Source organism: Schistocerca gregaria, chromosome 10, assembly GCF_023897955.1.
Source record: "Schistocerca gregaria isolate iqSchGreg1 chromosome 10, iqSchGreg1.2, whole genome shotgun sequence".
NCBI lineage: Eukaryota > Metazoa > Arthropoda > Insecta > Orthoptera > Acrididae > Schistocerca > Schistocerca gregaria.
In genome coordinates, this window is record NC_064929.1 from 118637023 (window position 1) to 118743890 (window position 106868).

Sequence of the window (106868 nt, forward strand, 5' to 3'; positions counted from 1 at the left end):
TTTTATCTGAATGCTTCTTGTAGAAAGTAACTTTCTTGGCAAATTTTCAGAAGCACTCAGGGTGCTGTCTGTCCTATTCTAGTGATTTCTAATGTCTTCCAGGGCTCATTTTTCAGAGATGATTCTAATGTTTCAGTGTATAATACCTATTAATTTGACAGAATTTGATGTTAAACTTGTTTTTCTTTGCTGCTTTCAGCTGGTCCTGCAGTACCTGTGTATCCATTATAAATAAACAGTTATCAAATCGGTTTTCTAAGACAGCATGTACTGTTGTTTTTACAGAATGTGACTCTACTTTGAGGTCTTTTGCATCAGTGCTTAACTTTTATTCTGCAAGAGGATATAATGATAGCAAATGGGGGCACCTGGTTTCATGAAAGATGCAATTTGTATGTCCACAGAACTCCTTCATGTAATGGTTAGTGAATTTATGAGTAAGTGTTTAAAGTGACTGTATTTCTGAACTTCAGTGCTCACAAGGGGCACCAGTGGTTACTTGATAATCACGTGGTATTACAGTCTAATATGACTAATGCTGTGAGAAAGCTTGAAGTCTTTTCCTCACATAAAAGAAAAGTGAATGCAAATACAGTAATCTAATCATCTTTCAAGAACACTGAACAAGATTTAAGATAAAGTACACTGATTAATAAGTTGAAAGTTTGTTTTGTTTGTGAAAGTCAAATAAAGATTTAATTTCACAAAGCACTGGAGTATTGTTTTGTTGCATATAAAATAATCATTTATGTGTATAAACCATTTGTTGCTGTAATTAATTTTACCGATTCGTAACTGAGTGTATCCTCCCAGTGATTGTAATGTTAAGCTGAAATCCAGACTGAAATATGTATTGCCGAGTGTGCAAAACTGTTAAACTAACTTGGTAGTGTGTAGAATGACCTAAGCACTCTTAGAAGGAGGAAAATTTCTGAGAGAGATAAAAAAAGGCTTTACTTGACATTAAATATAACCTTTTGATTTTAATATTAATGTTTAATTCTACCTAATCTCAATAAATAATTTTCAAACAATAATGTCGTGTATTTACTTTCTGAAAACCGTATATTTTGGTAGTGAAATGATTGGAAGGATCTTGTGCTGTTTATACTGTTAACCATTACAGCTAATAGTTCGGTTTCAATGAAAATGATGAGCTATTTTGCCATGATTTTGGCAATGTTTAAGAAATGAAATTTCGCATCAATGAATTAAGTTCTCAACCATCTGATTATGTGTATGCCTTCACAAAAGTAAAAATCTAATTACGAACTCAAATGTGATTATCAATTCAGTGGCTTGCATTAGAGAGGACAAGTTTTGTACAGGATTTTTAGGGAAAACCCCTTGCGTTGGTCTCAACAAAGTGAAGGACTGCGATTGCCTTCTGGTTTCAGTAAATGCCTGATCTCAGAATATTTAACACCATCTCCATTTTTCTAATCTGTGCATGAAAATAACCTCAGAACGAGGAAAAAATAAATTATGGAATGCCACTGGGTTCAGTACTCGGTCAATTCTTCTTTGTAACCTATATAAATTATCTCCCAGTGAAGTTAAGCGTGAGCTCAAAAACTGTGTTTCTTTTTTATACAAGCACAGTAATCAAGGGTCCAAACTCAACCTTAGCAGACACCTCTGAGTAGATAGATTAAGTTGCCTACATAACATCACAGGTAACAGTTTAAATCTTAATCTCACAAAGACTCATGTTGAAGAGTTTCAAAGAGCAATAACGAACTTTTAGCATGCTAACAGACTGAAAGAAATACAATGTGTAAAATTCTGTAGTGTCCTACTGGATAACAAGTTAAAGTAGAGTGTACAGATGTATAAACTAATCAAGAAGCTCAGTTCAGCATGTTATGTTTTTAGCAGGCTCTATCTTTGTGTTGATCTAAAGACAAGAGTGTTGCCATAATTCGTATATTTTCACTCCCTGTTGACTCGTGGAATTATGTTCTAGGAATGCAGCCATAAAGTAAATAAAAGGTTTGTTCAGCAAAAGAGGGCATTAAGAAGTGGATAACTGAACAACTCTCAAAAACTTTTTTAATGGTCTTGGAATTCTTACACTCACATCCCACTCCGTTTACTCCATAACAATTTCTGATGTCGCTTAAATCAGTTTGAAATGTGCTGTGATATAAATTGTCACAATACAAGAGACAACAACAATTTTCCTTAGCACTTTGGCTTCTTCTTCAGGATTCAGACTTTAATTATATTCACTGATGGTAAGATATTCAACAAGCCCCATCTAATATAAACAGGAAATTGGGACTCCCTACCAACTGAAAACAAAATTGAAAACATATCTCATTAGATACTCTTCTATAAGTTATTCAGGTACTCAAAAATATTGTTCATTACATGGTCAATACCAATACTTATTGTAACTTTGTATGACTCAGTATATAAATAGGTGTAAAATATCATTGTAATTAAGTAAATATTAACAGAGGTACTTGCTTCAGAAAATTGTAGGAGCTGAACTAAGTGACAAACACAAATAAATTTATGTTGTAATGTATATTTTACTTTGAACAGCGGAAGTCATAAATAATAGATTGTTTTCAATTGTTGGCCTTTTTTCTGGAGATGGTCACCATCAGAATTAAAACAAAATATCGCCAAGTTAATTTCTGTGCCTCAAATGGTGGTAGATGATAAGCTTAAGGTATTTATCTATCCCTTCATAATTTACTACTGTAGTGTATAACATATCAAGCACATATTAATATATTTTTGTGGGTATATATAATATGTACAAACATTGGACAAGAATGGGGCGAGAGCAACATTCATTACATCTTTGAGGATATATATTGATGAGAATTTAAATAGAGAAAGAATTAATTTTAAATTAAAGTGTTTTGTTTATCATTTGAATATGTCCTGTGAAAATATAATTTCTGCACTAAATCGTCGTTAAGGAAGAAAGTTTATATTGTAAAAAGCGCTGAATGTGATTAATCTGTAGATCTCAGTGCTCTAAAGAGGCAGTTGACAGTTATTTTGATTTCATCATGACTGCAAGCCCTACATATGACTTTTGCTGTGAAATGGGATGCAACTAGCTAATAAGAGAGAACAAGTTACGTATATGCACTTACAATACCAGTACTAGAAGAAAAAAGTACCTTCCTCTCCATTTCTTAATACCTACCTGTAACTTGGAATAGGGCAACACTGAATATAGGAAAATCGTCGATCACTTCCTAACGACAAAAAATGCTTCACAGACGGCAAAGCTAAGTATCAAGGTTATGTAACTTGTTGCTTCTCACCAACTCCTTTTTATTATCAAGTGTTTCATTCAAAGCGTGTAATGTACTTGATGCAAAAGAATTACAAGTTTAATTCCGTTGTTAATCTAATTTTTTCTGTTATGTATGTTCCTTCACAAGTGGAATGTATGAAATTATTTCTTGTCTTCATGGAGGTAGTTTTAGGCGTTCGTGAACATTGGGATTTCGATTTAAATATTAATTAAGAAGGAATTCCATTAATTATTTTATGTATGTACTGCAGCTATGGGTGGAGAAAATACGCTGTGATAATTCTGGACAGACTTTTCATTCAATGTGTTAAATGTTATACTCCAGAAATTGTAACAGTAGCTTACCCGCTTGTGTTTAGGGAAATTCATGTTTATTAGTATTTTGAGACTCTTACCTATCCTTTATGGCTATAAAATCAGGGAAACTAAATGGTGCGAAATTGTGTAGCAGCATCGTGCATCTGACGGCAGACACTGAAATCCGAGCTGCAGTTGCATCTTTGTTTAGTGTTTGTGCGCTTGTCACATCTTTGAGCACTTCTTAGAAAATTGTGGCAGTGTTTAGGGTGGAATGGTTGTTTGGAATTGACGCAGCAAATAGGTTGAGGGCTTTGTCGTCGAAGGCTTTTCGGAGGTATAGAAGTAATGTTAATGTAGTTAACTGCTTTCCAGTTTCTTTGAGTCATTAATTTTATTTGCGTGATAAGCATTTAGCGTCTGATACAAACTGCAAAGCAGAGGAACTTTTACGGTAAATCTATTAATTTCTTACAGCATGGAAAACAAATCGGAGCCTGTCGGCATTGCCGCCCTTGGAAAAGGAGAAACTGATGGATCCCAAAACAGAGCTGTGGGAAATGGAGACAGTTCGGACCATCAGAAAGAAAGAAAGACAGATGAGCCAAAACCGCAGACATCAGACGAAAGTTGCCGCAAGAGAAAAGTTAAGATTGAAAGCAGTGAAAAAGTTCACAAAAGAAAACGAATGCTTGTTCAGCGTTTGAAGCTGAGGTCTTTAAGAAAGAAAAATGGTGAGTAGTGCGTAGTATGTGTAAAGCTACCTTTGTCTGGACTGTTGTCTTGTATGAAATTACTCACAGCTGTTTAGAATTATGTAACCTTACTAAAAACGCTTTGAAGAATGTCGTGTTATGTAGGTCTGGTGCAAGCGAGTGGCTGGCTTTGGGTATATGTTTGGATGGTACAGTAATTTGCTTTTTATTATGTTACTCTTTAGAGTTAAAAAAAAAGACGCCACAGTTAATGCCTCAACATTTAACAACTAACACCTGTTACATTGTATGGAAGAGATGTAAACTATCGATGAATGTTGATTTTTATCGCACTGACGTTCTCAATTACAAAAACATCACGGTAGAGCCTATTTAAAAGTGTTGCGGAGGCCACACGAGACTCCAAAAACTTAAAATAGGTATAATGCAGGTTACATTTAAAGTCAATGGAGAAGGCATGTGTTAAGCTGCAAGTTGAAAGTATAGATAATATCAGATTTAAGTGGTTGATTTTACCGACTTGGACAGTGCAAAATGTTGACGTTTTTGGTTGCCTGTTTGTATGTTTAATCACTCCGTGCACTTGAATCTGTAGTGAAATATGTGTTAACTGGTGCCTTGTATAAGTATTAAATGGTTTTTACTCCTTTGGCTTTTAATTATGTTGCATTTTAAGTATAGGCCCATTATGTAGTGGTGGTATTGTGTGTGGCAAATGTCAAAGCATTTTTCAAAGCACTGTCTCAACCACTTGTTTTTATTTTCAGAAGCGGCTAGAAGAAGTGCTCAGCAGTACGGACCAAGTCTCACAGACTTGTCAGACGAGTTGCTGCTGGTGGTGTTGCGTTCACTGCCACCTCGCGACGTGCGCTCTCTCGGGCAAGTGTCGTCACGCTTTGTTAATGTGGTTGCTGACCATACGTTGTGGGTGTCTCCAGACTTCCGTCACCAGAGAGGATTGTCTTGTGATCAGTTTTGTGAGCAGTACTTGCCATTCTTAGGCCCGTGGACAACTTCGGTGGCTACTCGAGGTCCTCTGCTGTCTCCAGAACCAGCAAGGTACTTAATGTAGATGCAACTGTTACCAGGTATAAATGAAATGTAAGCTATGTAGACAGTAGAAGAAAGACTTATTTCAGCAGACTTGAAGGTTTGCAAATTTAAAGGTACCTGCATTTGGCACAATAAAATCAGGTCAGTGGAAGCATCCGATTCCAGTTGTATGCTTTGACCCATGATATGATAGTATAGTGTGTGATGTCATTACGGTGTGGAGCTTTTGAGTTGGTTCTGTTTGTAGATATCGTGTTGTTATATTTGATGGTATCCTCTAGTAGTGGATGTTTATGTGCCATGTTTAACTTCCTGTAATTGGGTTCACTTGTTTCGGTTGTCATCATACTAATGTGGTTTTGAGTTTAGGTAGTTGGTGCAGTAATGGGAAGTGTTTTCAGTGGGAGATTAATATACGTTTTTGTTCATGTGTTTGGTGTTTTTGTTAGGTCTGGTTAGTTTGGTGTGAAAGAAGTTTAGTGCTTTTTCATTACATGTTGATATGACAGTGAAGTTCATGAGTGTATCATTACATTCCGAGATGTGTGAGGGTATGATGTCTGTCATACAGTTTCTGCAGCTACTCAGTCTTATTGCTGAATATGTTATGTCATGTGCCATGTTTGTGGGTTTTGTGTGTGTGTGTGTGGAGGGGGGGGGGCGTGCCTGCATGTACATACATACGTAGATGGTAAGTGATTTTTGTCATGGTTTTATTGTACATTAATTGTGATGTTTTGTGTTTTGCATAGTTAGTTGTGTTATTTTAATGTGAATGTGGCATATTTGGGTTTAAGTTGTGGGGGTCTAGGTTCCACATTTCAGAGTTGTAGGTGTTTGTTTTTTTGTATAGGTAGCCATGTTCGAGCTGTATAGGTCAAGGGAAATGTCCAGTTCCTGTGGTTTTGTTGGTGTACCAGAATGTCATTAAATTTTTTTTATATTATTTGTTTTGGTGTAGAGGGTTGTTTTTCATGTTATTGTACATGTATCTTGTCCTCACCCTAAACCCCCAATTTTCCAGAGTTGTCCTTTTAGTTTCATTTTATTTTTGGAGCGAGAAGTTCTTACTTACTTCTCGGCGCTACAGCCCATGTAGGGCCTTGTCTTGTCTGATGATCATAGCCCAATCCTGATGATTTTCTGCTCCCTTCCTCCATCCCCTGACTCCAATCTTTCTCAAATCATTTTCTACATTCACCAGCCATTGTTTCTGCGGTCTACTTTTGCCACCTGGATTTCCCGTGTGAACCTTTTTGGCAGCTTGATCCTCTGATATTCGCTCTACATGGCTCAGCCTTTTTAATCTGTTACACTTAATTTCAGTCACCAAGTCAGGATTTCTATATAGTTCTTCCAATTCCTTGTTTCTCTTTATCCTCCATTGCCCCAACTCATACTCAGGCTCCAAACATCTTTCTTGATATTTTCCTCTCTCATCTTCTCAAGAGCTCTTCTTCTGCTAAAGTAATTGTCCATGTTTGAGCCACACCTTACCACCGGTCTTATGACTGTTCGATAGACAGTCACCTTCGCTTTTCTGCTCAGTCTATGTGACTGAAGTATCTTGATCAGGGCAATCCTAGATTTTATTTCTTCTCTTATTCTGCTATCCTTTGTAACCACCACTCCCAGGTATTGGAACTTCTCACATCTCTCATAACTGCCTCTGTCCAACTTAATATATTTCTCTTAAACAACAGCATTTTTCCTGGAAGTAAAGAGCTACAGTGTTTTTGTGTTTGCTCTAAGTCCCAACTGTTCTGCCTCCTTTTCCAGTCTGCCAAATTCTTCCATTTCTTTCAAACTTCTAGACGACACCATTGGCATAAGCTAGATTTCGGTGCATATGCTTAAACAGAGCGTCACCTTGGTTATCAGTGTCCATCCTTCGCATCACTCTCTCCAACACTATGTTGAAGAGTAGAGTGGTTAATACATCACCGGTCTTAACCCTTGGTAGACCTCAAATTCTTTAGAAAGTTTTCCTTCTACTTTTCCCTGGCATTTTGTGCTGGTGAGGGTAATGTGTACCAGTCTGATAAGTTTACTTGGGAATTCCATCTCCATTGAGGTGTCATATAGCTTTTTCCTTTTAACACAATCATAGTCTACAAAAAGTTGGTGTACATCCACATTATATTCATAACACTTTTCCATTATTTGCCCTATAATGAAAATCTGGTCTATTGTTGATTTGTCCCGTTGAAAACTGCACTGGCAGTCTCGTATTTCTTCTGTAATTGGTGTAAGTCTCCTAGCAGCGACTTTGGCTAATACTTTTTACACATTGCTGACTAAAGCAATAGTGCGATAATTTTCACAGTTTGCTTTGCCCTCCACCTTATGAATTGGGAATGTAAAGGCCATGTTCCACTGGTCTAGCATCTCTTCCTGGATCCTTATTATTCCTCTATTGTTGCTATAGGTACAGGTCTTTCAGCCAGACTAACATTCTGCCACAGTTGGTGACCCTCTGTTTCATTTTCTTTCAGAACAAATCTTTGTTGTGATATTCAGCAGCTCACTGAAATATTCTGCCCATCGGTCAAGAACCTGTTCTTTTCCTCCTATAAAATTTCCTTCTTTATTTCTACGGAATACCGTATGAGGTTGGAAGCCTTTTTTCAGTTCCTGAACTCTCTTGTGGAATTTTCTTACTTCTTGATCATTATACTCTCCTTATAGCTCTGTAATCCATCTCCTCTCTAATTCCTCCCTGCAAATCATTTCTACCTCTTTCCTTTTCTTCATGAATTCTTCTGTTTTAGATCTTGTTGTCCTGTTTATCATTTTCTTCCTTGCCTTGCTTCTCTCTTCTACTGCCTTTAACAGTCATCATTCCATCTTGCCCTTCTCACCCTTTCTTCTAAAATTAAGACTTCTACAGTTTCTAGTGGAGTCTTTTGAATCATACTCCACTTCCCTTCGATGCTTTCCACAGCTTGGCTTTGTTTAGCCTCACACTTTCTCTGCAATTCTGTTTCAGACTTTTCGGATACTCCCTTCTCTTTCAATTTGGAAACATTGTATCTTCGTGAAGCTTTTGTCTTCCCTCTGGATCTATAAAAGTTAAGGGAGGGAGATAAGGAAAGGACAGAACACACACTTTGTCTATAATAAATCATACAATCACTGTTGATCTTTATTTTACAATTGCCATTGCTGACTTTCGCCCATAAAAAGAGGTACTCATCAGCATTTAACTTCTTCTTCCTTCTCGTAGTCAAAACAAATGGCATGCTTGGAACAAGACTACCATAAGGCTGGTTAGCAAACAGTCCTGTAGTCTCAGCAATACTCCATGTCTTCAAGCCAAAATGCTAGCATCTGGAAATGCTTCAAGGCCACCGTAATTTGCTTGATGGGCCATACAACAGCAAGTGTCAGCCAGCTACTACCTCCAAACACTGCTTGTACATCACAGGTAAAGTTCAGATGGAGTCCACGAAAAACGTTTGGACCTCCAATCAATTGCTGTTTATTAAACTGCCCAGCCAAGTCAATATCGATCGCCTTCAAACTGCGATACACAGGTACACTGCGCTGCCAGCGACGACTGTAACGGTGTTAATGTGCCACAGCAATGCCTCTGTGACATGGCTACCGTCGTCGCTGGTGGCGCAGTGTACCCGTGTATCGCAGTTTGGAGGCGATCGATATTGACTTGGCTGGGCAGTTTAATAAATAGCAATTGATTGGAGGTCCACATGTTTTTCGTGGACTCCATCTGAACTTTACCTGTGATGTACAAGCAGTGTTTGGAGGTAGTACCTGGCTGACACTTGCTGTTGTATGTGTTGTCTGTACTTCACTGTTACTATATAATGATCCGAAATGCAGTGAGGCCGCCTGCAGCTGTTAACTTCAAGGATTTCACACATGTACCCTGTCGATTACCACATTGCTGTTGTATGTGTTGTCTGTACTTCACTGTTACTATATAATGATCCGAAATGCAGTGAGGCCGCCTGCAGCTGTTAACTTCAAGGATTTCACACATGTACCCTGTCGATTACCACATGGTCAATTTGATTAAAAGTAGTGCCATCTGTCGAGTGCCATGTGGCTTTCCTTATGTTCTTTCTCTGGAGCCATGTACTGTTCACTACCGTTGCATTGCCCATGGCAAAGTCTATAAGTCTTTGTCCATTTTTATTCGACACCTCATGGAAGCTTTTATTTCCTACTGTTTCACTAAAGGCTTCTTCTTTTCCCACTGTTGCACTGAAGTCACCCATCACTGTCTTTACATCATTCCTTGTTATAGTCTGCCTGTAAACTCAAGAGCACGCACCGCTTTTGGTGGGGGAAGTTGCCTTTCCCGGAAGAACGCTGTCACTGGACTAGGGGGCCACCCAAAATTTGTTGTCCGTTACCTGTCTAGCGGTGTAGATCGGCGTGTGGTGATATACGTCATTTCTGTTCGTGCGATCTTAGTTGCCAGTGTCAGTTAACTTTGTATACTTACTGATATACTTGGCTATCTGGAATGGATAATCGTCTAGCATTGCAATAAAATGTGCAGAAGACGAAGAAGAGGAGGTATTTGCCAAGTAACGAGCGTTTGATTGTTTCTAATGTTAGTACAGCGTATGTTAAAGAGGCGACGCAAAAAGAACTGTTGGCTAATATTACCACTCCCAACCAAACGGCTGCAATTTACGCAAACGTCAGCATCGCCCAATAGGATGCGTAAAGAAGGAACGTGGAAATAAGCCGCTTGGTTTACTGGAATCGCCACGAAGGAAAACTAATAATTTTGTGAGGTAACCCATCGTTATAGACAGTTTCAAAGTCATGTAAAGTCTTTTATGCTGATGGAACGCTAAATCTCTATCTCAGTCACTATTCATGTGATTCTGAGACATATTGCTTAAAACATGTGCGCAATACCTATTCTAAACACTGCTGAAATTTCCTTCGAAACACATACCCCGATTCTGGACTTCTAAGCAGAAAGCTTGACATACGAGGTGTGATTACATATTAACTTTTACTTTTTGGTAAGAACTTTGTTACCCTACAGCAATGTTATATTCTTCAAAATATTCCCCATTACATTCTATATGCTTATGCCAATGCTTTTTTTCAATTCTTGGGGATAGATCATAGGTCTTTTAACTGTGCATTTTTAATCTCATCCATACTTGTAAAACTGCTGCCATTTAAGACCCACTTTGAAATGTTTATACCACTTGTGTGCCCTTGGATTACTCGTTGCAGGCTCACCAAAAGCTATATTCAACATTTCTAAAAGATTTCATACATTTTATTCCATTTTGACAACAAAATTTAATACAGATTCTCTAGCCTATTTTTATACAAAAGAAATAATCGTTGATGCTACCAAAACAAATGTAACCTTTTTGACAACTGACAACAGAGTAAGTAGCCAATATGCATAACATTGTACACATACTTTTGAGACATGTTTATGAAGACAGTGACAAAAAAGTAGTGCAAATCGGACTAACATACAAAATTATAAATTTCTGCGTACTTTTTAAACACTCTTCATGTTGCAAGAATTGTTAAGTTTCAATACAGTCCTTCAAAGAAAACTTCTACCTTTCAGTAGAAACGCAAAGTAAGAACAAGCCTTAAATTCTACAGATTGATTGCATTATGTGCGGTTCGTTTTACGAATAGCAATAGAGGAACATATATTCACATGAACAGGCATTCGGTTCTGTGTTTGTAGAAGATTCCTGACTTCTGTTCTTATACTAATATTATTTACTCTACTATTGTGTTTCGAAAGAAGCTATTGTTTTTTGCATTCCATTTGGTCTTAATGCATTTGTCTAAAAATAAACGCAGCCGAGACATATCTGTACACGGTGTCGCCACAGATTTAAATCGTGCGCTGCTCCAGGGCCGGTACTACGTTGTGAAAGATCCTGTAGAAGGGCCTTGTGGCGTAGCTGGGTTGGCAGAGTAGGGACTCGCTTGCTCTTCAGTTTACCGACAGACTATATGCCTAGTAATTCCTGTTCCAGTTGACCATAAAACTCGTATTTCACTTCACACTCGTCATTTTCTGTGGGTGTATCCACACATACTAGAGTGATGTTGAAGAAGTGGGCTTCATTCTCAAAGTACACATCCTTACATTTATAGGATTAAAATTTATGATTGCTGCTTTATACTTATTGTCTACAAGAAAGCCAGTACCACCTACTATACCACTGTCTCCTCCACTGTACATACTTGTGTAATTACCCCTTCGTATGATGCCATCTCCTTTCCATATGATCTTTTGAATTGCTGCTACTCCTATATGGTACTTCTCCATCTCTTGAGTCCATGTACACCTGGTTTGTTCAAAGTTCTTACATTCCAAGTAGCAAAGTATGTATCATTTATCCATGTACATTGTACTTTTCCTTGCGTGGGCCATTCATCAGTCCAGGTGTTCCTATCTTTGAGTTTTGTAACAATATGTTTTTTCCTATATGGGGTTGTTAGCCCCATGATCAACCCCAACCTGTAGGGCCTGGATTTGTTTCGGGTTTACTCCCTTAGGGAGACTGGCTTCACCGTGCCTCTAGAGCCCTCCCTACCCTATGTTGTAGGAAATTGGAATGTGTCAATCATAGAGCAGGAACAGCATCAATTATTTACTTCGTGGCTGGTTGTTGCCTGCATCACCACACTACACCACCACTGCTGCAAGTAAAATTTTATCTAGTTGGCTACTGGACAATTGTGTGAGAGCATCCCATGTTGTGCCTACCTGTTCAACATGCTTAATGCATGGGAAAAAAAAACTTTTATTCAAGATTTATTCCAGGAATAGGACATTGATTGAAAATATTCAGTCTATTAATTTACTGATAGTTTATATCCCTCCAGAATTGAGTCTGACATGAAGAGCAAATGTGGTCGAACTCAGTACTTTAAAAGGTTGTAAAAATGACTGTTTTTTTTCCATGTTTGAATTGTCATTGATACACTGTACAAAACTTTTGGAAGGGATTTGAGCTACTTATTCAAAATACAATTAATTATTGTTTCATTTTTTCAGTGCAATGTTTTTAGTAAATCACACCACTTTGTATGGTATGTTTCTGCAAATCATTTAGAACAGTAAAAGGCAAAACTGCTGTATTGTGCTAGGAAGGAAGAATTGCATACAGGTATCTATTTCTAACTGTTAAGTGAAGCAGTAGACTCTTCACAAACTTCAAATGAATTTCTGTTGGGGATAAATTACTGCCCGCAAAAGGCAAAGCTCCCGAATTAGTCTCGGTCCGGCACACAATTTTAATCTGCCAGGAAGTTTCATATCAGCGCACACCCCGCCGCAGAGTGGAAATCTCATTCTGGAATTTTATGACTGCGTGGCATTCCAGTTACTCAATTTGAATGGGATGCTCGAGTGTACTTTAAAGTTCCTTGTAAACAAAAGTGATCCACATAAGAGTTGACACCTCACTTACAGTATTCTGAAACATACTTATATGTAACAAAAGCATTATTTCACTGATAAGTCTCTGTTTATGCTGGTAGAAGGACTTGTCAGTGTAAGATCTTTGTGTACAGTGAAACTGAAAAGTATTTCCGTTTAAAGGATGTTTCCTGTGCATGTGTCGTGTAGTTTCTGCTTTCACCGGGCATCTAATGGCTTTGGGTATGAATGTTTGGCGTACCTTCTGTCATAGGATTGCTGCTTCTGTGGAACCTTTACCTTGTCCCTACACTTACTGATCCATTGTTTGTTTTTGCTTCACTACTCTTCTAACATTTGTACTCACAGTCAATTACTCTGTTTTGTGCAGTGAATACCTAGCTACCACTGACTGCAAGTCCTTCGCATGCAATGTGTCCACTTCTTTTGTTGACATAGTTGGTACCTTCCCTTGATTACTTAAATCCATAGGGACTAGAAGTCTGTGCCCCTAAGCCTCAAGCATGGGAATTGTGGCCTAAACTTTGCAATGGACCATCTGTGTGCTGCGTTTGTTAGTAGTGTACAGCAGATTTTGGCGGTGTGTTTCTGTGTCATGTTGGAAGCAGTTTTTCACAACAGGAGGATAGTAGTGGTAGCCAATGGGCAGCTATTAACTAGATACAATTTACACTACTAACATGTAAATGAATCACAGTTTGGTGACAGCTGTTCCTTCACATCATGCTTCTGCTACATATTGAGGTTTTTATTATTGTTAAATAGCACATGCACCTTTTATTTAGGATTTTCATTAAAGATTTTTGTCTAAATATGGTAATTACTTGCAGTTTGTGCCCCCCCTCCCCCCCCATTTCTTTTTCTGCTTTTACTGCTTACATTCATTTCTTTTGTTAATATATGGAGCTCTTTTGGGGTCAGGACAAATATGAGATTTGAGTCATCTGTAATGTTAACGGCCGCTATGGTATCGCATTTTTGCTGTATATATTCAGTTTTGTTAGCTGGCATGTGAAAGCATATGAATCTGGTTGTGGTGAGTGATTGTACTGCAGCTTAGCCCGAGGTTTAAGTTGTCAGAAGGTGACTGTTTGGTTGTTAGTTACTAGTCAATGAATGTGAAAGTTGAAAAAAAAACAAGTATGGTGACAGATTGATCTGTGCTGTAGCCACAGGTATGTGTTAGCTCACAAGCTGATAGTTTATTTTCACTATTTTCTGTTCATTTCCACCCAGTCCTGCAGCATATACAGGGTGGATATCAATAAAACTGACAAACTACTGGAAATAGAGAGAAAAAGATCCAATGAACATGCCTGGAAATGGACAGCTAGAATGCAGTACAGAGCTGCAGCACATCCAAATCATAACAGATTTTCAAAGTGGTGTCCGTGGGGTACAGTGCGTACATTCACATGTCGCATCATGGATTGCCTCTCTCATTGCATGTTCTGGCCTCTCACTCAATAGTACCACAGTTGTCGTGAACACACTGTTGAAAGTTCTGTGCATTAGGAACCGGTTCAGCATACACAGTGTTTTTCAGGTGCCCACAGATATGCAAATCTAGGGGATTTGAGTCTGGTTACCTAGCAGGCTACAGGGCGTCCGTGTTGTATTAAACATCTGAGGAAGATGTCCTGTTGAAACCAGTCCTTCGAATCTGGTGTACACACAGCCCACCACCTATGTGCACGTTTGAATTTCTGAAAGGACCCACAATCACACAATCTGCCACAAAGGGCTCGAAACTCAGTGTGATGTGGTTGTTGTCTGTGAGGCTGCTTGCTTTGGTATAGGCGTGCTGCCTCTCAACTGTTTCTATCTGTTTGGCCCTCCACAGACACCATCTCACCTTGTTTCACGAATACCGGACCATTCTGCTGCTTAAAGTATGCTGCATCAGTCACATAGCCTACATCAGAGGAACACCCTGCATATGTTCAGAGAACTTTCATTCGCTAATGCCATCTACCATGGCAACAATGCATTTCCAGCCACATGTTCATGGGACCTTTTCCCCTCCATTTTCAGTCAGGAATTTATCCCTACAGTTTGTTGGTTTTATTAATATTACCCTGTGTATCTACAACAGAAACACAAAGGTACAGCAAAAGCAGTTAATTGAAATTCAGTGTTAAATTATTTTTTAACCTATGTGGACATTTGTCCCTGAAAAGTGTTTTGGTACAAAAATTTGTTTTGGCACTTTCTAGCCTGTAGTATGTTAACCCTCTCTGTGCTGTGAGTGCCGTAACAGTGTGTGCGCACACACGTCTGTGATCACGCCGCTGTGGTGGCCATGGTATGGCACTATGCACTGTTGTGCTGAGCTTTTATCATTACAGACTCTTCCTTTTTTAATCTAACCATTAAGTTCTTAAATTAAAGTTGGGCTTTGAATATTCTTTATTGTTGATGCTCATAAAACTGTATAACACTACAAAGAAACACATTTTATAAAGTTTTTTCAGTCATGTATTTCAAAACAAGGCGCGACATACACGTACAAAATACAGTCCCTCATCACTTCGCTTACAACAGTAATGCGTTCTTGTTGCATTCAGTGCATCTTCTCAAGGGCCGTGTTGTTTTTCTGACAATTAAGCAGTGCCATGAAATTTCCTTTCTTAAATGGATTTTCTTCATCTGATGCATTCCTTTCTCAGTACAATGTCTCTAAATGAGGATGAAATGAAATTCACTAATCGAAGTATTGTTTCTGATTCAGACGTCATAAATAACATGAGGATTTAGCATACGATTGTCGAAGAGATGAAAAAAGTTTTCATGATGTTTCAGTGTTTAGCGAGTGCATTGTTGAGCTGTGTAGTGTGTTGCATTTGTTCACTTCTCCCATAGACTGATTGTAATGGGACACACATTTTGCTTTAAATTTTTTGGTATTAACTTGGTTGTCCATTTTCCTAGCTGATTGTGTCAGCTGTAAGGCATGTCATCACCTTACATATGTCTTTTGCCATACCACTTAAAAGCCATCACAGTGGATGTCTCACCTAGATGCCATCTTTCCTCTTTGTAGTTTGGCTTCAAGTTTTGGTGTATCTTTCCCATTTGTACTAACTGTACATTGCATTGCAGTACAGTGTTTGTTCTCCTTCAGGTGACAGAAGGACTTACGTAATAATTGTCCACATAAACTGTGTCCCTTTCAGGTGACAGATGGACTTATGTAATAATTGTCCACATAAACTGTGTCCCCTTTTCCCAAACAAGGTTCCGAAAATGTTGTCACAGTGCTTTCAAATCAAGTCATTTTATTCCGTCTTGAAGTATTTTACAATGCAACTGATGCCGTCATACAGAAATACATGAAATACAGTACATAAAACAAATGCGTAGGAAATACATGGACATTTTATACAAAGAGTATGAACTGGTTAAAATAGTGCCAAAAAAGACTGCAGGACTCCAACAATCTTACATGTAAGAGTGTCATCAGTAAATAAGGTCTTCTTTACATCATGTATGAAACTCTTGTCATGTATAAAAAGCTTTCTCTGTTAGCCTTTCCTTCGTAAAATTTTTAAAAGCAAGTGGTGGAACATCATATGCAATGAATTTAAAAAAAATCTGGACTCCTAAAGACTGGTAGCTGTTAACTCCCTTCTGAAGACCAGTTGCAGGTGTGTGTGTTTTCTTTTTTAAGAATAAACCTGAACAGTCACAACAGCAAGAAGCGTTTTTTATGAGGTTACCAGTTTTGGTCTGTTTTAGACCATCTTCAAACCTCACACCATCTACCATCATGGTGTGAGATCTGAATGGTCTAAAACAGACCAAAATCAGTAACCTAATAAAAAAGTTTCTTGCATTGTGACTGCCCATGTTTATTTTTAAGTAATAAACATCCACTGTACTCAAAAAAGTTGTCAAAAATTACTGTTTTATTTCTGTAGTGTCATGTAGGTGAATAGACTTTCATAGGATACATTTGTGTCGATTGTCGTTAATGTGTAGTAAACAACTGAATATAAATAACGATGGGATGGTCAGTATTTACAGTCTTTTAAAGTGTACTTTGCAAGCGGCTCTACTATCAGATTTTTTTTTCCCCCCGTCCAAATAAAGACTTTCTTTGCTCCTGGTGAGTTACCGCATAGCAATATCTCTTGTGTTAAGTGTGCATGGAGAAGGAACAATATGAATTAAGCAAAATATTATCACTACCACAAGTTCTAAGTTCACCCGATAAATGACTTTTGCTAGTTCTGTGCATATAAAATTCGTATTTGTCTCTCAAGTTAATACTAAGTAGCTTTGTCGATTTATTATGTTTCTATATTCTGTAGACTGAAGAGAAGTCTGATTCCCAAATAGTCCTTGATGACTACTGTATCACACTTTACACTTTTGTAAACTACAAAGTCAGGTATAAGTCTCACTTCACAGTCATGCATAAACAATCATTTCGACACCAGAATGATGTCTTTTAGATGGAATGTACTGTTCGAAAGTAAAGAGTACCTAAAGAATATGAAACTTTCGCAAACTTTCCACTCCTTGGAGTGGAGTGACTGCCATCCTGAACTACTCTGTTAAGAAACAAAGCATCTTATTTTATGTAATCATTCATGTGAAGTGGGAACTTTGTTATTGCAAAAATTCTGCATTTGTAGTGACAATCAGTATGTCACTAGGCTATTTCACCAAAACTTGGAATTTTGAGGAAAGGTTGAATTGACCGAGATTCGGAACTTCATTTTGACCTCAAAATTTCCCTCTATTGTAGACTACAGTGCAGTTCGCATGTCAGCAGACTACTGCCGCGAGTCGGCGACTACTTGTCGGCGGAGTTCGTCGCCAGACTGGAGGCACGCTGTCCGAACCTGAAGGCGCTGGTACTGCGGGACCACCGCATCGACGCACGCGAGGTCTGCCCGGGGACGCTGCCGCGCCGCCTCGAGCGCCTCTCCTTCCGCCGCTGCGGCCTGGTGGGCACGCAGCCGGGCGACTCATACTTCTCGGGCTTCCACACTGCACTTGCCCACCTGCAGGAACTGGAGCTCAACAGGTGCCACTTTCGTATTTCTGTCAAGGGAAAGACTGATAGTGTGAGAGATGGTAAGGGTTACATTTTCTGCCTGGACTGCTATTAAACATATTTATTCACCACAGTCACTATTTCAGCCTGTTGTGCCACACCAAAACAAGCTCGTGGTGAAGTTCAGCAGTGCGATCCAGTTATTGAGAGGATAATGTTCTCGTGTCAGTTGTGTGTGTGTATATATTGCACATGTATAAGATGTTGGGTTATTCATTATCTCTGTAAAAGCATGTAGTGCTTCATCTAATAATTACTGTTGAATCTGTCGTCTGTGCACATAATTTCCAGTGTGCATTCGCCTGATGTTAAATTTGAGAAATACTGGATGATCAAAAAGTCAGTATAAATTTGAAAACTTTATAAACCGCAGAATAATGTAGATAGAGGTGTAAAAATTGACACACATGCTTGGAATGACATGTGGTTTTCTTAGAACCAAAGAAAACCATATTGCTAGATGCGTGAAAGATCTCTATTGCCCGTCGTTTGGTGATGATCGTATGCTCAGCCGCCACCTTCGTCATGCTTGGCCTCCCAGGTCCCCAGACCTCAGTCTGTGCGATTATTGGCTTCGGGGTTACCTGAAGTCGCAAGTGTATCGTGATCGACCGATGCTGGGGATGCTAGGGGATGCTGAAAGACAACATCCTAGCCAATGCCTCACCATAACTTGGGACATGCTTTACAGTGCTGTTCACAACATTATTCCTCGACTACAGCTATTGTTGAGGAATGATGGTGGACATATTGAGCATTTCCTGTAAAGAATATCATCTTTGCTATGTCTTACTTCGTTACGCTAATTATTGCTATTCTGATCAGATGAAGCGCCAACTGTCGGACATTTTTTGAACTTTTGTATTTTTTTTTGGTTCTAATAAAACCCCATGTCATTCCAAGCATGTGTGTCAATTTGTACCTCTCTATCTACATTATTCCGTGATTTATTCAGTTTTCACATTTATACTGACTTTTTGATCACCCGGTATGTTGTTTTTTCACCAATTAAAACTAATGTTGGAATAGGACCGGTGGCGTACTGACGTGTTTTGTGGAGGAAGGTGTGTTATGCGGTCATTGGGAGAGCTGCAGACAGACAACGTGTTTCACAGTAATACATTCACAAGAAAGGGTGTAACATTGCTCTAAATGAGGATTATAAATTGAATTGCTCCTTGTGTGTGTCACAGCTATTTAAGCTGTGCTAGTATCCGCACACAAAGAACAGCGTTGAAACCCACAACATATTCAAAATAAAGCAGTGAAATAGTTCTCTGCTCTTCGTTGCTATGCAGTCAGTCTTAATTAAATCATGTGAGGAGGTAGGTGTATCAATGTTCATTAGTATATGCCATTGATGCATCTACCTTCCCCATTGACTTAATAACAACAAAAAAGTTGATCTACTTAGTGAGCTTGCGCAGATAGATTACGTGGCCATTTCATGGCCACCTTTGATACATTTATTTTCGTGCCTTTCCATTTAATTCACGAGAGACCCATCAGTGGCCAACAGTGTCATGCAGAAGTAAATGACTTGAATCAGTAACTGTGTCACATGCACTGCCATAATCACAAAATATCTCTCTCGAAACTCGCTAATAAACCGAAAAACAGCAAACGAGACACTGGTTTTAGTTTCGGCAGTAGAAATATGTTCTCCTTTTTTTTTTCCCCCTTTCATGCCAAAGAATCATCACATTGGATATGTGAACTGATGCGTTATCAACTTATGAGCAATAGATAGTCACCACAGTGACTTCCACTGGCCCTGATTTAGACTTCAGCCTAGAGAGAAAGGATCTGATTGTGAGTGACATTCCCAAAAAGCGTAAGATACTAAGGACAGTGATTGACACAATGAAAATAGCCTGTTTTTATAAAAAGTGAAGATTCATGTCGTATTATAAATGTATAATGTTATCGTCATAGAGAAAGGGCATTGTCCTCGTAAGAGGAATGATGCATTGACAGACTTTGTAGTGAGCACTGCTCGGAAATGGCGCAGTAGGTTGAAATCATGATTGTGGTGAATAAATATGTTTAACAGCAGAAAATGTTGTCCTTAGTTAATATTGCAGGACTTTGGGCACAGTTAAGCAGAAAATATGACATAGAGTTGCTTTACTTAGTGAGGCAAAATGTGTAGTACTGTCAATAGACTGTACAGAAGTGAGAGTGACATATTGCCTAACTTTCAGAGACAAAGGGTTCAACACACATACCTTCTTACTGCCTCAACAACTGATAAATTGGATGTATGTAGGCATATTAGCCAACAAACTGACTGTTTCTCGTCGGATGGTCTGTTTGGTAAGAGCACCCGTCTGTCTGTATTTCAGTTTATAGGTTTATTTTCCGATTCTTATTGGAAATCAAATCTAAAAACTGAAAGACAGAGTAAATATGGACAGTCGGTGGGCTGTTGGTAAAAACATGCTTGCTTCTTCGTTAGAAGTGTTAAAAAAATACAGCCCATCACCAAGTCTTCAGCTATAAAGACCAAAGTGTTGGACTACTTTTACAATGTTAAAAGCTGCTAAATGCTTCATTTTTTATGTATGTGTTGCTCTATTTATTACATGATTTGCTCCACCAGCATTTGTAGCCTTTCTGTTCCTAATTTTAAATTAGTTCCTTAGACTTGTAGGTGACACAATTTTATGCTGCTTACATTATAAGTACATGAGGTTTACATCAACATTGTGTTTTATTTGTTTTGCTTTAACATGATGTATTCCCTCACACAACTATACATCACATTGGGGGTTTCTAGAATCATTTTAGGTAGTAATTGTGGGGATACAAGTGCACTGAATTTGAAGCCCTTGCAACTTCTGCCAGTGGTAGGAATGGTAATATAGCTAACAGCCTCTCCTTTCAGCTTACAGTTTCTCTCAAGACAATTCTATTTTACTACATGTGGTTTGACATGCAGCAGCTCTAAAAAGCAGTTTCACCATGTGTTAAATAATTCTGAAACTCATCAGTTTTCAGCTCCTTAAGTAATAAAGTGTGGGTGAATTTCTTCCTTTGCAATTACCATTTCTCAGTCCACAGCTTACTCTTGGCTTTTTCTTTTTTGGCCATGTTAAGTCTTAAACAGTCAAGTAAAATCCCACTTTTTGTGTCAGAGTAATGCCGAGCAGCACCTCGTACAAGATAACCTCAATGAACATAAAACACTTCGCAACTAGTTATAGGAGCAGGGCAGTACTGTAGTCACTGACTCCTGGTGGTCGTGACGTTTGTTGCCTAGAAGTGAAATTGTTTAGTCAGTCAGTCTGCTGATAAACTGGTGCACGTATAGGCTCGTTACTAGTTCCTTTCTCGGAATTGTGGGCTAGATCTCTTGGACGCTGGGATTAGGAGGATTTTACTGTAGTATGATCAATGGTAGTGAAGGTTAGTGGGGAGGAGTCAGAGATGGCACATTAGTAATAAATACATAGCTGAATAAAAAGTATAACAAAAGAGTGGGAGCTTTGTTAATAGAGGTTAGGTCCAGGAGGATGTATGGGTGTGAGGCTCTGGCAGGGCGCGAGTTCCCACCTCCAGCGTTTGAGATGGCTGGTATGGGGAGGTTGTCAGCCAGATAGTATCTCTTTTCAGTGATTGACTTGAGAAACTCACTGCCTAGGCAGAGTGAAGTTTGAGGCATACCAGGGGGGGGGGTCTTACTGTTTGGGAAGTCGGAACTGTGTTTGTCAGAGGGTGTGAAGAGGACATCCCTCAGGATACTTGTTCATAGGTACTATCTGTGAGGTGGTAGTGGGTGAGGAAAGCCTGGGAGAGGTTGTTGGTGTAAATGTTGAGAGATTCTGTGGTGAAGTGCACACATTTGCCATGCATCCCTGCATTTACATTCATACTCCACAAGCCACCATGTGGTGTGTGATGGAGGGTACTTTGTAACATAGTGGTCATTTCCTTTCCTGTTCCACTTGCAAATAGTGAGGGAAAAAGGACAGTCTGTATGCCTCCGTATGTGCTCTAATTTCTTTTATCTTCGTAGTTCTTATGTGAAATGTAAGAGTGTGTGCTGAAAAGTAATGCTTCAGAATGTTTTAATGTGAAAACTCTTAAAACTTGCTAAATGAAACAGATGTTACTAACATTCTACATCTTTGTTCTTCATATTTCCACATTTATTTTGCAGTATAGTTGCCCTTGTGACGAACACATTTTTCTAAATGAGAGACCAGTTCATTGGTATCATCACTGCTGCATGCTTATACTTCCACTATCTCTTTCTCCCTCTGCCTCTGTATTGGATGGTTTTCTTGGCGCTGACTGTGCTCGGACCTGCTTTATGATTGGCCTCAAGTTTCCTCTTCCCAGTTATTCTACAACCTTCTTGTTAAATAAACACAGTCCCCATTGTTGGGTTTAACCTGCCACCAATTTTCAAAATTATCCAGAAGTGTGTAGGGAAGGTTGCCCGATGAGGTGTGTGCTCCATCTTTGTGCGTATTCATCTATGCACTCTTGCCTTTAGTACAGAAACACACCCAAAACACAGCACAGTAGCCATCCCATTGGAAGGGGGGGGGGGGGGGAGTTGTCAAGTATCTGTATGGTGTAGTCTCCTGACACGCAGGAATCACACTGTTGGTGCCTGAGCTGAAAACTCCTCACGCATACAAAGAAGTATGTGCACATCAAGGCTGGGGCACGGGGACTTCCAGCAGTGGATTACTGGCCAGGTAGCCATTGCTGAGTGGTGCCCATGGGAAGAGCACTCATTCGGAGTAGTTGGTACCCTGGCGGATCAGCCGCAAATGAAGTGGATTAAGTTACCTCTGGCTGGCGGCCATACGACCCCAGCAGTCTCAATGAAAGAACAGTCCTCTTTCAATGCAGAGAGATAAGACTGCCATGGGACGAGCACAGGGCTGAGCAGCAAGTAGAGCAATACTCCACGCAGTACTTGGTTTGGATGAGAAGTAATGGTGAGTTCTTGGCCACAAAGCCCTTTCTCTTTGTGGAGAACTTAGAAGACAAGTTTGGGGAAGTGACAGTCATTTCTAAAATGAAAAGTGTGTCACTTCTGTTTAAAACGGCATCCCCTTCCTAGTCACAGCTACTGCTTGCTTGTAACAAGCTCGATAACACACTGGTGACTTTCACTCCCCACAAAAATCTAATTTAGTTCAGGGTATCATTTTCCACAGGGATTTGCTCGTACAATCTTATAAGCTACATGCGAACTTGGAGTGATGGGGTGTACAGTTTTCCTGTTGTGGACGTTGGGAGCAGCGGACAGTACGGTTGCTACCAATGCCTTCATTGGGGCCTTTGAGGGTGATTCATTGCTTGAAAAAGTCAAGAAGATGGTATACTGACGCGATGTCAAGTCGTATGTTCCCACCTTACCGCCTCCCCTCCCCCTCCCCTCCTCCATACGCTGCTTCAAATGCTTCAAATTTTGGCACATGTCTTCGTATTGCAATGCTAGCGCCATCTCTAAAGATTGTGGATGAGTGCTGCATGCGAATGCTCTCTGTGCACCTCCCTTCATCTGTGTCAATTTACATCATTCTCCTTGCTCGCCATATTGCACTCTTTTCCAGAGAGAATAGAAAATTCAAGAATACAAGACTCTGGACAAACTCAATTACCGAGAGGCCAAGTAAAAGTAAGAGCCGCTGCACCCTGTATGTCAACTAAAGCCGTGTGCTACAGCTATGACGACTTTGCCCACTTCAGCGACAGTACTCCCACCCGTTACACTTCCTACAATTGGCCCTTAGGGTCGCTCAACCATGCCTGCCCACATGATAATTGGGGGCTCCCCTCTTGCTGCTTCCCCCACACCTATTTTGGGATCAATGGCTTCCCACCCACCAGGGACATTGGTCCCCACTTCCCAGTCACAGACAGATAACTTTCCTCCAGCTTCAGTTGCCAGTCAGGGGTTCCTCAGGACACTTTCTTCCAAGGTTTCCGTTGGTCTATAACCAGGCACCAGCCACTCGCTGAAGGAGTCAAGGACTGCTTGTCGCAGGGCTTTGCAATCAACCTCTTTACCTGAAACTGATGCAGAGAAACCCAGGCAATCGTAAAAATTCTCTAAGGAAAGGAAAGACAAGAAAAAGTCCTCCAAGGAGAAGGATATTCTGGTGGCTCCCATGCCGCCAGATCCCGTCTGTTCCACTCCTGTGGCCGAGGTGGAGATTCTGGTGACACCACGTGACGGAAACCAGAACCTACATATAATGATGCCATAACTTGGCCAGTGGCAACAGGTGATCCTAAGGCATAACATGCCCCTTGGTCCCTTTGGGGCGTCACCGTACATTGACATCATTATACTCCAGTGGGATTGTTGCAGTTTTTCCACTATGTGGCTGAGCTATGACATCTTTCAAGCACATCATCTGCCTTCTGTGTTGCCCTTTAGGAGACTTGTTTCCCAGCATTGCAGACTCTAGCCCTTTGTGGATATGGGGGATATTATAAAAAGTATGCTACCTATGACAGGGTATCATGGGGAGTGAGCACATATGTTCTAGACACTAAATAGCGAACTTGTACCTCATAATACTCCTTTGGAGGCTGTCGCTCTTCGGATAAGGGCATTTCAGAATATTACCATCTGCAATGTTTACCTTACTCTTGATAGTGAATTGTATTGGAACATACTGTTGCATTGGTTTTTTCTACCTTTTGCAGCTGATTATCGTTTTTAAGCAAACACTTTGCCTGTTTGTGTTGGGCATAATCAGTGGTCCATAAAATAGTAGAAAATTGTTAAACTATAAATATTTTGTTTTTAAATACATAGTATATCATGGCACCACATTTACATTATCTTATTATTACATTAATTAGAGTTAGGAATTTCTGACTAGCACTTTTATGTCTCTTGTTATTTTTGTGTTCTAGTGCTTACACTAGAGCCCATGAGCACATAAAATATTTGGATAATATTTATTCTTATCCACACGGTAAACATAAAATAAGGCAGTAGTTCACTAAATCTCATAGTGACATACTGTACCTTACAAAATCATTTAATGACTAGCAAGGCACAATGAGACAAATGATTACTGCTTGTAAATAAGTCATACACATGTGCAGATTTTACATTTTCAGAATTTTTTATACTGGTATGCAGGCACAGTCTGTCGAATGTAATACGGTTTCTTGACAATGCTTTGTGTGTGTGTGTAATCTAAAAACAAAGATGATGTGACTTACCAAACGGAAAGTGCTGGCTGGTTGATAGACACACACACAAACACACACATACATACACACAAAATTCAAGCTTTCGTAACCAATGATTGCTTGATCAGGAAAGAGGGAAGGACAGGGAAAGACAAAAGGATTTGGGTTTTAAGGGAGAGGGTAAGGAGTCATTGCAATCCCGCGAGTGGAAAGACTTACCTTAGGGGGAAATAGGACGCGCGCGCCCACACACACACACACACACACACACACACACACACACACACACTGTGCCTGGATATGTGTGTGTGTGCGCGAGTGTATACCTGCCCTTTTTCCCCCCTAAGGTAAGTCTTTCCGCACCCGGGATTGGAATGACTCCTTACCCTCTCCCTTAAAACCCACATCCTTTAGTCTTTCCCTCTCCTTTCCTCTTTCCTGACGAAGCAACCGTTGGTTGCGAAAGCTTGAATTTTGTGTGTATGTTTGTGTTTGTGTGTCTATCGACCTGCCAGCACTTTGGGAATCAGCAGCATCTGCATGTGCACATTTAGTATGTGACGGGTTTGTGTTTGTGCTTGGTACAGGTGCCCATGGTTCTACTCTCACTCACTGATGGCACTGAGCAAGTGCGCTCACTTGAAGGTACTCCGCATCACACAGTGTCCCGGCATCGTCGACTCGCTCCCGTACATCAGCCTCTCCTGCCGCTTTGGCTTCAAGAGCTTGGAGGTTTGTGCTTACTTTGTGCAACTTTGTTTTGTCTGTCACACCTCTTGAGGTGTCTTGAATGCGTTTAACTTGATGAGAAAATTTGGAAGGTTTTCGTGTCAGTGAAACGGGAAGTATTATCGGTCAGTTTGAGGAGACTGTTGGCACGATGGCGGGCAGGATTGGCTTATTTCTGAGAAGTCTGAAGGCAGTGCATCGCTTTGCGCTGATATTCACTTGTTACTGTCACAACTGAATTTAGTTTTCCATACTCTGCTCAGAGACAATATTACTAGAATATATCAATAAATTTCAATTGTTTCAAACTCAAAATTTCTGTAATTTTTAAAAATTTTAACTATTATGTCTACTTTTATTTATGAGTATGTTGACAGAATTGACAAGTGTCACCGGCTCTCTGAAGTCGACAGGCTGCCGGTACCGACTGCAGCCGTTCCAGCAATACAGCTACTTCTGTCAGCATCAGACTTGTTTATTCATACCAAAATACAAAAAAGTTATTACAAACTTTGCAAATTGAGATTTTTTTATGCTCACATAATTAGTTGTCCCACTGGGAACAGATTTCAAGCACAGGTTGAATTTAAAATGCAGATTGTTGTAAAAAAGTAATTTAGTCATATTCGTTACTTACTGTTTTTGTCCGTTGCTGGACCAGGTCGGCACTGACAGCAGCTGCTGTGCACGAGCTCATAACTGGGGAACCCCTGACTACTGCCTGCATTTCAATATCAAGATGCAAGCAAAGCATTTCTTTGTGATCGAAGTCAGGATCGGGACCCACAGGAAGGCTAGACAAGGTGTCCGCATTGGCATGTTTAGACATAGATCGAAAATGGATTTTATAATTGTAGTGAGACAAGAACAGTGCCCAGCTTTAGAGACGGTGTGCTGCTTTGTCAAGCAAGGGATGTGAGGGTTAAACGAGGAAACCAGTAGTTTATGGGCAGTAATAACGTGAAACTTGGAGCTGTATAGAAACCATGAAATTTCTGTTAAGCATAGACTATGGCAAGAGCCTCTTTTTCCACCTCAAAGTAACATTGCTGGGCTGGAGTGAGAGATTGAAGTGGAAGCAATAGTTCGTTCAAAGCTGTCAACATGTCGGTGCACTATCACTGCACCGAGGCTATAGTGTGAGGCAAAACTCTGTGCTGGTCCAGAGAGAACATAGCTAAACAAGGGGCCAAGAATAGTTTGAATTTCAACATCTGAAAAGAAAATTCGCAATCCGGACTCCAGCAAAGTGGTACATTCTTGTGTAACAAGTCGTGCGATGGGTAGGTCACTGTTGCCATCCTGGCAGTAATTTATGGTAGAAGCTATAAATAAACAATAGAGGGTTCAAAAAACTGAGATCTTGCGAGGTTTTACAGTAAACCTGTGGATGAGAGATGGAAAACAGTGCACAAATTTTTCAAGTGATTGGTCATGGAGGAGCCCATGATTACAATATCATCCAGATAATGCAACCCAGGCTAAGCATAGTCAATTGCTCTTAAAATTGCTGTAAAACAATAGGGATGCAAATACTGAGACCAAAAGTATTCAAAATCAGAACTTGCCAAGACTCTTCACTCGTGGGAATCTGCAGACATATTTCAGACAAATAAATTTTAGAAAAGTACTGGCCACTTGATATTTTCCTGAGAGGCTACCTATCCATGATCGACTGCGTATTGCCGGTAATACTGAAGTTGCCCCAGAGGCAGAGTTTTTCTGACAGCTTCTGAACTACAACCAATGGAGATGACCATACACATGCCATAAAAGGTTGCATCACCCTAGAGATTGAAATCTGTCCAGTTCTGCTTTCACTTGACCCCTCAGGGCTACAGGAATAGGACATGCACATAAAATACATAAAAATGAGGCCAAGCTGTGGATTTCAAAGAAATATGAGCAAAAACAATTCATAGCACACCCTATACTTTCTGAAAACAAGTCTGACATCTCCTCACAAAGTATTTCCAATTGAGAATACAGTGCCTGGTTGGATACAAGGTAAACTGTGTCGGCAACAGAAAATCCAAATTCCTGAAATGCATCCCTCCAAAACAAGTTTTTAACACTGGCATCAGCAACCACCAAAAATATAATGGAACGAACCACTGCCTTGCACGGGGCAGATGCCGTAAATTGTCCCAACAGCTCAATCTTCTGTTTGTTACAATTGACTCGCTCTCACGGGACTGGTGTCAATGGCGGCAAGCCTAAACTCACATCAGTTTGAGAATTCCATAATGTCACTGTGGCACCTACAGATAGAGAACTTAGACCCAAACTGCCAGATGTCACTCAAATCTGTACCAAACGTTGTATGTCTGTAAATAGGGTGTAAACGACCCGGGAGGTCCGGGAAAAACCCGGGATTTTTTTCATCTGGGAGAAAACCGAGAAAAACCCGGGAATTGTTTAGCATTCTGGGAATTTTTCATTGTTTTAGTTTTCAGTTAAATTTATGTGATTTTGATTGGTAAGAACCAATACTCTAAAAAAGGATATCTCTGTATCTCGCTACTGCAGAATAATACCACAGCAACAAAACATGAACTGGAGAAAAAAACGAAAGGAAATAAAATTTGAGTTGCAAAGGAAATGCGTCGTATACAACAAAACAGTGCTCATACAAGTGTCCGCCAACAGGAAAATGTGTCAAAGGCTTTAGGAGCATTATGCAATGCATTGTAACAACAAATTGCAACCGATGAGTGTGGTGTGACAACTGTTCAAATTAGATTCGTTTGAGCTGTTGCGGGCGGGCTCTTGCCCATGCGCGGTTGAGTTGCGTATGAGTAGTACCTTCTACCGCTCCTCATTATAGGTGTGTGGCTGGGCGTCACTACTTAATATTGCCGTGGTTCGGAAATTAGTAAATCTGGGGCTGATGCACAGAGCAGTCTGAGTTGTGATGGGGAGGTGGGTCGTCTCCACGTGACCTGTGTTTACGTTTAGTGATTTTGTTGTTTCCTCTTTGTTTATTGCTCTCACGTTAAATGATAAAACGGATTTTTGTGGCTGGGCGCCATCAAATGAATTAAAATACGTTCGCGTAGTTACGGAAGGCTAAAATATGTTACTAGTTTGATTTTATTCTCACCTTTCTGACAGTCAAACATTAATCGCCTTACAGAACAATGAAGTTATTTTGGTCGTTTTACTAAAGAGATTTGGCTTTTATTAATCTTTTCTGTTGAGGGAGTCAATTTATTTGAAATGATGTGTTTAATTTCACACTATTTGGCTAGTTTCAACTGTTCGCTTCATTTCAAGTGCACGTATGGCATTATGCCGTAATAAAGAACGAAACATGAGGCAATACACTACTGGTATTCCAAGAAAATTTGCATATGTATGTGCATTTTAAGCCGAATTATGGGTTTTAGTATGGCCTTTGAAGTATCCTCTGATGTCTTGTTTCTTTTATGACATAATGCAAGATCTTGTAATGTTTTACACATCCTAACATATGGGCTTCCTGCGTCATCGTACCTGTTCAAGCACGGTGACGCTTGTTACGTGGCGCTCTCTTGCAACAGCTGAAATGAACATATTTCTAACAGATCACAGGAAAATATTGCGAATGGTGGTTTGAAAAGTGTTACATTCAAAGGAGATTTCCTTTTACGTAAGATGAGCTATATGCGAGAATGTACGATGAATTTCTTAAATCACAAAGCGTTTGACTCTCATTTAAAAAATCAACTCTTTGTGGACGACCATTTAGAAGAATTTAGAGCCCAGAAGATTAGACATTTATGTCATTATAAAAAAATTTTACTGGCACATTTGTGTGGTGTATTTTAAAGTTTAACAAGTGCAAAAAAGATCAACATTATATGTGGAAGCTTAGCTTCTCTTCCAGCTTATTAATCTTCTTGACCAATATTATAGGTGACTGCTATGTATATTAATTTAAACCATTAACTTTTCTTACTTGTGTGTTCGCACTACTTAAGAGTGATTTTGCTATTGACTGACTACTTCACATGTCCTATGCTGTCATCAGCTAGCAAGATCACGTGATATGAGTTATGACGCTTACAAAAGCGCATCGCAATCTCTATTTCAATGCTTCGGAAAGTGACATGCAGTGTTTGGTGGAATTCGAATTTATACCTTTGAAATACGAAAATATGCAGCGTACATGTTGCTGCACATCAAAAGTCTTTCAAAATGTGTTTTTCCCTCCGAGTTACGTCTTCTAAAGGGCTGGGAAATTCTACTCCAGTATATAAAACCGTTAACATTCAAAGAATTGATGAATTTTACAGTGCTGAATAAGAGTATACTGTCACTTAACACGGAAAAAGTGTATTTCCACCCGGGAGAAAGTGTATTTTTAACTGGGAAATCCTGGAAAAACCCGGAATTTTTTTTCCTTGTCTACATATACACCCTGATAAAGTATCAACCAAAATTCCAATCTAGTGTGTTCTGTGTACTGTTGTCCAGCAGAATGGATGCAAACGTTAATAAAAAGTAACACCAGAATTACCAGAACACAGGAAAAGTGTGTTCTTGAAGATGTACATGTTGCTGCTGTGGGTAAGTTGGTAGAGCATTAGGTTGTTGTACCAAAGGTCCTGGGTTCATATCTAAACGAAGACAATTTTTTTAACTGCTTGCACATGGAACTGTTATATCTTCTTCTTCCATTGGCACTACATCCCCAAATGGTACTTGGCCTCTTTGACAATTTTCCACCATGTCTCTCTGGATTTCACGGTAGACCTCCAGTTATGTCAACCAACTCGGGCAGTGTCTTCTCCAACCTTATCACTCCCTCTCAATCTCGGTCATCCTCTTCCTCTTCTTGCTGCAGGTTCAATGCAACAGGCTTTCTTTGCAGGACCTGTCTCATCAAGTTGTATTACATGTCCAAACCATCGAAATCGACACTACTTTATAAACTTGACCACATCATCCTCCTCATAGCAGTCACAAGGCTCGGCATTCCTTCGCCTCCACCAACTCCCATTTTCATACACAGGTCCAAAGACTCTACACAGTTATGTGATCTCAGTCTATTTTCACTCTGCTCTGTAACCATCCATGTTTCTGAACCACATGAACTGGGCATATCTGCATGTTATAGGGTTCGCATTAAGTCTCTCGTGATAGCAGCTCGGGTTTAAAAAGCCACAGCATTCCAAAATAACATCAATTTAAACCACTTATGCAGGCCATAATTTCAGTCAGTGCCGCCATTTGTTTCTAACTTTGCTCCCAGATAAGTGAAACATTCCACTCGTGCGAAAGTCGTTCTATTAAGGGTTACTGTGTGCTGTAAAGGTTGATTTGTACTATTATATATGTACATTGTCTTCTCTTCTCTTCATTAATTTTCTTGACCCATCTTCTCCTCTCTCAGTGTTTGAGCTGAGAAGGCTCTTTGTAGATCTCTAAATGTTCTTCTCATTCGGTCCAAATCATCTGCATATCCCATCAGTTGTATGGAGTTACAGTAGATAGTACCTCTTGTCTGGATACCCAATCCTTGCACCACTTTTTTCCAAGTGCCAAGTTGAAGAGTAGGCAGGAAAGCTCATCCCTTTATCTTAGCCCAGTTTGTGTGGAAGACTGGGGTGATAGCATATACTGCACTCACACAGTACACAGGTTGTGCCCTAGGGTGGCCTCTGTCAAACGCACTAACTCCTCAGGCACTCAAAATTTCTGTATTGCCTCACAAAGTTGGGCCAAATTTATTGTGCCATATGAAGATTTGAAATCAATGAAAAGATGATCTTTTCTACTATTTGCTGGAGAGTAAATATGACTCGTAGTTGACTTTCCTGGTCTGAACCCACACTGATAACTTCCAATAATGTTTTCTGCTGTGGGTGAGAGTCTACTGCAAAAAAGGTATTTGACAATAATTCAAATGCAGTATTTAGGAGTGTTATGCCTCTGTATTTGCTACATTCATATATATCTCCTTTCTTGTGCATCAAACACACTATCTGTACATTTCATTGATCTGGCAACTCTTCCTTTTCCCAGATACGGCACAAAAGCTTGTATACTCTGCCATTTAACTCAACTTATCCAGCTTTCAATAGTCTTTATATTACGTTACCAGTCCCTGGTGCTTTGTTATTCTTCAGTTGTGCTCTTGCTTTGTCTACTTGTCCTTAGAGAGAGAGAGAGAGAGAGAGAGAGAGAGAGAGAGAGAGAGAGAGAGAGAGAGAGAGAGAAGGGGGGGGGGCGTAGGAAGGGGGGCGACTATGGCCTCATAATCTTCTTCAGGGTGGATTAGGATCTCTTCAGTAGGGGGCTCTGGAGCATTGTACAGTTCACCAAAATAATCTATCATCAGTTAGTAATTCCCCATTTTTACTTTTACATATATTAATATGCAGCTTAAATGATGTTCTTTCACCATTAATTTTCTGGTTGAATTTTCTAACATAATTTGTTTTTTCAGTTGTCTCCAATTCTTCAGTTTGCTTTCTTCCCGCTCATTTTCTTCTTCCAAAGCTGTTTCTTCTCTTCTTTCCTTTTATCTTAATAATTTCTTACCGTAATAATTTCTTACTGCCAAATGTGTAAACTATTTCTGAAGCATTTTCCTATAAGCCAAGTTTTTTTCATGTCTTATTCTTTTACAATCTTCATCAAACCAGGAATTCAGTGGTCATTTTTCTTTCCTTATCACTTCTTCTGCTGCCTTAATGACTGTGTCCCTGCAAGCACTCTATTCCTGATCTAGACTATCACTTACACTAGGAGTGTATAGTGCAAGATTCTAAACAACCTTCTCAGAGTACATTTTAGCAAGATCTTCATTATTTAACTTTGATACCCTATACTTTTTTTGAGGTGTTCCTTTCACTTTCCTTGTGTTAGATATGAGAGCTCTTAGTTTTGCAGTTACAAGGTAGTGGTCCGACTCCACATAAGTCCTCTATAGGTATGTATGCCTGCCATCAATAATTTTGTGATTATTTTGGTTGAAGGTATGCTGATCAGGGCTAACCATGTTGCGTTATGGGTCCTTTTGTGTGGGAACATTGTGCCATATTATGTGATAGTGCAAACTGAACAACTGTGTCCATTATCGTTTGTTTATTCGTGGAGGCTATGCTTACCTGTTGCTGGACAGTAATGATCTGTACATTGAGGTCTTCAATAATTATATCATGCGCTGGACATTAGTCATAGGCCCTGTCAAGGCTCTCATGGAAGGTGTCTTTATTTGTTCATCTGGTGCTTTTGTTGGTGCGTATACATTGATCAATGAAAAGTTAGCGAATCGGGTCTTCAATCTCATTTGTGATGTTCTAGATGTTATTCCAGTAAATCCTCGCACTATAAGTTTAAATTCTTGTCTTACTATGAACTCTGTACCAAATTCATGGTTACTCTCTGAACCATTGAACTATTGTATGGTGGATCATTTTTGTGACATGTAAAAAGACTTTCTGGAATTTGTAGAAATGTTCTTTTGGCAGTCTGCTTTCACTTTACTTCTTTGAAAGTAGTAAATATGTATAGAATACATTTGTAGTTTTACAGAACATACAATCAGAACAGAAAAATAAAGAAAGAATTTCATCACATGTGCAGAAGTAGAAGTAGAAGTAGTAGTAGTAGTAGTAGTAGTAGTAAAGAAAATAATAAGAAAAATAATAAGATTAATAATATGTATATGAAGTTTAAAAATCAATGCAGATAAGACCCCCCCCCCCCCCCCTATACACACAAGAGTGCATGCAGTGGTACTCACTCATTGCCCATCCTATAGATAGCAGAATGAGAACTTGTTCCTAAACAGATCTGTGTTGAAGTTTCAGGGGGTCTGGGTTCAACGACGAGTTCAGCCACAACGTCTTAAGAAGTGCTGGAGGGAATTAACACCATAGCTATCAATAAATCTATGAGAGTACGAAGGGGTGGAGATCTCTTCTGAATAGCATGTTGCATGCATCCCAGATATGCTCAATAATGTTCATGTCTGGGGAGTTTGGTGGCCAGCGGAAGTGTTTAAAGTCATTAGACTGTTCCTGCAGCCACTCTGTAGCAATTCTGGACGTGTGGGGTGTTGCATTATCCTACTGGAAATGCCTAATGCACAATGGACATGAATGGATGCAGGTGATAAGACAGAATACTTAGGTGTTACCTGTCAGTCATGTCTAGACATATCGGGGGTCCCAAGTCGCTCAACTGCACACACCCCACACCATAACAGAGCCTCCACCTGCTTGAACAGTCCCCTGCTGACACACAGAATCCATGGATTCATGAGATTGTCTCCATACCTGTACATGCCCATCTCAATACAATTTGATACAAGACTCATCTGACCTGGCAGTGTGTATCCAGTTATGAACAGTCCAATGTCATTGTTGACAGGCCCAGGTGAGGTGTAAAGGTTTATGTCGCACAGTCAACAAGGGTACACAAGTGGGGGCCTTTGGCTCCGAAAACCTATATTGCTGATATTTCGTTGATTGATTCCCACACTGACACTGAACCCTCTGCCAGACACTTAAGTGTGATGTGCAGAGTAGCCACTTAGTAGATGAAGGCAGATTCGATCTGTTTCAGCCTCACCTTCGCACATCTGATAAGTGGCAGGTTAACACACTCGGCTATCTGCACAGGTATGTGGCAGCTAAGTGAGGCAGATATAGGCAGTGCAGGGAATACAACGTCATTGAGGAACCTGTTACAGCAAACACTGAGGTTCTTAAATCTGGTGGTCTGTCGTTCGAGCATATTCCACTATGTTAACAGTTTGACTATCTGGAAAATGAGACCTTTTCATCATGAAGATAATGAACGGAGAGCAGAAACAGAAAGATTGGATAAATATTTCCCAAACAGTTTTAATATTCCAGGAAGTTTCAAAGTGATACGAATTACCAGAATGAGATTTTCACTCTGCAGCGGAGTGTGTGCTTATATGAAACTTCCTGGCAGATTAAAACTGTGTGCCAGACAGAGACTCGGACTTGGGACCTATGCCTTTCGCGGGCAAGTGCTCTACCAACTGAGCTACCCAACCACGACTCACGCACCGTCCTCACAGCTTTACTTCTGCCAGTACCTGGTCTCCTACCTTCCAAACTCAACAGAAGCTCTACTGTTAACCTTGCAGAACTAGCACTCCTGAAAGAAAGCATATTGCAGAGATATGGCTTAGCCACAGAGCACTTGCCCGTGAAAGGCAAAGGTCCCAAGTTCGAGTCTCGGTCCGGCACACAGTTTTAATCTGCCAGGAAGTTTCATTTCAGCGCACACTCTGCTGCAGAGTGAAAATCTCATTCTGGAAACATCCCCAAGGCTGTGGCTAAGCCATGTCTCCGCAATATCCTTTTTCAGGAGTGCTAGTTCTGCAACGTTCGCAGGAGAGCTTCTGTTGAGTGCAGAAGGTAGGAGATGAGGTACTGGCAGTAGTAAAGCTGTGAGGACAGGGTGTGAGTCGTGCTTCGGTAGCTCAGATTGTAGAGCACTTGCCCGCGATAGCCAAAGGTCCTGAGTTCGAGTCTCGGTTTGGCAAACAGTTTTATTCTGCCAGGAAGTTTGATACGAATTAGTTTAGTTTAAGTGTAGTTTTGTAAATAAATTGTCTATTTCCGGCAAGTAACGTGTCTGGAGTGCAGTGGATTTTAAAATGTGACATGTAGCGTGTTTTGTAAATACAGTAAATAGTAGTTTTGGATTGTCTGGATTTTGCTCTGCTATCTGTTCAATGTCAGATTCTTGTTAACATGGATACTCTGGAGCTCCCTGTACTGCTGCCGATTTAAAATGGTTCTTTTCCCTCGGGTGTCACGTATTTTAATTTCTGTTTCTGGATGTGGCAGGTGCTGGACTTGAGGCAGACACCGGTGGGGGATCCGGAGGTGATGTGCTTCAGCCAGCTGCAGCGGCTGGAGGAGCTCCTGCTGGAGCGGCCAGGCGCTGCTGCGTCCGCCGTCGCCGACAGCTCGGACTCGTCGGACGGCAGCGACGCCGAGCTGCTGCCCTGCACTGCGGGCGCTTCTGCGGCCGGGCGCTGGCCCGTGCCGCGCTGCCGCTGCGGCGAGGCACCGCCTGAGTGGGGCGGCGGCAGCGGCGGGCGGCCCTGCTACGGCGGCGCTAACTGCGGCTGCTGGGGCACCGGGGGGCGCTGCAGCCCGCCGCCCGACGACGTGGACCACCACCAGCACGCCCACAGCAGCTGGCACCACGAGGTCGGGCACACGGTAACGCCGTAGTCATGTCGTCTTGCGGTTCCCCTGCTCTTTCTCTAGTGGGTTGCCTTTTCTACGATTTCGTCTGTCTGATTTGCGGTGAGTTAAGAGTGACTCTGCTGGGGCATTCTCGCACGTTATTCCTGTATGGTGTATTTGCAGTGAGTTTTCCAACTGCCAGTGGGAATTGGGGGAGTGGAGGGAGTGAGACGGACTGCTGCGTAGACATGGGGTGAGGAGACTTTCTGGGGTGGGGGGGTGGATGAGCTGTGCCTGCCTCTCGGATTGTGGGCAATGTGGCTCGTGCTTTATACTTTTGCGAGACAAAAAGTTTAACATGTACGTAAAAATTTCTCAAGTGTGCTTTGTAATCAGAAGTGAAATAATTTTCTGCAGTGACACCTTTAATAAAGATTGTAACTGTTACAATTAAGAACATTCATCACCAGGAGAAGAAAAGTGTAAAGCAGAGAGAAGTGCAAAGCAGCCATGCAGCAGATGATACTGTAAATACACTCATGCTCATAAATTAAGGATAATTGCAGAATGTGGTGGCACACAATGTGGCCTTACATAAAACTGGCTTAACAACATAGGCGCTTAGGGTACACACAAGATACACATTTTTAAGTCTACGGTATTGGTGATAAGTTGAGAAAACCATCCCGAACACATGTTTCCTGCCCAAGTACCGCGACATCATTATGGTATATGATCACCATGCACACGTACATAGGCTGCACAACGGGTTCGCATAATCTGGATCAGGTGGTCGAGCAGCTGCTGGGCTATAGCCTCCCATTCTTGCACCAGAGCCTGCCGGAGCCCCTGAAGTGCCGTCGGAGTTTGAAGACGTGCAGTGATATGTCGACCGAGAGCATCCGAGACGTGCTCGATGGGTTTTAGGTCTGGAGAACAGGCAGGCCACTTCATTCGCCTGATATCTTCTGTTTCGAGGGGGTACTCTTCCACGCTGGCAGCTCTGTGGGACCATGCATTATTATCCATGAGGAGGAAGGTTGGACCCCTGAAAAGACGGACATACTGGTGCAAAATGACATCCCGATACACCTGACCTGTTACAGTTCCTCTGTCAAAAGCATGCAGGGGTGTACACGCACCAATCATAATCTCACCCCACACCATCAAACCATGACCTCCATACAGGTCCCTTTCAAGGACATAAAGGGGTTGGTATCTGGTTCTTATTCATGCCAGATGAAAACCTGGCGAGAATCACTGTTCAGACTATACCTGGACTCATCCGTGAACAAACCTGGGACCACTGTTCCAATGACCATCTACTGCGTTCTTGACCCTAGGTTTTACGGACTCTCCTGTGACCAGGGGACAGTGGTATGCACCTTGCAGGTCTCCGGGCAGGTGAATAAACAATGTCTGATCAGTCGTCTGTGGACTGTGTGTCTGGAGACAACTGTTCCAGTGGCTGCCGTAAGGTCCCGAGCAAGGCTACCTGCAGTACTCTGTGGCCGTCTGCGCACTGATGGTGAGACATCGGTCTTCTTGTGGTGTTGTACGCTGTGAATGTTCCGTACTGTGGTGCCTGGACATGTTTCCTGTCTGCTGGAATCATTGCCATAATCTTGAGTTCACACCTTGGGGCACACGGAGGGCCCGTGCTACGACCTGCTGTGTTTGACCAGCCTCCAGTCGCCCTAGTATTCTACCCCTCGCAACATCATCAATGTTTTCTTTGAGCCATTTTCAACACTGTCATCCTTATGTCCGAAAAAGTCTGCACACTTACTCGCTGCACCGTACTCTGACATGCACCATCACACCTCTGCGTATGTGGACTGCTGCCAGCGCCACCGTGCGACGACCGCAGGTCAAATGTACCGCATGGTTATACCCTGAGATGATTTAAATCCGCAAACCGCCCACCATTGTGTTTTTTCACCATTTATCAGCAATGTCCTTAATTTAGTAGGATGAGTGTAGTAACAGTATAAGGAAAAACATAGATTTCTACTCACCATAAAGATGATACATTGAGTAGCAGGCAGGCTAATGAAAAGACCATTACACATTTAGCTTTTGATCAACACATTCTTCAGAAAATGAAACACACAAAAGCAAGCACAGCTCATACACAGGATGACCACCTCATTTTGGAATGTTCAGGCAATGTAATGAGGTGGACTATATAGGCTACAAGTTTTTGTGGTTGCCTTTACTTTACTCTGCTTACTGTTTGACTGGACTGTGTTAGATGCAAAGTCCCTGCCCACCAGTCACCACAAAATAAATTCACATGCTGCTTCTTTATTGCAAATGTATTTTACCTCTTTTGTATTCATTCCATGTTTAATTTTGCTATAGCGTATGACTTTAATGAAGCTCACAATCAATATCTGCATTTGTAATTTAGCTCTGGCCTCTGTCTCTCTCCCTTGACAAGTGACTTCACGACCATTGTCTCGCACGTTGAGATTCTATGGTTCACAGTGAATCTCTGCAGTGGGACGGCGTTATCACATAATAACTGCACCTATGAATGAGTGTGTCTGTGTGTAGGAATCCAGATGCCCATCACCCCTGCCTTGCAGATATGCTGCATCCATAATCACTCTCGTGACATGCACAAGGAAACAAATTTCCTGCAAAATATTTGACCCAAAACAAACACTTACTGAAATAACAAAAATGCTTGCTCAAGGTTATGACTATCATTTTTCAGACAGAGAGACAAATTTCTTCAAAGTGTTATGTCACTCCTGAAATTGTCGAGTAGAATGGGATCAGCAATCTGGAGGAGCCAGGGAAGGGGAAGGGGAAGGGACAGTAGGGCACAGGTGGGGGAGAGGAGAATGCTGTTCAGTGGAGCATGCATGGATTAGATGGAGGATGACAGAGTGCCACCAGGTGCAGTATCTGTGCTTTGAGGTAGGGAGGATGTGAGATGGGGTGGGAAACAGGAAATGGAAAAGGAGAGGAGCAGTGAATAGGAGGGGGGGGGGGGGTGTTGTGTGACAATGAGGGGATGTGCTACACTCTGCCAACCCCCCCCCCCTCCCCCCTTGTTTGTACTTGCTTGCTTACAAGTGTGTGTGTGTGCATTTGTGTGTTCTGGGAGCTGTCAGCTGTGTAATTTGGCTCTGTCATGGTGATAGGTTATAACAGGACATCCTCATGGGCATACTTACCATGCCAAACATATCTAAACTTTCTTTTACCTTCACTTCATCTCTAATTTTTACATCTCAAGCGGAGCTGCTAGAGATTGAATTGGTTGTCTTTAGCTGCCAAGTCAATCCATATGAAGTTGGTCCAATGATGATTATTTGGCCAATTTTAAATATTTTAATTTTTTTATATGTGATTGCCCTATATTTGAGAAGTACAAAACAGTTTTTTTAAAATAATTTATCTGGCACCTTTACTGGATGGAGGCCATTTTTATTTGTACGCGCATGACAATTTTTCAGTCTGGAGACATTAGCGAAAATTTGAATCTCTCTGCACTGGGTTAAGTTACAACATTGCAATTGGCATGATTGTTTTCAGAAAAGTGTCCTCTACAACATTGTCTATGACAAAAAATATCCTAAATTCAAAAATAACCAGTCAAAATTACCTCCAAAGTTCGGAATCCAAATTTTCATAAATCCACTTTTTAGGCCCAAAAATAACAAACAAGGAGTGATTTATGAGTGTCTATTTTTTTCCTGTAGTTAGATATCGTACACTACTTTCCTCATATAGAGCAAGAACACTTGCAAATGTTTCCTTAAATTTTTATGAATTTTTGAAATTTGAAAATTTTCATTTTTTGTAAAGTTTGAAGTTAGTTATCTCAGGTGGGACTGAATATAAAAATGATTTTTGCACAGTTTGTACGCCTATATGATAGCAACATACTGTAAAAATTTCAACATTGATATCTGACTGAACACTTCATCATAATCAAATTTCCTTCCTCAAAGATCTCTCTGCACTTAGGAGAGAAGGTAGTAGTCACTTGGAAGCTAGATCCCCGGACTATAGGGTGGGGTCAGGGGGAAGGGATCAATCTCCTGGAAGTCATGTTCCTTTACTGCGGCCTTGGCAGTTGCCTACAGGTGCACTGGTGATTGTTATGGAGAAAACAAACACCACACAAAACCTTCCTCACCTCTTTAGTTTGGTGGAGTTGCACAATTCTGGCAGAAGTGAAGCATTGTATTGTGCTCAGTATTCTTTTCTTTGAAATCAGCTCAGAAAATGCCTCTGGAATCCCCTAAGAGTATTGCATGACTCTTGTGGACTTTGATTTTCCTGCTGAAACTTCACCTGGTTTACGCCATATGAGAGATCCTCTTTTGGATGGAGGATCGTAATAGTGAAATATAGTTTCGTCCCCTGTAACAATTGTTTCCAGTACTTATTTCAGGTTGCCACGACACAGCTCCAAAAGTTTGGTGCTACAAGTCGTGTGCTTCTCCTTCTGCATTGCAGACAGAAGCTCAGGTATCCATCTTGCACTGGCCTTTTCTATTTGCAAATGATCGTGCATGAGCCAGAAAAAAGTTGTTTTAGATATCCTAATTCATGTTCTTGTTATTCTCCCTCTGACTTTCCATTGTATATTTTTATTCATGCACACTGTAGGCTTTTCTCTCTGCAAGTATTGTAAAACATTAATGACCAAAGTAAAACATCAAAATGGATTACGGAAAAAAAAACCATCATTGTAACATGAGTGATGTAGTAGATAACACCATAGATCTCTACATATCCACAGTCGGTTGATCATTCGTGTCATTGACCCACTCGTGATGTGATCGGTAGTACAGTTACTCATAGGTGTGACACGTGTCACGTAAAACAGGCCTTTGACAAAGTTTTGTGGAACACTAGTGTAACACAGAAGGCAGACTGAAACAGTTTCAAAGATTGTCTGCCACACACGAATATCGTGGATAATGGGTCACTGGTAAATTTTGGGTGTGACACAGTGAGATGATTGACGGTAACCACCCTCCTTATAGTAGGGGTATCAGTCAGATTGTTGTCCAACAACCAATTTCCATATTGTGCATGATCATTTGCACACAAAAAGTCAGACGCAAGATGGGTACCAAGACTTCTCCCTGCAATGCAGAAGGAGCAGAGGGGGGGAGGGAGTAACAATCAATCACTGAGGTGTGATGCGGGAGCTTTATTGGGATGCAATTTTCACAAGTGCTTTTGCAACAGGTCTGGTCATTTTCTTCACATTGCTTCACGCAAACAGCGCGTAACTTCCAGGTAGTATTCCTTATTGACTGTATGGCCATAAGGCAGGAACTCAGACTGCACTATCCCATTGTAATTGAAGTAAACAGTGAGAAGGACCTTTGCATGTGATAGAACATGTCAAATTTTTGTGTGTTCAGCTTTTCAGGCAGCTACTACTGGGATGATTGTGCCCCGCTTTCGACATCAGAGCTATATATCTGTTTTTTGTCAGCGTCCTTAGAAATTCTGGATCATTATCGACTTCATTCACCAATTCTAGAACCATGTCTGCATGATGAATTTTTTGGTCAAAATTCAACAATTTTGGAACAAACTTTGCTGCTAGACATTTTGTGCCAAAAACAACTGAAAAAACTGCTTGATGTGAGTCAAAGGATATGCAGACATCACCTGCAACCTGCCTGCTGCTGATTCTGCAATTTTCCAGAACCATTTTCTTTACTCCTCCCACATCAGCAGTCAATGTGCTTGAAGCATTTACATAGCTCGTAAACTCTTGTCTTGCACATATTAATCATTAAAAGCTACACTCGCCATTTCAAATGCTGTGCTGCATTTATTCCACATTTAAAGCAAAATTTAATGCATATTCTTTGCTCGAACCTTTTCGTAAGTAAAAATCACTGAGCCCTCAGCAATGTGTAAACCCTTTAGACTGTCAACAATAAAGTAAATATTCAAAACAGCCGAAAATACAAACATACATCTGGAATTTGTACCAACAAGACTCAAAAAAGTTTTGAAAATCGGGTGATGAAGCCCATGAAATAAAAAGAAAATTCCAGTTACTTCACCACACCTCGTATATAGAAATTCTTCCATGGAATATAATGATCTTAGGTAAGATTTAAAATATTCTGTGCACCTGTCACATATTATTGTACTGGGCAAATGATCAAAGATTTTTGTTGCTGCATATTGAACTCCTGAGTCACAGACAACTTCAATAAAAGGTAATGAGGTGATTTTTCTCTCTAGTATTGTAGGTATGTACCTCACTGTTTTTCTCAAGCTCCTAGACGTGGTGCCTATCTGACATCCGAGGGTGAATACCACATATTATTCTTAGTGCTCGTTTTTGTGCAGACAATAACATTCTTTTGAAGTGGTGAGTTACCACAGAAAATTATTCCATAAGACCTTATTGAGTGGAAATATGCAAAATATTTCAGGAGGGTGATTTTCTTACTGCCAAGACTAGCTAAATTTATTTGCTTAAGGAGTTCAGTTCAAATAGAGGGAAACATTCCATGTGGGAAAAATATATATAAAAAATGATGATGTAACTTAACAAACGAAAGTGTTGGTATGTTCACACACACACACACACACACACACACACACACACACACACACACACAAAAGCAGACATTTGTAAAGGCAAAGAGTGTGTGTTTGTGTTTGTTTGTGTGTCTATCGTCTATCAACATGCCAGTGCTTTCGCTTGGTAAGTTACATCATATATCCAAAAATTTGGAGCATGCTGCCCTATTTACTGACTCATTTCCTTGTACTACATCACATTATTTGTTGTGCAGAACTGAATATATTGTTTTTTTTTCAAAATTTGGGGAGAGTCAATTTTTAGACAGCTACTTTATATTGGAACTTCCTGGCAGATTAAAACTATGTGCTGGACTTAGACTTGAACTTAGGCTGTAAAAGGCAAAGGTACTGGGTCTGTCGCCCAGTCCTGCGCACATTTATGATGTGCCATAAGGTATACATAACTTGTTGTTAGCTATATTTTGTCACTGACACTTTCAGAATTTCGAAGAATAATTGGGCAGACAACATCAAAAGTGATATAAAGTTAGGATTCTGATTCTTCAGTCTATCTTTGTATATAAGTTACACAGACTGGGCTGCATTGCATGTTCCTACATTTCTCCCTTATGCAGATGGACCTTCTCGAGGCTGAAGTCTATATTTTTCCATTCTTCTAAAAATAATTTGTCAGTATTTTGCAGCTGTAACCTATTAAACCGTTGGGTCTGTAATACCCGAAAAAAACTGGAACAATATTGCTGTGGGTGGAGCTAGTGTAGTATGCAATTCTGCCGCTAGGCGTGTATAGTGTAACTCATTGCCATTTCAGTGCCACCTTTGTTGTTGACTTGGCTTGTTCTGTTCATTTGCAGTGATCATTTTTGCTAGTGCTGTTGTGTTCTTTTTTTTTTATGATGGCAGATTTAAGTGAACAACGTGCAGCTATGAAATTTTGTTTTCTGCTCGGTAAAGATACTGCCGAAAGTTTTAAATGTTGAAATCAGCTTGAAAAAAAGTATACTGGTGACTTGTTCTATTAAAAATGGAGACATATCAACTGATGACAAACTTCGTTCTGGATGTCCATCAGCTGCCCGAATCGAAGAAAATATTGAAAAAATAAGGGAGCTTGTGATCACAGACTGTCGATATACAATTGATCAACTGTCAGAGATTAGTGGGTTGTCTTAGAGCTCGGTTTAATGGAAGATTTGGGAATAAAAACAGTTGCCAAGTTTGATCATCTGGTTCTGACTGACAATCAAAAGAACGTTGAGTTAAAAACATGTGCTTTGGAACAGCAGCTGGAAACTGCTCTAGATTTTCTGCCATAGGTCATTACTGGTGATAAGTCATTGTGCTATATTCATGACCCCGTCCGAAAAAATATTGCCGAGTCAAACTAACATCATCAAAACATTGCCGATTTCATTAAAAAAATTTTTTTTAATGCCAATGACATTGTTTATTCAGAGTTTGTTCCTGCAGGTCAGACTATTGATCAAACCTTTAAGTTGGAAGTTTTGAGAAGTTTCCGTGACAGTGGTCGTAAAAAAGACATGATTTGTGGCAGGTGGAAGCCTGGTTCTTCCACCACAACAACACACTAGCACACCTCTGTTAGACAGTTTTTGACTAAAAATGGCATGGATCTGCTGCCCCACGCACCTTATTTGCCTGACCTGGCTCTGTGCGAGTTATTCTTATTTCCACACATGAAAAGGGCCATGAAAGGACACGGGTTTGACAGCATTGAAGAATTCAAGGAAAAAATCAATGGAGGAGCTGTGAGCCATATCTAAAAATGGCAACAAAAAATTCAAACAATGGCAGTATCGATGGGACAAATTTATTAGTTGTAATGGAGAGTATTTTGAAGGGGTTAAGGTTGTTGTGTGAACAATTTGAAAATATGTAGCTTTTAAAAAATAATACCAGTCTTTATATTTTTCTTTTCTTTTTCCACCTCATGCCCAATATTCACACCTGACAGCAGCTGCCTTCTCTTCTAGTAGCCTATAAAACTTTCTCTCTCTCTCTCTCTCTCTCTCTCTCTCTCTCTCTCTCTCTCTCTCTCTCTTTCTCTCTCTCTTTCTTTCTCACTCTCCTTTTTTTATACCCATGTTATGGGATTTCTTTTTCTCCACATAAACTATAAACACCAAAGCAAGAAGTGAAAGCTTTTCCTTTGATATAATTTGTGTGTGTGAGTGAGTGAGTGAGAGAGAGAGAGAGAGAGAGAGAGAGAGAGAGAGAGAGAGAGAGAGAGAGAGAGAGGCGGGGGGGGGGGGGGGGGAGGCTGGCTGGCATTGGTGCATTGGTGGGAGAGGCTTTCCTCCTTCTCCCCCTTCCAGCAGCTCCTGTACCACATGCGGTGTTCATTGCCATTGACAGTTGCAGGGTCGTCATCCAGGAGTCAACTGCGTGGACTGGTCACCGAGTTTGATGGAGTCTGTATCAGACACTGGGATCTGCTCCCTGGGGAAGGGCACACGCTCCGCTCCAGGTGTGGTTGTCGTGCGCATGGTCGGCATCGCCCTGACAGAGCACAATCCACGCCTCAGGAAGCTCGTCGTCCGCGGGTCAGTATTGTGTGTAGAGCGATGCCGTGCCTCTGCTGTTAGTCTTCACCTGCTAAAATTGTATCCTGGCAGCAAGTTTCACATATATGGTTTTATATAATTTAAAATGTTTGCTTATTTTTACTGAACAGGCACCAGTTACAGTGTATAACAAACTTTGTTCCCATTTATAATATTATTGCCTCAGCGTGCATTGTAGCAATCCTTGTTTGAGATAAAGTACTGCCCAATATAGTGATACGAGGTGTGTTCAAAAAGTAATGAGAATCTCAGTTTTTTGTAAACATTTTTATTTCTTTGTCTATTCCAATTGTATACATATACCAGTGCTTTTTTCAATCCCCAAAACACTTCTGGAATGCTTTACCTTTGGCATAACTTTAAATGCTATCAGCAATGCCATTTTAAAGACATCATTTATGCTTGTAGAACAGAGGACGTGTAATGTTTTCTTTATTTTTCTGAAGGGAAGAGTCGCATGGGCCCATGTCTGACGAGTATGTGGGCTGGGGTCAGACTACAGTTCTGTTTTTGCCCAAATACTTGTGGATGATCAACAAAGTGTGAGCAGATGCAGTATAGTTGTGCAGAAGTGTTAAATTATTTAACCACAAATACATTGTTTTATTTCTCGATCTTTTGGCAACAAAACCCTATTTTTTAACATAATCTCCATTCAATGTGACTGGTACCACTTTACTGGGGGGGGGGGGGGGGAGGGGGGGGGAGGGGGCACATGCCTACACAGTTCAACTCTACTAGTCGACATCGGAGTCGATGTCTTGCTGCATTGGTAACTTCCCCATCATCTGTGTACTGCTTCCTGCTGAGTGCATTCTTCATTGGACCAAATAGATGAAAGTTGAAAGGCGAGAGATCCATGCTGTAGGACAGATGGATAACAGTCCAGTGAAGTTTACTGAGCTGCTCTCGGGTGAACAGATTTCTGTGAGGCCTTGTATTGACATGTAATTTCCCTGAGAATGCACAATACATTTCAGCATTGTTTGCAGCACCGTGAGGGAGGACATCAGAGTAATCTCTCCAAAGTCCCAGAAGACTTTACCAGCTGAGTGAGCAGGTTTGCACTGTTTCTTCAGGTGAGGTGGTGTAAGGGCATGCCACAGATTGCCATTTTGTTTCTGTTTCAAATTGATGAACCCACGTTCCGTCACCTGCTACAAGATCGTCGCAGTGAGCCTCGTAATGTGCAAACAATTAAGTACAGATGGTGCTAGGTTGCTCTTTATAGTCTTCCGCCAGGCATTGAAGGACTCAGCAGGCACACACCTTAAAGTTCCCCAACTTGTGGAAGAGTGTCAGCACTACCAACAGAGATGTCCACTTGTGCAGCAAGGGCTCAGATTGTGATCTGTCACCTCAAATGAGTGTCCTGACATCCAAACACTGAAAGAGTCACAGCTGTGTGCCGCTGGTTGGTGTGCAGATGATAGTTTTTTCGCTACCTTGTTGTGATGCTGACAGATGTCTCGCCCAACAACTCACTGTACTTTTGTTAACTGCCAGACATCCTGCAAGTGCTTGAATATTTGCAGTGCTCTGGTTTCATGCTAAGAGAAATGCAGTGACAACTCTTTCTTGGATTGCACGTCTGTTACAGATGCCGTTCTGAAGGCAGCGTACAGCACCACCACTTTTGGAACTTCATGAAATTACAGGGGCTGGGAATGTTCCACAATGTCCCATAGCAAACTGAAATTTGCTGAGAAAAAACAGTGTTCTATTACATATTGAAAGCTCCTCACAATACTCTTCAGATAATTCGACCTTCAAGTCAACAGCTTGTGGTCTACTGTGCTGATAAAATCTAAAAATACAATAAGGGTAATGGGTCATTGCTCATCAAGTGGACCAAATGAGATGGCCCCGGCAGGACCATTTCCGAATCCCGTGAAATTTTTTGAGTAGGTTCCACAATGTGTCACATGGATACGAAAAAAGTTTCAGCTCCATATCTCCTTTGATTCCATTTCCAGAGCCTCTCTTTAATAGGTGTCCCAAATATGCATGACCTGTATGCATGCTAGAGTGCCAACTTTGGATAATCTTTATGAAAGGACTCTGGTCTCAGAAGCGCCTGATTTTGTATAGTTAAACAATGGACCACTTCACAAGGAATGACCCTAACCTTCACATTGAATTTGCCAAGCTTTTTTTGAGTCTCGGTAATCCAGAATGTGACCAATAGGACGGAGCATTAGTTTTGATGTATAATCCTTAAACCTGTGTATCATCAGCTATTCTGACACATTTCAATATTTCTGCATCGTTGTTCACTTCAAAAGCGACTAGTGAGCAACTTGATTCTCCGGTATTTTTGTTAGAGATTCAGCAGCATTACTGTCACAAGTTTCATACCTAAAAAATCCCCCAAAAAAATTCACGGCACGAGCAACATCTCAGGTTGTGCTTTGCCGACCATTCACAGTAATTTCTTTCAACATTGCGTCGATTTTACCATTTGATGATGCTTTGGGGCGTTCGGTGAGCTCGTCATCGTAAACCTCTTTGTGGTCCTCTTCAAAATGGTTATACCCATCTTAAATGCTTCTTTTATTTTTACTACACTAACCAAAAGCAATATTTAACATTTATAAAGGTTCACTGCACTTATTTTAGGTATGTCCATTCCTCTTCAACTGAACTGCCTTCTGCGGTGTTTAGTTTCTGCAGCCTTGGAGCACTTCCGGCGTGTGTCGTCATTCCTCAGTGCTACAGTATCCCAATACTTATCACATTGGTTGTTCGGTAGTATTTCTTGAACTTCAGCTTACTCTTCATCCTTATGAAGTTGTGATATAAATCTGTATTGGCTCTGAGTATGGGTATGCCATACAATCTCCCATCTTGCCATTATGTAATGGAGTTTCAATTTTCCCATATCTCCTGGCCATTTCCATGTTACTCTTTTTGTGATTTTTGTACAGAATATTTGCTGCTACTAGCTTAAATTTGTAGTTCAATTAGTCTCTATCTCTTCTCTCATTCTTCTTACGCATCCCAGGTTATTCTGTAACTTATTTCTTGCATGCCCTTCCCTAGTACCACATGCCCGTCTCCCATCTCTTATCTACATACGGAGTTTCCCACTCAGTCTCCTCATACACTTTCTCTACATCTGCTTCTGCTTGTGATATTGGCATGTAGTATTTTCCTTTTCAAGTTTCCTAGATTCCCTTCCACATTCAAACTTCAGACATTTGTCATTTTGACTCGTAGAGTATTACCCTTCCACTGTTAAAGGCTACATTTCTCTTTGCTTTTTTAGAAACACCCTAACACTCCCACAACTTTACTCAGCACATACTGGTATAAGGTGTATTACACAATGCTTCTGAATTTTGTTCATTTTTTTACTCCATAATTGTTTTGTATGCTTGATCTTGGTCTCGATTTTGATATTGATCTTTGTTACTCCATACAGACTTTTCTAATTACAGAATTAATTGAAGCTGCCAAATTCCAAAAATGGTTGTTATTTATTGCAAACAGAAATGCAATTATGGAACCATCACACAATTATAAAGTGAGAAAACTGTGTGCAGATTAGTTAATGGTTTCTCGCGAGATAAAATTGTTAATCCTCTTTGTGGGAACAGACATGTTTCTCTGATCTTGGTGTTCATTGACCACATTTATATTTAAAGACAGAACTATCAAAACTCCTATAGAAAATATGCTTACACATTAAAAGAAGGAATATGATAATTACTTCTCGGTTCTGAATAGTTTGGTCTCTTATGCTCCACAAGATGATTGTGAGCACTAAACATCACCATTTCAAAGATCGCTGAGGGATAAGTAGTGAAGTGCAATTTAGATCCTTCCTCTACATGTAAAATAACTGATATTGTCACAGTGATAAGTGTTTCCTTATAAAACAGTGTTGAGTAGATCGTTCTATTTTATTTTGTTACACTTATTCAATATAAATGTAAATTGTCATAGTAATTCCCTCTCGTGACAGCTCTATGAATGACGATTTGATACAGTGGCTCCTAGGCATATCTCTGGTCACTTACAATCCAGCAGCACGGAAATGAGTTTTTCTCATTTTGAAAGCAGATAGTCATACTGAGAAAAGGATGAAAGTATTAGTTTTTTTCGTAGCTTACTGCCACAAAGTAATAAATTTTTTGTCGCATATCTGTTCAAAAGAATTAGTCTGACCTCGAAACAGTAACAAAATGTAAACATTGTGAATTGTGATAAATGATGGAATTACATTTTTCATTGAGACATAAAAGTCTCAACTCTATCTTTGATAATGATAGAAACTCAAGAAATGAATTACAATTTGTGTCACTGCTTGGACTTCAGCCCAAGTCTCCTGCATACTAGGATGATTTGCTAACCATTACGTCACCTTAGCGATACAGCTAACACAGCTGCGTCCAGTGCCCTCCGTAGCACAAACTTCAATTCATTTCTTCAGTTTCTGTCATTATCAAAGATAAAGTTGAGACTCTTATGTCTCAAGGAAAAATGTAATTCCGTGACATCCATAGATCATTTATGCCTGAGGCACAGACAGTGTTTTCCCATTACATACAAAGCAGGGGTGCTATTCCAGTGCCAGAGAGCTTTGGCAGTACTGACGATTTAAGAGGGGGGGGGGGGGGGGGTGGAAGAGAAAGAGCCAAAGGCGTGAATTGAAGTTTGTAAGGGAGAACATTGGACTAGTATAGTCTATGCAGCTTTCGTTACACATACTGCTATGGTGATGTAATGGTTAGAACATCTGCATAGCAAGGAGGAGTCCTGGGTTTAAGTCCCAGCAGTAGCACAAATTCATTTCTCCAGCTTCTGTTATTATCATAATAAATAAATAAATGTGCACAGCAGTAACAAGGTATAGGAAAATCATTAAACATTGATTACATTGAAGCGTTTGCTCAGTCTCCTGGTATCGGAACAGTTTATAACAATTCTCACTCTCACGTAGACAGTGGCCTATTGAAAGACCGAGTCTGGTAGTTATTTTACCCCTGTCCTCTGCTACAGGTTCTCATACGTGACTGATGCAAGTGTGCGCTATCTGGCCCTGGTGAACACACTGCGCCATCTGGACCTCGCGGGCTGCGGAGTGACACGCCGTGGTCTTGAGGCGTTTGCCGCTCTCCGCCCTGACGTCGAAGTCATGGGACTGCAACGGTAGTCACACTTCATTTCTTTTGTGTGTGTGTGCGCGTGTGCGCGTGTTATTTTAGTTAATGTTAGTTATTGTTGCTACACAGCAGCTGAAGCATTTATGGCTGGTACCGTCCAAACTTCTGGTTGTGTCATAACTGAAGAGTGGAAAACAGTTTGAATGTCAAGCAGAAATAAAAGTAGTATGCACATTGTATCAGTTTCGATCATGATGTTCAGAATCCTGTTTTGGAGCTAGCTTTCTTCAGCACATTGCTGTAGTTGTTTTGTTCTCATAGGACATCCGTATCTCTTTCCAGAGTATATTCGTGGAGTTGTTACGTATTGTCTTAAACTGTTTTATACGCAATAAGGATTGTTGCGTTAATAGTGTAAATATGGTGTTTTAATGTGAATGGATCTGACAGGGTAAAACATGAGGCTAAATCAGGAACTAATGACTGTTTACATTTCATAAATCCCATAAAATAGTTCATTAACAAAAATGTAGCATACAGAGACTTTCTTTTATCTCTTTACATAATCGTTTGCATTACTTAAGAACTTGTCATACATCTATGAGCTAGAGATTCCCCCATCACAGTTCGCTATCAGCAGTCTGTTTATCCAGGTGCTTACTGCATTCCTTACCTCAGTGTGGTGTGTGTACTGTAAGACCTTCGGTACACACACCATCAGATTATTTGACTTGTCGCTCTAACGAAGTAGGCGAGTGTCAGCAATATGTCTTGTGTTCTTATCGTGGTGTGTTTATCTTCTGCCATTAGGTCAGACGATAGCAATGCCACTTGCACGCTTAGAATAGCAGATTGATGGTGACCAACTTTAAACAGAGCTTGATTAATTTTCACACACATTTATTAAAATAATAAAAAAGCAAAAAAATAACTTAACTTGGTTCTGGATGCTATTTACAATTGACAATCTGAAGTTTCTTTGGTCTTGGTACGTCAATCTTATTCTCACATATCTCTGATACTTGACAAAGTGTCTCAACATTTCTCTTCATGGCTATGTACAGGAATATGATAATCTTATTAGGCACAGACTGAAACTTGACTATAGACTGGTACAGACAAATGCAGACTGATTAATCGGAGGTCTGTACACTCATTATAATACCTCGCACATTTGGGTATCACTGCACGAATGTGATCCGCGAGGAGAAAAGGTTCTACGTTAGCAGCAATCTCATTGGCTGCATTACATATTAATACGCGGATCGGCGGAAGCAGAATTTGGTCCATCTCTAAGACAGCGCCATCTCGTAGTGCGGAGACAGACGAGCACTGTTGTTCTTAGCAGGACGCGCTCTCTTGGGAAAGTTGTGTACGCGCTGACTATGCGGAACTATGTACACAACACTCAGCATCACTTTATGAATATTTTACATCCGGAGATGCTGAGCTCTGTGGAATTCGCTTGTAGCAATGCCTGAACTGTGGTGTGCTCTATTCGGGGACCCTCTGAATCGGCACTGTGTGTGTGTGTGTGTGTGTCTGTGTGTGTGTGTGTGTGTGTCTGTGTGTGTGTGTGTGTGTGTGTGTGTGTCTGTGTCCAACATTTTACACATTCTTTTGTTGATTACTGTTGAAAGTTCAGTGTGTGTAATGGCTTTTGTTTTGGTTTGACTGACTGACATCACATCTTAATGGTCATTTATATTGCATCTTACTGGCAGCTGACTAACATTTGAATGTTCCGAGTAAAACTCCTCGAAACTTGAATGGAAACTGGATCCGGTATAGAAACTGAACTTGTAATGCTATATGTTTAGCAGCTGAGCACAACAGAACATTCACTCTCAACCACAGGAAAGTAGTTAACTGAGACCCGTCAGAAGTGATAGGGAAGAATCGTGAACTACAACTGAATTATTCCACCATTCTTTAACAAGGCTGGGGGGTATTAGAAACTGGGTTACGTTCCTGACTCTCTTCTCTTTCCGCTTTGTTTGTTTTTGTACCTAAACAGTCTGAAACATCATGACACCAGTTTGGAATGAAAAAGCCATTTACCACTTACCTGTAATCTCACTAGTTGAACATTCTTCACTGGAAAAATAGGCTGAAAAAATAGCAGTTGCATGCATTTTTCTTTTTTTCCTCATTTCCCCGCTCTGTGTCTCCTTTTCCGCTAAGTATCCCGCCCCCTCTCCGCCCCAGCCTCCTCCTTACCTCCATCCAGGCGCCACTCCTATCATGCGCTGGTGCTGCTGCTTACAGTGTGGTTTCACTTTTTATACCTGGGATTCACAGTCATGTAGAACTTTATAAAAGACATCATTTTACACCAGTGACTGTAACACTTCCTTTATTTCATGATTGCAGTTTCAGCCTTAGGCCATTATCGAGTGCAGCTTATTAGCTCGTTTTGCTGCTGTGGAGGTAGCTTTAATTTTCACGTTGATATATTTTGGAAAAACTTAATTACTCTTGCACTGTTTGTTGAAATTTATGTATAAACTTTACATGTAGTTTGTTAAACTTTATGTATATATCCTTTCGTCCAGGAGTGCTAGTCTTGCAAGAGTTACACATGAGCCGCTGTGAGGTTTGGAAAGTAGGTTTTGATGTACTGGCGAAAGTGAAGCTCGGTTGGAGGACCACTTGCCAACAAAAGGCGAAGATGCCAAGTTCAAAGCTCGCTCAAGAACTCGGTATTACTCTGCCAGGAAGATTGCATAAAATGTTGATTTCCGCCCCGTATATTGTTAATTTCTGACCACCTGTTCCTGATCTCAAAATACTCAGTTTAGGATTCTCTACTTCCTATGTAATTTTGGCCTAAATGGTTTGGGATAGTATGTGTAAAATATTGACTGGTAACTAAAGGTCACTTTTGGCTGTGATAATTATGACAACTGTGTATCGATTAAAAGTACAAACTGTGATACCTTGGGTTCACTCTGTCGTCTTGTCAGTCGTTGCACTCTCTCTTATCTATCTTCAACTCTTACACCAGTATCTGAATGTCACAGAAAAAATACTCATTGTCAACAAAGTAACATCCTCTCTATACCACTACACAACACAGCCATCTTTTTCACGAACCCAACATCGGAACACTCTTCCTCAATATATCAGGGAAATTAAATTGTTTCCAAACTTCAAAAGGCACCTCATGGTCTAACTTTTATCACAGAAGGAATCTCTTCCACCCACTAGTCTGCAGCTTACTCCTGTCAGTAGCTTCTTCCCCTCCCTTTCGTATACAGAGCCCTCTATTGAAAGTCAGTGCACTCTTAACAGCTGCTGTCATTGTTATTTCAGTCATCTCCATTATTAATTATTCCTCCCAATCTGATTAGTAATGCAGCTTCAGATGTGCTAAACTAATAAATTTTGTTCTTATTTTCTCTTATTTTTGTTTTTATTTTTAATATTATTATTATTTCTTTCTTATCTCAGACGTTATGTCTGGTCAGAAGTAGAAAGTGACGTGGACCTTGATCAAGCGTGACTTCCTTTTAACTGTACGGTATATGTTATATTGCATTTAGGAACTTTTGGATAATTGAACATGTATCAATAATTATGTATTTCTGTAGTTCTATATATGTTTGGATGTAGCTGTATTGCATTGATGTACTGGTGGATATTGTGTGGTATGACCCCTGTAGTTGATAGTATAATTGGTATAATGTCAACTTTATCCTGATGCCACATATCCTTGACTTCCTCAGCCAGTTGGATGTATTTTTCAATATTTTCTCCTGTTTTCTTTTGTATATTTGTTGTATTGGGTATGGATATTTCGATTAGTTGTATTAATTTCTTCTTTTTATTGGTGAGTGTGATGTCAGGTTTGTTATGTGGTGTTGTTTTAACTGTTATAATGGTTCTGTTCCAGTATAATTTGTATTCATCATTCTCCAGTACATTTTGTGTTGCATACTTGTATGTGGGAACATGTTGTTGTATAAGTTAATGTTGTAAGGCAAGCTGTTGATGTATTATTTTTGCTACATTGCCATGTCTTCAGGGGTATTCTGTATTTGCTAGTATTGTACATCCGCTTGTGATGTGATCTACTGTTTCTATTTGTTGTTTGAAAAGTCTGCATTTATCTGTTGTGGTATTGGGATCTTTAATAATATGCTTACTGTAATATCTTGTGTTTATTGTTTGATCCTGTATTTGCAATCATGAATCCTTCCATCTCACTGTATATATTGCCTTTTCTTAGCCATGTGTTGGATGCGTCTTGATCGATGTGTGGCTGTGTTAGATGATATGGGAGCTTGCCATGTAGTGTTTTCTTTTTCCAATTTACTTTCTTCGTATCTGTTAATGTTATGTGATTCAAAGGGTTGTAGAAGTGGTTATGAAATTGCAGTGGTGTAGCCGATGTATTTATATGAGTGATTGCTTTGTGTATTTTGCTAGTTTCTGCTCGTTCTAGAAAGAATTTTCTTAAATTTTCTACCTGTCCATAATGTAGGTTTTTTATGTCGATAAATCCCCTTCCTCTGTCCTTTCGGCTTAATGTGAATCTTTCTGTTGCTGAATGTATGTGATGTATTCTATATTTGTGGCATTGTGATCGTGTAAGTGTATTGAGTGCTTCTAGGGCTGTGTTACTCTATTTCACTACTCCAAATGAGTAGGTCAGTATTGGTATAGCATAAGTATTTATAGCTTTGGTTTTGTTTCTTGCTGTCAATTCTGTTTTCTGTATTTTTGTTGGTCTTTGTCTATATTTTTCTTTTAGTTCTTCTTTAATATTTGTATTATCTATTCCTATTTTTTGGTCTGTATCCTAGATATTTATAGGCATCTGTTTTTTCCATTGCTTCTATGCAGTCGTTGTGGTTATCCAATATGTAATCTTCTTGTTTAGTGTGTTTTCCCCTTGACCATGCTATTTTTCTTACATTTGTCTGTTCCAAAAGCCATATTTATATCATTGCTGAATACTTCTGTTATCTTTAGTAATTGGTTGAGTTGTTGATTTGTTGCTGCCAGTAGTTTTAGATCATCCATGTATAGAAAATGTGTGATTTTGTGTGGGTATGTTACAGTAATATTGTATCGATAATTTGTATTATTTAGCATGTTGGATAGTGGGTTCAGAGCAAGGCAGAACCAGAAAGGACTTGATGAGTCTCCTTGGTATATTCCACGCTTAATCTGTATTATTATTATTATTATTATTATTATTATTTCTCTTTCCTGTCTGATGTTAGTTTGGTTAAGAATGGAAAGTGACACAGCGCGACTTCCTTTTAACTGTTTGGTATATGTTACATTGCATTTAGGAACTTCTGGTTAATTGAACATGTATCAATAATTACAGATTTCCGTAGTTGTATATGTTATTATTATATGTTGTATATGTTATTGTTAATGACAATCTGTACTACTAATAGGTAATACTTGGGTTGGTGATTGTAATTATTCTCATAATAATTCCTCAGCTTTACATAAATGAACCAGAGGTCTACTTAGAAGCTGAGTTTTGTAATATGTTTTGGAATGAGCTGTTCCTGGTCTGATGCGCGAGAGAATGTTAAGGCCCAAATGCAGCCATACTAAGTAAACAAAAGTGATAGGTTCATTTCCTCGTAATATACATCTGAACTGGGAAAGGTCTCTGCCAGTGTGGATATATTGTTCACGGAAAATTGTATGTGAAGTGTTCTGAGATTTTAATGCATCTCGGAGAGATCAGAAACAAAATTAAATTATCAAAATGCCTGGTTTGGTTTACAGGAAGAGAACGGAATGGGAGGAGTACAGGGACCGGATCGAAGGGTCCCTGGCGGACAAGGCGGCGAGGGACGTGGTGATACCCGAGAATGCGAGGAGTGCCGGCCACTCAAAGACGTCGCAGAGGACGGGCTGAGAACCGGCGCAGGAGCAGCAGGAGGCAGAAGGGCGGTGAGTAGTGTGACCTAGGCACCGGGACCCGTACAGGGATGCAGAATGGGAAACACACTCCGGTAAGGACGTGGCTCAGAAATATCGTACGTGTGCTGTGTGCCAGCTCAAACTGCCGTACCGTGCGGGGACTGTGTACTGAGTGAGAGCAGTCCTAACCTGTAACAGCTGTATTGGTATTGCTGAAGGATTGGTCTGTGAAGTGGGGATGACGTGATTGTCTATTTTTTTTAACTTTTTACAATTTGTGTAAATAATGTTAAGAGGGCAGCAGACCAAGCAGCTGGTATTGTCGCTTTCACCTGTAAAACCACCAATTTTGATTAATGTCTTGTAAAGTAATGTTTGTGCAAGTTATCACTTTACCTCATTTCTTCTTGATAATAGCAGCTCCAGAATCTTCTTCTGTGGCCTTCCTCTTACTGTATAAATAAATTTCTTCTGACTGTGTCGTATCGATGAGGCATATCTCCGTGATATAAAATTTTTGTAGAATGGAGTGTAATGGACTTGGGATTTTCCTCCTGCTGAATAAAACCCCACTCAAGGCTTGTAATATACTGTATTAAGATAAAAGTTTACACTTTTTTGCTTCACACAAAAGACAGAATGCCTCCGTGAAACATCGTACTGTAGAGACGTCCAAAACAAGAGAAGAGATTAATAAAAGAAAACTGTTAAGAAGTGAACAGTAGGAAATTTGGAATTACTGAGATAACATAGATTCAGTGCCACGTGTAGTATAATTTTCCTATAAATCATGAGGAAGAGAGAGACAAACAATTAAAATCTTCCGATCTTTCAGGTATCTCACTTTCGGTACAGTGCAACTGCCCCCTTACTGTATACTGCTGCTGTCCAGACTTTACTAGACGACAGTATACAGTTCTGGTGCAATTTTCTGGTTGTTGAGCATTTGTTTATTTGCTGCTCAGAGTAGACATTACGTTACAATTTCTGTACTGGGTCCTTGACCTGTAGGGGGCAATACCCTTCATTGTTTGGCCAGACTTAATAAGTTTTATGTTTTACTTTTTCAGTTTTCCTTCACATGTAAACTCTTTCTTTCTATTGTATATCTAAAAACAAAGACGATGTGACTTACCAAATGAAAGCGCTGGCATGTTGATAGACACATACATACACACAAAATTCAAGTGTTCACAACCAATGGTTGCTTTATCAGGAAAGATGGAAGGAGAGGGAAAGACGAAAGGATGTGTGTTTTAAGGGACAGGGTAAGGAGTCATTCCAATCCCGGGAGCAGAAAGACTTACCTTAGGGGGGAAAAAAGGGCAGGTACACACACACACACACACACGTATCCATCCGCACATACACAGACCTCTTTCTTTCTAATGACTTTAGAAAATTCTTTTATACAATAATATTATTTGCAGAACATTACATTTTTCTCATATCTATGCCCTACTTAGTTCAGTTGATAGTTTCTTACATATTGTTCCTGCAGTGGGTGTATTGATTGTTTAAATCCATTCTCTACTTCGCATTGTTAACACAAAACTGTCACAGAGTGCTTTAGCCAGACAGTATGTCTGCGCAGCATAGTGACCGTGTGTATTATTCAACCAAATGAAAATAGTCTTTCAGCAGGAGCAGAACTTGGTAAACAAATTTTATCTTTGAGGGTAATCTTTTTTGTTTTTTACTTTTGGATATCTGTTCAAGGTAACAAAACTATTATCATCTTTTAAATACTGCAGTATTTCTAGATGTATTATAGTGTTGGCAGTATTACTCACTACAGAAGGGAAAAAAACTAAGACTTGCTGACTCTTCGCTGGCTGGAGTGGCCGTCGGTTCTAGGCGCTGCAGTCTGGAGCCGAGCGACCGCTACGGTTGCAGGTTCGAATCCTGCCTCGGGCATGGATGTGTGTGATGTCCTTATGTTAGTTAGGTCGCATAGTGCTCAGAGCCATTTTGCTGACTCTTCGAAGTCTGCTTTTAACCTGCCAAATATGTTCACAAAATGGTATCGTTTTGTCACTGGATGATTCTCTGTCCAGTCATACTTTCTTTTTCCTGATGAAGTTTCACTTACTTCATCTTCTTTTGTCTTCAGAGGAAGAATCTTCTCTTTGTGACATCGAGGACTCAGCAATACGTCCAGGTGCATCCAACACTTCAGTGGAAGAAATCCAAGAAGTATCACTACAATCTTTGTCGCTACTATTCATAAGAATATCCACGATTTCCTTGTCCGATAAATTGTGTCCCAACGTGGCAAAGGCTACACTCGCGAACGCCGTTGTTTCACCAGAAGCCAAAAGAACACTGGCCGAATATTCGACTCGTAAGCAGAAAGGGCCCAGGGGAGGTGAAGACTAAAGCCCTTTCCTACTTTACAAAGAATACCAGATAATGCCTCTGTTCTCAGAAATGAGGACAACAGCGAGTAGCTGATATATTGTGTACGTTTAGCTGCTCCTGAGCTCGGGCATATATGAATGCAATTAGCCGTCTGAACTTTCCACCTGCCGGACATACATGAATGTCCGTAGCCATCTGGACTTCCCACCTGCTGGGTGTACATCTACACCCATAGCCATTTCGCCTTTCTACGTGCCAGGTATCCGTGTATGCCCATAGCAGCAAAACAGTTAAGGCTTCTTTTAATAACCTTTATCAGCAAACCACAGTACGTAGGTCTATCCATTTGCAAGCTGCTTAGCACACATTGCATTCTTATTACTTCTGGCAGAAGGCACCCATAGCATTTTCTGGTACATTTGTCACCTTGTGCACTTTCTTTTGATATGGCATTCAAAGTTGTATGTAATTTGATTGTACATTAAGGGTTAATTTCCTAAATTGGTACCCTTTTTAAATGACCCTTAGGCAGCAACAACCAGTCACTGTTTGAAGACGGTTCTAAAATACCATTCAGTGACAATTATTATTACTGTCAATACCTTATGGGGCTTGCCAGGTAAGCAGACCTCAGAATAGGGTCATCAGAGTTACACATTTCTGACCATTTTCTTTGTTTGTAAGTTTTAATGTTTGTGTATTTGTATCTCTAATATTATTCTACACATTTATATAGTTTTGTAACTGCAGTTGTGTTCTGAGTTATTTTGCCTTAATGTGTCCCTGATTATTCTTGTTTCTGTATCACTATATAATGTTTCATTTTCTATATCATTGTTCTGTCATTTAGTGTCATGGTTACGCTTGGTGCAGGCCTATATAGTGTCACTGCTATGTATCCTTTTTGTAACGTTCTTGATACAGTGTCTATTGTTTTGTCCAGGTCGTCTCCCCATTGGTCTGGATTTCTGACGGAATTGTATATGTTATTGTGTTTCATTCTTTTGTCTTCTACCCTGTGTATGGGAGTCTGGGACTGTTGTTGTTATGCAATAAGTAAGTTCAATTTTTTTGTTTGGCAAATTGGTGGATGAGCCTCTCATATTGCAAGGAAATTGCCACAATTCAAAGAGGAGGTATTTGCATATTAAAGACAATTTGGATATTTGTGACATTATTTGTGCACATGTTAATGAGTTGGCAAAAATAAATGTTCTCCAACATCCACAGAGTTTTATTATAAGGGCTGCAGTGTGCACAAAAATTGGCAGTGAAACTGTTGGTCACTCTAGAAACAGATGGGGAGAATCACAATGTTGTCAACCTTTTTGACAGATGGTCATCTGAAAGAAAATGTAGAATACTTAATATTGCCAACTCTGTGGAAACTACTTCCTGTTAGAAAAGAGAAGAGTCATTTTCTGTGAGAGGAAAATAATGTGCACAGGACATGGTGCACTTTCATTGGTAGAGAACTGGAAGTACAGGTGGTTTTTGGCAGAGAGAATTGATGTAACTAACATGTGGTGCAGATGCTTCACACACTTAAGGAAATTAAGAAACAAAGGCAGAAAATTTTTCTTACATTGATGAAATGTGAATATGCAAACTCACATAGTCGTTGCAATCTTTATTTGAAATGTACACCCATTATTAAATTAAATTAAGCAATGTTGTGCCGGACAAAAATACACTCGCTGGTACAATGGTGGGTACTTTGGTTTGCTCTGGGAGGAGACGGAGTGGATACTGTAAGTCGTAAAATATTAGTTCACTTTATGACATAGATCAGAAGAATTACTTAACTTTATACAATTCATTTCAACAGAAATGCCATGAGTATTTACAACTGTCTCTGAACATTACTGTATCGCTTGATACAGAGAAAAGAGTGTTTCTCCATGAGACTACACTTAACAATAACTTCCACTGATAGTTGTGAGTTCTGCCTAAGACACTGAGTTCACGGCTACAGGACAATGCTGTTGTCTTATGGCAAATGGAGATGACTGCCCCATGCTCGGTGGTAAATAGATGAGCATATGCTGCAGTACAGCGAAGCATTTGTGGGTGTGGCTACACGGGTGTGACTAATTTGTCAATGCGGCTTGCAGTGACTATCGTATCTTGTGGTTTCATTGCAATGTAACAAACTTGCTTTGGCACCTCACTCTTTGAATGAGACACATTCCTTCCCTCCAAACCTCAACACCGTTGTCATGTAAGGCTGTGGTTCCCAGCGGTGGAGCACGGGGAGACTGGATGCAGATGGGGAGACAGGGGGTGTAACTTGAACCAATGGCAGCTCTCTGACTGCACCCTGATATCTACCTTACGAGTGACCGGGAACAACGGCTGAGAAACTGGTCACAGGGTGCACACCCGTGCCCTGAGAGCAGTCGCCGTGGTTGGACACACAGCAGGGATATCTTCTGTGGTGGAGCAGTGATCGTCTGTGGGCGGGACGTCCACACACGTCAGTTCAGTGGCAGTGGTGCCAGGACATTGACATCTGTGGACACCACTGTGGACGGTGTGGGCTGCAGTTGGCAGAAAGCCAGAGACAACTGCTGGAAGGGACCACAGTGGCATACCAGGGTTTCTGGGTAAAAAGTCTGTGGCAGAATCTGTGCCGTGCTTGGAAGCACACCATAGCTGCTTCTGGTGCAGCCCAGTGGAACCTTGTAAAATGTAAGAAGAAAGTACAGTGGCTTTTGTTATAACACTGTGCTCACTGTTTCTCTCCAAAAAGTTTGTAAAATATTTCATCTTGTGGCTGAAACTTTCTCACATTGCAGAACAAATTGTTTTCGTAGTGGCCACAGAAAATTTAACAGGGTGCAGTGACTACGACTGTGTAATATGAGTGGTTTGAAAAGTTCTCGGAACAAAATAGAAAAAAAAAATATTTACAGCTCTGAAACTTCTAGATTAGTGCACTTGGTCCAATGATGTTTCAATGCCTTGATCTCATATCGAAAATGAGTTTCCTCCAGACCTCCAAAATAGTTGTCAACTCTGGCCATCAATTCCTCGTTTGAAGTGAATCTTCATCCACCAAGAAAAATTTTCAGTTTTGGGAAGAGATGGAAGTCTGATGGAGCCATATCAGGTGAATAAGGCGGTTGTGCTAACAATTCATACCTTAGTTCATGTAATTTTGCCATGGAGATGGCACATGTGTGCGAGGGCACATTGCCATGATGGAAGATTACTTTCTTCCTTGCCAAACCTGCCCTTTTTTTTCCAAGTATCTTTTGTTGCAATTTGTGCAGGAGGTTAGCATGGTATTCTCCAGTAATTGTTTGCCCAGTGCGGAGATAATCTACAAACAGAATCCCCTTCTCATCCCAGAACAGGGGTGCCATGACGTTTCCTGCCGAACGAATTGTCTTTGCTTTCTGTGGTTGCAGAGAATCAGTATGTTTCCACTGCTTTTACTGTTGTTTTGTCTCTGAGGTACAGTAGTGCACCAAAGTTTCATCTGAGGTCACAAACTGGCACAAAAACTCTTATTTGTTTATCCTAAAATGGGCCAAACATTGTTCCGATATGTCCATTATCGTGCATTTTTGATCCAGCATCAAGAGTTGCGGCACCCATCTTGCCGATAATTTTTTCATTTCTAATTCTTCAGTTAAAAGGTGATATACCCTTTCAGACGACATCGGGCAAGTGTGAACAATTTCTCGCACTTTCAATCGGCGATCCTCCATGACCATTGTGTGCACTTTTGCCCTGATTTCTGGAGTAGTGACACATCTTGGCTGAACACTGTGCGGATCATCACCTAAGCTCTCCTGACAAAATTCAAATTCATTTGTCCACTTGACAGCAGTTGAAAATGAAGGAGTAGAGTCCCCCAGTCTTTCTGGAAATTGACATGAATGTCTATTTGCTTTCATACCTTTCTTTACGAAGTACTTAATCACTGCTCAGATCTCGATCTTTTTCAGTCTTTACAGATCACTACGTGGGAACAACAACACAGGCACATTACAACCACAGCTCTATATCAAGAGCACTGATGTGGCACGTGTTTACAGACAACAGTCCAATGAATATAATGTGATAAACTCGTTGTGCTAACGCTGACCTCTCATGGTGCGTGGTGATTCCGAGAATTTCTCAAACCACCCTTGTAATTCTGCCAGTGACATCCCGCCACATGGCAAGGAGGGGTAGGGAGGTGCAAAAAAAAAAGAGAGAAAAAACCTAAAGGCTTGCTCTTGTATATGTGGGAGGAACAGAGGTTCTAAATGTGCCATTTGAATGCTAGAGTAAACTGTTCAGCTTCACCATTAGACTAGGGGTGTAAAGATGTAGTAGCCACATAGTGGATGGAATTGGCAGCACAAAACTGAATGGACTACCATGAATGGTGGTCCACTGTCTGAGACAGTGATCTCAGGAAGACCTTAAAGACATAAAGTAGAAGATAAAATGAATGCTGTACTTTCAGTGGTGGTGGATGTCCAGGGCACAACAAAAGAAGTTTACTGTATGCTTCTACCACCACCCATCATGGCAGAGACCTGCAAAATCAGTATGGATATGTTGCCACGGCTTGGATCGACCTGGCGACTCAGTGTTGTGGCGGAGCTGATTGATGTTATGCAGGAACCTTTTCTCAATCTGAGCATCCACACCCTGCCAAATCCAATGATTTCTGGTGAGTTGTTTCTTGCAAACTATACCCCAATGACCTTGATGTGATAAAGGCATGTGCATCGTTGTTTTCTGTATGCAACAGCAGAACACTTGACCATTCAGATAGTGTGTGATGGTACAAAAAATAGTGACATGCTGCCGAGTGGAGAATTTCTATCAAAGTACGTGACCACCCATGATACACATATTGCAAAATGCTGAAGAGTTGGGTCGAAAGCAGTTGCTGTGGCAATACACCAAAAATAGAGAGGAAAAATTTTAAAGACTTTAAAGTTCTTACGTATAGGTTTGGAAGTGTGATTTCTCAGGTGAATGAAATTCTGTATTGATACCAAATGGTAACTAAGATAAGTCAGCATTTAACAACTCATACCCGTGGTCTAGGGGTACCGTCTTTGATTCATAATCAAAAAACGTCTTCGGTCCCGGGTTTGATCCCCGCCACTGCCTAAATTTTGATAAATAATCAGCATTGGCGGCCGAAGACTTCCGGCATAAGAAGTCAGCCTCATTCTGCCAACGGCCTTGTCAAAGAGGGCGGAGGAGCGGATAGAGGTTCAGGGCACTCTCTTGTCCTAAGGGTGGGAAATTGCCCCTAAAGGCGGAAGAATCAGCAATGATCAACGACATAAGGATGCAGAAGGCAATGGAAACCACTGTATTAAAAACGCGTAACGTGTATCCACAGGGCATGTGGCCTGTAGTTGAAGAAGTGTCATGAAGATCTCTTCATTGGCAAAAGATTCCGGAATAGTCCCCCATTCGGATCTCCGGGAGGGGACTGCCAAGGGGAAGGTTACATGAGAAAAAGATGAATAATCAATGAAAGTAAAACGTTCTAAGAGTCGGGACGTGGAATGTCAGAAGCTTGAACGTGGTAGGGAAACTAGAAAATTTGAAAAGGGAAATGCAAAGGCTCAATCTAGATATAGTAGGGTTCAGTGAAGTGGAAGGAAGACAGGGATTTCTGGTCAGATGAGTATTGGGTAATATCAACAGCAGCAGAAAATGGTATAACAGGTGTAGGATTCGTTATGAATAGGAAGGTAGGGCAGAGGGTGTGTTACTGTGAACAGTTCAGTGACCGGGTTGTTCTAATCAGAATCGACAGCAGAGCAACACCGACAACGATAGTTCAGGTATACATGCCGATGTCGCAAGCTGAAGATGAACAGATAGAGAAAGTGTATGAGGATATTGAAAGGGTAATGCAGTATGTAAAGGGGGACAAAAATCTAATAGTCATGGGCGACTGGAATGCAGTTGTAGGGGAAGGAGTAGAAGAAAAGGTTACAGGAGAATATGGGCTTGGGACAAGGAATGAAAGAGGAGAAAGACTAATTGAGTTCTGTAACAAGTTTCAGCTAGTAATAGCGAATACCCTGTTCAATAATCACAAGAGGAGGAGGTATACTTGGAAAAGGCCGGGAGATACGGGAAGATTTCAATTAGATTACATCATGGTCAGACAGAGATTCCGAAATCAGATACTGGATTGTAAGGCATACCCAGGAGCAGGTATAGACTCAGATCACAATATAGTAGTGATGAAGAGTAGGCTGAAGTTCAAGACATTAGTCAGGAAGAATCAATACTCTAAGAAGTGGGATACGGAAGTTCTAAGGAATGACGATATACGTTTGAATTTCTCTAACTCTATAGATACAGCAATAAGGAATAGCGTAGTAGGCAACATAGTTGAAGAGGAATGGACGTCTCTAAAAAGGGCCATCACAGAAGTTGGGAAGGAAAACATAGGTACAAAGAAGGTAGCTGCGAAGAAACCATGGGTAACAGAAGAAATACTTCAGTTGATTGATGAAAGGAGGAACTACAAACATGTTCCGGGAAAATCAGGAATACAGAAATACAAGTCGCTGAGGAATGAAATAAATAGGAAGTGCAGGGAAGCTAAGACGAAATGGCTGCAGGAAAAATGTGAAGACATCGAAAAAGATATGATTGTCAGAAGGACAGACTCAGCATACAGGAAAGTCAAAACAACCTTTGGTGACATTAAAAGCAACGGTGGTAACATTAAGAGTGCAACGGGAATTCCATTGTTAAATGCAGAGGAGAGAGCAGATAGGTGGAAAGAATACATTGAAAGCCTGTATGAGGGTGAAGATTTGTCTGATGTGATAGAAGAAGAAACGGGAGTAGATTTAGAAGAGATAGGGGATCCAGTATTAGAATCGGAATTTAAGAGCTTTGGAGGACTTACTGTCAAATAAGGCAGAAGGGATAGATAACGTTCCATCAGAATTTTTAAAATCGTTAGGGGAAGTGGCAACAAAACGGCTATTCACGTTGGTGTGCAGAATATGAGTCTGGCGACATACCATCTGACTTTCGGAAAAGCATCATCCACACAATTCCGAAGACGGCAAGAGCTGACAAGTGCGAGAATTATCGCACAATCAGCTTAACAGCTCATGCAACGAAGATGCTTACAAGAATAATATACAGAAGAATGGAAAAGAAAATTGAGAATGCGCTAGATGACGATCAGTTTGGCTTTAGGAAAAGTAAAGGCACGAGAGAGGCAATTCTGACGTTACGGCTAATAATGGGAGCAAGGCTAAAGAAAAATCAAGACACGTTCATAGGATTTGTCGACCTGGAAAAAGCGTTCGACAATATAAAATGGTGCAAACTGTTAAAGATTCTGAAAAAAGTAGGGGTAAGCTATAGGGAGAGACGGGTCATATACAATATGTACAACAACCAAGAGGGAATAATAAGAGTGGACGATCAAGAACGAAGTGCTCGTATTAAGAAGGGAGTAAGACAAGGCTGTAGCCTTTTGCCCCTACTCTTCAATTTGTATATCGAGGAAGCAATGATGGAAATAAAAGAAAGGTTCAGGAGTGGAATTAAAATACAAGGTGAAAGGATATCAATGATACGATTCGCTGATGACATTGCTATCCTGAGTGAAAGTGAAGAAGAATTAAATGATCTGCTGAACGGAATGAACAGTCTAATGAGTACACAGTATGGTTTGAGAGTAAATCGGAGAAAGACGAAGGTAATGAGAAGTAGTAGAAATGAGAACAGCGAGAAACTTAACATCAGGATTGAGGGTCACGAAGTCAGTGAAGTTAAGGAATTCTGCTACCTAGGCAGTAAAATAACCAATGACGGACGGAGCAAGGAGGACATCAAAAGCAGACTCGCTATGGCAAAAAAGGCATTTCTGGCCAAGAGAAGTCTACTAATATCAAATACTGGCCTTAATTTGAGGAAGAAATTTCTGATGATGTACGTCTGGAGTACAGCATTGTATGGTAGTGAAACATGGACTGTGGGAAAACCGGAACAGAAGAGAATCGAAGCATTTGAGATGTGATGCTATAGACGAATGTTGAAAATTAGGTGGACTGATAAGGTAAGGAATGAGGAGGTTCTACGCAGAATCGGAGAGGAAAGGAATATGTGGAAAACACTGATAAGGAGAAGGGACAGGATGATAGGACATCTGCTAAGACAAGGGGGAATGACTTTCATGGTACTAGAGGGAGCTGTAGAGGGCAAAAACTGTAGAGGAAGACAGATTGGAATACGTCAAGCAAATAATTGAGGACGTAGGTTGCAAGTGCTACTCTGAGATGAAGAGGTTAGCACAGGGGAGGAGTTCGTGGCGGGCCGCATCAAACCAGTCAGTAGACTGACGACCAAAAAAAAAATGATAATTACAAAACAGAGACCAATTAGAGTTGTAAAAGCCTATGACCTCTAAAAAAATAGAACCTCCAGCTGTCCAAATATTGGTAGAATATGGTAACAATGGCAAGCACCTCTTTCTCAAGCTGACTCTGTTTTAAATTGCACTGTGTTTTGTTAAGCTTTTGAGGCAAAAGTAATAGGTCTGTCAGAAAAACTGATTCTATGGCAGAGCACAGTTCCAGTCCCATAATAATGCATCCACATCTAACACAACAGGCTTAGCTGATCAGAAAAATCAAATGACAATGATTTAATAATGTGTCTTTTTAATTGCTGAAATGTATCCTGAAATTCTTGTGACCTCACAAAAGGAACATTTTTCCAGTGCTGCTGGTTTGGTGGAGTAGCAATTTGTGCAGTGGTTTTAATGAATTTGATGTAGTAGGTAAGCTTCCCAATGAGAACTTGAAGCTCCCTTAATGTTACAGTGCACCAGCATATCTTTTATTGCAGATAAGTGCGAAGTAGCAAGATGGATTCCCTGTGCATTTATTATGTGTCCTGTATGGGAGTACTTTTCCATGTTGCACTTTAAGCCAGCCACAGAAAGAAATTGAAATAAGCAGTCTAAATTTGCCAAATGTTAAGTGGATGTACAACCCATGGCTACATATTGTGCATATAATTTGTACAAGAAGGGACTTTGGCTGTTAATGGTTACAGGGGCTGATGAGAAATAACAGGAGCTGAAACACTAGAACGGTAGTTGCTTAAAAATAATTAGCCCTTACTAAAACTGATTCAAACATTCAGAAACATTAGTGTGACACACTGAAACACTGATTTGTAACATCAGACAAGTCTAAACGTAAGTGTTTGATCTTCTTCTAGAACTGAGTACAATACTTGTTTTGTAATTTCAGGAAAAGTTGCTGGCAAAGTGCACATGCCAAGTACTGGAATTGTGTGTCCATTATTTGCAGACAAAACAGAAGTAAGCAGCTGTATCTGTCTGCTCTTAAGTGGTCAGAAAGCATGTTCTCCTGTCTATGTACTGCAACAGAAGAGTTCTGCGATGTGAAAGTGAAGCAGTTGCCTGTCCCGGCTTTTATGGCACTTCTGTTACAGAATGCACTTGTCGCTAACTATGCTGCGGCTAGAATGAGATTTTCACTCTGCAGCAGAGTGTGCGCTAATATGAAACTTCCTGCCAGATTAAAACTGTGTGCTGGACTGAGAAAAGAACTCGGGACCTTTGCCTTTTGCAGGCAAGTGCTCTACCAACTGAGCTACCCAAGCACGACTCATGCCCCATCCTCACAGCCTTACTTACACCAGTACCTCGTCTCCAACCATCCAAACTTTACAGAAACTCTCCTGCGAACCTTGCAGAACTATCACTCCTGAAAGAAAGGATACTGCGGAGACATGGCTTTGCCACAGCCAGGGGGATGTTTCCAGAGTGAGATTTTCACTCTGCAGCAGAGTGCTAGCTAGTTCTGCAAGGTTCGCAGGAGAGCTACTGTAAAGTTTGGAAGGTAGGGGGAGTCTCGGTCCAGCACACAATTTTTATATGCTGCGGCTGTGTGCTGACAAAGTATCTGCGTTGCCTTGTAAACAAACTGTTGTAATGTGACCTTGATTTCCACGTTAGAAATATTTTGCGTCAAGACAAAAATAAACTTTGCATGTTGTACTACTCACTGGTGAAGAGAACATGATGCAAATCCTGAGCAGTCCATTTGGCATGTGGTCCCACCTGTACCATTCTCCATGGTGTCGTGGTTGCAATGGTGGACCTCGCCATGGACATCAGGGCTGAAGTTGTTCATCATATAGCCTATTGCACACAGTTTATGGACATTGGGGATGAAGTTGTGCATCATATAGCCTATTGCGTCTTATGGCTGCACGAAAAGCATTATTCAACATGGTGGCGTTGCTGTCAGGGTTTTTCAGAGTCATAATCCTTATGTAGCTGTCATCCGCTGCAGTAGTAGCCCTTTGGCGGCCTGAGCGAGGCATGTCATAGACAGTTCTTGTCTCTCTCTTTCTTCCATGTCTGAACAACTTCGTTGTGGTTCACTCAGAGATGCCTGGACACTTCCCTTGCTGAGGGCCGTTCCTGGCACAAAGTAACAATGCAGACGCGATCGAACCGCGGTATTGACAGTCTAGACATAGTTGAACTACAGACAACATGTGCCGTGTACCTCCTTTCTAGTGGAATGACTGGAACTGATTGACATGTGTAAACAGTCAAACGGACAGTGTCTGTGATAGAGTACGCACAGACAACATCTATCTTCAGGAGTTCGGGAATCGGGCTAATGCAAAACTTTTCTTGATGTGTGTATTTGTATGGAGTGTAGCCAACACGTATTTGCACAAGCAAGCAGTCCTCACATGCACACACGCAACCGCCACCTCCGGCAGGTTTGTCGGGGCATCAGTGTGGAAGGACTGGGGAAGGGGAAGGGATAGTAGGTTATGGGTGGAGGAGAGAAGAGCGCTGTCTGGAGGAGTGTTCAGGGACTAGACTGCCAACAGGTGCAGTGTCAGGAGGTTGTGGTGCAGGGAGGGGGGGGGGGGGGGGAGAGAAATGGGGGAAGTGGACAGACGGGCAGGGTCCTTGGCATAGGGCTGCACAGAAAGGGGAAGGGGGAAGGTGGGCAGTTACATTGGCAGAGTGAGGCACACAAAGATGGTGGGGGGTGAGAATTAGGAGGGGTGAAAATTGTTGGGTGAAGGGTATGGAGACGGTAGGTTAGAGTAGGTTCCCCACTCCCTCCAGGTTGCTGCTTCCATTCTCCGTGACAATTCCGTTCTGGTCTAAGCTGCTGTAGATGGCAGTTGTGTGTGTAAAGTGTGCTTGCTTGAGTGAATGAATGTGTGGGTGCATTCATTTCTTTGACAAAGGCTACGGCTGAAAGCTAATGCCAAAGCTAAAGCTTAACTTTTCCTTGTGCCTGTCTGCAACTTAACATGTCGTCTTCATAGTAAGTAACAATCTATCTTTTCCTTTCATTGTTGGTATTCCAGCCTGGAGTTTCCATTGTTTGTTTTTAACTATTTTCGTTCATACTTCAGTATCATTTATCTTTAATACTGTGATCCGGAAGATGCAATCGTACACTGTATTTTGAAAACTGCTAACACATTTATTGGAAAATAAAATACACAATTATCTTTCTGTCCATGCACAATGTGTTGCCCTTCTAAGCACGCACTACAGTTAAGCTATTGTGAACTCATTGCGGGGCAGCCTCACTGTGATGGAGCCGTTTCTCACAATCCCACCTCCAGTTTGCAGACAGACAATATGTAACTGATGTACTGAAGGAGTATGCCATCCAAATGATGTCAAAGTGCAGGGAGCAGCAGATGCAACTGCCAGCAGACTGAGGGGTGTGAGTGAAAACGAAATCTGTTTCTCATGTTGCAGCTGATATACTGTGCCGCTCCTGCTGCTTCTCAGAGGACTGCTTCGTTTGCTGTACACCAGTATTACTTGCGGTGGACCACATAGCGGCTGACTGGGCCAGAATACTCCCAGATGTGTGTATTCAGTGCTTTTTCTCTTTTTTTTTTTCAAATTAGTGCAGCACATTTTCGCTTTATAGCACTTTGTATTTCATGTGTAAATTGTCATCTCAAAGGACTGTCTGTCTGACAAACCTTGGCAAGTTGGATGTCAGCAGCACACTTGAAACTTGTGCCACAAAAATATTTAGTGAAGAACATATGGCTAGTTGTTTTATGTTTACATTATACTAACAGATGTTTTACATACACAGTGTTAAATGTTTTTTGTGCACACGCTTGTGTGTGTGTGTGTGTGTGTGTGTGTGTGTGTGTGTGTGTGTGTGTGTGTGTCAGAAATTTCATAACTGATTAATGTTGTCTGCAAGGGAAAAATGCGTGAAAACTTTAGTGTAGACCTTTTCTGGAAAAGAAATTGTATTCAGATAAATTATGCTTCTTAGTCCTTCTGCAGTGTACTGTGAATGTGTCTTTCAGTTTGTTAAATGAGGAACTTCATGTGGTTACAGAATATGCAACACTGCAACTCTTCTGATATTTATTCTTAATCACAGGTTGTGTGAAAGACTGTTTGAAAATTTGAGAGCGATTGGAGAATATTCGTAAGAAAGATAGATGTTACCGACAGTTTTTATGGAGGGAACTAAGAACAGAGGTACCCACTAAGAATATAACTGATCGTATAGTCACCTGAAATAAAGCAGGTAGTGTTGTGACATTATTTATAACAATGACAGCCACTGAGGTATTTGTAGGTAAACAAATAATCAGAGGCTTCTGTCATTGATCACCTTAAGAAGTTGTGGCAGTGATAGCCTTCCCGACTTCGTATTATGAACAGTCTCAGCGTACAGGTAAATTATGTTTGGGGGAATAATAAGACAGGGGCCTCGACATCGGATTGAATGGTGGGAGTGCTAAGTTTCTAGCATTCTGATTTGAAGAATTTAATTAATGCATTAGAAGATGCAGATGTCAGAAGAAAATGACAAAGTGCTGCACCATGAATTCTGATCTGAGCAATGGAAAGGACAGTTTCATTGCTTCCAAACAGGAGTTAATGAATTAAATAGTGAATTTTGCAATCATCATAAATGTTCTATGTGTGGAAACAAGAGTTAATGAATTAAACTATGAATTTTGCAATCATCATAAATATTCTGCGTGTCATTTCTTAAGGGCAAGAATGTTGCGTGCTAAATACTTTAGTTTGTAGTGTAGCCAATGAACTTTCTTAGATGTCTGTAAGCCCTATCTATGTGATGTGTTGGCAGTGACCTCTCTGTGTCAAAACTCGTAGGTTTCTGTGCAAAGCCAAAGATGTAACACCACCATGTTGTGCAAAAATAACTAGCTCAGAAGTATAGCTTTGAATTACCTGTGAACATCTTTTCGGACGGCTTTTATTTTTGCCTATATGTTGTATGAGATACGTACGTTTTCATACTTTATGCTGATGACACTGATTTCTGTTATATGCCAGCTGTTATTGTATTGATCATTCAAAGTTTCCTAAAGTGTGACTGAGTTTATCGTTGATTATACATTCAGATATTGGAATGTATATTTTTTTCATTTATGTGACAAATGTTTAATTTGTTGAAAATTGTGTAAGAAAATGTATCTCTTCACATGTTAAATGTCGAGAATAGTAAGTACACTTATTTTCTAAGCTAAATATCAACAATTTAAAGTAGCAGCATCCATCTGAATGTAATTTTATTAAGTACAAATCCTTTGTAACAAAGATTGTCGATACAGAACCAAACTAATTGTTCAGCTTGTAACTATATAAATGAATAAAAAGATCCCTTTGTCAAGTACAGCAATCATCTCTCTAGATATAACAAATTTGTGATTGATTCTAATATAGGCTTATTTAAGAAAGATGATGCAAACGTAAAACTGACTTCAACTTTATTGCAATGACATAATTGTATATAATGATAGGTGAACTTTGCATATTCTTTGTCTTTAAGCTTTATGCCTGTTTGTGTAGTTTATGAACTCGTTGTACCAAAACACTATAGTTTTTGGTTACTAAATAGCTGCTCTGTGCCTCAATAGGGAATATCGTGGTTGAATTGACACGCGTGTGCGTTGTTGTAACTGATTAGAGAAACAGTGTAATGAATGACCATAAAGTGGAAATGTGTGATCACATTAGCTGCAACAGTGCCAGCTGCTGGTTCTCTTTGCAACCCAAGAAATGTGAAATGAGATAGCCACAAATTGAATGTGCCCCCAACAGACTACTTGACGTATTCTGTGAAAACCTGTCTAGTAGGACAAAGAAACTGGAATGCAATAAAAAGTTGCAACTGGCAGATAACCTGAATTTAGCTTCAGGAGACAAAATCATGAGCTGTTGTCCAAAAGTTTCCAAGATTTGAATTCTGCTCACTAATTTTTACACGAAAATACTGCTAGGTGTAAGTTCTCGAATCAGTATGGCAAGCAGCTGTGAGTAGAGTTGTTTAGTCGGTCACTGGTTAATAGATTTTCATTTTCATGTCTCCGCCAGTTTGCCTTTTACAACAGCTGACTTGAGAGAATAGCATGTCTGTGTAAAGCTTTGTTTTTAACTTGGAAAAACTGCTGCAGAAAAGTGTCAAATGTTGAATCAAGCTTTTGCATACAACACTTTGTCAGACACAACCTTACAACTAGTATAAAAAATTCAAAAATTGTTGAACATTGACTGTTTGCTACAATCAATTTGAAAAACCTGTAACAGTGCTACCGCATAAAAATATATTAAAAATTGTTAGTTTAACAAATTATAGAGCTGGTGAATGTAGTGGTACAAAAACCATATTTTTAACACCACATACCAGTGATGGATGCTAGAATGTTAAAGATAAAACAGCAATACACAGGTTTTGTTGTGAGATATGTTTGTCTCGGGTTTCATTAAAGGAGATAATAGGATACTAAAACCCCTCAGTTTTCACTTTAATGTTGAAGGCAAAAACTATACAGTGCAGTTCGTTAATTATTACAGATTCTTTGTGTAAATTTCATAACAAATACCGAGCCCACATGCCAACAGCTCGGATGACAGCCAACCAGCCCAGATCCTTTCATCTCTATGCCACTGACAAATTTAAAGTTTCTGAACAGCTAGTGCTTCCCATTTGTTCTTACAGTGTGAGTTACACACAGACGATTTCAAAACTGACTTCTTGCGATAACCATTTAATATTTTCATCTAAAGTCATTACAGTCATTGAATTTTATGAACATTGTTTTTTACTAAAACAACTACATGGTTTTCCAGTGTAAAAGAATGTAAAGAAATGAAATAGACCATGTGTACAGCCTGCATCATCATCATCATCATCATCATCATCATCAAAGACTGATTATGCCTTTCAGCATTCAGCCTGGAGCATAGCCCCCTTATAAAATTCCTCCATGATCCCCTATTCAGTGCTAACATTGGTGCCTCTTCTGATGTTAAACCTATTACTTCAAAATCATTCTTAACCGAATCCAGGTACCTTCTCCTTGGTCTTCCCCGACTCCTCCTACCCTCTACTGCTGAACCCGAGAGTCTCTTTGGTAACCTTGCTTCTCCCATGCGTGTAACATGACCCCACCATCTAAGCCTGTTCGCCCTGACTGCTACATCTATAGAGTTCAATCCCAGTTTTTCTTTGACTTCCTCATTGTGGACACCCTCCTGCCGTTGTTCCCATTTACTAGTACCTGCAATCATCCTAGCTACTTTCATATCCGTAACCTCAACCTTGTTGATAAGGTAACCTGAATCCACCCAGCTTTCGCTCCCATACAACAAAGTTGGTTGAAAGATTGAACGGTGCACAGATAACTTAGTCTTGGTACTGACTTCCTTCTTGCAGAAGAGAGTAGATCGTAGCTCAGCGCTCACTGCATTGGCTTTGCTACACCTTGCTTCCAGTTCTTTCACTATGTTGCCATCCTGTGACAATATGCGTACTAAGTACTTGAAACTGTCCACCTGTTCTAACTTTGTTCCTCCTATTTGGCACTCAATCCGTTTATATTTCTTTCCCACTGACATTACTTTCGTTTTGGAGATGCTAATCTTCATACCCTAGTCCTTACATTTCTGATCTAGCTCTGAAATATTACTTTGCAAACTTTCAATTGAATCTGCCATCACAACTAAGTCATCCGCATATGCAAGACTGCTTATTTTGTGTTAACGTATCTGAATCTCACCCAGCCAGTCTATTGTTTTCAACATATGCTCCATAAATAATATGAACAACAGTGGAGACATGTTGCAGCCTTGTTTTACCCCTGAAACTACTCTGAACCATAAACTCAATTTACCGTCAACTCTGCTGCCTGACTATCCATGTAAAGACCTTTAATTGCTTGCAAAAGTTTGCCTCCTATTCCATAATCTCGTAGAGCAGACAATAACTTCCTCGTAGGAACCCGGTCATATGCCTTTTCTAGATCTATAAAGCATAGATACAATTCCCTGTTCCACTCATAACATTTCTCCATTATTTGCCGTAAGCTAAAGATCTGGTCCTGACAACCTCTAAGAGGCCTAAACCCACACTGATTTTCATCCAATTGGTCCTCAACTAACACTCGCACTTTCCTTTCAACAATACCTGAGAAGATTTTACCCACAACGCTGATTAAAGAGATACCTCTGTAGTTGTTCCAATCTTTTCTGTTTCCATGTTTAAAGATTGGTGTGATTACTGTTTTTGTCCAGTCTGATGGAACCTGTCCCGACTCCCAGGTCATTTCAATTATCCTGTGTAGCCATTTAAGACCTGACATTCCACTGTATTTGATGAGTTCTGACTTAATTTCATCCACCCCAGCTGCTTTATTGCACTGCAATCTATTGACCATTTTCTCCACTTCCTAAAATGTAATCCTATTTCCATCATCATTCCTATTGCATTCTACCTCGAAATCTGAAACATTACTGAACGTATTTTCACCTACATTGAGCAACTGTTCAAAATATTCCCTCCATCTGCCCAAGGCATCCACAGGATTCACCAGCAGTTTTCCTGACCTGTCCAAAATACTTGTCATTTCCTTTGTACCTCCCTTTTGAAGACTGCTAATTACACTCCAGAATGGTTTTCCAGCGGTTTGACCCATAGTCTCCAACCTGTTTCCAAAGTCTTCCCAAGATTTCTTCTTGGATGCTGCAATTATCTGTGTGGCTTTGTTTCTTTCTTCAACATAACTTTCTCTGTTCTAGTATGTAGCTATTTTTGATACACCTTTTTCCTTTTACAGGCTGCCTTAACTGTGTCATTCCACCAAGCTGTTTGCTTCATCCTACTTTTACACACTACTGTTCCAAGACATTTTTTAGCCACTTCTAGTATTGTGTCCCTGTACCTTGTGCATTCCTTTTCCAATGACTAATTGACTACATTCAACGAACTGGTACCTTTCTGAGATCGCTGTTACGTACTTGTGCCTGATTTACTTATCCTGAAGTTTCTCCACTTCCTCCTACATATGGACCTGACCTCCTGCGCTTTCAGTCTCACAATCCCAATTTCACTGCAGTTTAAATAATGATCCGTGTCATCAAAGAATCCCCTGAATACACGTGTGTCCCTCACAGCCTTCCTGAATTCCTGATCAGTTATTATATAGTCAATGACAGATCTGGTTCCCCTGCCTTCCCAAGTATACCGGTTAATATTCTTATGTTTAAAAAAGGAGTTTGTGATTACTAAGCCCATACTGGCACAGAAATCGTTGTTTCCCATTCCTGTTGGCCTCCATATCCTCTCCAAATTTACCCATAACCTTTTCATACCCTTCTGTTCGATTTCCAATCCTGGCATTAAAATCCCTCATGAGCAGAACACTGTCCTTGTCCTTTACCCTAACAACTACATCACTGAGTGCCTCATAAAAACTATCCATCTTATCTTGATCTGTCCCTTCACAATGCGAATATACTGACACAATCCTAATTTTCTTGCTAGACACTGTCAAATCTATCCACATCAGTCGTTGGTTTACATACCTTATTGCAACTGTGCTGGGTTCCATTTTTTTCCTGATGTAAAGCCCTATAACCCGTTGTGCTATTCCTGCTTTGACTCCTGACAGGTAGACCTTGTATTCTCCCACTTCCTCTTCTTTCTCACCCCCTTACCCGAATGTCACTAACAGCTAAAATGTCCAGCCCCATCTTACTTGCAGCCTCTGCCAGCTCTACATTCTTCCCTGATTAGCCCCCATTGATACTGATAGTTCCCCATCTCATTACCATTTGTTTGCCAAGTCGTATCTTAGGAATCCCTGGTTTGTACGTTAGAGGTGGGACTCCGTCACCTCCAAAGGTCAGGCATTTTGCTCTGTTCATATTGTGTACACCCTGCAGCCAGTAAAATCAAATATGCTGCTATGAAGTACATAGGCAAAGCATCTGATGAAATTGTGTGTATATTCTGGAAAAAGGGGTTGCAGTTGCCTGCAGAGCAGAAGATAATGCAAAAACATGAGTTCTTTGCAACTTTCCAGTTGATACTAATAAATATGAAAAATCTGGGATCCACTAAATATTATGCTGCGACTTCAAAAAAAGTTATATCAGCTATATGGGCAGGTCCTTTGACTTGAGATTTAAACCAACAATAAAGAGATTTAGATACTGAAAATGAGGGATGTAATAGTGGTATCATTGACAAACAATTACAAATTTTAGACAACTTGAAAAAGGTAAACAATTACACACACTGACAAAGCAAATGAAACACACAGAAGAGACCACCAGATGACAGTGTAACTTCATGCACAAACACATCATCTGAATGTATGTAAGTGGTTAGAGTTGCAGTTCTCTGTGATAGGTTGAACTGCTGCTAGACTGCATTAGCGTTGTTCGTGTTCAGTGGTGTTACCAGGCCGGGTATATAAGGTGAACGGCCTCAGATGTTGAGTGACCACTCTGAAGAACTCGGAGATACTGTGTACTCATTCAGATAGTGTTATAGGCACCTGCTGAGCTTTAAAATGGGTCTCATAGAGTTTCAATTTGGCTGACTGGCTTAATGGTGCAATATCCAGATTGGTGGGTCATTCAGAACTGACAGTGGCTTGATGTCGGGTTGCATGGGAACCTGAGGGCAGGTACACTCATTGTCAAGGTTCCAGCCTACTGCGTCTCACCATCAAAAGGAAGTGTCGCTGTATTGTGCACCAAACACATTGTAGGTCCTGCACATCTGCGGCTGCCATCTGAAAATGTGGACTTGTTTTGACTACCAACAGCAGTCTGTCACGCCACACCATCAGAGACCAGCATCAGGTGGACTGGGCAATTCCAGCAGAGCAATGCGCACCCCACATATCGAGAATTGCTACAGAGTGGCTCCAGAAACACTCTTCAGAGTTTAAAACACTCCCGCCAACCAAAAAACTCCCCAGAGATGAACATTATTGAGAATATCTGGAATGCCTTGCAACATGCTGTTCAGAAGACATCTCCACCCTCTCCTACTCTTATGGGTTTATGGAAAGCACTGTAGGATTCATCGTGTCCGTTCCCTCCAGCAATATTTCAGACATTGAGTCGATGCCACATTGTGCTGCGGCACTTCTGCGTTCTTTCGGGGAACCTTCATGATATTACGCAGGTGCACCAGTTTCTTTGGCTCTTCAGTGTATATTACTAAATGGCTAATCTGGTACATGGTTTGGTTCACAGTGTATTCTCCCAGTTGCAGGTTGTTTATGTAATGGCTTCCTGGAACAATAACATTTTGTTTTCAGTATCACATATGTATCATTGTGCAATATGAAAATATACAAGACCAGAAACTGATGGAAAGATATAAGAACAGGATGCAGAAATGGCAGTGGAGGAAGTTAGAACAAGGAAGGCTGCAGGAACTGATAGGAATTAATGAAGTGCAGAGGACCAGAGGTGCTAGAGGAACTTACTAAACTGTTCCAGAGAGAGTGACAGGAGAACAATATCCCTGAAGAATGGGAGAACAACTTAAGTCGTACCACTGCATAAGAAGGAGAGCGCGACTGTGACAATTACAGGTCTATTTGCTTATCATCATTAGCCTATAAAATATATAGACGAGTACTGGAGAGGCAGCTGAGAAGGGCGGTGGTAGAGGAAATGGATAAGGAGCAGTCTGCTTTTAGGGCAGAGTGGCAGACACAGGACCATATCTACACTGTAAGAACAGTTACAGACAAAAGCAGAGAGAAGACCGGGAACCTTTGTCGCATTTATTGATCTTAAAGCTGTATGTGTGAGGAGCACTGGTAGCAAACAGAGTGCCCATGAAATTGACGAATGCAGTGAAAAGTGCATATGAACAAGTGTGGGAGTGGTTTGTATTCATGGTGAGAAACCAGCATAATTCCCAGTGGGGTAGGTGATAGACCCAACCTATTATTTTTGACATCTTTCTACATAAAGTAACAAAAATATGCAACTGTCAAACATATAGAACAAATAATTGTTGGAATGTGAACACAGCAGCCACTCTATGTGCAACCACTGATCTATGCAGATGATACAGTATTGCTGGTTGACACACCAGAAAGATTTCAGCAGACTCTAATGAATGCCATGAAAAACTGAAAAGAAAGGGAAAGATAGTGAATGCAGGTAAAGGTAATATCTTGGCACCATATTAAATAGTGATGGGAGACTAGACCAAGAGGTGGCAAACAGAACTGTAAGTAAACAGTCTAAGTCAGATGAGTGACACAATAGTAAGGAAGAAAGAGGATAGTATGAAAACTGAAATGCAAATTTAGAGCATAGTTATGGCATCAATTAGTAACATATGGCATGGAGAGTTTGGCTCTGTGTAGGATTGCTGCCACAGAAATGAAGTTTGTTAGTAGAGCAGTAAAAAAAAGATAAGTAGAAATGTAGTTAGAATTGAGGGAATTCGAGAAGAGGCTGGGAGGCAGGATCGAGCAACTGGGACAAAGGTGTGAAAACGAAAAGATTGTGCGAGAATAGAGTGGAATGGGTGAAATGAGTAGTGACATTCCCTGGTACTTGATATAGGATCGAGAAAGTACTGTTTTGCCACACCGCGGCCGCAGCGCTGCGGTCGGCGTTCTGCACATGTGCACTGCGCACCCACATCTGTTGTGTACGCACTGACGCCATTACAGTCTGATTCTTCCTTGTTTACATTGTGTACTGAGTGTTTAAGATGCCTCCGATAATCGTGAGTCCCGCCGACTGTGAAGTACAGGCTGTTATAAGATTTCTTAGTGCTAAAGGCTTAAAAGCGATCGATTTTCATTGTGAGATCTGTGCAGTTTACGGAGAAAACATTATGAGTGAAGGAATGGTAAGAAAGTGGGTGAGAGGATTTGAAGATGGCCGCGCAAATGTGCACGATGAACAACGGAGTGGGTGTCCTTTGGTGGTTAATGAAAGTTTGATGCAGGAAGTGGACAATAAGGTGAGAGAAAACAGACACTTTACGATTTCCTACTTGCGGGATGACTTTGCTAATGTTTCTCGTAGTGTTTTGTATGGCACTGTTAACGAGCACTTGAATTACCGAAAATTGTGCACACGTTGGGTACGGAAAATGTTGATGGATGTGCACAAAACCAGACGTTTAGACAGTGCATTGACTTGAGCGGTACTACAACGACCATGATGATTTCTTAAGCCAGATTGTTACGGGCGATGAAACACGGGTGACCTAGATCACACCAGAATCAAACCAACAGTCCGTGGAATGGCGGCATTCAGATTCAGCCAGAAAAGAGAAGTTTAAGCAAACAAGTTCTGCCTGGAAAATCGTGCACAGTTTTTTGCGACAGAAAAGGAGTATTGCTTGTGGAATTTCTGCCTCTTAATAAGACAATCAATTCAGCAGCTTACTGTAAGACATTGCACAATCTGCGCCGTTCAGTTCAGAACAAAAGATGTGGCAAGTTGAGCAAGGGTATCGTTTTGCTGCAAGACAATGTCCGTCCGCATGTGGTGAATCAAACCAAAGATCTCATCACATCTTTTCGATGGGAATCTCTAGATCATCCTCCATACAGCCCGATCTTGCGCCCAGTGACTACCATCTGTTGATGCACTTGAAGAAACACCTGGGTGCTCAGCGTCTTCAAGATGATGGCGAAGTCAAAACAGTGGGGCTGCAGTGGTTAACAAGTCAGGTGGCAGACTCCAAAAACTGGTACAACATTATGACAAGTGCCTCAATATTGACAGAAATTATGTAGAAAAGTATATTAAGGTACAGTCTTCCACGTAGAAACAAAATTATTGAGATATCTTAGCACGTCTTTTTTTTAATTTAAAAACGGTACTTACTTAAAAAACATGCCTAGTAATTATTGACCAAATCTGAAGTTTTAAAATGCTGTTTCGATCTCCTTGTTAAGAGCTATAATCTTATATTAATGGTTTAAAACAGTCAGACAAATATTACACTTAGAAACCATGTAAATGTCTTGAGGCTGTGTAACTCACGGCGTTCAAATACTCAGACCCTATCCGTCCGGTATTTGAGAATGAAAGCGCTTAGCAACTTACCAGAAGCTTAACACATATGGTACATTCAAACCTTTACGATCCTTTCTCTCTCTGACACTCCCCAGAAAATGATGAAATGGGAAAGAGTCTGTCACTTACTACATTTTCACTGTTTGGGCTGAAAACGTGGGGATCTGATATGTTATACATCCTGGAGGACCTCCTCACTACGGATCAATTGGAATGAAAGTAAATCTAATCTAATCATCGAGCAGGTCGTTTTGCTACGAGGGCTATGCCGAAAGGTTTTAGCAGCCCGTAAACCATAAGGCGGAGGACAATGGGGTTATATTCATTAGAAATAGCGATGTTTTTCGACCTTGAGACGTGCGCGTGCAGCTCCTGGCTAGTTGTGATCCCCCCACAGTGCTGCAAGAAAGCACAGGCAGTGCCGAGTCAGAGAGGGTGCAGGATGGAGATGTCGCACTGCGACTTTCGCGCCATGACTTTTTACGATTATTAAAAGGGGTTAAGTGCTGAAGAATGGCATTCTTCTTTGTGCGTGTTTTTGGTGAAGCTTCACCTTCTAGGGCCACAGTTGGAAATTGGTTTCACGAGTTTTCGAGGGGTCGGCAGTCCATTGAAGATGAACATCGTCCCAGTCGGCCAGCAACAGCTGTGACTCCTGAAAACAAATGATCAAAGAAGATCCACATCTTACATTTTGCGACAATGAAGGGACCCTAAATATTGGATCGACAGCAGCACAGAGCATCGTTCATAGTCATTTAGGCCTTACTAAGAGGTGTGCCCTTTGGGTGCCACATTTCCTGACAGAAAGCCAAAAGGAGGCGAGAGTGGACTGGTGTCGTTTCATGCTCGAAAAATTCAATGGAGGGAAGTCTCAAGACACCTACATTATCGTCACAGGTGATGAAACGTGGGTCTACCATTATGACCCTGAAACGAAGAGACAGTCTTCTGTGTGGTGCTTTCCAGGGGAGGAACCAACCACAAAAGTTCGACGAAGCTCTGGAAAAAAGATGGTGGCAACCTTTTCACAAAGATCGAGCATCTCACCTCTGTGACCTTGGACACACGTCATACAGTCAATGTTGAATGGTACGTGAACGATTGTTCGCCACATGGAAGTCACAGCATCCAAAGTCCAAGAGTGGGCACCTTCTGCTGCATCACGACAATGCATCTGCACACAGGGCTGCCAGAATGATGGACTTTCTGGAGAAGGAAAAAGTGCCAGTGTAACCCCATCCCCCCCATTCACCTGACCTGGCTCCCTGTAACTTCTTTCTGTTCCCTAAGACTAAGGCAAAAATTCGAGGGCAGCAGTTTTCATGAGATGAAGAGGCCATTGCAGCATACGAGAGTGCACTAAGTGACATCCCAAAAGAAGCTTGGACTGACACATTTTCTAAGTGGTTTCAGAGAGTGGAAAAATGCATACATGCTAATGGAGATTATTTTGAAAAGTTGTAAACGTTTTTTTGCAAATAAATTTTCTTTCACACATTCTGCTAAAAACTTTCGGCATAGCCCTCGTAGTAACGCTATTCGCAGCACATTGTGCAGACAGTATCTGCATACACCACCTGCAAAATTATATCACTGAGCGATACGTAGTTAAGGAAATATGACGTCATAAACATTGGGATGAGTGAAAAATTAGTTATTGCTTAAAACGGAGAGCAGATTAAATAGCCTACACTCATCCTGTGTATGACAATGATTGCACTCGAACAGCTGACTGGCGCCGCCATGTGGGTGTTGATTTTTTTTCGAGGCGCCGGGCAACAACATTCTGGCCTTTGTCAGAGTCGATTGTATCAGTTGGTTTCTCCATTTGCGCTAACACATCACGTGCTGGCAATGCACTGGACAGCGATGAGTGTCTCAGCTCTTCAGTGTGTATTTCCTGCAAGCCACTGTGCACTGCATGGCGTAGGTTGCTTTCATACAGTACATTACACCAAAAATACACCAAAAATAGGAAAGTAGCTAGGGTGGATGTACTGATCTCTGAATTCTTTGGTACAGACAGACTGAGGTAGCTAGCAGAATTGTTTACAACAACCATAAACATGGGTAAGGTTCCAAAGATATGGATTAAATGTAAAGCCATTGCTACCCGAAAGCCTGGAAAAACTGATCACCCAAAAGATTACAGGCTGATTTCGCTGCTGTCCACTATCTACACTGAAGAGCCAAAGAAACTGTTACACCTGCCTAATATCGCGTACGGCCCCTGTGACAACGTAGAAGTGTCGCAACACGAGCGGCATGGACTCGACAGTGTCTGAAGTAGTGATAGAGGGAACTGACACTGTGAATATTGCAGGGCTGTAAATGAATCCGTAAGAGTACGAGGAGGAGGAGATCTCTTCTGAACAGCACATTTCAATGCATTCCAGATATGCTCAATGATGTTCGTGTCTGGGGATTTCGGTGACCAGCAAAGAGTTTAAACTCAGAAGAGTGTTCCTCGAGCCACTCAGTAGCAATTCTGGACGTGTGGAGTAATGTAATGTCCTGTTGGAAATGCCCAAGTCTGTCGGATTGCACAATGGATATTAATGGATGCAGATGATCACACAGGATGCTTACATACGTGTCACCTTTCAGAGTCCTATCTATAAAAAAAATTATTATTATTATTTAAACCACCAATAAACCAATGGCAGCCGGCGCTATCGGCTGCCACTGCGTTGCCACTTTGCTTTGCTGAGCTAAGGCATTGTGCCAGCCAGTCCTCAGCGAGCCGTTGTAGACGTGCAGATGAGAGATTTGAGTGGCTTGTAGCCTTGCGTGTTTATGATGTCTGATGAAAGCAGTCGCAAGAGAGGGAGGCCGAGGCTGCACACTCCTCAGAAACCTCCAAAAAGTGGCGGACATGGCGTCGTTATATGCAGTCAGGCGCGTGAATACGTGTGTTCCTTAAGGGAGTATTTTGAGAGAGAGAGGGATACAGGAGGGCCTCTCGTTCCTTTGGATAAGGTGGTGGAGTGAACTGCAGCTGCTCTGCAAGTTAGCGAATGATCAGTAATAAGATTCTGCAAGGAGAAATTCACAAAAGAAGGCTCAAGTGGATCATCTCAGCCACGCAGGATTAGCCGAGCAGTCTAAGGCGCTGCATTCATGGACTGTGCGGCTGGTCCCGGCAGAAGTTCGAGTCCTCCCTCGGGCATGGATGCGTGTGTTTGTCCTTAGGATAATTTAAGTTAAGTAGTGTGTAAGCTTAGGGACTGATGACCTTAGCAGTTAAGTCCCATAAGATTTCACACACATTTGAACATTTTTTTGGATCATCTAAACTGGAGACGCCTGGGAACAAGAGGCGACTAGAGAAGAGGGGTCACAAAACTTGACTCTTTTCAGGAAGATGCCATTTGTCGTCAAATATACGCATTTTATTCGAGGAAAGAGTATCCAACACTCAAAAAACTACATGCTACCCTTGCAGCGGCTGACCTTTTCAGGGTAGTAAATCGTCTTTGTTTTGAGTCGTGAAAATGTTAGGATTCCGCTATAAATCCATCTCTGGCAGAAAGTTACTAATGGAACGTCAAGGTATTGCAGCCTGGCGATTCCGCTTTCTGAGAGAACTAGTGGGGACAAATTTTGATGATATCGTTTGGCTTGATGAAACGTGGGTGAATGCAGGACACAGTTTAAAAAAAGACTGGACAGACGGTACCATCAGTGGTAGTATGGCAGCTTCGATTGGCAGAGGAAAAGGATAATTGTAGCACTTGCCGAAAACGCTAAAGTTTTCATTCCAAATTGCCTGCTGCTATTCAGTTCAAATAGGACCTCCGACTACCACGAAGAAATGGCCCAAGATACTTTTGTGAAATGGTTTGAAGACTGTGTGCGCCAGAACTTAACAAAAAACTCTATCTCTGTTATGGATAACGCTCCTTATCATTCAGTAACACAAGACAAAGCACCCACAAAGGCAACGAGGAAAAACGACATTGTTAGCTGGTAACAGAAACATAAGGTACAGTTCCACAGTAATTTGACAAGGGCAGAATTATTAGAACTTGCGTCGCAACACAAGCCAAAGAACCCCATTTAAATTGTGGAAGAAGTAGCAAAAAATACAGGCATAAACTGCTCAGATTGCCTCCTTACCATTGCCATTTCAACGCAATAGAGCTTATTGGGGCTCAGGTTAAACGGCATATTGGTGCAGACAATAAGAAATTAACTGAAGTGGAACGCCTTTTGAAAGAGGCAGTTGAAATTGTGACCTCGGAAGACTGGCAGAAGGCAGTGCATCACGTGAAAGGAGTGACACAGGACGCATGGAACAATGAAGGTATCTTACAACAAAGTGTCGAAGACTTGATTGTATCTGTCAATACGAGCAGTGAGACGGATATTTCCACTGACTCTGACTCTGAATTAAGCGGTGTTTTCGAATTGTCTGATTAGTGTGTAGTGTACTTATTGCCATTAAATATTGTGTTTGTGAATTTATTTCGATTAATTCTTATTGTTGTTGTGAGACTAAGAAATACTGTTTGGCCAGCTCTCGTCATCTCCTTACGGTAAGTTAGACTGAATTTTAATTCTGTTTCATTTTGTATACAGGGTGTTTCAAGAAGGTACGGCCAAACTTTCAGGAAACATTCCCCACACACAAAGAAAGAAAATATGTTATGTGGACATGTGTCCGGAAATGCTTACTTTCCATATTAGAGCTTATTTTATTACTTCTCTTCAAATCACAATCATGGAATGGAAACACACAGCAACAGAACGTACCAGCGTCACTTCAAACACTTTGTTACAGGAAATGATCAAAATGTCCTCCGTTAGCGAGGATACATGCATCCACCCTCCGTCGCATGGAATCCGTGATGTGCTGATGTAGCCCTGGAGAATGGCGTATTGTATCACAGCCATCCACAATACGAGCACGAAGACTCTCTACATTTGGTACCGGGCTTGCGTAGACAAGAGCTTTCAAATGCCCCCATAAATGAAAGACAAGAGGGTTGAGGTCAGGAGAGCGTGGAGGCCATGGAATTGGTCTGCCTCTACCAGTCCATCGGCCACCGAATCTTTTGTTGAGAAGCGTACGAACACTTCGACTGAAATGTGCAGGAGCTCCATCGTGCACGAACCAAATGTTGTGTCGTACTTGTAAAGGCACATGTTCTGGCAGCACAGGTAGAGTATCCCATATGAAATCATGATAACGCGCTCCATTGAGCGTAGGTGGAAGAACATGTGGCTCAATCGAGACATCAACAACAATGCCTGCCCAAACGTTCACAGAAAATTTGTGTTGATGACGTGATTGCACAATTGCGTGCGGATTCTCGTCAGCAATTGGGCCAACTGGCGGTGAATCGAGGAAGTACAGTACATACTGACAAAACTAAAATGAGCTCTAACATGGAAATTAAACGTTTCCGTACACATGTCCACATAACATGTTTTCTTTATTTGTGTGTGAGGAATGTTTCCTGAAAGTTTGGCCGCATCTTTTTGTAACACCCTGTATACACCAAGATGTTATTCAATGTGTGTAACAGTTTTTGAGATTTGCGGTCTAAAGGAGAAAACTTTTCCAGACGCGAAAATTTCTCTCACTTGAATAGTCAATGTAACAACGGCCCTAATAAAAATTAAGGAAAGATATTTGATATGCTTATATATACCACTGAGACCGATACTGTACGTAAAGTTCCAAATAATTACGTAATATTTATAGGAGATAGAGATTTTAGACGTCGTATTTGTTTCGAGTTCAGTACTGACAGGGTTGCTTAAAAACACTGTTTTCAGACATTTATGTACAGGAAACGTAACGCACTACGAAAACTTCTAAGGATTCTGTGGCGTGTTCATTATTTTGGTAATGAATGGAAAAAAAATATTTTGCTGTGACACCAATAGTTTTTCAGTAATGACGTGGTAAGTTAGAAGCCGTTTGCGAAATCGAGAATTTAAATGGTTTCAAACAAATTTACGTAACTCTTGCCCTAATTAAAATTAAGAATAGATATTTGACAGATTTAGAGACATTGTAGAGGTATACACCATATGAGGGTTTGAAATTTTTTACTTTCTTTCTGTAGAAGATACAGGCTTTAAAACGATTTTCTATCGCTGGGGGTAGTGATGCGCTGAGGCGGCTGCCTCCAGCCAGTGCTTGACGTCACAACGCCGTAACTTCACAGTGCAAACGTCAAGTGACTACTTAAAATGAGACTGTAGACATACCAGAGGTGCACACACGAAACTCAATGCCCCTATCACTACACAGGATCTCATTGCTACACTGCACACAACATGCAACACCACTCCTGGTCACAATTGTGCCACCTACCGTCACCTTTGTGAAACTCCTGTCTCTTTCCTCTCCACCCTGGCTAGGCTCTACAATGTAGTCCTGTCCACCGGTTACTACCCTCACCTGTGGAAAACCTCCCATATCCTGATGTTCCTTAAACCTGGCACACCACTGTCTGCCGTCTCCTCCTACTGTCCCATCAGCCTTACCTTGGTCTTCAGCAAGGTCCTGGAATCTATCCTCACCCAACCCATCCACCAGCATCTCCGCCAGCACCGCCTCCTTCCCATTACCCAGTGTGGCTCTCGGCCATCCTTCTCTTCCGACGACCTTCTCCTTCACCTCACTCACCTCCTTTCCGAACAGCTTAATTCCCATCGCTCCGCAATCTTCCTCTCCCTGGACCTCGAACATGCTTATGACCACATATGGCATTCCAGTCTCCTCTTCAAGTTCCAAACCTTCGCCCTTCCCATTAACTACGTCTGTCTGATTGGCTCCTTTCTCTCCCACCGTCCTTCCTACGTCACCATCCATAACACGGATTCCTACACCTTTTTTCCCTCCGCCGGTGTGCCCCAAGGCTCCGTCCTTTCCTCCCTTCTGTAACTTTTGTTTATGGCGGACATGCCGCCGCCGTCACGCCCTGTCCACCTTCTCCAGTTTGCCGATGACACCACCTTCCTTGCCCTTGCCCCGACCCTGCAGCGCTCCCAACACCTTCTCCAATCCCATCATTACCGGTTCACTGCTTGGTGCAACCAGTGGTTGCTCAAGGTCAATCCCTCCAAAACCCAAGCGATAATTGTAGGCAAAACCACCCCTTCCTTCCACCTCCTTGATTTCTATCTCACTGCCTTTGGCCGTCCTATCGCCCTCACCCCCACCCTCAAGTACCTTGGCGTCACCCTCGACCGTCGCCTCTCCTGGACTCCCCATCTCCGGACAATCCAAGCCGAGGCACGCTCCCAACTCGTCTCCTCAAGCTTCTTTCCTGCTGTACGTGGGGTCTGGACCCCTCCACCGTACTCCACACCTATAAATCCCTCATCCGCCCTATCCTCTGTTACGCCCATCCGGCCTGGATCTCTGCCCCCCCCCCCTACCTTTTATAAATCCCTTCAAATCCTTGAACACATGCTCTCCGCTTCGCCTATCACATCCGTCTCCCCTCTCCCACACTGATCCTGTATGATCTCATTCCATTCCCCCACCTCCTCCTTTTACTTTAAAGGATATGCATCCTGTACACCTTCTGCAAACTCGATCATCCTCACCCGCTTGTCTCCCCCATCCTCTCCCACCCCCACCTGCTGCCACACCTGTATTCCCACGTCCCACCCAGTCTCCATCTCTCCACCCTCCTTACCCTCTCCCGAGGTGGCTTCCGCCAGCTCCCCCTCCCTGATGATGTCCTCCTCCCCTCCATCTACCCCTCCTATCAACTTTACTCCTTCCCCCGCCACTTCCTGTGTCCTTTCCTTTAGGCACCATCCCTCCCTTCTCTTTTCTTTTCCCCTGTCCCCTCCCTCCACCCCTCTTCCCCCGGGCGTCCCCTCCCCCTTCCTCCCTTCCCCATATCTCCCCTGCCCATGGCAACTGCTCTCCCCTCTCCCTATCCCACCCTTTGGCAGATTTTTCTTTTAGTAAATTTTTGTAACAGACTTGGATCCGCCGGAAGAACGCCACACAAAGGTGTCGATAAGAAGTGAGCACTCGCTTCTGTATGAGTCTGTTTGCCTTCAGCGGTGCCTGTATAAGCTTTCATTTTTCTAAATATTAATTGCTTTGCTTTCTCATAAATTTTCCTTGCTTTATGTACCTTTCATCAACGGGGAGCCGACCACGTGGTTGAACATTAAAGTTTTGTTGGGCTACCGTCATCACTAACTGTCTGGTCTCATCTTTGTTTTAAAGAACGTTAACTGTTCATGATTGCGTGATGTGATATTGTTGCAACTTGACCACGATACCTAGAAACTGCGTCTCCACAAACCACGTGGGCATGCGGGTGTACTGCGAAACGTGTACTGTTTCACGAGTTGTTGCGATCAGTTATCAGGCAACAGCAGTTGTATGAATGATTCACACCAATGATTTTAGGTGCAGATTATAACGGTGTATGTATCGACGCTTTTCTTTAATGTTTTAGGAATTAATGTTATCAGGAATTGTGTACATGCCTCCCATCCATATCTTAGGAATAAATGATTTTATACACAATTTCCTGTTGCATTCCGAGGTTACGTTTTTACACCTAAGCCACTCACCTTGTAACTTTCCCGTTAGCACATCCAACGCGTTTCCTTAAGCACAGGTCCAGTGATTAGTCTCCCTTTGTATTTTCTAACAAATGCTTTAGATTAAGTCTTATTTTCAAGTGTGTTGCTGGGAGCTGATCTTTTGCAGTGTTCATGCATTTTCTATTAAAGAAATGTTTGCACGGACAATACTATTAATTACATCGTATCCGCTATGAGCGACCTCACAATGTATGCATTTTTGTGAGTTTTTGGTCTGTGATCAAATTAATTTATTTTTCGACTCGACCAAACTTTCATTGGTTAGAGTCGGTGGCGACCCTAATCTTCTCACGTTAACTTCACAAGCAATAAGTATTTACATTCCCAATAATAACGTAATAACCCGTAGAAACAGGTTAGTTACACCATACATGTCCATCCACTTGATACATTTCGAAACGTGACTCGTCCGACTGGGCAATGTGTCCAGTCATTAATAGTTCAGTGTTGGTGTTGACGGGCCCAAGCTTCCTGACATTTTGTTGACCAAAACCATGTAACATTTTTACATAAAAGATTTAACAACACTGGACTATTTTTTTCTTTGGAATGATTTCTTGAAGCCTTCAGCTGCCATTCTCTTTATTTCCTGTACGATTGCACAGTTTCGGCCTTAGGTCATTTTCAAGTATTTAATGGATCATTTTTTAGTAACAGATTCCTCCTATGACATCATGTTATGCTCATTAATTAGTTCGAGGTGTTCACGCTATTTTAGGAGCACGTTATTCATTTACAATACCTGTAGGTGAAACGATAGATCTGAGGATTTTGATTTTATCCTTGGCAAATTATGAATTTTCTAACGTGCTCCTAAAATAGCGTGAACATCTCGGATTAATTTATGAGCATAACATGATGTCATAGGGACAACGACGTATATGACATAATCTGTTCCTAAAAATCATCCAAAAAACACTTGAAAATGGCCTAAGGCCGAAGTTGAACAATTGTACAGGAAATAAAGAGAATGGCAGCTGAAGGCTTCAAGAAATCATTCAAAAAATTCATCGCAGCTGCGGAACCTATCGCACTGAAAATTTTAGAAACACTGGACTGTTGACGATCTGATTAGGGACAAATCTCCTAAAAAGAGAGTGAGCCTTAAAAAGACCTTTAATAGTTTTTTTGAAGTTTGAAGAGGGAAATTCTGTATTACTTTGATTTTCTCGGAATCGTTTACAATACCTGTAGGTGAAACGATATATCTGAGAATTTTAATTTTATCATTGGCAAGTTTTGATTTTTCTAAATTGGCAATTACTCCACTACTTAAGAATTTAGGAAATTCTTAACACTTTCTCCAGCAACTGAATATGCTCCTCTTAAGTTGGGGTGGCTATCGATAGATCGTCTACGCCAGAGGTGTCCCCCCTTTTGCCATACCTGGTCCTCATTATAAGAAGGTGGTTACTTTTGGGCCGCACATAATATAGTAGTAGTAGTAGTAACTTTATTCATCTGTAGATCTCTTTTTACAAGGATATAGGACATGTCAAAGTATTCACAAGTTTAGACCAATTTAAAATAAGCTAATTCGTATACACATATATTTACAGACTTCTAGTTAGAGACAGTCATTAGATTTACTCCTGGTATACAATACCTTTTTTTACAAATAACTTATTAAATAATGTAATGCCACAATGTTCACTCATATCTCAGTATCAGTCAGTGCACACACTAATACACAAATTGTTTCATAACACTTCACTCACTACACACAGACACACAGACACACACACACACACACGCACACACACACACACACACACACACACACACACACACACACACACACACACACACACTGTTGATCTCTGGACCATTTTCTCTACCACTACTTCCCATTTGCTATCCTGAAAAATTGATTCAGCATTCCTCCATAATGACTGAGATACTGGGCTCAGAAAGAGGAAAAGGTGTTAGTATTGTGCTGTGAGTAGCTTGATGGTAAGTATTTCTAGAAAGAAAGAAAAAAGGAAAAGCATAAAGTGAAGGTGTTATGTGGAATGTTGGATCTTTTGTAATCATTATTGTTATTATTTGTTTGTATAACATTTTTTTTTATCAAATCCCTACTCTGTTTTTTCGAAGTAATCCTTCAATGTATAAAATGTATTGCATAACAGGTACTTTTAAGCTGCCTTTTTAAATAAGTGCATTTTTGCAATTTCTTTAATCTCTTTTGGTAATTTAATGTACAGTTCTATTCCTTGGTAGAAAGTGCTGTTTTAAGTTTTGTGTTTATTTTTTCTTGGTAAATGTAAGTTGAGTCTATCTCTTGTTACATGGTCATGGACAGAACTGTTTGTGCAGTAATTAGCAATGTTATTTTTGATGTGTACAACTGACTGGTAAATGTATTCACACGGAGCAGTTAAAATCCCCAGTGTTTCGAACATATCTTTTGGTTTTTATCCTTATGGCCCTTTGTGGAGTTTGAAAAAAAAATAGTTCTAATGGCTCTGAGCACTATGGGACTTAACATCTGAGGTCATCAGTTCCCTAGAACTTAGAACTACTTAAACCTAACTAACCTGAGGACATCACACACATCCAAGCCCGAGGCGGGATTCGAGCCTGCGATCGTAGCAGTCACGCGGTTCCGGACTGAAGCGCCTAGAACCGCTCGGTTACCGCGGCTGTCTGGAGTTTGAAAGTTGTCTTCATATTTTGTGTGTTTGTTCCCCCCAAAAAGAATGCCATAGCTAAGAATTGAGTGTACATACACTTGAGGCTAACAATAACTGCCCAGAAAAATGACGGTGGGTCGGAGATATATAGTTAACACATTTACGTAATTTAGAAGTTATTAATTTATGAATATTTATTCTAAAAAAACAAGATGGAATTAATTTAATTGGCCGTCGTCGATTGCCGCCGTCCTCTGCTGCTGCCGCCCGATGGTGGAAGACTGGTCTTCTCCAGCACCAGAATCCAAACGTCATTCAATTTCACGCCCTCCTCTTTCCTATTGAAATTCCTGGGATGTTTCACAATCGCTATGGCCTGTCTGTATAGCGTTTCATGTTGTCCGCTTGTGGCTGCCAGTACTTGAGGCCTATCAAAATGAATGTGGCGGAGTCCCAGCTATAAGGCATGTTCCGCAACAGCTGATCTGTCACTCTCCCCTCTTCTACAGTTGCCCTTGTGCTCTTCGAGTCGTTTAACTCTGGGTGAAAGAAATACCACAAAACTCCTGTATGAGTACGACAGTGTTATGATTCTATCCGCTGACAAGGGTATGCAACTGTTTTTTAAATGTGACTCACTATTATAGTAAGTTTCACGACTTATTAGATCTGCAGATGTATAGGAAACTTTGGAGAGTCCCTACTGGCAAATTTCTTAGAACTGTTACGTGGTTGATAAAGAAGTGCTCTACCGACCAGAGCACTCAGAAAAGGTTGTTCAATTCAGCTGCGCTACCACTAAGTCTTTACGGATTGCCGAAGGTGCACAAAGAACGTGTTCCTGTAAGACCTACAGTGAATGCCACTGGTTCGCCCAAGTTCTTGACAACATTATTACGACCGTATGTCGGCCGATCGGATTATTATATCAAGTCGTAAAGGATCCGCGCGGGGGAGGGGAGACGGATGCGACAGTCGATGCGGAACGCGTGGTGTTCAAGGATTTGAAGGGACTTCAAATCCTTGAGCGTGGTGGGCGTTGGCATAACAGAGGCATAACAGAGGATGGGGCGGATGAGAAACCGACGCTCCAGCACTTTGTCCGTCCTTTTTAAACACGCTGACCGAACCACTGCACATGCGGCCGCAGATACACAAGGCCCCGGACACGCTGAACGGGGAGGATGCTAAGTTCACCCAACCTGGATATGATGTGACGTCATTATGACGTATATACGCTTTAGTCGATTAACACACCTATCGACTTTTACGAACGTTCGAGATTCTAAACTGTCGTCAGCTAGTGGTTTGTTTTGACACGTGCGATTCTGAAAACAGCTCAGTGTGGCAGCGTATATGTATTTCGCCAAAATAAAAGTAAAAGAGCTGGATATTAATAGAAATATTCCTGACCGTGGCCTTGAAAACACCACAGGCCACACGTTTCGTAAAAAAGTGGTCTTCTTATGTCCTGAGCAGATTAGATTGTGTGATTGTTGTATTGAATGCTTACTCCGAAAATAATATTTATTTATTATCAACATTTTAGTATGGTTTCATACAATTGGTCTTGCCAGTACATATTAGATTGTAGCAGCATACTCTTGCTGACTTTTTTTTCTTAATTAATATAGCTGAAAGAGAACTCGTGCAAGTTCGTTAGCTAAGTAATTTATATGTCCATCTCAAGATAGTCTTTTATCAACTATAATTCCAAGTAATTTTATACTCGGGCCGCAGAGACAGGTACCTTAGTGTCCAGTAATGACTGGTGTGTAGAATGATTGAATTTCGGACTTAAAAAGAAAAATATGAGGCATTGTTGAAGAAAAATCGTCGACCGGAGATGAAATACGAGGGGAAGTGGATTTTCAATGTAATCTTAACCAAAGGCTAGTGTCTGGTACTGATTGGCGTATGAAATGATTGAATGCAGTGTCAAAGCATTCCATGGTGGTATGATAAACCAGACGTACTGTACATTATGTCATACATACAACCACAATAGTTTTAGCATGTACCTGTCCATGTCAATGTGGTTTATGTCAGCAGTATAATTTGCTAAGACAATATTATGCAAAATACGAATTGCATCACAACATGAGCGGATACCTTAAACTATGCAGAAGTCTCGTTACTTTTGCTGGATGCAGCTTGCAGAAGATGGCACCAGTAAAAGTCTCTTCCTCGGAGAACCAATGTGTTTGGCCATCATGTACTCAGTTCAGCTTTGGAGTCTACTGTTCACAAACGAATGGCGCAGAGCACAGTGCTACCCTGTCACAACCTCTCGAACGTTCACAAAAGTCGAATAGTCGATATACGGTTTCGATGTAGCGTGTATACGTCATAATGACGTCACATCGTATCCAAGTCCGGTGATCTTAGCATCCTCCGTTGAACGGCGGCAAAGAGGTATGGGACAGCGAACTAGATCTATGGCTGTGCAGTCGATCCACACATAGAGTAAATATCTCTGGAATGCGCATTGCGTTCTGCGCATGCTGTCAACATTAAACCAGGATTGTCACGTGTTTTCGGGACTTCGCTGTGCGTGTGTGCTTTCCGCAGCGTTTGAAGTTTATAATATCAAGAGTTTTTGTTGTGTCTCACCGTTTGTTGATAGTGTAATAGCGACGGTGAATTACTGTTGTTGCTACGGATGCAAAGAAAAATATGTGAAAGGAGGGATAGTAACTTTTCATGGGTACATATCATGTAGCTCTAATTATAGTTATAATATTAGTAAGCGGCACTGTATAGGTTTAAAAATTTCGAGAGGCATTGTAATTAAGGCTTGATTCTGTAGACCTATTTTTCTACGATTTTATGACTATATAATAGATATTACGGCTCGTACAAAAGCTTACAAACAATCGCTTCCTCTCGTAAAGTTGCTAGTGGAACAGGAAAGGGAATTGTTAATTGTTTCAGCAAATACTATTCTCCATGCATTTATCAGTGACTTGTCGATTATGCTTATAGATTACTCAGTCTACTATTTATTTAATAAACTGGGAGCAAGTACGTAAAATGCGTTAAATAAATACGTCAAAGTGTCACCAGTAAGAAAAATTGTGCTTCAGGACGCAAAAACGAGAAAATAGCAGATAAAAAGGACGAATTAGCAGGGATATAATCGCTGATGTGTGGCAAATTCAGTGTTTTTCGGACACTTGCAAAAGTACTAGCGTACTGTCAAGTCGTTTTGCAAGACTATCACTGCAAAAATGTACGTCAGGCTCTATAATACTGTAAAGTGCCGTATCATGCCGAAAACTACCAAAAATCTAGTGCATCTGAACTGTGATACCAATCGCAAAGAAGCAGATTGCAATATCAATTGCCCTTAAAAGTTATGTATCTGGTTTATTCCCGGTATCAAATGGATACTGTTAAAATGTCAGCGCAACACATATAAATAATTCACGACACGTACGAAAAGAATCCGTCTGTACTAGGGATGTAGTGACATTCCAAATATACAGGGCGCTTATACGGACAAACACACGACGTCCCGAGAACACGTGACCAGACCGGCAATGTATGTTGACAACACAAAATCTGTTCTGCGCATGTGAATGCTCACTCCAGAGATATTTACTCTATGGATCCACACAGTGATATCGAAGTATCGCTGCGAGCTGCACCGTTGCGATGTTTTTGTGATTTTATAACAGAAATTGCCGGATTCCATGATTTGTCCAAGCTGAAACCGCTTGCTCTATTAATTAAATTCGTCGCCAACCGAATTTCAATTGCTTTTTCACTACTGAGTCCCAGAAAGATGAAGTCGAGGCTACAATTTCCTCATTATCGTACACCATAGAGCATACGTCTTTGCTGATGAGAGCAGTCTGGAGGACGAGCTTCTACATCTTGTAATGTTATGTGAGCCTCACTGCCCCTCCTTTTTTTAACCAAGTTGTGTCTGATTTTATTCTGAGAAGCTCAGATATTATACCGTAAATGTAAATTTGATTCAAAAAGTACCTGAAGTGAAATGAAGCGCAGCTGGACAGCAACAAACTCTTTAGCTCGCAATCCCTGCAATGACAGTAGTTGTAAATCTTTGAGTATGGACTCTAAAAAAAAATACATGTGATTATTAAGAAAAGAGATCTGATAATCTGTGTCTTGTGAAAAGAGGACGTGTTGCTAGGCCGTTGCTCAGAACGTATTGTTACAGTTAATGAAAATTGATATTTTAGTGATAAAACCGAGTAAAGTATGTGTAAGAATTGCCAACCATTTATGTATACAAATTTTCTGGAAGTCAAGAATAGAAATATCTTGTTTCTGAAAACGGAGGTGAACTTAATTGTCGTTGCCGTCTATCAATCGACAGAATTGTAAGTGTACAAAGTTCACTAAAATACAGGAAAAGAAACGCATTCTCTATAGTTTTCATTCAATAAGTAACAACCTGTCACAAAATTTCTTAACTACAGTAATTGGACTATGTTGTTGTACAATAGTATTGTGCTGAACTCCACTGACCAATTTTGATGTAGCAGGACGTGTAGTTTGAAGGAAGTTGAGGGCTAAGCAATCTCCTTTTCTCACGAAAAGCGGATTGCTGTTTGATCTTATTTGCTTACAACAGTCGTCCCTTAGGTATGAAAAGCTACGAAAACTTGGGCTCAAAGCTATCCTCAATACGGCCAAGTAACTGACAGAGTCGTATTTTAACCCTCAAAGAAATGGTTCAAATGGCTCTGAGCACTATGGGACTTAACATCTATGGTCATCAGTCCCCTAGAACTTAGAACTACTTAAACCTAACTAACCTGAGGACATCACACAACACCCAGTCATCACGAGGCAGAGAAAATCCCTGACCCCACCGGGAATCGAACCCGGGAACCCGGGCGCGGGAAGCGAGAACGCTACCACACGACCACGACCTGTGGACTAACCCTCAAAGAACAATAACTTCCCCCAAATTATAATACGTCACCAACTGGTGCAGAAGCTGATCATTCAAGAAGGCAACAACCAAAATTCAGGTATTGTTACGACTTAAAGTAAAAATCTCAATCAACAATCTCTCTCTCTCTCTCTCTCTCTCTCTCTCTCTCTCTCTCTCTCTCTCTCTCTCTCTCCTCTCTCCAAACACATGTATAAATATCCATACCATTATTTTAAAAAAAGTCATTTTATAATCTGAGAAGAGTGTTTTAAAGGGAACGGGTACTCTCCACAGTAGATATGTAACGCACTACAAATGAAATCAACACGGGGCAGAAGAAAAGAGGAGGAAGACACGGAAAGTTTTAAATCCATGGCTTTCCTGACATATATGGCAAGCCTTTCGTCAAAAATAGGATTGTTCCTCAGAAAACACAAAGTGAAAGTGACTTTCCGCCCTGCACCAAAGACGGCAACACTCCTGGGTTCTGTTAAAGATGATCTGGTGCTTCGTAAGCCTGGGGTTTATAGGATCCCCCGTGAGTGTGGCCGTTCATACATCGGACAGACGAGAGATGCACAGAGCACCGCAGGTACACCCGGCTCTTACAACCTAATAAATCTGCGGTGACGGAGCACTTTATTGACAATGGGCCCTCTACAGTGTACAATAATTTCAACGTTTTAGCCTCTTCTTCATCTTTCTGGGACCCAGTAGTGAAAGAAGCAATTGTAATTCGGTTAGCGACGAATTTAATTAATAGATGTAGCGGCTTCAGCCTGGACAAGTCATGGAATCCGGCAATTTCTGTTATAAAATCACAAAGACGTCGCGACGGTGCAGCTCGTAGTGATACTTCGATATCAGCGTGTGGATCGACTGCACAGCCATAGATTTAATTTCCATGCATATGTTACACCTCTTTGCCTCCTATCAACGTCTCTGGCGCCTTGTGTATCTTTGGCCGCATCCGCAGTGGTTCGGTCCTCGTGTTTAGTAGGACAGAGCAAGTGCTGGAGCGTCAGTCACCTCGGCTCACTCTGACGATGGCTGGACGGTATTCGGCCGAAATGTTTGGAAATTGGTAATTTATGCTAAGTTCCTATGGGACCAAACTGCTAAGGTCATAGATCCCTAGGCTTATACACTACTTGCTGTAACTTAAACTAACCTACGCTATGGACAACACACACACACCCGTGCCCGAGGGAAGCCTCGAACCTCCGACAGGAGGGAGCCATGTGAACCATGGCAAGGCGCCTGAGACTGCACTGCTACCCCATATGACCGAAATATTAGAAGTTGTTGTTGTGGTCTTCAGCCCAGAGACTAGTTTGATGCAGCTCTCCATGCTACTCTATCCTGTGCAAGCTTCATCTCCCAGTACCTACTGTAACCTACATCCTCGTGAATTTGTTTATATTCATCTCTTGGTCTCCCTCTACTGTTTTTACCCTCCACGCTGCCCTCCAATACTAAATTGGTGATCTCTTGATGCCTCAGAACATGTCCTACCAACCGATCCCTTCTTCTAGTCAAGTTGTGCCATAAAGTCCTCCTCTCCCCAATTCTATTCAATACCTCCTCATTCGTTATGTGATCTACCCATCTAATCTTCAGCGTCCTTCTGTAGCGCCACTTTTCGAAAGCTTCTATTCTCTTCTTGTCTAAACTATGTATCATCAACGTTTCACTTCCATACTTGGCTACCACTCCATACAAATACTTTCAGAAACGACTTCCTTACACTTAAATCTATACTCTATGTTAACAAATTTATCATCTTCAGAAACGCTTTCCTTGCTATTGCCAGTCTACATTTTATATCCTCTCTACTTCCACCACCATCAGTTATTTTGCTCCCCAAATAGCAAAACTCCTTTACTACTTTAAGTGTCTCATTTTCTAATCTAATTTCCGCAGCATCACCCTACTTAAATCGACTACATTCCATAATCCTCATTTTGTTTTTGTTGATGTTTATCTTATATCTTCCTTTCAAGACACTGTCCATTCCATTCACCTGCTTTTCCAAGTCCTTTGCTGGATCTGACAGAATTACAATGTCATCGGCAAACCTTAAAGTTTTTATTTCTTCTCCATGGATCTGAATTCCTATTCCGTATTTTTCTTTTGTTTCCTTTACTGCTTGCTCAATATACAGATTGAATAACATAGGGGAGAGGCTACAACCCTGTCTTACTCCCTTCTCGACCACTGCTTCCCTTTCATGTCCCTCGATTCTTATAACTGCCATCTGGTTTCTGTACAAATTGTAAATAACCTTCCTCCCACTGTATTTTATCCCTGCCGCCTTCAGAATTTGAAAGATGGTATTCCAGTCAACACGGTCAAAGGCTTTCTCTGAGTCCACAAATGTTAGAAACACAGGTTTGCCTTTCCTTAATAAGTCGTAGGGTCAATATTGCGTCATGTGTTCCAACATTTCCATGGAAACCAAATTGCTCTTCCTCACGGTCGGCTTCTACCAGTTTTTCGATTCGTCTGTAAAGAATTCGTGTTAGTATTTTAGTATTTTGTAGCCGTGGCTTATCACACTGATAGTTCGGTAGTTTTCTCATCTGTCAACACCTGCTTTCTTTGGGATTACGATTATTATATTCTTCTTGCAGTCTGGGGATATTTCGCCTGTTTCATACATCTTGCTCACCAGATGGTAGAGTAGTTCTAATGGAATGTTGTCTACTCCAAGGAACTTGTTTCGACTCAGGTCTTTCAGGGCTCTGTCAAACTCTTCACGCAATATGATATCTCCCATTGCATCTTCATCTACATCCTATTTCATTTCCATAATATTGTCCTCAAGCACATCGCCCTTGTATAGACCCTCTATATACTCCTTCCATCTTTCTGCATTCACTACTTTGCTTAGAACTGGGTTTCCACCTGAGCTCTTGATATTCATGCAAGTGGTTCTCTTTTCTCCAAAGGTGTCTTTACTTTTCCTGTGGGCAGTATCTGTCCTCTACATCCTTTCGTTTGTCCTCTAGCCATCCCTGATTAGCTATTTTGCACTTAACTGTCGATCTCATTTTTGAGACGTTTGTATTAAATTTTGCCTGCTTTATTTACTACATTTTTATACTTTCTCCTTTCATCAATTAAATTCAATATCTCTTCTGTTACTCAAGGATTTCTATTAGCTCTCGTATTTTTACCTACTTGATCCTCTGCTACCTTTACTATTTCATCTCTCAAAGCTACCCATTCTTCTTCTACTGTACTTCTTTCCCCCATTCTTGTCAATCGTTCCCTAATGGTCTCCCTGAAGATTTCTACAACCTCTGGTTTAGTCAGTTTACCCAGGTCCCATCTCCTCATATTCCCACCTTCTTGCAGTTTCTTCAGTTTTAATCTACAGTGCATAACCAATAGATTGTGGTCAGAGTCCACATCTGCCCCTGGAAATGTCCTACAATTTAAAACCTGGTTTCTGAATCTCTGTCTTACCATTATATAATCTATGTGAGACCTTCCAGTATCTCCAGGCTTCTTCCATGTATACAACCTCCTTTTATGATTCTTGAACCAAGTGTTAGCTATGATTAAGTTATGCTCTGTGCAAAATTCTACCACGTGGCTTGCTCTTTCATTTCTTACCCTCAATCCATATTCACCTACTACGTTTCCTTCTCTTCCTTCTCCTACTATAGAGTTCCAGTCACCCATGACTATTAAATTTTCGTCTCCCTTCACTATCTGAATAATTTTTTTTATCTCATCATACATTTCATCAGTCTCTTCGTCATCTGCGAAGCTAGTTGGCATATAAACTTGTACTACTGTGGTAGGCGTGGGCTTCGTGTCTATTTTGGCCACAATAATGCCTTCGCTATGCTGTTTGTAGTAGCTTACCCACATTCCTATTTGCCTATTCATTATTAAATCTACTCTTGCATTACCCCTATTTGATTTTGTATTTACAACCCTTTATTCACCTGACCAGAAGTCTTGTTCCTCCTGCGACCGAACTTCACTAATTCACACTTCACTAAAACAAACACAAACGCGTCGTAATGGGAGAAATGTATAACATCTACCAATTTTGCAACGCAAAAAAAATTCAGCAGAGAAACACCAGGATCCTGTTGTATGAATGGAGAAATTGGATTACCACCACTAGAAGCACCTCCGCTGGAATTTTTACATTACATGAATGGGGAAACTCAAGAATCAAAACATTTCCTTCAAAATATAAAAGCGTACAACGCCTGCTTCCATATGACTTATTTCGGTGTCATTTAGATCAGTACTAAGAGAGATGAAATCGATTTCGTTTTCTCCATCCAGGGACAAATCTATGACAGCATGGGATCATTACTACCAGTGCCTAACGAAGATCATAAATTTCCGGAAGTATATTTAATCGGAAATGAAGTAACAGAAATCGGTCAGCGATGCACAAATATCAGTAGGTTGACATGAGACGTAGTCCAAGACTTACAGAGCATCTTATACAAATACATTAAACTGACTCAGATGTTCAAAACAGGACTAGACCGAATGGTTTCTGATAACTATAAAACACACACCATTTATCCCCCGAATACCACTGATGTCTACTGAATTGTCATTCCAATTTAAAAGACTGCAAGTTTCAATCAGATTAGCCTACAGTTTTACAGTTAACAAAGCGCAAAGACAAACTTTAAAATGTTGTGGCATCAACTTCAAAGGCTTCTGCTTCTCTCACGGTCTACTACACGTAGCTTGCTCTCAAGAAGTAGAAAAATTGGTACATATATAGAGCGGATAACAAAATGAAAAATGTTGTTTATAAACAAGTATTGCAAACAGTTAGAAACGTTTCTAATAATTTCTTTACCTCTTATGATTTAATAGTTAGAATTGTTTTCAATAATTTTTTTTTAATCTCTTATACTTAAAAGTTTATCCTTTTATTTCAACTACCACATAGTCTCAAATAAACCCCCTGAGCGAAGCAGGGTATCCCAGCTAGGCTATTATAATACGAGCAGCAATAGCGACAAAATGTTCGTGGCTCGTCCGTCTCAAAGCTGTGTTGCAAAAAATCTCTTTCTTTTCATTAAGAAGCAACAGATTTAGTTATTGGGGGGGGGGGTGGGGAGAAGGAGGTGACTGCAACCCCCATAATCAACGCCCCCACCCCCTCTCATCTACCCCGACACCTGCCCTGAATTCGCGTGGGTAAAGAGCATTTTCAGTGGAGAAATCCTTCTGGGCTGCAAACTGTGATGTGCTAACTAAGCTGTGTCTATTCAAACGTGACACTACTCTTGAGAACATTATTTATTTGTTCGTATATTTTGCAAAGAGACGTCAGCGAGCAAAGAGGACGAAAATTAAACTGAAGAGCCAAAGAAAGTGCTACATCTGTCTATTATCATGTAGGGCCCCCGCGAGCACGCAGAAGTGCCGCAAAAGGACGTGGTATGGACTCGACTAACGTCTGAAGTAGTGTAGAAGGGAACTGACAGCATGAATCCTGCAGGGCTGTCCATAAATCCGTAAGAGTACGAGGAGGTGGAGATCTCTTCTGAACAGCAAGTTGCAAGGCATTCCAGATATTCTCAATAATGTTCATGTCTGGGAAGTATGGGGGGGCAGCGGAAGTGTTTAAACAGAAGAGTGTTCCTGGAGTCACGCTCTAGCAATTCTGGATGTTTGGATTGTCGCATTGTCCTGCTGGAATTTCCCAAGTCCCTCCGTTTGGGCAATGGACATGAATGAACGCAGGTGATCAGACAGCATGCTTACATACGGGTCACCTGTCGTATCTGGACGTATCAGGGGTCCCATATCACTCCAACTCCACACGCTCCACACCATTACAGAACCTCCACCAGCTTGAACAGTCCCCTGCTGACATGCATGGTCCATGGATTCATACCTATGGACGTCTTTCCGCTCAATACCATTTGATACGTGACTCGTCCGACCAGGCAACATGTTTGCAGCCATTAACAGTCCAATGTCGGTGTCGATGGGCCCAGGCGAGGCATAAAATTTTCTGTCATGGATAGTGGACATGAATGAACGCAGGTGATCAGACAGCATGCTTACGTACGGGTCACCTGTCGTATCTGGACGTATCAGGGGTCCCATATCACTCCAACTGCACACGCCCCACACCATTACAGAACCTCCACCAGCTTGAACAGTCCCCTGCTGACATGCATGGTCCATGGATTCATACCTATGGACGTCTTTCCGCTCAATACCATTTGATACGTGACTCGTCCGACCAGGCAACATGTTTGCAGCCATTAACAGTCCAATGTCGTTGTCGATGGGCCCAGGCGAGGCATAAAATTTTCTGTCATGGATAGTGGGCATGAATGAACGCAGGTGATCAGACAGCATGCTTACGTACGGGTCACCTGTCGTATCTGGACGTATCAGGGGTCCCATATCACTCCAACTGCACACGCCCCACACCATTACAGAACCTCCACCAGCTTGAACAGTCCCCTGCTGACATGCATGGTCCATGGATTCATACCTATGGACGTCTTTCCACTCAATACCATTTGATACGTGACTCGTCAGACCAGGCAACATGTTTGCAGCCATTAACAGTCCAATGTCGGTGTCGATGGGCCCAGGCGAGGCATAAAATTTTCTGTCATGGATAGTGGACATGAATGAACGCAGGTGATCAGACAGCATGCTTACCTACGGGTAACCTGTCGTATCTGGACGTATCAGGGGTCCCATATCACTCCAACTCCACACGCTCCACACCATTACAGAACCTCCACCAGCTTGAACAGTCCCCTGCTGACATGCATGGTCCATGGATTCATACCTATGGACGTCTTTCCGCTCAATACCATTTGATACGTGACTCGTCAGACCAGGCAACATGTTTGCAGCCATTAACAGTCCAATGTCGGTGTCGATGGGCCCAGGCGAGGCATAAAATTTTCTGTCATGGATAGTGGACATGAATGAACGCAGGTGATCAGACAGCATGCTTACCTACGGGTCACCTGTCGTATCTGGACGTATCAGGGGATCCCATGTCACTCCAACTGCACACGCCCCACACCATTACAGAACCTCCACCAGCTTGAACAGTCCCCTGCTGACATGCATGGTCCATGGATTCATACCTATGGACGTCTTTCCGCTCAATACCATTTGATACGTGACTCGTCAGACCAGGCAACATGTTTGCAGCCATTAACAGTCCAATGTCGGTGTCGATGGGCCCAGGCGAGGCATAAAATTTTCTGTCATGGATAGTGGACATGAATGAACGCAGGTGATCAGACAGCATGCTTACCTACGGGTCACCTGTCGTATCTGGACGTATCAGGGGATCCCATGTCACTCCAACTGCACACGCCCCACACCATTACAGAACCTCCACCAGCTTGAACAGTCCCCTGCTGACATGCATGGTCCATGGATTCATACCTATGGACGTCTTTCCGCTCAATACCATTTGATACGTGACTCGTCAGACCAGGCAACATGTTTGCAGCCATTAACAGTCCAATGTCGGTGTCGATGGGCCCAGGCGAGGCATAAAATTTTCTGTCATGGATAGTGGACATGAATGAACGCAGGTGATCAGACAGCATGCTTACCTACGGGTAACCTGTCGTATCTGGACGTATCAGGGGTCCCATATCACTCCAACTCCACACGCTCCACACCATTACAGAACCTCCACCAGCTTGAACAGTCCCCTGCTGACATGCATGGTCCATGGATTCATACCTATGGACGTCTTTCCGCTCAATACCATTTGATACGTGACTCGTCAGACCAGGCAACATGTTTGCAGCCATTAACAGTCCAATGTCGGTGTCGATGGGCCCAGGCGAGGCATAAAATTTTCTGTCATGGATAGTGGACATGAATGAACGCAGGTGATCAGACAGCATGCTTACCTACGGGTCACCTGTCGTATCTGGACGTATCAGGGGATCCCATGTCACTCCAACTGCACACGCCCCACACCATTACAGAACCTCCACCAGCTTGAACAGTCCCCTGCTGACATGCATGGTCCATGGATTCATACCTATGGACGTCTTTCCGCTCAATACCATTTGATACGTGACTCGTCAGACCAGGCAACATGTTTGCAGCCATTAACAGTCCAATGTCGGTGTCGATGGGCCCAGGCGAGGCATAAAATTTTCTGTCATGGATAGTGGACATGAATGAACGCAGGTGATCAGACAGCATGCTTACCTACGGGTCACCTGTCGTATCTGGACGTATCAGGGGATCCCATGTCACTCCAACTGCACACGCCCCACACCATTACAGAACCTCCACCAGCTTGAACAGTCCCCTGCTGACATGCATGGTCCATGGATTCATACCTATGGACGTCTTTCCGCTCAATACCATTTGATACGTGACTCGTCAGACCAGGCAACATGTTTGCAGCCATTAACAGTCCAATGTCGGTGTCGATGGGCCCAGGCGAGGCATAAAATTTTCTGTCATGGATAGTGGACATGAATGAACGCAGGTGATCAGACAGCATGCTTACGTACGGGTCACCTGTCGTATCTGGACGTATCAGGGGTCCCATATCACTCCAACTGCACATGCCCCACACCATTACAGAACCTCCACCAGCTTGAACAGTCCCCTGCTGACATGCATGGTCCATGGATTCATACCTATGGACGTCTTTCCGCTCAATACCATTTGATACGTGACTCGTCAGACCAGGCAACATGTTTGCAGCCATTAACAGTCCAATGTCGGTGTCGATGGGCCCAGGCGAGGCATAAAATTTTCTGTCATGGATAGTGGACATGAATGAACACAGGTGATCAGACAGCATGCTTACCTACGGGTCACCTGTCGTATCTGGACGTATCAGGGGATCCCATGTCACTCCAACTGCACACGCCCCACACTATTACAGAGCCTTCACTAGCTTCAACAGTGCCCTGCTGAAATTCCGAGTCCATGGATTCATGAGGTTGTCTCCATACCCGCTCACGTCCATCCGCTCGGTACAGTCTGAAACGAGACTCGTCCGACCAGGCAACATGCTTTCGGTCACCGACAGTCCAATGCCGGTGTTGACGGGCCCAGGCGAGGTGTGAAGCTTTGTGTCGTGCAGTCATGAATGGTATGATTTTTCGTTGAATGTTTCCCAAGCTGACACTTGTTGATGGCCCAGCATCAGAATGGTTCAAAATGGTTCAAATGGCTCTGGGCACTATGGGACTGAACATCTGAGGTCATCAGTCCCCTAGAACTTAGAACTACTTAAACCTACGTAAGCTAAGGACATCACACATATCCATGCCCGAGGCAGGATTCGAACCTGCGACCGTAGCGGTAGCGCAGTTCCGGACTGAAGCGCCTAGAACCGCTCGGCCACCGCGGCTGGCAGCATCGAAATCTGCAGCAATTTGTGGAAGGATTGCACTTCCTGTTGATTCGTCGTTGGTCCTGTTGTTGCAGGATTTTTTAATGGCAGCAGCGATGTCGGAGATTTGATATTTTACCGGATTCCTGATATTCACGGTACACTCTTGAAATGGTCGTACGGGAAAATCCTCACTCTATTGCTACCTCGGAGATGCTGTGTGCCATCGTTCGTACGCCGACTACAACACGACGTTCAAACTCACTGAAATCTTGATAACCTCCAATTGCAGCAGCAGTAACCGATGAAACAACACTTTCTGTCTTATGTAGGTGTTGCCGATCGCATCGCCGCATTCTGCCTGTTTACATGTCTCTGTATTTGAATACGTATGCTTGCGCCAGTTTCTTTAGCGCTCCAGTGTATTTACGTCATTCTTGTCACGTGTCTTCTAACGAAGTTTAAGAACTGCATAATTTAATATGTCTAGAAGTGCCCTCGATCACACACCGTTTCTGGAGTATAGTTGTAGAGAGATGTACGTGTTCATTTGGATAACATCCATATGATGTTTATT

At 41.3% G+C, this 106868-nt stretch overlaps 1 protein-coding gene across 8 annotated transcripts; it reads left to right on the plus strand.

The window, feature by feature from the left end:
• The first annotated feature begins 3771 nt into the window (after positions 1-3771).
• On the plus strand, positions 3772-72106 carry LOC126293452 (uncharacterized). Of its 8 annotated transcripts, none has more exons than XM_049986693.1 (10): positions 3772-3917; positions 4058-4314; positions 5064-5355; positions 17544-17798; positions 25592-25736; positions 35555-35923; positions 44828-45015; positions 50041-50190; positions 55902-56069; positions 70186-72106. In XM_049986693.1, exons 2-9 carry the CDS (start codon positions 4059-4061, stop codon positions 56032-56034), a joined length of 1788 nt encoding a protein of 595 aa, XP_049842650.1. In that variant the 5' UTR covers positions 3772-3917; position 4058; the 3' UTR covers positions 56035-56069; positions 70186-72106. The 8 variants fall into 8 exon arrangements, with proteins under 8 accessions (XP_049842650.1, XP_049842646.1, XP_049842652.1 ...); XM_049986689.1 differs by having other exon boundaries at positions 3774-3917; positions 35555-35935; XM_049986695.1 differs by having other exon boundaries at positions 3794-3917; positions 44834-45015.
• Positions 72107-106868: the final 34762 nt, after the last annotated feature.

Excerpts from the sequence above, each read along its gene's own strand:
- LOC126293452 (XM_049986688.1), top strand. The coding sequence starts at position 4,059 with ATGGAAAACAAATCGGAGCCTGTCGGCATTGCCGCCCTTGGAAAAGGA. Across the intron at positions 5,356-17,540 it reads CTGTCTCCAGAACCAGCAAG|CAGACTACTGCCGCGAGTCG; the intron begins GTACTTAATGTA and ends TTCGCATGTCAG. Across the intron at positions 50,191-55,901 it reads GAAGTCATGGGACTGCAACG|GAAGAGAACGGAATGGGAGG; the intron begins GTAGTCACACTT and ends TTTGGTTTACAG.